This window comes from Acinonyx jubatus, chromosome X (genome assembly GCF_027475565.1).
Source record: "Acinonyx jubatus isolate Ajub_Pintada_27869175 chromosome X, VMU_Ajub_asm_v1.0, whole genome shotgun sequence".
Lineage (NCBI taxonomy): Eukaryota > Metazoa > Chordata > Mammalia > Carnivora > Felidae > Acinonyx > Acinonyx jubatus.
Genome location: NC_069389.1, coordinates 78783341 through 78927519, shown reverse-complemented (window position 1 = coordinate 78927519; position 144179 = coordinate 78783341). Strand labels below are relative to the sequence as shown.

Below are 144179 nucleotides of genomic sequence, written 5' to 3'. Positions count from 1 at the left end.
TGAGAGTGTGAAGGGTGAAATAGGGTGATGATTATAAGAACTGTTAGGGAAGGGTGCCTGTGGCTCAGTCGGTTAAGCGTCTGACTTCAGCTCAGGCCATGATCTCACGGTTCGTGGGTTTGAGTCCCGCGTCAGGCTCTGTGCTGACAGTCCAGAACCTGGAGCCTGCTTTGGATTCTGTGTCTCCTTTCTCTCTCTCTCTCTCTCTCTCTCTCTCTCTCTCTCTCTCTCTCTGCCCCTCCCCTGCTCACACTCTGTCTCTCTCTCTCTTTCTCTCTCTCTCAAAAATAAACATTAAAAAGGGGCACCTGGGTGGCTCAGTCGGTTAAGCATCCAACTTCGGCTCAGGTCAGTATCTCATGGCTTGTGAATTCAAGCCCCGTGTCAGGTTCTGGGCTGACAGCTCAGAGCCTGGAGACTGCTTCCAATTCTATGTCTCCCTCTCTCTCTGCTCCTTCCATGCTTATGCTCTGTCTCTCTGTCTCAAAAATAAACATTAATTTTTTTTTAATAAATAAAATAAACATTAAGAATTGTTAGGGAATGGTGGGAATAACAGATGCTTACAAAAAAAACAAAAACAAAAACAAAGTACCAGGATCTGCTGTCTGACTTGACTGTAGGTTGACAAAGAGGGAGAATTGTATGATCTGGTGCAAGTCCTAAAAAAGAAAGCCCTCTTTCTTGGGCGGTTCTTGTGATCAAGTAATGCCAAAGTGAGTTATCATTTCTAATGATGAGACAAAACATTGTGACAGAAAGAAAGACTCATTGCAAAGAATGTTTCTTTCCCCTAAGATTAGAGATTTAGCTCTGTCTTCTTTTAGAAGAGGGGCAGTGGTTAGGCCTTTATGGGAACCCCACCCTCACCCTTAAGTTCATTAAAGAGCAGATGCATCTTCCTTGCTCTTCTCCCTGGCCCACTGAAGCAATGAACATAGAAAACGGGTCCAGACATTTTTCAAACCCAGCCTGCTTTCCTGACACCTCTCACAAAATCCTCATTTTTTAAGTTTATTTACTTATTTATTTTGAGAGAGAGCGAGAGTGCAAGTGTGAGTGGGGTAGTGGCAGACACAGAGGGAGAGAGAAAATCTCAAGCAGGCTCCATGCTCTCAATGCAGAGCTGGGCATGGGGCTCAATGCCATGAACTGTGAGATCATGACCTGAGCCGAAATCAAAAGTCAGGTGCTTAACTGACTAAGCCACCCAGGGGCCTCACAAAATCCTCATTTTTGTACAAGTGTGTGATAACCTGAGGCAAGGATAAAGATAGGGATTCCTGGGAGGGGAATACATAGAAAAGGGGCAGGTGGTTATTATTCACTGGCACAATTTATCTGGAAGGCAATTTGGTAGTCAACATAAGAAGCTATAAAGATAGCAATCTCTATCAAAATAACACCAGCATTCTTCACAGAGCCACAGCAAACAATTCTAAAATTTGTATGGAACCAGAAAGACCTCAAATAGCCAAAGCAATCCTGAAAAACAAAACCAAAGATGGAGGTATCACAATCCTTGACTTCCAGAATTATTACAAAGCTGTAATCATCAAGACAGTATGGTACTGGCACAAAAACAGACACATAGATCAATGGAACAGAATAGAAAACCCATAAATTGACTCATAAACATATGGCCAACTAATCCTTGACAAAGCAGGAAAGAATATCCAATGGAATAAAGATAGTCTCTTCAGCAAATGGTATTGGGAAAACTGGACAGTGACATGCAGAAGAATTAACCTGGACCACTTTCTATTAAATGCACACACACAAAAAAACCCTCAAAATTGATGAAAGACCTAAATGTAAAACAGGAAGCCATCAAAATCCTAGATGGATGAAAGACCTAAATGTAAGACAGGAAGCCACCAAATTCCTAGAGGAGAAAACAAGCAACAACCTCTTTGACCTCGGCCACAGCAACTTCTTTTTTTTTTTATTTTTTTAATGTTTATTTACTTTTGAGACAGAGAGAGACAGAGCATGAGCAGGGGAGGGGGAGAGAGAGAGGGAGATACAGATTCCAAAGCAGGCTCCAGGCTCTGAGCTGTCAGCACAGAGCCCGACGCGGGGCTCGAACTCACGGACCGTGAGATCATGACCTGAACCGAAGTCAGATGCTCAACCGACCGAGCCACTTAGGCGCCCCAGCAACTTCTTACTTGACATGTCTCTGGAGGCAAGGGAAACAAAAGCAAAAATGAACTATTGGGACCTCATCAAGATAAAAAGCTTCTGCACAGGGAAGGAAACAATCAGCAAAACTAAAAGGCAACCGACAGAATAGGAGAAGATACTTGCAAACAACATATCAGATAAAGGGTTAGTATCCAAAATCTGTAAAGAACTTATCAAATTCAACACCCAAAAAACAAATAATCCAGTGAAGAAATAAATGGGCAAAAGACATGAATAGACACTTTTCCAAAGAAAACTTCCAGATGGCTAACTGACAGATGAAAAGATGCTCAACATCACTCATAAACAGGAAATACAAATCAAAACCACAATGAGATACCACCTCACACCTGTCGGAATAGGTAAAATGAACAACTCAGGCAACAGATGTTGGTGAGGATTCTGAGAAAGAAGACCCTTTTGCACTGCTGGTGGGAATGCGAACTGGTGCAGTCACTCTAGGAAACAGTATGGAGGCTCTTCAAAAAATTGAAAATAGAACTACCCCACGACCTAGCAATTGCACTACTAGGAATTTATACAAAGGACACAGGAGTGCTGATTCAAAGGGGCACATGCACTCCAATGTTTGTAGCAGCACTACCAACAATAGCCAAATTATGGAAAGACCCCAAATTTCCATTAACTGATGAATGGATAAAGAAGATGTGGTATATATATATATATATATATATATATATATATATATATATATATATATTGGAATATCACTCGACAATCAAAAATAATGAAACCTTGCCATTTGCAACTACGTGGATGGAACTAGAGTGTATTATTCTAAGCAAAATAAGTCAGTCAGAGGACAAATATCATATGATTTCATTCGTATGGGGAATTTAAGAAACACAACAGATGAACATAGGGGAAGGGAAGGAAAAATAAGATAAAAACAGAGAAGGAGGCAAACCATAAGAGACTCGTAAATACTAAGAACAAACTGAGGGTTGCTGGCAGGGTGTTGAGTGGGGGGATGGACTAAATAGGTGATGGACATTAAGGAGGGCACTTGTTGGGACGAGCACTGGTTATATGTAAGTGATGAATCACTAAATTCTATTCCTGAAATCATTATTAAACTATATGTCAACTTACTTGGATTTAAATAAAAAATAAATAAAATTTAAAAAATAAAAAAATAAAGACACACCTACTTTCAGATAAGGCATTCCACTGTGGAATGTTTTTCTTAAGGAAATAATCAAATAATTTTACACAGAGAAATATACAATGGATGCCCATTTCAGCACTGTTTCTAAGGGAGAAAAATTAGAAGCAATTAAATGTCTAACACTATAAAACTGATAAACAGGGATGCCTGGGTGGCTCAGTGTGTTGAGCGTCCAACTTTGGCTCAGGTCATGATCTCATGGTTCATAAGTTCGAGCCCCACATCAGGCTCTGCTCTGGTGGTGTGGAGGCTGCTTTTGATTCTCTCTTTATCCCTCTCTCTCTGCCCCTTCTGCACTTGAGCTCTCTCTCTCTCCAAAAATAAATAAATAAACTAAAAAATATTTTTTAAACCGCTAAACAATAGGTGGTATGTCCACACAGTAAATTACTATACAATAATCAAAATCTGTGATGTGCTTCTATATTATTGGCATGAAAAGACATTCACCATATTTGAGTCCATGGCATCAGTCTAAAAAGGTTACTGCAACTGAAAGTCAGTGAAAATTCTTGCAGATGTTCATGTCATCTTTGTGTATTTTTACACAGAATTGGAATCATATTTGTACATCAGTGGTTCTCAATATAAACCCCACAAACCATTGCAGGTCCCTGAAACTGTAAGGTCAAAATTATTTTCAAACAATATAACATGTTATTTGCTATTTTCACTAGGTTGACATTTTCACTAATGCTGAAATGCCGTGGTGTATAAAACTGCTGGTGTCTTAGCATAGATCAACGCAGTGCCCCAAACCATACTAGTAGTGATTGACTTTTTACAGACACAGATTAAAAAAAATGTTTTAAATCTAGTTTCATTTTAAAATGTCATGAAGGGGCACCTGGGTGGCTTAGTCAGTTGAGTGTCTGACTCTTGATTTCGCTTAGGTCATGGTCCCAGGGTCATGAGGTGAAACCCTGTGCTGGACTCCACACTGAGAATGGAGCCTGCTTAAGATTCTCTCTCTCCCTCTCTCTCTCTCTCTCTTTCTCTCTCTCTCTCTTTCTCTCTCTCTCTCTCTTTATCTCTTTCTTTCTCCCTCTCTCACTCTCTCCCTCTGCCCCTCTCCCCAGCTCCCACACTCTCTCTCTAAAAATAAAAAACAAAAAATAAATAAATAAAATGTTATGAAGAGAGTCCCTATTTATAATAAAATCATTACTTTTATTAAATCTCAATGCTTGAGTGCATGCCTTTTTAATATCTTGTGATAGAATGGGACATGTGCAAAAAGCACTGCTGCTGCAAAGCTTAAAACAATGGTTGTCTCAAAAAATATATTTGCATGATCATTTAGTTATGCCCTGAATGCACTAGGGTTTTTTTTGTATTTATTTTTTGTTTTGTTTTTTATTATGAAATTTATTGTCAGATTGGTTTCCATACAACACCCAGTGCTCATCCCAAAAGGTGCCCTCCTCAATACCCATCACCCACCCTCCCTTCCCTCCCACCCCCATCAACCCTCAGTTTGTTCTCAGTTTTTAACAGTCTCTTATGCTTTAGCTCCCTCCCTCTCTAACCTTTTTTTTTTTTCTTCACCTTCCCCATGGACTTCTGTTAAGTTTCTCAGGATCCACATAAGAGTGAAACCATATGGTATCTGTCTTTCTCTCTATGACTTATTTCACTTAGCATAACACTCTCCAGTTCCATCCATGTTGCTACAAAGGGCCATATTTCATTCTTTCTCATTGCCACATAGTATCCCATTGTGTATATAAACCACAGTTTCTTTATCCATTCATCAGTTGATGGACATTTAGGCTCTTTCCATAATTTGGCTATTGTTGAGAGTGCTGCTATAAACATTGGGGTACAAGTGCCCCTATGCATCAGTACTCCTGTATCCCTTGGGTAAATCCCTAGCAGTGCTACTGCTGGGTCATAGGATAGGTTTATTTTTAATTTTTTGAGGAACCGCCACACTGTTTTCCAGAGTGGCTGCACCAATTTGCATTCCCACCAACAGTGCAAGAGGGTTCCCGTTTCTCCACATCCTCGCCAGCATCTATAGTCTCCTGATTTGTTCATTTTAGCCACTCTGACCGGCATGAGGTGATATCTCAGTGTGGTTTTGATTTGTATTTCCCTGATGAGGAGCGACGTTGAGCATCTTTTCGTGTGCCTGTTGGCCATCTGGATGTCTTCTGTAGAGAAGTGTCTATTCATGTTTTCTGCCCATTTCTTCACTGGATTATTTGTTTTTCGGGTGTGGAGTTTGGTGAGCTCTTTATAGATTTTGGATACTAGCCCTTTGTCTGATATGTCATTTGCAAATATCTTTTCCCATTCCGTTGGTTGCCTTTTAGTTTTGTTGATTGTTTCCTTTGCTGTGCAGAAGCTTTTTATCTTCATGAGGTCCCAATAGTTCATTTTTGCTTTAAATTCCCTTGCCTTTGGGGATATGTCAAGTAAGAAATTGCTGCCGCTGAGGTCAGAGAGGTTGTTTCCTGCTTTCTCCTCTAGGGTTTGGATTGTTTCCTGTCTCACATTCAGGTCCTTGATCCATTTGGAGTTTGTTTTTGTGAATGGTGTAAGAAAGTGGTCTAGTTTCATCCTTCTGCATGTTGCTGTCCAGTTGTCCCAGCACCATTTGTTAAGGAGACTGTCTTTTTTCCATTGGATATTCTGGTGTTTGTTTGTTTGTTTGTTTGTTTGTTTGTTTTTATGGAGTGCCATTTCTACTTGAAAGAATAGTAGAAAAACTGGTTTTTCAGACTTGGGTATTGGGCAGACATTTTCTTGAAAATGAATGTGTGAACCTTCAAAGTAAACATTGACTGTATTTGTCACCAACAATAATACTTGAGCTTTCAAGCAAAATCAGAATTTTGCAAAACTTGCATCCACAATCATAGCCTAAGGATTTTCTGAAGCAATCTGTGGTGATAATGAAAAAGGCTAAAGGCTTTTTTTCTCCTTGGAGGAGAAATGATGGAGAATCCAGAGCCTAATGTTGATCTTCCTTGGTTTTACTATGACCATTGTAATTCATATAACATCAAACCCATGGCCATTTAATAAAGAATACCATTGCTCTAGTAACAAGGTGACCCTGGGTAAGGCTAGACCCAAGATTGTTTGAGCCCTTAGTAAGGAGTATCTGAAAAGATGTCAATCTGGAACTGTAATGTCTTCTCCTGGGTGAGGTAGAGGTGGTGTTTGAGCTCATATACTGAGGATGGATGCATCAGCATCTCTTGGTTCAATTCCAGCTATTAGGGTAGTCCACCCAGCTTCCTTTACTCTAGCAGTGGAAACTTCAATCCACTTCTGAGGAAATGTATTCTGGCACAGAGAAATGTAAATCTGGCCTTATGAATGAGCTAAGAATCACACAATAGGCAAATATTTCATTTCCTGAAGTCTCAGTTTTTGTGTCTTAAATCACATTACACGTGAAAGATCAACAGCATAGCCCAGGTGTGGCTGAGACATAAGAATAGTTATTTGAAAAGATTTAACTTTACAGGAAATGTACTGTTCTATTATTCCTAAAATATGACTGTTGAAACATTCTTTAGACATTCTGTACTATAGTTTTTACTTTTTACATTGTGTGTCCAGGGCATGGGTGAAATGGAACAATTCTTACAACCATGTTTGCACTGAATAGTGCTTCCTTGCTTTAATTTATTGGTCTGGGTAAACAATCGGATTATGAAGTAATCATGTTCTTTTTCTTCAATAATATGAACAGATAAATGCAAAGACTGAGAACACAGGGCTGTTGTTTTAGTCGCCAAGCACAAGGCTGAAGTGATACAAACTGCTGCTATTGGAATCCCTAATGCTGCACCTGTTTCCACCTTTCATCAGGTCAGGTTATTCAATTTGCCACTACTTGTAAGATATATCACAGTATATTTCCTTATATTCCTTTTGTGTGCTTAAGCAATGGCTACAGACTAAAAGTAAGTCAGAAATAGGGTAGTAAATAATAGAGTCTCAAAAAAACATGGGCTATTTGGGTTGAAACGGGGAAAGTAAAAATGAGACTACCTTCCACAATCTGGGTTTGAAAGCTAATAGCCTACAATTAACTGAGCGCTTTCCCTCTTATAATAGGTCCTACGTGACAAATAGTTGTTCCTATAGAATGACTTCATGGAGAAAATGAATTAGTTGGTATCAGATATTTGTTTCTAAGGACACTGACCAACTTCCAGTGAAAACAATGAGTAGACTGAATTATGGAATACCTCATTCAATATAAAAGATAAAATAGAGCCTTTATAGAATTCTCATACAAGAATTGTCTTCCACTTAAAGCTGTCAGACCAAGATAATTTGAAGAATGAGTTTAGAAATTGGTCTACTATTTAATTGTAGTATCAGTTGAATTCACCACTTGACCACATTTCTTTTTTTTTTTTAATACGAAATTTATTGCCAAATTGGTTGCCATACAACACCCCGTGCTCATCCCAACAGGTGCCCTCCTCAATGCCCATCACCCACTTTCCCCTCCCTCCCACCCCCCATCAACCCTCAGTTTCCTCTCAGTTTTTAAGAGTCTATTATGGTTTGCCTCCCTCCCTCTCTAACTTTTTTTTTCCCTTTCCCTCCCCCATGGTCTTCTGTTAAGTTTCTCAGGATCCACATAAGAGTGAAAACATATGGTATCTGTCTTTCTCTCTATGACTTATTTCACTTAGCATAACACTCTCCAGTTCCATCCATGTTGCTACAAAAGGCCATATTTCATTCTTTCTCATCCCATCAACTGATGAATGGATAAAGAAATTGTGGTTTACATACACAATGGAATATCACATTTGTTATTTTTTTCAATATATGAAATTTATTGTTAATTGGTTTCCATACAACACCCAGTGCTCATCCCAAAAGGTGCCCTCCTCAATACCCATCACCCACCCTCCCCTCCCTCCCACCCCCCATCAACCCTCAGTTTGTTCTCAGTTTTTAACAGTCTCTTATGCTTTGGCTCTCTCCCACTCTAACCTCTTTTTTTTTTCCTTCCCCTCCCCCATGGGTTTCTGTTAAGTTTCTCAGGATCCACATAAGAGTGAAACCATATGGTATCTGTCTTTCTCTGTATGGCTTATTTCACTTAGCATCACACTCTCCAGTTCCATCCACGTTGCTACAAAGGGCCATATTTCATTCTTTCTCATTGCCACGTAGTACTCCATTGTGTATATAAACCACAATTTCTTTATCCATTCATCAGTTGATGGGCATTTAGGCTCTTTCCATAATTTGGCTATTGTTGAGAGTGCTGCTATAAACACTGGGGTACAAGTGCCCCTATGCATCAGTACTCCTGTATCCCTTGGGTAAATCCCTAGCAGTGCTATTGCTGGGTCATAGGGTAGGTCTATTTTTAATTTTTTGAGGAATCTCCACACTGTTTTCCAGAGCGGCTGCACCAATTTGCATTCCCACCAACAGTGCAAGAGGGTTCCCGTTTCTCCACATCCTCGCCAGCATCTATAGTCTCCTGATTTGTTCATTTTGGCCACTCTGACTGGCGTGAGGTGATATCTGAGTGTGCTTTTGATTTGTATTTCCCTGATGAGGAGCGACGTTGAGCATCTTTTCATGTGCCTGTTGGCCATCCGGATGTCTTCTTTACAGAAGTGTCTATTTATGTTTTCTGCCCATTTCTTCACTGGATTATTTGTTTTTTGGGTGTGGAGTTTGGTGAGCTCTTTATAGATTTTGGATACTAGCCCTTTGTCCGATATGTCATTTGCAAATATCTTTTCCCATTCCGTTGGTTGCCTTTTAGTTCTGTTGGTTGTTTCCTTTGCTCTGCAGAAGCTTTTTATCTTCATAAGGTCCCAATAGTTCATTTTTGCTTTAAATTCCCTTGCCTTTGGGGATGTGTCAAGTAAGAAATTGCTGCGGCTGAGGTCAGAGAGGTCTTTTCCTGCTTTCTCCTCTAGGGTTTGGATTGTTTCCTGTCTCACATTCAGGTCCTTTATCCATTTGGAGTTTGTTTTGGTGAATGGTGTAAGAAAGTGGTCTAGTTTCAATCTTCTGCATATTGCTGTCCAGTTGTCCCAGCACCATTTGTTAAAGAGACTGTCTTTTTTCCATTGGATGTTCTTTCTTGCTTTGTCAAAGATGAGTTGGCCATACATTTGTGGGTCTAGTTCTGGGGTTTCTATTCTATTCCATTGGTCTATGTGTCTGTTTTTGTGCCAATACCATGCTGTCTTGATGATTACAGCTTTGTAGTAGAGGCTAAAGTCTGGGACTGTGATGCCTCCTACTTTGGTCTTCTTCAAAATTACTTTGGCTATTCGGGGCCTTTGGATTGCTTGTGCTAGTTTAGAGAAGAATGCTGGTGCAATTTTGATTGGGATTGCATTGAATGTGTAGATAGCTTTGCGTAGTATTGACATTTTGGCAATATTTATTCTTCCAATCCATGAGCACGGAATGTTTTTCCATTTCTTTATATCTTCTTCAATTTCCTTCATAAGTTTTCTATAGTTTTCAGCATACAGATCTTTTACATCTTTGGTTAGATTTATTCCTAGGTATTTTATGCTTCTTGGTGCAATTGTGAATGGGATCAGTTTCTTTATTTGTCTTTCTGTTGCTTCATTATTAGTGTATAAGAATGCAACTAATTTCTGTACACTGATTTTGTATCCTGCAACTTTGCTAAATTCATGTATCAGTTCTAGCAGGCTTTTGGTGGAGTCTATTGGATTTTCCATGTATAGTATCATGTCATCTGCAAAAAGTGAAAGCTGGACTTCATCTTTGCCAATTTTGGTGCCTTTGATTTCCTTTTGTTGTCTGATTGCTGATGCTATAACTTCCAACACTATGTGAACAACAGTGTTGAGAGTGGACATCCCTGTCGTGTTCCTGATCTCAGGGAGAAACCTCTCAGTTTTTCCCCATTGAGGATGATGTTAGCTGTGGGCTTTTCATAAATGGCTTTTATGATCTTTAAGTACGTTCCTTCTGTCCCAACTTTCTCGAGGGTTTTTATTAAGAAAGGTTGCTGAATTTTGTCAAATGCCTTTTCTGCATCGATTGACAGGATCATATGGTTCTTATCTTTTCTTTTGTTAATGTGATGTATCAAGTTGATTGATTTGCGAATGTTGAACCAGCCCTGCATCCCAAGAATGAATCCCACTTGATCAAGGTGAATAATTCTTTTTATATACTGTTGAATTCGATTTGCTAGTATCTTATTGAGAATTTTTACACCCATATTCATCAGGGATATTGGCCTGTAGTTGTCTTTTTTTGCTTGGTCTGTGTCTGGTTTAGGAATCAAAGTAATACTGGCTTCATAGAATGAGTCTGGAAGTTTTCCTTCCCTTTCTGGAATACCACATTTCTTTAGTGAAACTGGGAACACTGGTAATCAAAATAGGTGATATGGGAAATCCTGAGTCTTTTTGGGCCTTTAAAAAATAGTTCCCACTATGACCTGCTGATAAGGAAAATAAATAACAATTTGTCTCATATGCTCTCTTTGAGAGTCATACTTCAAAATATAAAAACACCTTAGGTCTGGTGGTGATACTGCAATATCAGAACAAAGAATAGAATTATAGGTTTTGAGGGTGCCTAAGAACATAAATTTATATCAGTCCATATTAATTGTAATTGAGCTGTCACCTACTATTTATATACTGTACTCATTAGCTCTAGACTTAAGTTAGATATGAAAAATAAAATTTCAGAAGAGACTACTAAAATAATAGAATGTATGATGTCTAAGGCAGTAAAGAAAAAATGCACTAACAAAAAAACATCCAAAAGAAGGTAAGAAATGAGAAAAGTAGAGCCTCAAAAACACAATACAAATAGAAAGCACAATAGTTCACATGTATTAGTATTCATAATAAGTGAAAATGGGCTAAACTTAGTAGTTAAAAGATATTGTCATATTTTTTAAATCCAGCCACATGCTAAGGAATAAGTATGCAGAAACTTGGAAAGTAAAATATGTGAAAATATACCATATAAGCACTAACCAAAAGGAAGTTGGCATAGCCAAATTAATATCAGACAAAATATATTTTAAGACAAAAAACATTATTAAAGATAAAAATAAGTGAATAGTTAAATAAATTGTACATCTATATCATTAAATACTATTTGCTAATGAAAAGGAATGAACTGTTGATACACACAACAACTTGAATGAATCTCAAGGGCATTATACTGAGTGGGAAAGAGAAAAAAGCCAATCTCAAAATGCCACATACCGTATGATTCCATTTATATAACATTCTTGAAATGAAAAAATTATAGAGATGGAGAACAGATTAGTGGTTGCTAGGCATTAGGGATGGTCGGGTGGAGAATGTGTGTGACTAGAAAGAGGTAGCACAAAGGAGATCTTTGCAGTGATAGAACAATTCTGTATCTTGATTGCAGTGGTGTGATAAAATAGTGTAAAACTATGTACACAGTGTACTAATGTCAGTTTCCTAACTTTGTTATTACCCTATAGTTATGTAAGGTGTAACCATTGGGGGAAACTGAATTGTATGGAAGACGTCTCTGTACTATCTTTGCAACTCCTTGTAAATCTATTATTATTTAAAGATAAAGGTTTTGTTGAATGATGATAAAAGGTTCAAATCACACAAAAAAATAATTCTAAATGCATGGGAATTACCCTATGACCCAGCAATAGCACTGCTAGGAATTTACCCAAGGGATACAGGAGTACTGATGCATAGGGGCACTTGTACCCCAGTGTTTATAGCAGCACTCTCAACAATAGCCAAATTATGGAAAGAGCCTAAATGCCCATCAACTGATGAATGGATAAAGAAATTGTGGTTTATATACACAATGGAGTACTACGTGGCAATGAGAAAGAATGAAATATGGCCCTTTGTAGCAACGTGGATGGAACTGGAGAGTGTGATGCTAAGTGAAATAAGCCATACAGAGAAAGACAGATACCATATGGTTTCACTCTTATGTGGATCCTGAGAAACTTAACAGAAACCCATGGGGGAGGGGAAGGAAAAAAAAAAAAAAAAGAGGTTAGAGTGGGAGAGAGCCAAAGCATAGGAGACTGTTAAAAACTGAGAACAAACTGAGGGTTGATGGGGGGTGGGAGGGAGGGGAGGGTGGGTGATGGGTATTGAGGAGGGCACCTTTTGGGATGAGCACTGGGTGTTGTATGAAAACCAATTTGACAATAAATTTCATATATTGAAAATAAATAAATAAATAAATAAATAAATGCATGGGAATTTAATAAAGTAACCTCAAAATATATAAAGAAAAATGTTATGGAACTATAAAAAGAAATGAACAAACCAACAATCACATGAGAAAATTCAATATACTTCTGTAAAGTATTCAAAAGACAAGGAGAACAAAAAATAGTAAAGATATAGAATAGTGAACAATGCAATCAACAGGCTGATTTAATGGACATATACAGAATCCTGCCCCCAATAATAGGAGAATACACTTTCTTCTTAAGCTACATAAAAAATTTACAATAATTAATCATGTACTTGGCCATAAAGCAAGTCTCAACAAATTTCTAAGAATAAATATCATAAAGATCATCTTATCTGACCAAATGAAAATAGGATAGAAAACAATAACAACAAGATAAGATTTTTAAAAATCCCATGTGTTTGGGGTTTTTAAAACATGCTTCTAAGTAATTCATATTTTTAAAAAGGAAACATAATGGAAATTTTTAAATACTGAAAGCTGAATAATAATTAAAATACTGAAGATCAAATTTGTAGAATTCAGTAAAAATAGTATTTCAAGGTGAATTTATGTTCTTAAATTTTTATGGTATACAATATTTTTCGTATAGGTAAATCTACAGAGACAGAGTAGAATTGTGGTTGATGAAGGCTGAAGGGGAAGTAAAGGAGAGATGGAGAGTGACAGCTAATGGGTTCAAGGTTTTTGGGGGAGGTGATAAAAATGTTTTAAAATTTATCATGGTGATGGTTGCACATCCCTGTGAATATACTAAGAAATGTTGAATTGTACATATTAAATAGTGAACTGTTTAGTATGTGAATTATCTCTCAAAGAAGCTGTTATTATTTTAAAACGTTATGTTAGACTAAAAAAACAACAAAAATCAATAAGCTAGGTATCCAAATTAAGTTAGAAAAAGACTAAAAGAATAAATGTAAAGACAGAAGAATGAAAAAGACAAGAGCAAAAGATAGATCAAATAAAAAGCAAAAATACATTAGACAGTATTACCAGAGACAAAAGTTCTTCCTTTTAATGGTATAATAAAAAAGGCAAATCTTTGGTGAGTGTAGTCAAGAAAAAATATAAATAAACTATTAGCAATGAACAAAAAGACATAATATTGCAAAAGCAGAGATTTTTAAAGATAATATTATGACTAACTTTATGATAATAAATTTGAAAACAGGGACGAATTTGATGAATTCCTTGAAAAATAGAACTTACCAAAACTGACTCAAAAAGAAAAAGCCAAAGATTCCTATAACCACTGTGGAAACAAATACGTAGTTTAAAAGTCCCTCTGCCCCTCAAAACAAGCCCATATAGAATTGATAATTCAAGTCTTATACAAACTCTTCCAGAGAACAGAAAGAAGTAATACTGTCCAATATATTCTACAAGACTAGTATTAACCTTTATATCAAAATCATAAAAAGTCAGTATGAAAAAGGAAAATTGTACATGTCTCACTTATAAACATATATGTGGAAATTTACAACAAAATACAAGCAAGTAGAATCCAGCAATGTACAAAAATATATCATGATCAATATTGGAAAGCAAAATTGGCTTAAGGTTAAAAAAAAATCTATCAAAGCTTAACTGATACAGTCTAACATTTATATGAAAGTATTCACCTTAAAAGAGTTATGTCAATTTTGAGAAATAAGGATTAAGAGGAGATACTTATTCAACCAGATAGTAAGATATACTACAAAACTATATAGATTAGTCAAGGTAACAAAAGGCTATGCTGCATTAACAAAGGAACCCCAGAATCTCAGTGAAATAAATAAATGTTTATTTCTTGTTTACATAAAATTTAATAAGGTTTGAGCAACTCTCCAGTCTTCCATGCAGTTACTCACTGATCCAAGGTTTCTTCCATCTTTTGGCTCCTCCATCTTAATACATGGTCTTTTTTACAGGTGTTTAAACTACCTTGGCCCAGAAGTCATTTACATTGCTTTTGTTTATAGTACCTTGTCTGAGTCTGGTCACGTGGTCCCAATCCAAGCGCAAGGCAGGCTGGGAAAGTAGGGAAGTACAAAGATCATTTGGTCAGTATTAGCTGTCCCCGCCATATCACAGTAATAAAAGCAATATGGAAGAGATAAATAGATAAATGAAAAGACATAGAGACAGATGTAAGTAAATATAGAAACCTAATATAGTATAAAATTGGCACCACAAATCAATGGAGAAAGGACGAAGAGTTTAGTACATTATATTGGGAAGACTGGCTCACTATTTGAAGAAAAATAAAACTGGACTCCTGACTAGCACCAAATATAAATCTGGACACCAGAGGATGAAAGAACTAAATATGAAAGTTAAAATTATGAAGTTAACAGAAGATAATAGAGAAGCATATCTTTGTGGCCTCGAATTGGATAACAGTGTCTTAAACAGAACCTGGGAACTATATACCATATGGCAAAAAAGATTAATAGATTTGATTACATTAAAATGAGAATTTCAATAAAGGACACTATGAACAATGTTAATAGATAACAGATGAAAAAAACATATTTGCAATATGTTAAACTAACAGAGAATTAGTATCCAGCATACATAAAGTACTCCCGCAAATCCAAACGAAAAGGACAGGAACACACCACCCTAAATTTGCAAAATATATAAAAAGTACAATCAGATAAGAGGAAAACCAAAATACTTAGAAATACACGGAGGGTTGCTTGGGTGACTCGGTTAAGTGTCTGACTCTTGATTTAGGCTCAGGTCATGATCTCAGGGTTGATGAGATTGAGCCCTGAGTTGGGCTCTGCACTAACGTTGTGGAGCCTGCTTGAGATTTTCTCTTTCTCCCTCTCTCTCTCTGCCCCTTCACTGCTTGCTCTGTCCCTTTCTCAAAATAAATAAATAAACATTAAAAAAAATACATGAAGAGATGTTCAAACTCATTATTAACCAGATAATTGCTGATTACAATACAATTAGAAATGTATTTACACCTATTTGTCTGGCAATTAGAAAGCTGAGACATACCAATTGTTAGTAAGTGTCCAGAAATATAGGAACTTCAACACATACAGCTGATTAGATTTTAGACTGGAGCTGCTAATCCAAAAAACAGTCTGGCAGTACTTAATTAAAATAATTATATATATTTCCTATGGCCCAAACCTCCATTTATTTTACATATATTCCAGAACACATCTCACATAGGCATGTAAGGGAACATGTATGATGACATTCATCACAGCGTTTGAGGTAGTAGGAAATCGGAAGCAGTCTAGATTTTGTTTCTAGGAAACTGAAGTAGATTAGAGTAGATGAACACTGTGGTATATCAAACAACAATTAAAAACTCCAGATTAGGGAAACCTGGATGACTCAGTCGGTTAAGTGTCTGACTTGGGCTCAGGTCATGATTTCATGGTTTGTGAGTTCGAGCCATTTCGGGCTCAGTGATGTCAACTCAGGTCCTCTGCCCCCCTGTTTCTCTGCCCCTCGCCCGCTCACTCTGTCTGTCAGAAATGAATAAACATTAAAAAGAAAAAGACTACAGATTAGATGTACACAGAGTAACATGTAACATATTTTTTAAAATACTGCTGAGTGGGGAAAAGAAACAATGAGAACCACAGTACCATACCGTTATCTAAATTAAAATATCAGAGTCAATCTCCTGAGCAGACGGGGACAGGCCCTGAGCTGGGGTGGCATGTATCCCAAAGGGACCTGGGCCATGCAGGGGAGAGCGACCTCCTGTGCTCCTGATGACCATCCCTCCTTGGCAGTGATGGGGTCCAGACCCATACCCCATCTCTCCTCTCTGTTTTACATGAACATGAGGAGCAGCAGTTTTTTTTATTTATTTGGTCCAAAATCACATGTAGGATTTGGGAATGTGGATTTTTAAACAATTTGTTTTCTTTGGTTTAATGGAGGATATACAGACCAACCAGAACCAAGTGCCAAGAGGGCAGGAAATGGTCTGGTGGTGCCGCCTGGTCTGCATGCTTGTGTACAGCTTGGGCTGGACTGTGCAGCTGGTGGTCATGGGCAGAGTTAGGGGGTGATCTTTGCTCAGCTGATAACTGCCATGCACTGTACCACACATGTCCCCAGAGCCTTGTGGAACCATACACATTCAGGGCATTTCTCCCTCCAACCAGGGCTTGTCTCCCAACTGACTGGCCTAGTCTCCTCCAGGTATGGTTCCCACCTCCAGGGTCCCCCTCCCAGCCTGAGTCCTGCCTCCAAAATCTGGAAGAAGCCCCCTATAGGGTCTGGCTGAGCTCCCACCTTTTCCCTCCCTGGTCCCTTTCCTTTCCTGTCCAACCCCCAGTTGGGGTTGCTGCCTGGACTAACCACGTGTGGAACCAGGACATCCTAGTAGGCAGCCTTTGTCACCTGCTGCCCCAGGGGTGCTCTAACAGCTCTCCTTCTCCCCGGATCAGCCCTGGCTCCCTGCCTCCCCTCAGCCTGCCATGGGGACCCATCAGCCTGGCCCCACTCCGTGGAACCCAAAGTCTTACTGTAGATAACTCCAGGTGACATTTCGATATTTATAGCAGTGTTTAAACCCCACGTGTTTTACACAGAGAACCACTCTCTCCAACCCCTGACCTTTTCCCACCCAATAAAAGGTTTTCAGAATCCTTAAGTTTTCTGGGGCAGGTGGAAACAGGATCATGGATTGTGTGTCGGCTGCAGCAATGATTACAATAAGCAGCAATGGGGAGGAAACACAACATTTGTTTAAAAATCATTTTTAAAAAAGATCTATAAAACAATTTTTAAAGATGTTTGTGATTTGTTGACCTTGCTGTAGATGCCATGTTACCAATGATTTCCTGTGGTGGGGGCTTGTCATTGTTTACTCATTTATTTACCAACTTCTGGCCTAAGCATGACAGTGGGCACTATACCCCTGCCCCAAGTTCTGGCAGGGCTCAGCACTCAAGCTCTGTGATATAATTTGGCAGGGACCTGTTCCTTACACATTTACAGTTACCTCATTTTTCCCATTATGTATTTGAGATAATGTTAATATACAAAGAAAAAATGATTCTTAAAGCTTAAGTGTGTTTTTTTCCATTCTGTGGGATTCACATTAGCTTATGGCATTTAACATAACTAGTATGTTGTATTTTATATGTGTATTTACTGATTGACATTTTGACAGATTTTTACGTTTTAAAAGTGAAAGTTGCTAGTTCTGCTTGACCAAGTAGTACAATCATAATTTTTTATATATTGTTGCTAATTTCAGAGGGATATTCACTAATAAATGTATGATGTATAGCAATTATTCCCCCCAAAATAAAAATAAATAAAAATTCATGCATATAAAATAATTTGAGTTTTAAAAGAAGTCAAACAAAAATATGCACATCAAATATATTAGGTCAGTAGTCTCCAGAGTGGAGGATGGAAGTGAGGAATAGAGATAAAAGGAAACAAAGTAGTAAATGAATGAATAAAGAGGGAAAGATTTTGATTAGACCAATGCAGATAGCATGGTATGAAGGAAGGAATATAGGAATATAGTTAGTATAATCCTCATCATCTGAAGTCTAAAAAAATAAATAAGGAAAGAAATCCATTAATGTCATAGTAGCTTAAAAAGCTACAACTGTTGTAACAAAAGACTCAATAGTATGCCTTTTTAGAAAATTATTTCCCACTCACAAAAGAGTCTCAAGTTAATGTTCCAGATCAGTAGTGAGTTTTTGCTGCAAATGCCTATTCAGGGTCCCAGGCTCATTCCATCTTATTATACTCCACTCTCTACTAGGTACTCAGCATTCTCTCCATTCATCTGGTAGATAGGAAAAAAACAGCACAGAACAGGCATGCAGTTTTATGAGAGAAAATTTGGAAATGACATACATCACTTCTGCAACTCATTGGTCTAAACTCAGTCTTATGGCCACATTCATTCATAAGGGACAACTGATCATTGTCATCTAGTTGGGTGCCCAGGAGGAAGCAGACAGCATGGTTAAAGGGGAGCACTAACAAACCCTTGCCACAATGGATAAGAGCTTTGTAAAAGGAATTATAAAATGTCATTAAAAGATATTAGTCATTCAGGATGATGGTCACATGGCCTGCTTTTCCTGACTCTGGGTAACTTTCTTTCAAATGTCTTCAGACTCATTGATACCTTTCTCAGGGCTAGCCTGATCCCCAGGCCCCTCCCTCAACCTTCAATCTTACAGGAAGTAATATTTTCCATTTCCTCAGCCACCATGTCCATCCACTAAAATGGGAATGTGGGTGGGCAGGAATTGGGATTAGAGAGTGGGCAAGAGGTCAGCAGTAGAGACAGGGAGTAAACATGAGATTTTTATTTCCTCATATTTTCCAGTACTATTGCAGCCTTTAAAAATAAGCACCAACATGCAATCATTTTCACCATCAGAAAAAAGGCAATGAAATTATTTTCACTGAAAAATCAACAAGAAATCAATATGAAGAAAAATCTGTCATGAAAATATTTTCCAGCCTAAGAGGGAGGCATAGTCCAACTAATATTACAATTGTATAATTTTTCTATGTAAGAAGTGTTAATAAACATGCTAAGATATTTAATAAGTTTTTAGACTGAATCCTTTTGAACAATGAGATTCAGCTCTGGGCAAAGGGAAGAGCTGTGAGACTGAGGCAGCTCAGAGTGTGGAGTGTGAGGGATGCAGAGATGGTTTGATCCTTCCTGTCCCGTCAAGAGTGAGAGAAGGTGCTGTCCCCTGGCCCCTTCCTATATTCCAGAGCCTTTCATTATTTGCATTCAGGTAACTGACTCTGCTGCTGGCTCCAAGGAATTACATGAACAAGTGATGAAGGTGGTGACCTAAGTAAATGCCTTTTGGCCCTCTCCATCCCTCTCCCAGATTCCGATAGAGATAATTCAGTCCCAGCATAGATGGGTGCATTGTTCCTACCAATGGAAACCAGAATGAGATTCTTCCTATGCCTCTACAGCTGAGGGTTTCCATGAAGCCTAAAGAAGTGATTGCTGTGGGGCAATCCCCAAAAACCCACTTGTTCTCAGTCCTTATTCATGATACCTAAGTAGAAGCTGCCCTGAATCATTTCTTCTGCATCCCACCTAGCCTGAGGAGTGCAGTCTGGCAGGTCTTTCATCCCCAAACTCGAGAGAACCCAGGAGGAGCCTAGCCGTGCTGCAAGTTTTCTGCCTGCAAGTCCACCTCCTACCTGGTGGCCCCTAAGCCAGGCTTAAGCTAGTATCCAAGGAATTCTCACCCACTGACCATACTGATTAACCTAGATAGACCAAGTGTTCTTAGCCAAGTAAAAGCACCCGGAAAGTATATGCAAGATTGTGTGTTGGGAGTGAAAGGAGGGTGTATGTGGATTTTTCAGGAGAGAGAATATAATTACCAACACATTGTTAATGGTAAGTATGACCCTCAAAGGTATTAGGAATCAAAATAAATAGAAGGTATGTTTATATTTTTTTCTAAATGGGATGATTTTTACTTTCTTTTAATAATGAAATTAATACAGTAATTGTGAAAATATTCTAAAATGCAGAAATGTATTCATTTATTCATTTAATAAGTCTTTATTTAGTGCCTATACAAGTTACTGAGAATACAATGGTAAGAAAAACAGACTAGGCCTTTGCACTCATGAAGCTCACAGACTAGTGGAGGATATACATAAACCAAATAATCACACAAGTGTATGTATAATTATAATTTCATAGAAGTACAGAGAAGGAATAGAACACAGACATAGAAAAGTATACACCAGGGGCACCTGGGTGGCTCAGTCAGTTAAGCGTCTGACTTTGGCTCAGGTCATAATTTCGCGGTTTGTGGGTTCGAGCCCCGCATCAGACTCTGGGTTGACAGCTCAGAGCCTGGAGCCTGCTTCAGATTCTATCTCCATCTCTCTCTGCCCCTTCCCCACTCGCGCTCTGTCTCTCTCTCTCTTAAATATAAATAAAACATTAAAAAATTAAAAAAAAAATAAAAGTACATACCAGAAGATCAAGACACACTCTGAGGCAGTAGATATGGGAAAAATTCCCTAAGGAAGGGAATTTGAGTTGAAATAAGGAAAAGTATAGTCAACTAGGCAAAAAAGACAATATAAATGTCTTGTAATCTCACTGCTACATAATACCATAGCTAACACATTGTGGTAATCCTTCTAGCTATTTTATTATTCATATACAAATCTGTATGTACATATATGTGCATATATTTTTATGTAATTGCGATAAAGCCTAGTCTACAAATTCAAGTATTTAAGACATCTGACTTTTATTTTCTATAGCAATACTCATAATTTCCTTTTTGTCTTCTCAGTACATGGGGGTGACCAAAATGGTATCAGTTCAAGATCTTCTATTTCCTCTATGGTTGTGTCTAAGTTCAAGGATACTTATAGAGTGCCTTAGAATTATTGAAAGGAAAGACACCATGTGGTTCTGGTGTCATCTACAAAATTTACCATTCTCATTCCTTCCTTGTGGCCCCTTTGGACATGATGGCTCTCTATTTGCTTCTGTGCCATCCTTGATTGATCAAGACTTTCTCTGCTGCTTCCTACGTTTGCTATGCTGGGACATAAAAAGCTTGATAAGACCCTATACTATCTGGATTGAAGTAATATAAAGCAGCCACCTCCACCACCACCCCAGATGTCTCTTAAGAGACATGACCATAAGTCATATATACAATTCAATCCAACAAACCTATTTTAGAAGCTTCCAGTCAATGGCAGACTGAACTGACTCAGAAAACTTCCCTCTTCCCACTTGAAACTCACAGAAATAATAGAATATGCATCCCCTCTAAAAATAGTAATATAGTCAAGCTCATAATCATGAAACAGAAATCCCCAAGAATCAGAAATAACTAACAACATTGAGCGGGAGATGAAGACAAACAGATGGATATTGGTTTGAAGGTCTGGGAACCAGGATTTTAATTCCGCATAATGACAGAAGACAATGCTTCTAGGCAGTGGAAGGTAGGAAGCTGGTACTGAGCTACTGTCTAAACCCAGACCCCACAGAAGCACAACCAGTACATGAAAATGATGACTAAAAAACCTTTCCTCACAGCAAAAATATGGCTTTGCTTATCTTTTATGTGAGGGTGTGGGTAGATAAAGAGCCCCCTGGGAGCAATCAGAACCTAGGCCAACTCCACCCATCAGTATGGGACTGAATTCAGTTCCTACATTTTAGATAACCCAAAGGATACAAACCAACAAAAAAATAATCTGGAACTGGTGAAATGTGTATGGCACTGGCAGAGGTTAAACTCAAAAGCAAAGAGATAATTAAGACATCAAAACAGAGATCTCAAAAAATTACCTGAAATGAGCCCAAAAAGATGAAGTGGTACAAAATATAAATGAGACGTTAGACTACATGGCAGAAAGAATGTAAAGTATTCAAATATGTCTAGAATAATTTCCAAAAAGAGAAACTAGAGACAATGAGGAAAAGGCAGTCTTTGAAGAGACTGTGGCACAACTGAAGTAAGACATGAATACTCATATTGAACACACTGAGTCTTCAGCAGGCTGAATACAAATAAAACTGTAACCAGGTACATCTTTGTCCAGAGTACCAACTATACCTAGTATGATATTTTCATGTGTTTGGGCCTTGGGAAATCACAAATCCCTTCCATAAACCTTTCTTGAAAAGAGGAATGAGGAAAATGGAAAAGTAAGAAATATTGTGGAAGAGAAAAACAAGAACATAAGTTTATATCTGAAACATAATAATCTATCATATATGCATACATGTAAAATGTATATATTTATAACCTCCAGTGAAATATTAAATCTCTGCATTGAAAATAAATAAGAAACCATCTTCAAGGAAAGGGAGAAATGGCACTCTTTTTCCAGGATTTCAGTAAGTGAGCACTTGGAAATGTTCAATAGTTTTCAGTATCTGTCACCTCATCCCTTAGTAAATAATTGTATTATTTTCTTCTTTCTTACTCTTCAGAGGTTCCCCTTGGAGACATAAGCAAGATGAGCCCATTGGGAAATGGTATCAGCTATTGGTCAATCCATGGTCTCTATGAAACTTATTTGCTTACAGTCTGTTTTCTCCTAGACACTAAATTCTGAGCCCAGCTCTTTTAAAGTACAGCTAATCAAAGCACAATACAATAGTTGTATTTTAGTGTACTAATAGAACACTGTGTTAATTTGATACATTGCAGATGTGCAAGGGATTGGGTAGACAGAGTAAGAGAACAGATAAATTATGGGTAACAGTCTAAAGATACTTTATGAAAAATATTCAATCTACTATTAGGTAGGCATCACTAGGTATGTCTAAGAAACAGTGTTTGAAGAAAATGTGACTATGGTGAAGAATAAACACAGAATCATAAAATTGATTTCAATAAAATTTCAGTCATATCTCAGTCCTGCCTCCAAGGGATAGCTCCCAGAAGACCTTTCTTGGAGTTTTTCATTCTCCAAATTTCTCCAGTCCCTTGTATTACTTCCATAAGTGACTATTCATATCCATTGTCTGTGCACTGCAAAATTTAAAATATGTCCCACCGAAATAGAACTATTGAAGGAGTCAGAGATAATCTTTAGCAAAATAAATAATAACAGCACTGAAAGGATTATAATTAAAGCAAGAAAAATAATTTCTGGGATTAAAAAGCAAAATTTTCAGAGATGCCTGGGTGGCTCAGTCAGTTAAGCATCTGACTCTTAATATCAGCTCAGGTCATGTCCTCACAGCTCATGAGATCAAGCCCCATGTCTGGCTTCACACTGGCAGGGTGGAGTCTGCTTGGGATTCTCTCTCCCTCTCTCTCTGCCCCTCCCCTGCTTGCACACACATGCTCTAGCTCTTTCACTCTCTCTCTCAAAATAAATAAATAAATAAATAAATAAATAAATAAATAAATAAATATTTTTTAAAAATTTAAACACTACTTTCAAGTTTAAAAACTCAGATTAAATGAAGGAGGAAATATATTTTAAAAATGAGACAATTTATAAGCACACCCTCTTATCTTAACAAAATAAAATCAGAAATAAATAATAAAAGATCACCATAAATGTAACTGCCTGATTAGATAGTTCTCTAAAATAACTAGTGGGTCAAAGCAGAAATTAAAACTAAAGTTGTAAGCTATATGGAAAGCAAAGAATACATCATATCAAAGCCTATGGAGCATGACTAAAGCCGTACTCCATGAAAAATAAAGTCTTAATTACCATTATGATTCAAGAAGACCATATAAAGGGAAATAAGCACTCTTCTTGAAGAATTACATAAAGATAAATACAACAAAACATATCCAAAACTACAAGAAATTATAAAAGTTAAAGATAAAAATATGACCAAGATAAACAATTGTAAAAGTGAAAAATCCAAAACTGACTCTTTGAAAAGACCAATAAAATAGACTCTTCATGAGTACAACTAAGTGAAAACAGAGGGGAAGCAAAAGTATACACATTATGAAGAATAATGGGTTTAACTATATAAATGTGATTAAAAATTATAATTTTATATACATATCTGACATCAAATTAAAAACTCTAGAGATAATGGGTGATTTCCTAATAGAAATTACCAACAGTAACTCAAGAAACAGAGGATTTGAGTAGAGAAATTACTAGAGATTGGAAATGTGATTATAGATCTACCACTAAAAAAGTAACCAGAATCAAATGATTTCACAGTTCAGTTCTATCTAACCTTTAAAGAAGAGATAATATCCATGTTACTCAATCTCTACTAGAAAAGAATAAAAAAATTGAAAATTCACTAAAGAATTTTATAAAGCTAGCAACCCTAAAACCAAAATCTGTTAAAAATAGTACATAAAAGAGAATTATAAAAAATACTAATAATAAATATGAAATCAAAATATTAACAAATTATAAAACATATAAACAAATAGAGCCCAGAAGGTTGGCAAGAAAAAGCTATATCATGATTTAATAGGGATTGATCCACAAAGGCAAAAATGTCAAAATTAAGAATTCTACCAATATAATTAATTTCATAAAAATATTAAAGGAGAGGGGCGCCTGGGTGGCGCAGTCGGTTAAGCGTCCGACTTCAGCCAGGTCAGGATCTCGCGGTCCGTGAGTTTGAGCCCCGCATCAGGCTCTGGGCTGATGGCTCAGAGCCTGGAGCCTATTTCCGATTCTGTGTCTCCCTCTCTCTCTGCCCCTCCCCCGTTCATGCTCTTTCTCTCTCTGTCCCAAAAATAAATAAAAACGTTGAAAAAAAATTTTTTTAAATATTAAAGGAGAAAAAGTATGCTTCTTTCAATAGATATTGAAAAGTGATTGGGGAAAAAATCAGCATATACTCCTAATGGATACCAACAGGAACAGAAGGGAATAACTTAAATATTAAAAGCGCTTTTTACCAACAATCAATAGTAATCCTCATTCTAAACATGAAATGTCAGAGTCATTTCCACTAAATGGGAATAAATCAAGGTTATCCACAATCTTTATTTTTATTCAACAGTATCTTTGGAGATTAAAGCTACTGCAATAAGATAAGAAAATAAATCATTAGTATAAAATTGGGAAAGTTAAAACTAATTTCAATTTACAATAGATATGATTGTGTTTGTCTAAAACACAAAGGACTATTTAAAACGTACAAAGTTAATAAGCACATTTGAAGAAGTGGTGCAACATAAGATAATACAAAAAAAATAGCTTTCATCTATTCCAGCAAATTTTCAGGGAGTATGACGAGACCATGTGCTAACATTATTTTCTTATTTCTTTTGCTTAAAAGGATATATTGTTGGTGAAAGGAGTAACATCTATTAAATTCATCCACAGAAGGTTTTCATCAATTGCTACTTCAGCCAACTGTGTTGGTGTCAATGTCCCACTGGTATCTACTTCATTTTTTATTACATTTTTTATTTGTACTCAAGTGTGTTTTATAAACGTAAATCTCTATCTATTCCAGATTTTATAAGAATATTACTTTATCTTGTTAGTGTCCACCAAAATGTCCTAATTCATAGTGTTCAAGCTCTCTAGATCTAACAGTTCGTTCCATGTTTCAAAAAGATCAGTTTCTTATCTTTGGTTCCAAGGTAAATATAACAATATATAACAACTCTCCTCCTTGGAAGATTGAATTAGTTAGCATATTTTCAAATTATCAGATACACTGATTAGTTCATCCACTGTCATGTGTCCCAAGACAATATTAAGATTGCTTTGAGTGAAGTGTTGTCATACTCACAAAGTCATCTGCTAGACTGCCTTTTACAAATTCTTATGGCATGCTCATACCCCAAAGCACACTGTATTTATCTTTCTGGTGTTTTAAATGTCTTCATAATAGACCCATAACACAATGAATTACTAATTTCACAACCCAGTACTATTAACTTCATCTTTAATAAAAGCGGCTCTATTAATACAGGAATTCACCAACTGTCCTCGGTATATCATACTTCAGAGATAGCAAAAAGAACAATAATGTTTCCATTTACAGAGAACAATAACATTTTGTACATAGCCTATGACTGATAACATATGAAAAATTCTGCCAAAAAGTGGAGGAAACTATGGCATATTCAATGTCTGGGGCTGGGAAAAAGAAGTAAAATTACTTCTCTATTTCATACCACTCATAAAAATACATACCAGAAAGATTAAACACACACACACAATTTTTTTAAGTTTGAAGAAAATATAAAAAAATTATTTTAAAACTGTGGGGTGGGAAAAGTCTGCCTCAGCACGATCCCAAAACTAGAGACCCTAAAGGGAAAGGTTGAGTGATAGGACTACCTAAAAATGTAGATCATCTACACAGAAGGACAACATGAACAAAGTTAAATGAAGTAAGAGATGCATGGAAAGATACACATGATTTGTTTTAAGTGAAATAAAAGTTGCAAAACAGAACAATGGACTATCAGTTCATTTTCTGATAAAAATGTGAATACATATATCATTTATGTTTCTATATGCATAAAACATATTAGACTTGTAATAGTAGCTAACTGTAATGATGGGTAAGAAAAAGGCAGTTTTATGTTTCACTTTATATGTTTATCTGTTTTAATTTTTAATAAGCATGAGTTATTTCTATGGTTTAATAAAATAAAATAAAGAAGATTAAAAATGAGTTCATTGTGAAAAATAACTTCTCAGAGTTCTGGTAATTCGCAAATCTGTCTCAAAGTGGTAGTCAAATGCCCAGTTGGATGCATAATGTTGTCCACCAATGCAAAGCCTATACTATGGCCTTCTTCCCCAGACACTAATTTTCTCTGGGTTGAAACAAATCTGGGACATCTATTAGTAGTTTAAGAACAGCTTAAAAACATTCCAGGGTGTTATTAACATCTTAATACTTCCCCAATTATAAACATATCCACCTAAACAAACATAATCATATATGTGATATACATTTATAGACATTCAAAGTTATGATATTCATGAATAAGGATTTAAGCTTTATATTGGAAGAAAATCAAACAGAATTTATTGAATTTTCACAGATGACATGGTGCAATTTAACAATTCCATTTTTGGGCTGTAAATTACATGGGTCAGTTTAACAAGAGGTGAAGACTGATGATGTTAAATAGTAGTTGATTATAATGAATCATTGTCCAAATCAGTTTGAATGGATTTACAATTTATAAAATATTTTAAATACTGGTGGTTTCATTCATTCTTGCCTAAATTCCACTTTTCTAATATCAAAATGAGAATCCTTTTAGCTCATTTTAAATGATAAAAGAAAGTAAAAATTAAAATTTTTGCTTTATGAATCAATTTCATAAAGTAAAAATTAAAATTTTTGCTTTATGAATCAATTTCATTATGTCTGCATTTTCACTGCAGTTTATTGAACGAAAGCCACAAAAATTAGCATGAACATAGTTAAATCACATTTCAGTGAACAGAAGACTGAAATGGAAATGGAAAAAAATAATTAAAGAGCTGACAATTAATTTTGCTTGGGTTTCAGAAAAATTTAATAACAAATTATCATTACTCATCAAACAAAAATAATCCAGAAAAGAGAGACACTAATCAACATGTAGGGAAGAATGTATTGCACCAATACCAGTTTCCTCCTGCTATAAAAGTATACATCTCTCAAACTCTGTATGAAAGCTAATTGATAATATATCTTTATAGTCATAGTATATCTTTTATAGTCATAAAACTGCCATCCACTCATACTCTGCCTCTGTCAAAGGGGTATCCAAACAGACAAAATTTAGATTTGTGTCCAGGAAGAAATATACTCTAACTATTGAATATAAGTATTTGATTTCAGTAACAAGTCAATCCCCACAGCAGACATGGATGTACCAGGTTCTTCTGCTTTGATGGCACCAACATTTAGCTAACATCAATTTGTCCTGATTCCCTGAGAACTAAATAATCATTTGATGATAATTCGGTTTCTAATGTAGACTGATTTCAGGGACAGAATGTTCTGAGCTCCAAACACTAAGAATCTGGTCTACTTGGTAACTATTTTTCTTACAGTAACATAAATTATCACTATATATATATATATATATATATATATATATATATATATATATATATAATGGAATATTACCCAGCCATAAAAAAGAATGAAATCTTGTCATTTTCAACGACGTGGATTGAGCTAGAGTGTATTATGCTAAGAGAAATAAGTCAATCAGAGAAAGACAAATACCATATTATTCCACTCATATGTGGAATTTAAGAAACAAAACAGATGAACCTAGGGGAAGAGGGGAAAAAGAGAAGGAGGGAAAACTATAAGAGACTTTCAACTATAGAGAACAAACTGAGGGTTGATGGAGGGGAGGTGGGCAGCGGATGAGCTAAATGGGTGATGGGTATTGAGCAGGGCACTTCTTGGGATGAGCACTGGGTGTTATATGGAAGTGATGAATCACTAAATTCTACTCCTGAAACGAATACCACACTGTATGTTAACTAACTAGAATTTAAATAAAAACTTGAAACAAACAAACAAAAAAGAAATGCTCGATAAACAGGGGGCTCTATGCCCAAAGATCTTGTATTATTACTCTTTCATTTTTTAAAATATAAATGGTCAATAGGGCCAGAGAGTTACACTAAGCCCAATCTCATTGGTGGACTGAATTATATGTGCATGAACCTGTAAGGATAAAGTAATAAGGCTTCCTGCTCTCCTCACCTCCTTTCTTCCTACACTAAGGTCTATCACCAAACACACAAACTGTCCAAACCCTTAACACAAGGCCTGAGGGGAACCCAATGCACAGGGTCAAATGTGGAAGTATATCATTCTGAAAAATAAATATTTGTTATCCTGCTTAATACAACCCCTCAGGGCAGGACAGACCAGGGGCCACTATCTTAGTTTACTACACACCAAGATGGCATGCAAGATAGTTCTGGTTTAAAGGCAAAGAAGAGCCACAGCTCAAATAGAGAAACCAGAAAAAAACCTTTAACTTGGGATGTGATGTAAAATGAATGTACAAAGATAGCATTGAAAATAGTCATAATCATTCTTAGAAAACCCATTTTCAAGAGAACTTAGCAGAGAAATTAAACAAATGGAAGCATAAACACACAATTTTCCTGAACCATATCAATTTGCTAAACCTACACTTGGAATGTTTATTGAGACAAGACAAGTAAACTATGAATTTTAAAAAAGAAAGCCACTTTCCCGAGCCTTGAAATATTATGCTTTAGGTGACAATTTACAAGAGAACTATACTTCATTTTTGTTAAGATTACCTTTGGACACATTTTACTGGGATAGACCCACTTAAATTCCTGAAATTGTTAGATGATAACAAAACCAAAATATCCTCCAAGTTCCTAATTTCCTCAGTTTCCCAGGAGCTGCCATCATCTCTAAAGACAGGACACTGCCTCCTCCATGCCCCCATGATCTGCCACTATCACGGCCACAATCCTAGAGCTATACCCTTCTCAAAATGATTGAGAGTGGCAACCTCCAGTGTGAAAGCATCAGGACACTGGCATGTGGCTTGGCTGGCTATGTGGCCTGCCTGGACCAGGCTGTCACACATCTGTCTCACACAGCACTTCCCAAAGTCTGGGCAATTTGGTTCCAAATAATACCAGGTGTGGGACATCAAAAGTACATGCCATGCACATAGGGCTGTGCCACGCTAAGACTAGTTCCTCCTCAGTCTCTGTTCAACAAGAGTTCCAGAAAATTTTTGGCATCCACTCACACCCTAGGTCGCCACATTACCACAGCAATGACAATTCTGTATTAAATGCCCACTGTTGCGTGACCTGGTGTCATGGAAATTAAATGGTCACAGAAGCACAAAGAGACTATATATACATCCAGTGATCTCCCAGAAGGAAGAAATAAAGATAGAAGTGGGAGGGAAGGAGAGGGGTAAAGAATGAGAGGGAAGGAGGAGAAATCTGCCAGAGCAGATGGATGCTAGTCAGGCCTGTGCCCCTGCCACATGGTGGCTTTTTATTACTTAACCTCATTTTCACCCACATTTCAAATGAGGTTAAGTAAAAAAAAATCACTCAGCACCCCAAATTCAACATGGCTTGATGTGAATTTTTTTAGATGTTCAAGCTACACATCTGGGTCAGAAAACAAGTGTGTTCTCATTGCCTCTGTTTTCTCAAGTATCTTCAATGAATATTTTTTAGGAGCAAATTAGAAAGATTTTAAATCAGGCTCTGAAAATTTATATACAGTATCATCTAATTTTATGTATACAATATATAGAAATATGGATAGTGAAAGTGTCTGAAAGGGTATACACTCAGCCTCAATTCTGTGCTTCTCTCCCCAGCTGCCACAGTTCCTTTGGCACCCCTCCACTCTTATACTCTGCACCTCCTCTCTGGGACACCACATCCACTCCCATGTCTTCAATTACCATTCATCTTCTGATGGCTCCCAAGTCTTTATTTTTCCTCTGAGTGCCAGTTAAATCCATTCAAATGACAATAGGCTGTCTCCACCTGGATGGCACATAGATTCCTCAAACTCAATTTATTTTAAGTGTATTAGCCTTCCCCTCCCAAATCTTTTTCTCCTACCCAATAATAGAGCAAGAAAAAAATGTTACTTGCCTTTTCCCTAATCTATCCTTAAAACTGGTGTCAAATGAGTCTCCACTTTTACTTCATTCAATAGGGTCCTCGTATGCAACAACTTTAAGCCAACCAGTTCCTGACCCTTTTGTCTACTATAGACAACATTAAGGTAAGTATATAGAAGCCTGGGGCTGAGAGCAGTTGGTAACTGAATGGATGATTTTACCCTTCCCTGATCTCACTTGGAATATGTTGCGAAAGCTGGTGAGATCATGTCTGAAGAAACACTGAGCCCTTGGAAATAAGGAAATCTTATTCTTTGAGAAATTATTTTAACAGTTGTCTTGGAGGAATCACAGAACTCTACACAGTAGTCACTTAATAAATGCTAACTTTTATTGTTGTTCTTATTTATTAAATGACACTGACACATGGCAGAATGCCCCCAACAAAACAAAGGCCACCCCAAAAAACTATCAACCCTGCATTCTAGGGAATTAAGAGTGCTTATTTTTCTTAATTAACTGCTCTGTACCAGAACATTCAAAGTATTTTGCATGTATTTAATTTAATCCTCATGACAAGCCCCATCTTCATCACTCATCTATCATTTCAGAGAGGAAACTTCACGCCATCTCATTTTTAATCTAAATTCTTTTTTTCCACTCAGTACATGCTCCAATCACCTGCTTCATTGCCAACACTTTCTTTTTCAGTAATTTCCAAAAAAACCAATACTCATTTTATATAAATAAAAATATAAAGATGAATAAAAAATAAAAAAGTAAAAGATCACTCATTATCCTTCCACTCAAATATAGACAGTTACTTTTGGGGTATCTATAATTCCGTAATTGTTAGTGTCTACTTTAAAATATGTTTTATTATCTTCAAAAAGGAAAAGGAATCATTCTATGAATACTGCTATCTAAACTACCTTTCTCATTTAACAATGCAGGATGAATATCTTTTCCTGGCAACATGGATTTGGATCAACATATTTATCTTATATACTGTGTGAACATTCCTGAATTTATTTCACCATTCTGGTGTGCTAGACACTTAGTTGTTTCCAATTGTTACTGTTTTGGACAGTGCTGGGATGAAAAGCCTTGTCCATAAAGCCTTTAGCCAATTATTCAATTATTTCCTTAGGACAAAAGAGTAACAAACTTTAAGGCTTATATGTATTACCAAATGGCCCTCCACAAATCTTGGGCAAACTCAGTGTAAACTTATTCCTACCACAAGAGTTTGATAGGATCCATTTACCCACACCCTCGCAGATGCTGCACAGTTGGTGAGAGAGGAATCTCTATATGAATTCCAATTGTTCTTTCTAGTCAAAAATATTTGACTCTTGGTGTTCAGTGGGATAATATTCAAACAACTCTCCACAAACTGGCTTCGTTCAGCTTTCCAAATTTATTTACTTCCATTCCCCACACTCTCTACTCTAAGTAGACTAGTATCCTCACTATCATAGGAAAAGGGTTCCTACCTCCATGCCTTTCTCACCCTAGTGCCCCCTCACTCCAGCTCTTGGAATGCCCTAACTACGTACACCATTCAGGACTCATTTTAAATAGCCTCTTCTTCCATGAATCTGTAGCTGACTACTGTATCCCACAGAAGCCTTTGCTTCCTCAGTGCTCTGAGACTGCACATTTGACAATGAGTATATGGTCCAGATATTGTTATCTATTTGTTTGTATTTTTCTTACCTCTCCAACTATATTATAAACCAAAGGACAAGGCTGGTTTCTTTCTTTCTTCTTGTTTTGTTCAGCATTAATACACAACTTTATTGATGATATACAAATCAAGTTAATGCAAATGACAGGAGGGAGCTTACTTATGAAAAACTAGTTCACTGTCACTTACGCAAAAGAAATAGTAAAAATATTTCAATCTAGGCAGCGAGATAAAAAGCAACAAACATGTTTTCAGAACAGGTAGTGATATTCATTCATCCAGCTTAGACCTGAAGATCAACTCAGATAAAAATCAGCATTGATTATACAATGATATTAATCACTCAAAATTGGCAGCTGAAAGGATTCCTTTACCATATAAACAAGGTGGAGAAAAGGAATAGTTTACAATGTGTGTTACTTCTAAACTACAAAATTAAGAATTTATTCCTGGCTCTTTGGGAACATATGCTCAGCCAGTTTGGCCATGAATTTTCCAACTTTTACTTTCACCAAAAAATCATGGTGACTTTCTATCCCCAGAATCGTATCAGCACACACTTGAAATTCTTTTAAAAAGAAGAAAAGTGAACCTTCACTGAATTGATTCTGAGCAGATTCATTTTCTTCCCATTTAAAATTGTCATTTATGTTCTCAAATATGACCAGAAGTTTAAGAATAACCTCTTTGTTCTCCTTCTTATTAAAGAGGGAACCAAGTGAAGATGGTACTTGGGCCCTGAGCAGTTCTCTAGTCATGGCTGGATTTTCAGCTAAATTCAAAAGGAGTTTCAAAACCTGAAATTTGGTTTCTTCATTTCCTGCTGAAAATAAACGAAAAAAGTCTGAAATGGAATTAGCAAGCATGTGCTGATATTCATTAGTAACAGTCATATTTGTGAGCAATCTTAGTCCAGCCAGCTGCACCGATGAGTTCAAGCGAGAAGTGATTGTGTCATCACACACTTGATTCATGTATATCTTAAGCCTGCGCTGATTTTCAGCATTCACACTCAAGTTATTCAGGACAATTAAAGCCTTTTCCTTAACTATGGGATCCCGAGTATTGAGAATCTTTGCAACAATTGGGAGACCACCTAGATCACGAATAATATCTCTGTTAAATGCATAAGCAGCGTTGTTACCCAGAGCAATTAAAGCTGCTTCAAGAATATAAGGCTTTTCAGACATCTCAACCAAGCAAAGAACTTTCTGCAGCTCTTGAGGGGACAAAATAGTATCATCTGAATTGGGGGAAGCCCGTTTCTGAACAGCCCGACGAGCCCGAGTAGCCCTGGCCCTTGCTCTGGCCCTTGCTCTGGTTCCAGCCTCAGTCCCAATCCGGGCCCAAGGTGGGTACCACACTATACCCTTGTTTTCACTGTTGTCATCATCATCATCAGACCAGTCATTGTACCTGGCCCCAGGACAGTCCCCAACATCATCCACATCCCCAGACCCACCCTCAGCCATTTTCTCCTTGTTCTGTTTTCTTCCCCGGGTCAGTCTATAAATGCAATAGCAGGCTCCAGCCCCAATCACTAGTCCCGCAGTCACCCAGCCTACTTTCCTGGCGTAGCCCATGCAATCGTCCCTGACAATAGCAGGGACCAAGGAACAGAGTATTCACTCAGGCTGGGAGAGGAGCACTATGGGCCTGGGTGCAAGGCTGTGGAAGGTGATCGTCTTCAGCCACTTCAAGGACACAATAGCTGATACTGGAGGTGGACCTGGGAGTGGAGGAAGGAAATGGGATTTGAGTTTCTTTCTTGTGTTGCCCCACACAGAGAGTTGCACAGAAGGACGGGAGCATAACAAATGTGTAGCTGGTATGAAATGTAGATTGTTAATAAACCCTCTGTATCTTCCTCATTTCACCCTCCCCCTACCCTCCCTAACCCACCCTCTTCCCAAGCCTAGATAAAGGCTATGGAGCCCACAGTCTCTGCTGAGGCCTCAGCACCCCAACCTCGGGTGTCCCCAGGGAATGACACTGTTACACTAACCTCCTCCAGACAGACAGTTTGTCCCTTCTTCCCTTCCCTGGAGGTGTGCCACGCCCAACAACCCTTGCGATCTGCAGAGAGACCACAGCTGGTGAGAACTAAGGACTTTGATGGATTGACTGTTCACATCCGTAGCTTTCCTGATTCACCATCCAGGCTGTTAGATTTTTTTTAACCTCTATGCCATCCAAAACATGCACAAGCCTGCCCCTTCCCTAACCTGAAATGGGAGGGATGTTAGGAAAATAAGGTAGAATTGAGTGAGCTTATCCAACTGCGGCTGATTTCCAGCCCCTCCCCCATTCCAGGCAGCCCCCACGCCTACACCGACCTCTACTGATCCAAGGAAACTTCCTCCCTCTCTTCAAGTGGTGCCACCTGCTACAGCAGACCTGCAGGATGACAGATCGAAAACATCGGACTAAGTACTGTTGAGAGAGGATTATGAACAAACTCTCTGATAGGTTTCCATACTGTCATTCTCCTCCACCCCCACCCCCACCCCCACCCCCTCCCCTGCAACACACACACACATACACACACACACACCCTGAACGCCATTTCACCACAGTCCGGAGAGTACAAGAAAGACACTCAGACTCAGCCCTAACCTAGATCATTGCCATCTCTGGCTTCTCCCTAACCCCACCACCGCCCCTCTTAGGGTCTCCAGAGAGTCTTACCCTCAAATCGACCTTCACCAATTGGGGTTAATTTCCTTCCTCTTCTCTTGCCTGGTGTAGTGTCGCAACCTACGGAAAGACTGGCAATCCAGGAGAGTCTTGGACCCCCTAGACACAGAGCCATGGTCAGGAAGACACAGCCACAATCAGAAAGACGGAAAACGGCTGCTACTAGAGCTCTTGGTGGACGACCAGTCCCCAGAACATGAAACTCTTTCCTAATTCAGAGGCCTGGTTGTCAAAGGTTTCCCACCCCTATTAACCACTCTCAGCGTTCTGCTGACACATCACTTTGCACCTTCCCCCTCCCCAAATGTTCAACCTTTCCGCCAGCACTGTCCTGAAGGACTGGGGGCCAACACCCAGGCCACAGCTCCCTTTCCGGATTACAGCCTCGGCTCCCAGCAGATTTCCAACTCCGGATCTCTGTGCTTCTCCCCAAACAGCCCCCTGCTCACCATTTCATAGCATCAAAATGGTCTGCGGGCGGGACAGATGTCTTGGAAAGCCGGCGGGGAGAGGAAGAGACGACGGAGGCGTCTCAGGACCCGCGAAGGTCTCCGCCCTACACCCTCGGCCATCCCCACCTTATGGAATCTCCCAGGCACTGACCTGCAAGAATCCAGGACAATTTCCTTCTCCTGCACCTCTTTCCCTCTGCCGCAGGCCTGCTAGCCCTCAGGGCAATGGGGAGCTGGTACTCAGACGGGAACAAGGACCAGAACAAGAAGGACTTCTGCACACGTCAGCTCTTGGTCACGTGAGACCTACGTCATCCACCAACTCGGGTCCCTAATTTCCCCTCCCACCAGCAGTGCGGCAGAAGAGGGACCGCCCCCCTCTATTCCCTCCCCCACACCAGGCCTCGTTACTCTTTCTTCTTTGCTAACCCCATTTCCCTGTAGTTGTGTTTGCCTTCCTCGGATTACCAGGAAGGGACAGCATCTTCCCCAGGGGCTACTGGCCACTTGTACTTTTTGAAAAATTGCCTCTTCCTTCCCCTAAGCTCCTGGGACAGCAACCTCTCCTTTAACCTCCCCTCCTCCCAGCTATTAATGTCTACCATTTCCTCTGAAGTCTAGTCCCTGATCTCAAACGAAAAAGCCATCAGAAAAGGAGACTTGTAGTGAGAGCGTGTTTTTTACTTTCTTAACACATTTTTGTTCTTTTTGTTCTGCCCTCTCCCGCCCCCAACCTGCATTCTTTTGTGAGGAAAAAAATACTATAAAGCTATTTTCATTTGAGAGAAAAAAAAAAAGAGTGGGAGTTGGAAAGTGATGTTGGGTGATGGCCTCCAAAACCCCACATTTTCTCATTCGTGGGGAGTGTTACACACCTCACTCCAAATCATCTTGATGTCTTCTGAGGCCTAACACATAACACAAACCCTAAATGAGCCCATTGAAGTGTCTAGAATTGCATAAATCTCCTGATGAGGCCAGTCTTCTAAACAGGAGAGCTACACACTTACACTTGCATCAGTCAGCAAGAAAGAGGCGTGGAGCCCTCAGAAGCCAGTAACACAGAAAAGATTGAGTAGGAATCACAGCTACATAGTGGATATCTGTCCAAAAAGGCATGCACACTGACAAAGTAAGTAGCATAAAAGAACATTACAAAATATACTTGAGTACAAATAGGAAATATCACCTTTAAATAAAATGTTAGAGAAACACTGAGACCACTGAGACCAAATTGCCTGAAATCAGCATCTAGCAATTAGTGTAAAACAATTTCACTGACTGATTTGGTGAACTCTGTGATTCACCTGTCAGCAAAATGATAGAACTTTTTATACGGGGAAAAGTAATCAAATAATGTCAGAACATGGGATCTACAATGGAATATTCCTTAATAGTTCAGATATAAGGCTATTGTCCCGGTATAACTTTTATAATCCACAGACAATATGGAAGCAAATCAAGAAACTGGAAAGTTTGGGAATAGGCAAAACTCCACAGAAATCCTTGTCAGGGTAACTTCCAGGAGGAAGTACTTGGATATGACTGAAATTTAGCAAACAGAAACCAAATCAGCTATGTGATACTGTATTTGGAGAAAGATCACGTGCAGCGTGGGGCTTATTCAAGAATAGGAATGTATGAAAAGAAGAGTCAGAGAAAAATATTGGTAGTTCCCACCCAAGTGCTGTCTGGGGAGAGGGAGTCTTGGCTAAGATGAATGGAACATTCAGCTTTCCTTGGCAGAGCCATCACCATAATGTGTAAGAGTATTTCAAGCTTCCTTAGCTGAAAGCCACTTCTTAAGGTGAACCAATGACCTTGATCTGATTTCAGGCTCACCAAGCAACCTTCTGAGGTTGTGGCTTCCCAAATAGTAGCTTGCCTACAGGGAGAATGGACTGGTAAAACTGACAGAAACCTCCAGTACCCCCTGACAGTTGAATTTCTCAGGGTAAATTATTCATTTGTCACTCCTATTGAGACTTAGCTTCCCTTTTGTCCCACTTACTGGGAGAGAATGCAGAGATACATGGGTTTGGGTATTCAGATCTCGATTTATACATAAGTCTCTATGAATGGGGTTCTTTCCTTGATAGAGGGCTTTGCTTTCAGATAAAGTCAGGGGTTGATCATACAACAGTGAGAACAAGACACTGAACTATATATACAGCCTTGTGGAATCCTGTCAGGAAAGCCAGGTAACTCTGGCTTAGAATATAATCCTGTGCATCACCATTTCCAAAATGCACCTCTCTAATGTTTAGTTAATGTGAAAATTACAACTAAGACATCCTGTGGCACATAGGCCCCCAGCATCTCAGTCATAGCTGGACAATGGGTTAATATCCAAAGTAGTTAAAAGGCTCTTGCAAATCAATATCTGAAACAATTTACATTTATCCCTGTGAAAAGAAAGTAAGTGCATATTACGTTTTACATACCCTTTCATTTTCCCCAGCAAAAGGGTGAGCATTGTGCCCAAAATAGACCAACTCAATACTTTCCTACTAAAATTTAAATCTTGAATACAGATTTAAGAAAACACTGAAAATCAGCAGAATTGTGGTATCCTGAAGAGACTATCTGTGAATTCCTCCTACCTATACCCTTCAGAGCTGACCCTGATCTTTGACATTCCCTCATTGTTTCCATTAACCAAGTTTGGCTTCTGTTGCTTGCAACCAAACAAAGTTAACTAAAACAAATTATTTAGTACAAAAACAAATAACACAGTACATAAAGTAATACAGCTTTTTAAAATAATCTTCTATAATTTTTTTTCTCACTCTCTACAATCCTATTAGTGTTTCCATCTGGGGATCCTTTTGTGTTTGGGGGCACTCTGTAAGACACCTATCACATGTGACTACATACCAAGTTGAGCCAAAATGTTCCTTTTGGCAGTGGCTTCACATAGTCTTCTTCAGGCTCAGGAACTTTTAACAGGCTTGTCTGAAGAATTGCTTAAGGATTTTCCTCTTTTGCTTTTGAAATGTTATGTCAGGCAAACAACCTGCCCTTAAATAGTTGATGATGCCCTTAAATAGTTATAATGGAGAGCAAAGTAGATTTTAAATGTTAGTTTCTAGGTTCCTTGGTAAGAATTGTGGATCTGAATGACAAAGGAGTAAGATAACTGAAAGGGTTATCATTCCCATGTTTTATAGGAAGTTTTAGAGATGGAGTGGACTCAAACAGGAAAGGTCTGACAGACTGGGAAAATGACGGTCAGGATAGTTATATGTTGGAATAAGTGGAAAACATACCAAAGTAGGGGAGGGAAATATTTTATACTAGTAAGGAGAGGTAAGAGTGGCGCTTTTGTCCTTGAAGCTTTGTTAAGCTTTACATACTCCTAAGTTCTTTCTAATGTATATGGTCAAAACAAGCAAAAGCCATTTATATAAGTACTTAGCAGCCAAAAATTGAATGATGAACAGTTAGATTTGTTAGTAAAACTCCATAAATGGAATTCACTCGTCTAGAAGAAAATAAAGGGAGACAAAAAGAACAGTATAAGGAGATGATGCAAAAGAAATGCTGTAAGGGTTTTAGAAAGAAATGGCATAATACTGGTGAAGGAATTTGGACTACAAAAGTTTTGAGGAAGACCAGAAAGTTGTGGTGTGCTCTTGACTTCTGAATATTCACCAGCAAGGCACTCTGGGCTCCCTGACTCACCTCCTGAAAGGGCCTCCCCCACACAGGGGCCCCTTACAAGGGGAGCTTCCTGCTGGGGTGTCTTATTTCAATGTTCTAAGAAAGAAGCTGCCTGAAGGGTCTATATTTAGAGTATGACTCCCTGGCAGGGACAGCTGAATGTCTGGAGACTAGTTTCTGCATACTTTGTCCCTGAGTTCTGGGATTATTCTGAGGGGCTTGTATGGGTGGTACAGTGAAATTGTCACAGAAGGCAGCGAGTGAAAAGGCCTCTTTCTCCTGGCGACTGCTTGGGATCCTGTAAACTGTGCTTTTTGTGAGGTAAAAATGACAAAGATTTCATTTACAGACCCTCACCACTATCTACACAGGAAGGTGCTGAACACAAGCCGCTGCTAAGGTGACATATAGTACATGAACAACAGATCCCGGAGATATCTCACCAATGTTGTGATTAAATGAACATTCCACCTGCTAGGCCTCATTTCCATCAGTGAGTGGGATAACAGGGAATTCTTTAATTTATGGATTTCTTATGGGTTACACTACAAAACTTGAGAATAGATTTTGAATAAAGACTTTTGGGTGAAAAACAGGCTAATCTGTGAAGTTACTAATTTCTAAAGTTCATCTAAACAGTAAGATTAATCTGAATTTAGGGTCTGCATAAAGTATGTCCTTTGAAGCCAGAAGGAAAGCCATTCAGGATTTTCTATGAAGTTCTCAGCCATCTGACACTTAATACTATGAGTTCAGCCAAAGAAAGGGAGAGTGGTTCATGTATCAAAAATGACCACGATTAAAACACTGACCACCTCACTATACATTCATTTTATCCATCAATCTATAAATCATATTGAAAGCACACTAGTTGTGTTTGCAAGGATATGTTTTTAAATTTTAATATGCTGTTTGAAACCTGCTATTTCCTGTGAATTCAGTAGAAAATATTTTCAACAGGGTATAAATTAACTTAAATCAATGAGGTCTTCCTATTACCTGGAAAATCTTGTTTATTACATATATATGTATCTACATATGTACATAACTTAAATTCTTTTTTCTCCAACTGAAATAGATTTATTATATTTTCTGGTTACAAAATAGTGTAGCTTGAGTCAATAAAAAAGAAAGCATGAAATAGAACATAAATGTATCAAAAATATTAATAAAAACCTCACAACTACTTGAGCTTCCTTTCATGCAACTCCTCCCAAACCCCCGAATTTTGGTGCAGAAACCGGATGTGCAAAGGAGTAGAAAAAGAAGGTATGGGAGCAGGAGTTTCAGAGCCAAGGAAAAGATAAGAAATTTCCCCCCAGAAGAAGTATAAGTAACAGCTGACCCAGGAAAAGATGCTGCCCCATCCTGTAATTAGAGAAAGGCAAATTCGAACACCAGAGAGCCAAGGCCACGTCTGGCTTAACGGTATTGTTATAGAGGAAAAGAGTGACAGGGCCCCGTGTGAAGGGGGGAGGTACGGGGCAGGCTGGCGCCTGCCGCACTGCTTGTGGGAGTGGAAATTGGGAGCCAGAGCTCATTCGTGACGTGGTGGTCACGTGACCAAGAGCTGCCTAGAGCAGAAGTCCTGCTAATCGCCTCCATCTGGGTACCAGCCCCTATTACTCTGCAGGCGTGTGGAGGAAGAAGGAAACTAGTCCCGGACCGCGAGGTCGGTAGGAGCCTGGGCTCTGCTTAGAGGCGGCGGGGGTAGGAGAGGGCCAAGGGCGTCACGAATTCAGGTTCGAGCTGATCCGGGTTGTGTCCCCTTCTCGCCTATTTTCTAAATGCCAGCGCCCCCCTCCCTCGTGCCCATTTAGTAGAGAGAACTGGTGGACTTTGGGCGGGTGGTTAGAGGAGTGAATGGCGGTTCCAGAGACTCCAAAGAAAGGTGCCACAATTAGGGCACTCGTGTCCCGAGTGCTGCTCCGTCCACCAAACACTCCGTCCCCTGGGTTCCCTGTTTGCAGGTTTGTAGGTCTGTTGGCCTATAGGACGCCTCAAAAGTCGTCCTGAGGGAAGGAGCAAACTGCCTTGGAACCGTGCAGGTCGGTCTGAGGGTGGGATGAGCCCTGGACCCTGGGTGGGGGTTGGTGATGGGGGTGGCGGAGGAGGAAGGGCTGGGAACTGCGCGGGCCTGGTCGAGTCGCCCTCTCCTGGCCCCTTCTTTCTCCACACCCCCTCCCATCTCAGTGCAGGGAAAGGGGTGTGGCGGCCTTTGCTGGGGAAATGGCGGATGATATGGGGGGAAGGGGGGAAACCCCCGTTAGAAAAGTCAGGAGGGTGTGAAAAATATTTTAAAGTCAAAGGCTGAAAATTCAGAAAAGCAGGTATTAGGACCTGTGTTCTCAGTGCTGATCCATCCAACCACACTTTCAGTTTTTCAAAGCCGGCTATCTGTCTTTCCATCTGTCCTTCTGCCAGACTGTCCATCAATCTCTGTGGAAGGAGCACTGACAACCGAAGACAAGGGAAGAAGAAGGAATTTACCTGACTTTGGTAGAGGTTGGTGGGGAAAACTGCCTGTGAAGCTTTGTAGGTGGGGGTGTGTGACAGAGGAGACTACCTGAAGGTTTGCCTCTCCATGTCACCACCCTCCTGGATAGCATAGCACAGCCCTATCTCCTGACCTTTTCTGTAGGGCCTGAAAGCATAATGGTTGGTCCCAATGGTACATAGAGAATAATAAACAAATAACAAAGAAACAGGTTACTAATAATCCAACTCTCTCAACCAGAACTCAAACTCTACCCTGTTTGTGTAGTGAGGCACAAATTCAAACACAGCACAAGGCCCTGATACTATTTCTCAACCATAGATTCATCACAAGAGAGCTACAGGAACCTGAGAGAGGCTGAAGAGGACTACACTCCACCATTACTCACCCTGGCCTTAGCATCCTCTTCAATCAGGTGGAACAAGTCCCTCTCCCATCCTACCCAAAGACTGGCACAGACCTGAGCATGGGCCGAGCTCGGGAAGTGGGTTGGATGGCAGCAGGACTCATGATTGGGGCTGGTGCCTGCTACTGTGTTTACAAACTAACATTAGGAAGAGATGACAGTAACAAGTTGGAGGAGGAGGAAGAGGAATGGGACGATGACCAGGAGCTGGATGAGGAGGAACCTGAGATTTGGTTTGATTTCACAACTATGGCTCGGCCCTGGAGTGAGGATGGGGATTGGACTGAACCTGGGGCCCCTGGAGGCACTGAAGATAGGCCTTCAGGTGGGGGCAAGGCCAATCGAACACACCCAGTAAAACAGCGCCCATTCCCTTACGAACATAAAAATACTTGGAGTAATCAAAGCTTTAGAAATTTCAGTTGTGTTCTTGACCTCTCCAAGTGTCCTTTCATTCAGGGCAAAATGTGGTTTGCTCAGCCCAAGGATGCTGGTTTTTCATCTATCCACAATATCAATAGTGATTTGGCCAGCCTCTCCATTGTTGGAAACACGATCCCCACTCCTGACCCTGCTATTAAGGAGAAAGCTTTATGTGCTCTGGATACCTTGAATGCAAGTATTGAAAATCAGGGGCAGATTAAGATGTACATCAATGAAGTGTGTCGGGAGACTGTGTCACATTGCTGCAACTCATTTCTGCAGCAGGCCGGATTAAATTTGTTAATAAGCATGACAGTTATTAATAACATGCTTGCCAAGTCCGTTTCAGACTTGAAGTTTCCTTTGATAGCAGAGGGAAGTGGATGTGCTGAGCTTCAGGTTTTGAAACTGTTGATGGGTTTGTCCGAAAAGCCAGTCTTGGCAGGGGAATTGCTGGGTGCCCAAATGCTGCTCTCATTCATGTCCCTCTTTATGAGGAACGGAAACAGACAGGTTCTCCTGGACACCCTGGCCTCTTAAATGGCCATCTCAAACAGAATGGAACTGAATCTGCCCAAAACCCTTCTGGTGAACACACGCATGTGTTCTCACTCAAAGAATCTGCAGTGGGTGCTGTTGAAGATCCAGTCTTAGCCCATCACCACATCACGGGGTGAAAGTTACACTCGCTAAATCGAGGACCACATTCCTATTGGCCAGGCAGGGGTTCCCACAGGGCTTGGAGTAACTTCTTGGTTTTGCAGTCTGCAGGCAATGTGCATTGTCAGTCACTCCCTTGTGGCCTTCTTCCTGTGGTAAAGGGATCATTCCAGCTGCCAGCTGTGGATACAGAACATCCTATTATAGCATCATGAGGGATGCCCTGCCTGTGGTGGTCTCCCTGTCTAAGCGGGACCATTTTGTGGAGACCAGACACATATCGGAGCTTGTGCTGAAAATGCTTTTGCTGCCGCCTAGGTTGACTTCTTTCTCATTTACTGCTTCTTCTTTGCGAGCTGATGGATGGTGAACCTATTCATCAAAAACGTACACCCCCCTTTTGTGTGCTGTACTGACTTAACCTTACCCACCCAAACCTACCATTTGTATGTATCATCAATAAAGGTGTGTGCTTTGATTGGCAAAAGCGAGACATGGAACTTGCCCTTGAGTTTACAGTCTACATGAAGAGGAAGACAAAAATACGCGACCAACCGACACCAACCCACGCTAACTAACTGGGGGCCTTTGCTCCCTGACAAATGCATGCTTATCAGTGCTCACAGGAGGCGGGGTAGAGGTGGGCTGCAGTGCTCAGGATCAGCCTCAAGAAGGGCCTGGAGGGCTGGGGGTGGGAGCAGGGGAGTGGAGGTGGGGTTAGTGGAATCAGGATGGAGTGTTGGGAGGACTGAAAGAGACAACACTTTTGAAGCAGGCGGCACAGTGCCTGGCACCTGGAGCAGAGAAATCCCTCGACGAAGGTGTCTTTCCTTGACTGCCAGCCTAAATAGGAAGCTCAGTATCCTTGGGGTGTGTGTACACGTCCTTGGGGACCACTGGACAACCCATCCCTGCGCATGTCACGCACTAGTATAGCAGTGATGGTTGCCGCTCTCCGAGTGCCCACTTTGTGTAGTTCCGTCTCTCCTGCAAAGCGGCTGTTAAACCTACCTCCAGGCCCCCTCCCTCCCTTGGGACCCCAAGCCCAGATTCCTGGCAGAGCGAGAAGTGTTGGCCTCTGCTTCCTCTGGGGGAACCTCCTTTCTGCCCTTTCCCTGGTACCTTCGGTGAAACCCAAGAAGGGGCCAGCAGAGCCTTCCATGAACTCCCCATTGGGGTGGTAGGGCAGATGTTGAGGGTGGTGGCAGGGTATGACAGGTCCATGGGGAGACATCTCTGTCGCCTCCATCCAAGCTCCTGGCATCCCTAGGAGGAAAGGAGGAACCCAGCCCTGTGCACTGAACCACTCCGTGGATCTGGGCAAGTCACGCTGCCGCCCCTCTCAATACTGCCAGACCCCTCCCAGCAGCACCTTGGCCCCTGCATCACCAAAGCCAGGTTCTCTGACAGCTATTGATGTGTCAAGCGATGGTCCTCTTCCTCAGAGCCCTGGCCAACAGGCTCAACAAGAAGCTTCCCTTGGGCAGAGCTGCTTCTGTGCCTGGTGCCCTCTCCTGGTCTCCATGGGATGCTGCTCTGGGCCACTGTGCCCTGCACATCAGCACTCTGCGCATGCTCTGCTTTCAGACTGCTCTCCTCTGCACAGAGCACAGTTTTACTTTTTTTCCCTTCTCCCGGAGTTTGGGTTGCAGGTAGATTACAACTCTAAGACTTGTATCCATCCTCCCCGTGCTTCGGCCTGACTAGCAGGCACCGGCACCTGCCAGGTGCCCCAGAATCTTCCAACATGCAATGGAGACACTGCTTCTTCCCAGGCACTGGCACCTTGGATGGCCAGCATGTGACTTGTGGTTTGTGACACCACGCCCCAGTAGGGCTCACCCCCCAGGAACTCTATTCCTCTGCTGGCTGCTGGGCCCTGCCATGTTGCTTAAGAGTTGCTAATGCGACCACCCCTTTCTCCCAAACCAGCTTCAGGTGGACTGGGCAATCTATTTCCCAAGTAGAATGGCCGTGCAGACAGCGCCCACACCCACTTGTCCCAGTGGAGCCTGCTTGGCCAATGCTGTCTTCATTGACACCCTCATGCTCATTCTCTTTAATTTCAGCACAAAGGCAGAAAAGATTTTCTCCTTCCTCCTGGCTTGGGGCCCCAAGTTAACACATGCCTCCCTTCTCCTCTTTGCTTTGCCAAATCAACAGTCGAGTGCTGCCACAGGCACTTGTCCTCCATCTCCAAGGCAGGCACTTGGCATTTTTAGGCCACGGCTGACTTCTAACTCAGGGAGGGCCTTGGAGGCTTTCTGCCCATCTCCTGAGCAACTTTCTGTCCCTGGGAAGCCTGTTGGCATCGAAGGGTCTCCATGGTGTGGTTTTGGCCCAACTCAAGAGCCTCCTCTGCGTCTGCTGGCACTGCCCTCCAGAAAACACTCCTTGTGTCTGGAAGCTCAGGCCTCTGGTCTGCCCTTCATCCCTTGGTTGGTTGCTGTGCCAGAGCAGGAGCCCTAGAGGCAGTGGAGGGAACTCAGGAGCATGCCTGCCACTCAGGGCCTGATTAAGACATACAGAGGCTTTCAGCACCAGAAAGACCATAGTGCCCCCTCTCATACCTAATTCAGAATGAAACAGCATGGGACCACCGGGCACCAAACTTGCCTACCTGCCTGCTGCAACTAACAGATTCTTTCTGGGCTTCCCCATGGGAAATATTTGATAAGGTCATCGATGCTTGAGATTGTCACACTCTGTGGGGAAGGGCCCTGCCTTGATGGGGCCCACCCCAGCCTTGCCTGCCTCTTGGCTAAATCTGGAACTGCCCCCACAGACTGCCTTCCCAGCTCCCAAAAAGCCCTGGTTCTGCTTCTTATTCATCTCATGATTACGTCTACATTTGGTGCCTGTGGGTACTGGCTTGCACACTAGCTCCCAGTGCCCTCCCCAGCTTGCTACCTCTCCTGGGAAGTTTGTGATTTGACCTCCCCCCCGCCCCCATTAAGTGGCTCCTGAGGTTGCAGACATCCAGCTTCCCAGCGGATGCCTCCAGTCTCAAAGTCTGCATCCTTCCCCAGGGCCCTATGTGCCACTCTCAAAGCAGTTTCAACCATAATCCCCTCACCTTGATGTGCCACCCACAGATAGGCACAGCCCTCACCAAGTCAATCTCTAAGCCGCCACAGCACCATTCAGCTTAGAGTTTGACAACTGTGGCTAGTGCTGGCTCCAGGCTCCTTTCCGGGGGCGGGCCACCAGTTGGTCTAAGATGCAGATGGGTGTTACACCACAGTCCAGGACAATCCTGCAGAGGATTGGCCAGTCCCTTGTCTGCTACACATGCGGCATGCATCACCTCACACCCTGTCACTTCCCTCCTCTCTTGCTCTTGGCCTCCTGTTACCTGGAAGGCAGGCTTCTTTTCCCTCGTTGCCTCTTGTTTTTGTGTGTGGCTTAGGATGTCCTCCCTCATGCCCCAATTACAAAGAGTCTCCCATAGGGTTTCCTAATTCCTTCATACTTTTACACTTAAAGGGTCTCACAGATCTATTTGGAAGTTACCTTTGTGAAAGGTAGGAGGTGTGATCCAACTTGACTTCTTTCCCCAAAGGGGTAGCAAATTAACCCAGCACCATTTAGCACTCCATTCTCACGCTGCAGTGTGGCACATATGGGATCTTCATGCACCCAGCCGAGCATCCCCTCTGTGGCTTCCCGGTGGGAATTATGTCCTGAGGCACACCTTTCTCCCAGGAACTCCTAACTGACTCGGGGACCCTCAGCTCACTGGGGGGCCCTATGGCAGGTGGTGTGTGTGTTAGCAGGGAGGTATGTATTGGTGCTTGTGAGCAGGCCTCTGTCCCAGGTTCCTTCTCAGGACATATCCTGGCTCACAGGAAACATACGAACCCCGTCCCCCAGCCTACTTTAACAACACGGGAAAGTGGGGACTGGTTTCTTCCCTCACCAAAATTACTTTATTTGTGTGAGAGAAAAGCAAGTTCATTTTCTATGTTTAGACTTGCTGCACTTTGCACATGGTAGTCTTTTGCCACTGTTGAAGTATGCCTATTGTCACATGTTGCATTCATGGCTCAATAGTTTCTCTCAACACTGTCCTTGATTTTTTATTTTTATTGTGGTATATTTCATCAATCTGGAATTTTAACTAGTCTGTTCCTGTCAATTTTTGTATTGAACTGTGATATTTTTTTTTAGGAGTCTTCACATCCCACATTTACTAGAAAGCATTTGCCTATATTTCCTTCTTTTCTTTAATATTTTTTTAGAGAGAGAGGGAGAGAACAAGTGGGGTGGAGTGGCAGAGAGAGAGGAGAGAGAGAGAGAAAGAGAGAGAGAGAGAGAGAGAGAGAGAGAGAGAGAGAGAGAGAGAAGTAGGCTTCCATGCCCAGTGTGTAACCTGACACAGGGCTTGATCACACGACCTGGTGGTTATGACCTGAGCTGAAATCAAGAGTCAGATGCTGAACTGACTGAACCCCCCCAGGCACCCTGCCTATATTTCCTTTTAATATAAATACAGTTTTTCTTTTTAGAGTTAAAGAAAGAACTTCTTTAGAGTTAGGTTCTTTTTTTAACCTACTAGTAGCGTATATTTGTAATGTGTGTGTGTTTTTGTACATGTAGTTTGAGGTAGACTTTGTATCTTAATTTTCTCTAAATGTATAATGAGTTACACTAATGTCATTCATTGCAGAATCCAATTTTTTCCCATACAGAATTAGGCAAGTATGCTCCAAATTCCCATGTTTAGAATATGAACATGGATTTACATGCATTGTCTCCTTTTGTGGATCTTAACAAGCATGTAGTCTTCAGTCACTGGACCTTTGATTCTTCTTATCAGTAATTCACACTTAGCTCAATTGAGTAAATGACGAACACAGAATGATACATAAGGCGTAGCAATAAGTTCCACCCAATACCATTCACCTTTTTTCCCAAAATCATATCACAACTCTTTCTTGTAAAACATAAATTTTAGAACAAGGCACTTAATTCATTTTACTGTGGAAAAATAAAGAACATTCTACCATCTTGGAGCAATGAATGTCCAAGTATGGCTGTAAGGTACACACTGAGAATTTAATGATTTTAACGAACCCATTGAAGTTTATAAAGCTGTGTTAACCTAACATCAGGAAAGAATGCAAGATAAAGGCACAAATGTCCCTGCTCATGTTGCAGTGTAATTCCCCAAGGATGCCATGTTATAAACATCCTCATTGTCTTCAGTGCTTGAAGCATATGTAGACTTGGGATTGCTCACCACAATTCCCATAGAAGATAGACTGGTGATGAAGGAGTGCATCTGTTGTGCATAAATATCTCTACTGTTAAAGTAAGGTAGCTTGTGACATGTCTCTGGTGGGTCCTCACTGCACTGGTTCACATCAATGTCCTTCTGCTTCTGGAAAACTTGTTGAAGATAATGGTGATAGGCCATTGATAGTGATAGCACAGATGATGCATGTGCTGGCGATAAGCTTCCTGGCCAAGGTGACTCGGTGGTTGTCTCCATAGCCCCTAGTAGTCATGCTGATGGTGGCCCACCATCAACAAATAGGGATGCTGGTGAGGCTGGAGATGTGGTCATCTTTCTCCACAGAGTAGATAAGCACAGAAAAAACGGAAATGCCCACAGAGAGAAAGAGAAGCAACAGCCTAACTTCATGGTAGCTGTGTCTCTATGTGATATCTAGAGAACAAAGTCCTACTGAGTGCTGGGCAAGCTTGAGAATTTGGAAAATCCTTATAAGCCTGAAGATCTGGACCACCATGCCCATGTTCTCAATGTCCTCGCTCTCTTCCTCCTTGGTGTCTACAGTCAAGGTGGCATAGAAGGGAATAATGAAGATGAAGTCAATGATATTCAGAGGGTTTTTCCAGAATTTCTTTTGAAAGGGAGAAACAAGCAGCCAGATGGCAAGCTTGCAGGTGAACCAAGTGATGCATGCAATCTCCAAGCCTTCCAGCACGGGGTCATCTACCTCTCCATCCTCATTCTGGAACTCTGATATACTGTGGACACACATGGCCACAACAGAGGCCAGCACCACACTCAAGGAGGTGATGGCAATCAATGAGCTTGGCAGACGGGCAGTAGGCTGGATTTTCCATTCAAATCCAGATCTTCTTCTGTAGTTGACCAAATTGCAGCTTATCAAACTTCTCCAGCTCCTTCTCAGAGAAAAGTCTTCAGAAGAGCCTGTACTCACATCATTGCTTTTCATGTCCCAATCTTTCTCATAGTTTTCTTCCTTGCCTTCCTAGTAGCCCTTACTGCAACAGAAAAAACCCCCACACAGCTCCTCCATGACATGTAGCTTACCCGTGTAATAAAAATTCAAAACATATCTGAACAAGGAGGGGTTCAGTTCAAAATAGTACTCCTTATCAGCATCACTCACTGTAGTCTCACAGCTCCAGAATGGCCTCTTCTGAGTGAGAGGTGAGCAGCTTTCTGAGTCTGGTGTGAGGAAACCACGGGAGGGTGCCTTTGGTTGATGCACTTCTTAGAGCCTCCCTCGTTCAAGTTGACAAGTCCCTCCTCTTGTCCAAGATGATGCAAAAACTAATCAAATACCATGGTGGATAGAGGAGGCAGGGAGCTGGATGTGAAGGGAGATGAGGAAGTTCACACTGCACCCTTGTGTTAGATGTCACACTCTCTGCCCTCGTCCCATCCAGTGGAATGTCCATCATCATCTAAGAAGCTCTGCCCTTCTTCCCTCACAGAATGTGTGGTGCACACAGGCATTTAGTGGCCAAAAGGAAGAAAATAATCGTGTTCTCCGGTTATACCAGCTGAAGCAATTGCTAGGAAATCAATCTTACAGATTTGAGTGGGATAAGATCCTCCACCAATGGGCTTCTTTGTCATCTGTAGGATCATAAGCTTCTTCTGTTTCCCGTGTCTGCTTTGTGGCACACACTGTCCTGGGAACTGCAGGAGTCCAGACAACTCAGGATCACTCAGCTCTGTGATGCTGCCTGCCCACGGCTGTGGGGATCAGGCCTCATGGTGCAGCGAGGAAAGCAGGGTGGCTTGCCTAGATCTGTCTGTCTGTCTATGCAGAATCCAATTTTTAATGTTTTAAGTGAAATTGCACTAAGTTTATGGGTTAATCATTGGCAAGAGTTGGCATCTTTATAATTTTCCCATCTAGGCACATTTATTTAAATCCTCATTTTCTTTAGTGAAGTTTTCTTTATAATCATCTTTCCCATTTCTTTTTGGGTTTTATTCCTATGTATTTGTCTGGTTTTGTTCGCTTGTGAATAGGCATGGTGAATAGGCATTTACCTTCTCCTACAATGCTATTCTCCTTCAACTCCACTGTTCTTATTCCATGTGCCAACACACTAGATATATGTGTGGTGTCTGCTGCTTTTGGAACAGCAATAACAAAGGAGAATGATCAAGTGCTTCACCATAGTTACTCCTAAAGAGGAAGGAAAAGGAAAAGGACAAGAATTAAGTCCTATTGTTCCACAAATGCTCTTTTCCAGGAACTCTCCCTATAGACCCTTTCATTATTTTTTATTTATTTATTTACTTTTTTTTTTTTACACTTTTATATTCTCTTGCTCCCTCTTCCCTGGAGTGGAGTAGTTCAAACTGGTTATTCTGGCTTATTCAATCATGGTTTTGTTTTGTTTTGTTTTGTTTTTTTTCAATCCTGGCAAGGTCTCCATTAAGTTTAACCATGTTCTTTGTTCTTGGATATATCGAATATGGATGATCTTGAAGTGAAGGGAAAGGTAGTTTAAATGGCTCAAGTTATTACCAAAATAATGGTATTCAAATAACCATGTAATATATCTCCCTTTGAATAAATATTTGCATAGTCACTAAATCAATTGTTTTATATATATATATATATATAAATATATAAATATAAATGTGTGTGTGTGGTATATATTATATATATATAGGACCTGAAAAATGCATGGTAGAGAAGGAAAATTCATCTGAAAAAAATGTAAATGGTGGTAACCCAGATGGATAAGAAAATTAAAACTTAACAGAAAACTGGGAGAGGAAATGAAAAAGAAGTGTGGAGGTATTATAGAATAATATTGTTTTCTATCTTATAGTAGCTGCAGACAAAAGTTACCAGCTAAGGAAATAAACACGGCAATCAAGTTGTTCAAGTATAGTAACAGTATGACAAAGGAAACACCGCAGAAATATAAATTAATCACCCAAATTTGGTGTATAAAAAGAGGAAAAGAGAGAAGGAAAAGGAAAGATAGGAAATAATATTAGCATTTAATCAATTATTTTACATATAATAAATTTGGGAGTAAAACACTAAATATCCACACATATAAAACAGGACAAAATAATTATGACATATTTATTGCAATAAAGTAATATTCAGTTATAACTTAGGTATATGTAGTAGTGATATCAAAGGATTTACAAGATTATATGTGTGTGATTATATGTGATTATATGTATGCATATACATATATGTTTTCTCTAGAATGTGCACAAGAATCTGGTAAACAATTACTGGTAATGGTGACAGAGAGGGTGGAAAGAGATTTTTTTAATATTTATTTATTATTTTGGGAGCACAAGCAGAGGAGGTCAGAGAGAGGGGACAGAGATCTGAAGTGGGTCTCTGTGCTGACAGGCTGACAGTAGTGAGTCCGATGCAGGGCTCTAACTCATGAACCACCAGATCATGACCTAAGCAGAAGTTGGATGCTCAACCACCTGAGCCCCCCAGGTGCCCCGGGAAGGAGATTTTTAATGCATATTCTTTGTTATCTTTTAAACTTTGAACCACTAGTATGTGACTGATTTTTTTAATAAATTAAATTTAAATTTAAGATGAAATGCGAAGAATTGGTTGGCCTGTCTTTGCACAGTCTTGTGGATATCATGTTATGTGAGATGCATGATATATGGTTTGTAGAGCTTCCTTTCTCTACATACAGCATTCCTTGTTCTAGCCCCTGAGGACTGAGGCAAACATATAGGGCAGTGTCCTATATGTTGCCCACTTGGTCCCCTGCATCCATGCTTATTCTTAACCTTGGTCTGGTGCAGTCCCTTTAGCAAGTAAAACTTGACAATATTATAAAAATATTTAACTAAACTATATATAATTCCCCCTGTAAATAATGTTCTCATATAGCTCATTCACCATTAAGACTACTTAGGGTTACAACTTCACACCAAGAGAAGCAAGCTACTGCCTGTACCATGCTCAGGAAATGGAGTTCTCAGGGCTCCTGGGTGGCTCAGTTGGAGTTAAGTGTCCCGAACTTCAGCTTAGGTCATGATCTCACAGTTCATGAGTTCAAGCCCTGAATGGGCTCTGTGCTGACAACTTCAGAGCCTGGAGCCTGCCTTGGAATCTGATCTCCCTCTCTCCTTTCCCTCCCCTGCCAAGCTCTGTCTCTCTCTGTCCTCTCAAAAATACATAAATGTTAAAAATTTTAATAAAAAGAAAAATACAAGAACCAGAGTTCTCCAGACGCCTGGGTAGGCTCAGTAGGTAAAGTGTCTGACCTTGATTCACTGCTCTGGACACGATCATCCACAGGTCCCTGAGATCAATCCATCATCAGGCTCTGTGCTGACCAGTAGAACCTGCTTGGGGATTCTCTCCTCTACCCCTCCCCCCACTGCTCATGTGTGCTCCTCTCTCTTCTCTCCTCTCCTCTCTCAAAATACACAAGTAAACTTGAAAAAAGAGAAACTTAGACTTGTCAATGCTAATTTATAAAACTCATAGCAATCAATTTTAAGTTTGGCTAAATTACAATACCTTTCCTTCCTTCAAAATCATCCCATATCGATATATCCAAGAACAAAGAACATGGTTAAACTTAATGGAGACCTTGCCAGGATTGAAAAAAAACAAAACAAAACAAAACAAAACCATGATTGAATAAGCCAGAATAACCAGTTTGAACTACTCCACTCCAGGGAAGAGGGAGCAAGAGAATATAAAAGTGTAAAAAAAAAAAAATAAATAAATAAATAAAAAATAATGAAAGGGTCTATAGGGAGAGTTCCTGGAAAAGAGCATTTGTGGAACAATAGGACTTAATTCTTGTCCTTTTCCTTTTCCTTCCTCTTTAGGAGTAACTATGGTGAAGCACTTGATCATTCTCCTTTGTTATTGCTGTTCCAAATCCAGCATTCAGACCCCACACATAAATCTAGTGTGTGGCACGATGGAAAAGAACAGATGAGTGAAGGGAGAATAGCATGGGTAGGAGAAGGAAATGCCTGATTCACCATCCCTCTTCACAAGCGAACAAAACCAGACAAATACATAGGAATAAAACCCAAAAAGAAATGGGAAAGATGATTATAAAGAAAACTTCACTAAAGAAAATGAGGATTTAAATAAATGTGCCTAGATGGGAAAATTATAAAGATGCCAACTCTTGCCAATGATTAACCCATATACTTATGCAATGTTCACGTTAAAACATTAAAAATTGGATTCTGACATAGACAGACCGACAGATCTAGGCAACCACACCCTGCTTTCCTCGCTGCACCATGAGGCCGATCCCCCAGCCGTGGGCAGCAGGCATCACAGAGCGCGGATCCTGAGTTGTCTGGACTCCTGCAGTTCCAGGAAGTGTGTTGTCCAACAAAGCAGACACGGGAAACAGAAGAAGCGTATGAATCACTAACCGAATGACAAAGGAAGCCATTGTGGGATGGATCTTATCCCACTCAAATCTGTAAGATTGATTTCCTAGCAATTGCTTCAGCTGGTATAACCGGAGAACACGATTATTTTCTTCCTTTTGGCCACTAAATGCCTGTGTGCACCACACATTCTGTGAGGGAAGAAGGGCAGAGCTTCTTAGATGATGATGGACATTCCACTGGATGGGACGAGGGCAGAGAGTGTGACATCTAACACAAGGGTGCAGTGTGAACTTCCTCATCTCCCTTCACATCCAGCTCCCTGCCTCCTCTATCCACCATGGTATTTGATTAGTTTTTGCATCATCTTGGACAAGAGGAGGGACTTGTCAACTTGAACGAGGGAGGCTCTAAGAAGTGCATCAACCAAAGGCACCCTCCCGTGGTTTCCTCACACCAGACTCAGAAAGCTGCTCACCTCTCACTCAGAAGAGGCCATTCTGGAGCTGTGAGACTACAGTGAGTGATGCTGATAAGGAGTACTATTTTGAACTGAACCCCTCCTTGTTCAGATATGTTTTGAATTTTTATTACACGGGTAAGCTACATGTCATGGAGGAGCTGTGTGGGGGTTTTTTCTGTTGCAGTAAGGGCTACTAGGAAGGCAAGGAAGAAAACTATGAGAAAGATTGGGACATGAAAAGCAATGATGTGAGTACAGGCTCTTCTGAAGACTTTTCTCTGAGAAGGAGCTGGAGAAGTTTGATAAGCTGCAATTTGGTCAACTACAGAAGAAGATCTGGATTTGAATGGAAAATCCAGCCTACTGCCCGTCTGCCAAGCTCATTGATTGCCATCACCTCCTTGAGTGTGGTGCTGGCCTCTGTTGTGGCCATGTGTGTCCACAGTATATCAGAGTTCCAGAATGAGGATGGAGAGGTAGATGACCCCGTGCTGGAAGGCTTGGAGATTGCATGCATCACTTGGTTCACCTGCAAGCTTGCCATCTGGCTGCTTGTTTCTCCCTTTCAAAAGAAATTCTGGAAAAACCCTCTGAATATCATTGACTTCATCTTCATTATTCCCTTCTATGCCACCTTGACTGTAGACACCAAGGAGGAAGAGAGCGAGGACATTGAGAACATGGGCATGGTGGTCCAGATCTTCAGGCTTATAAGGATTTTCCAAATTCTCAAGCTTGCCCAGCACTCAGTAGGACTTTGTTCTCTAGATATCACATAGAGACACAGCTACCATGAAGTTAGGCTGTTGCTTCTCTTTCTCTCTGTGGGCATTTCCGTTTTTTCTGTGCTTATCTACTCTGTGGAGAAAGATGACCACATCTCCAGCCTCACCAGCATCCCTATTTGTTGGTGGTGGGCCACCATCAGCATGACTACTAGGGGCTATGGAGACAACCACCGAGTCACCTTGGCCAGGAAGCTTATCGCCAGCACATGCATCATCTGTGCTATCACTATCAATGGCCTATCACCATTATCTTCAACAAGTTTTCCAGAAGCAGAAGGACATTGATGTGAACCAGTGCAGTGAGGACCCACCACCAGACAACACACACACACACAAGCCTACCTCTCTATTACTTTAAAACAGTAAGTAGCGAAGCGGAGAGGAGCGAGCGCGCGAGCGCGCGCGATGCACTCCTTCAGTCACCAGAGCAGCGCATCTTCTATGGTCGCGATTACTAAGTGAGCAATCCCAAGATCACATATGCTGCTTCAACTGAAGGACAATGAGGATTAGAGAGAGCGAGGCGCGCGTGCGAGTGGGCGATCCCATTGTGTCGCGTTACACTGCAACATGAGCAGGGACATGTGAGGCGCTTTATCTATCTATCTCTCTCTTCCTGATTGAGAGCGTGTGAGAGCAGCGAAAGCTTATTATAAACTTCAATGGTTGTCTTAAAATCTTTAAATTCTCAGTGTGTACCTTACAGCCATACTTTGGACAATTCATTGCTCACAAGATGGTAGACGCAGAATCCATTATTTTCCACAGTAAACAGCTATTACACACACACATTATCTCTAAATTTATGTTATTCTCTCTCGAAAGACGTTGATATGATTTTGGGAAAAAAGGTGAATGGTAATTGGGTGGAACTTATTGCTACACGCCTTATGTATCATTTCTGTGTGTCGTCATTTACTCAATTGAGCCTAATGTGAAGTAACTGATAAAAGAATCAAAGGTCCATTGACTGAAGACTACATGCTTGTTAATATCCACAAAAGGAGACAATGCATGTAAATCCATGTCATATTCTAAACATGGAATTTGGAGCATACTTGCCTAATTCTGATATGGGAAAAAATTGGCAGTGATCGAGTCCCGATGGAATGACATTAGTGGTAGACTCATTACAACATTTAGCACAAAATTAAGATACAAAGTCTACCTCAAACTACATGTACAAAAACACACACACATTACAAATATACGCTACTATAGGTTTAAAAAAAGAACCTAACTCTAAAGGAAGTTCTTCTTTAACTCTAAAAAGAAAAACTGTATTTATATTAAAAGGAAATATAGGCAGGGTGCCTGGGGGGGTTCAGTCAGTTCAGCATCTGACTCTTGATTCAGCTCCAGGTCATAACCACCAGGTCGTGTGATCAAGCCCTGTGTCAGGTTACACACTGGCATGGAAGCCTACTGTCTCTCTCTCTCCTTCTCTCTCTCCTCTCTCTCTCTCTTTCTCTCTCTCTCTCCTCTCCTCTCTGCACTTCCCACCCACTTGTTCTCTCCCTCTCTCTCTAAAAAAATATTAAAGAAAAGAAGGAAATATAGGCAAATGCTTTCTAGTAAATGTGGGATGTGAAGACTCCTAAAAAAAAATATCACAGTTCAATACAAAAATTGACAGGAACAGACTAGTTAAAATTCCAGATTGATGAAATATACCACAATAAAAATAAAAAATCAAGGACAGTGTTGAGAGAAACTATTGAGCCATGAATGCAACATGTGACAATAGGCATACTTCAACAGTGGCAAAAGACTACCATGTGCAAAGTGCAGCAAGTCTAAACATAGAAAATGAACTTGCTTTTCTCTCACACAAATAAAGTAATTTTGGTGAGGGAAGAAACCAGTCCCCACTTTCCCCCCGTGTTGTTAAAAAGTAGGCTGGGACGGGTTCGTATGTTCCTTGAGCCAGAGATATGTCCTGAGTAAGGAACCCTGGGACAGGAGGCCTGCTCCAAGCAACCAAAACATAACCTCCCTGCTAAACCACACACCACCTGCCATAGTGGCCCCCCCAAGTGAGCTGAGGGTCCCCGAGTCAGTTAGGAGTTCCTGGGAGAAAGGTGTGCCTCAGGACATAATTCCCACCGGGAAGCCACAGAGGGGATGCTCGGCTGGGTGCATGAAGATCCCATATGTGCCACACTGCAGCGTGAGAATGGAGTGCTAAATGGTGCTGGGTTAATTTGCTACCCCTTTGGGGAAAGAAGTCAAGTTGGATCACACCTCCTACCTTTCACAAAGGTAACTTCCAAATAGATCTGTGAGACCCTTTAAGTGTAAAAGTATGAAGGAATTAGGAAACCCTATGGGAGACTCTTTGTAATTGGGGCATGAGGGAGGACATCCTAAGCCACACACAAAAACAAGAGGCAACGAGGGAAAAGAAGCCTGCCTTCCAGGTAACAGGAGGCCAAGAGCAAGAGAGGAGGGAAGTGACAGGGTGTGAGGTGATGCATGCCGCATGTGTAGCAGACAAGGGACTGGCCAATCCTCTGCAGGATTGTCCTGGACTGTGGTGTAACACCCATCTGCATCTTAGACCAACTGGTGGCCCGCCCCCGGAAAGGAGCCTTGAGTCCAGCACTAGCCACAGTTTTTTCAAACTCAAAGCTGAATGGTGCTGTGGCGGGCTTAGAGATTGACTTGGTGAGGGCTGTGCCTATCTGTGGGTGGCACATCAAGGTGAGGGGATTATGGTTGAAACTGCTTTGAGAGTGGCACATAGGGCCCTGGGGAAGGATGCAGACTTTGAGACTGGAGGCATCCGCTGGGAAGCTGGATGTCTGCAACCTCAGGAGCCACTTAATGGGGGCGGGGGGGAGGTCAAATCACAAACTTCCCAGGAGAGGTAGCAAGCTGGGGAGGGCACTGGGAGCTAGTGTGCAAGCCAGTACCCACAGGCACCAAATGTAGACGTAATCATGAGATGAATAAGAAGCAGAACCAGGGCTTTTTGGGAGCTGGGAAGGCAGTCTGTGGGGGCAGTTCCAGATTTAGCCAAGAGGCAGGCAAGGCTGGGGTGGGCCCCATCAAGGCAGGGCCCTTCCCCACAGAGTGTGACAATCTCAAGCATCGATGACCTTATCAAATATTTCCCATGGGGAAGCCCAGAAAGAATCTGTTAGTTGCAGCAGGCAGGTAGGCAAGTTTGGTGCCCGGTGGTCCCATGCTGTTTCATTCTGAATTAGGTATGAGAGGGGGCACTATGGTCTTTCTGGTGCTGAAAGCCTCTGTATGTCTTAATCAGCCCCTGGTGGCAGGCCATGCTCCTGAGTTCCCTCCACTGCCTCTAGGGCTCCTGCTCTGGCACAGCAACCAACCAAGGGATGAAGGGCAGACCAGAGGCCTGAGCTTCCAGACACAAGGAGTGTTTTCTGGAGGGCAGTGCCAGCAGACGCAGAGGAGGCTCTTGAGTTGGGCCAAAACCACACCATGGAGACCCTTCGATGCCAACAGGCTTCCCAGGGACAGAAAGTTGCTCAGGAGATGGGCAGAAAGCCTCCAAGGCCCTCCCTGAGTTAGAAGTCAGCCGTGGCCTAAAAATGCCAAGTGCCTGCCTTGGAGATGAGGACAAGTGCCTGTTGCAGCACTCGACTGTGAGTTGGCAAGCAAAAGAGGAAAGGGAGGCAATGTGTTAATTGGGGCCCCAAGCCAGGAGGAAGAGAAAATCTTTCTGAGCCTGTGTGCAGAAAATTAAAGAGATATGACATGAGGGTGTCAATGAAGACAGCAGTGGCCAAGCAGGCTCCACTGGGACAAGTGGGTGTGGGCGCTGTCTGCACGGCCATTCTACTTGGGAAATAGATTGCCCAGTCCACCTGAAGCTGGTTTGGGAGAAAGGGGTGGTCGCATTAGCAACTCTTAAGCAACATGGCAGGGCCCAGCAGCCAGCAGAGGAATAGAGTTCCTGGGTGAGCCCTACTGGGGCGTGTGTCACAACCACAAGTCACATGCTGGCCAACCAAGTGCCAGTGCCTGGGAAGAAGCAGTGTCTCCATTGCATGTTGGAAGATTCTGGGGCACCTGGCAGGTGCCGGTGCCTGCTAGTCAGGCCGAAGCACGGGGAGGATGGATACAAGTCTTAGAGTTGTAATCTACCTGCAACCCAAACTCCGGGAGAAGGGAAAAAAAGTAAAACTGTGCTCTGTGCAGAGGAGAGCAGTCTGAAAGCAGAGCATGCGCAGAGTGCTGATGTGCAGGGCACAGTGGGCCGCAGAGCAGCGAGCCATGGGAGACCAGGAGAGTGCACCAGCACAGAAGCGCTCTGCCCAGAGGAAGCTTCTTGTTGAGCCTGTTGGCCAGGGCTCTGAGGAAGAGGACCATCGCTTGACACATCAATAGCTGTCAGAGAACCTGGCTTTGGTGATGCAGGGGCCAAGGTGCTGCTGGGAGGGGTCTGGCAGTATTGAGAGGGGCGGCAGCGTGACTTGCCCAGATCCACGGAGTGGTTCAGTGCACAGGGCTGGGTTCCTCCTTTCCTCCTAGGGATGCCAGGAAGCTTGATGTAGGCGAACAGTAGATGTCTCCCATGACCAGTCCATACCCTGCCCTGCCACACCCTCAACATCTGCCCTACACCCCAATGGGGAGTTCATGGAAGGCTCTGCTGGCCCCTTCTTGGGTTTCACCGAAGGTACCAGGGAAAGGGCAGAAAGGAGGTTCCCCCAGAGGAAGCAGAGGCCAACACTTCTCGCTCTGCCAGGAATCTGGGCTTGGGGTCCCAAGGGAGGGAGGGGGCCTGGAGGTAGGTTTAACAGCCGCTTTGCAGGAGAGACGGAACTACACAAAGTGGGCACTCGGAGAGCGGCAACCATCACTGCTATACTAGTGCGTGACATGCGCAGGGATGGGTTGTCCAGTGGTCCCCAAGGACGTGTACACACACCCCAAGGATACTGAGCATCCAATTAGTGCCTGGCAGTCAAGGAAAGACAACCTTCGTCAGAGGGATTTTCTCTTCTCCAGGTGCCAGCACTGTGCCGCCGCTTCAAAAGTGTTTTTGTCTCTTTCAGTCCTCCCAACACTCATCCTGATTCCACTAACGCCCCACCTCTACACTCCCTGCTCCACCCTCCAGCCCTCCAGGCCCTTTCTTGAGGCTGATCCTGGAGTCACTGCAGCCCACCTCTACCCCGCCTCCTGGAGCACGGAAAACATGCATTGTCAGGGAGCAAAGGCCCCAGTTAGTTAGGCGGGTTGGTGGTCGTATGGAGTCGCGTATTTTGTCTTCTACACTCCTCTTCATGTAGACTGTAACTCAAGGGCAGTCCCATGTCCTCTCTCGCTTTGCAATCCAAAGCACAAACCTTTATTGATGATACATACAAATGGTAGGTTTGGGTGGGTAAGGTTAAGTCAGTACAGCACACAAAAGGGGGGTGTACGTTTTTGATGAATAGGTTCACCATCCATCAGCTCGCAAAGAAGAAGCAGTAAATGAGAAAGAAGTCAACCTAGGCGGCAGCAAAAGCATTTTCAGCACAAGCTCCGATATGTGTCTGGTCTCCACAAAATGGTCCCGCTTAGACAGGGAGACCACCACAGGCAGGGCATCCCTCATGATGCTATAATAGGATGTTCTGTATCCACAGCTGGCAGCTGGAATGATCCCTTTACCACAGGAAGAAGGCCACAAGGGAGTGACTGACAATGCACATTGCCTGCAGACTGCAAAACCAAGAAGTTACTCCAAGCCCTGTGGGAACCCCTGCCTGGCCAATAGGAATGTGGTCCTCGATTTAGCGAGTGTAACTTTCACCCCGTGATGTGGTGATGGGCTAAGACTGGATCTTCAACAGCACCCACTGCAGATTCTTTGAGTGAGAACACATGCGTGTGTTCACCAGAAGGGTTTTGGGCAGATTCAGTTCCATTCTGTTTGAGATGGCCATTTAAGAGGCCAGGGTGTCCAGGAGAACCTGTCTGTTTCCGTTCCTCATAAAGAGGGACATGAATGAGAGCAGCATTTGGGCACCCAGCAATTCCCCTGCCTAGACTGGCTTTCGGACAAACCATCAACAGTTTCAAAACCTGAAGCTCAGCACATCCACTTCCCTCTGCTATCAAAGGAAACTTCAAGTCTGAAACGGACTTGGCAAGCATGTTATTAATAACTGTCATGCTTATTAACAAATTTAATCCGGCCTGCTGCAGAAATGAGTTGCAGCAATGTGACACAGTCTCCCGACACACTTCATTGATGTACATCTTAATCTGCCCCTGATTTTCAATACTTGCATTCAAGGTATCCAGAGCACATAAAGCTTTCTCCTTAATAGCAGGGTCAGGAGTGGGGATCGTGTTTCCAACAATGGAGAGGCTGGCCAAATCACTATTGATATTGTGGATAGATGAAAAACCAGCATCCTTGGGCTGAGCAAACCACATTTTGCCCTGAATGAAAGGACACTTGAGAGTCAAGAACAACAAAGAAATTTGTAATATCTTAAGCATCACACAAAAAAAATGTGATCATTTTAATTGGGGAAAGAGTGATTCTTCCCTATTGGGACATTGTCCTCTTTGGGAAGCCCTGTTTTATGTTTTGTTTTGTTTTGTTTTGTTTTGTTTTGAAATAAAGACATTCTCAGACAAAAAATATATACCAGTAGCATATTCAAGTATGCCTGGCTGGCTCTGTCAGTGGAGCATGCAAGTCAGATATATATATAAGATATAGAGATAGATAGATAGAGATATAGATATATAGTTAGATATAGATATAGATACAGATATAGATATAGATATGAGCAAATTCATACTAGAAGAAATACTAAATGTTGTTCTTCAAGCATAATGAAAATTTATCTTTTTACAAAGCAGGAAGAAAAGAACTACAAAGGAAAATGTAAATATATGAGTCTTGACTATATGAAATAATTGTAAGAATTCTTAAAATATTGAAATATAAAGAGAAATAGGTTGGAAGCATATAGAAAGTTTGAATGCATGACAACAATACCATATACATTGAGATGAGGGTAAGTGGAGTTGGCATTTTAAGTCCTGTGAGTTGTCTGAGAAAAGGGGGAAAAGGATTGATTCATAGAAACTTTGAAAAATCCAGAATGCATGTTGTAATGTATAGGGTAATCACTAAACAATAGTGAATTAGTACAATTATCAAGCTAGTAAAGAGGAATAATAAAAAAGTGAATAAATCCTAAAGAAGATAAGAAAAAAATTGGGACATAGAGTAGGCAGGTCAAATAGAAATCACTGAATAAGATAAGAGATTATACTCTAAATGTATCAGAAATTACATTAAGTTAAAACAGAATAAATGCTTCAGTTCAAACATAAATATTAAAATATTGGATACAAATAACAAAACACAACTATATGCTGTTCAGAAAGGATACATCTAAAACTCAAACATACAGAAAGTTTGAAAGTGTAAAAATGTAAAATATATACAATGAAAGCATTAACTAAACAAAAATTGATAAAGATATACTAGCATCAGGGGCACCTGGGTGGATCAGTCAGTTAAACGTCCAACTCTTGATTTCGGCTCAGGTCATCTTATGGTTGGTGGGATCAAGCCCTGCATCTGTACTGACAGCATGAAACCTGCTTAGAATTCTCTCTACCCTTCTCTCTCTTTGCCCCTCCCCCCACTCGTGCTCACTCACTCTCTCTGTCTCAAAATAAATAAATAAACTTAAAAAAACACTAATATCAAATAAAATGGGCACTATGTCAAAAAGCATTACTAGAGATAAAGAGGGATACTCCATGAGGGAAAATGTATAATTCACCAGAAAGATGTAACAATTCTAAATTTGTATGCATCTAATAACATAGTTTCAAAATATATAAAACAGAAATGGACAGAACTACAAGAAATAATAGAGATCCCCAATCACAGTGGGAGATTTTAACATATCTCTTTTTATAGCTGACAGGATGAGCAAATAAAAATAGCAGAGACATAAAAAATTTGACTGGCAAAATTGACCCAATTAATTCAAACCTTGGTTGGTATAAAGCTATACTCAACAATTACAACTATATGTTTATATATTATTTTTAAAAACATACAGAATATGTATAGGAGTACCTGGGTGTCTCAGTTGGTTAAGCGTCCAACTTCGACTCAGGTCATGATATCATGGCTCACTGGTTTGAGCCCCATATAGAACTCTGTGCTGACTGCTCAGAGCCTGGAGCCTGCTTCAGATTCTATGTCTCCCTCTCTCTCTGCACTTTCCCCGTTCCCTCTCTCTCTCTCTCTCTCTCTCATAAATAAACTAAAAATCATACAGAACATGTATAAAAATTGATCATATCCTGGGCCATACATCAAGTTCTAACATTTCACAAAGATTAAAGTCATACAGAGTATGTTTTCTAACCATGGTGCAATTAACTAAAAATCAATAATAACAATGTAATAACTAAAATCCACGTATTTTTTGGAATTAAAAATACACTTCTAATAACATAAGGGTCAAAGAAGAAATTACATCTAAAATTAGAAAGCATTTTGCATGGGATGGTAATGAAAATATTATGTTCAAAGTTTTGAAAGATGCTCTGCTTCTGGCTATAATGGCCTACTAATAGAAGACTAATCCCCCCCCCATTTAGAAGGACAAGAAAACCTGAAAAATTCATTGTTATTATATTTAAATAGATTAAATTACTTAAAGACATCAGAAAGCTTCCAAAGCAGCCAGGATTGAGGTACCAAAATCCTGGAAAGAAGGGAAATTTAATGAGGTGAACTGACATTTGGCACCAATTTTCCCCTTGAGGCATTGACCAGTCCATTATCAGCATTGGTGAAGAGGCTGAAAAAGAAGCTGGGAAGATACAGAAACCTGAATAGAGCTTTTCGTAATTATGCAGAGTTAAGGAGTCAAAATCCAGAGCACAAAGCCAACTAGACAGCCAGGGTTTGATGGGCTAATATCCTGGAGAAAAGGAAATTACAAAGAAATGAAATGGGTAATCTGAGTTAATTTTCTCCTTGATGCATTCACCAATTCTTAATAGGTATAGAACTAGAAGCGAAGAAGCCAAGTAGAAATAGGTAATTAAGAGTCTGGGAAGATAAACAGAGCTATTGGCAACTTCAAAGTGCAAGAAAGATGAAAAATTGGAGTTTGGGGACTTCCAAGATTGGGGGAACTGATAAATTCCCCAGGCTGTCAGTTAGAAGCCCTGAAGAATTACACACTGGCAGTAAGGGTGACCTAGAAATAGAATAGGTCTGACAAAGATTGAAATCCAACCTCAAAATAGTTTAATTCTTGATTTACTTAAGCTAATTTACTCCTTTGTATACTGCTTTCCCAAAGCAAAAGAAAATCCTCTACAAATTAAGAAAATTTCATCTAAATTTTCTAGAATATTTCTTTCATAATGTTTAACATTCAAACAAAAGCACACGAGAGACATGACAAATAGAAATTATTTTTAAAAGGAGAAGCCAGAGGGATCCTGGGAAGATGGCGGTGTAGGAGGACGGATAGGTATTGAGAAGGATAGGTATTATCTCTGATTTGAATGTCTTGTAGAATTCCCCAGGGAAGCCATCTGGTCCTGGACGCTTATTTCTTGGGAGATTTTTGATAACTGATTCAATTTCTTCACTGGTTATGGGTCTGTTCAAGTTTTCTATTTCTTCATGTTTGGGATTTGGAAGTGGGTGCGTGCCTAGGAATTTGTGCATTTCTTCCAGGTTGTCCAGTTTGTTGGCATATAATTTTTCATAGTATTCCCTGGTAATTGCTTGATTTCTGACAGATTGGTTGTAATAATTCCATTTTCATTCATGATTTTATCTATTTGGGTCATCTCCCTTTTCTTTTTGAGAAGCCTGAATAGATGTTTATCAATTTTGTTTCTTTTTTCAAAAAACCAACTCTTGGTTTCATTGATCTGCTCTACAGTTTTTTTTAGATTCTGTTGTTTATTTCTGCTCTGATCTTAATTATTTCTCTTCTTCTACTGGGTTTGGGGTGTCTTTGCTGTACTGCTTCTAGTTCCTTTAGGTGTGCTGTTAGATTTTGTATTCGGGATTTTTCTTGTTTCCTGAAATAGGCCTGGATTGCAATGTATTTTCCTCTCAGGACTGCCTTCGCTGCATCCCAAAGCATTTGCATTGTTGTCTTTTCATTTTCATTTGTTTCCATATATTTTTTTAAATTTCTTCTCTAGTTGCCTGGTTGACCCATTCATTCTTTAGCAGGGTGTTCTTTAACCTCCATGCTTTTGGAGGTTTTCCAGACTTTTTCCTGTGGTTGATTTCAAGTTTCGTAGCATTGTGGTCTGAAAGTGTGCATGGTATGATCTCAATTCTTGTATACTTATGAAGGGCTGTTTTGTGACCCAGTATGTGATCTATCTTGGAGAATGTTCCATGTGCACTTGAGAAGAAAGTATATTCTGTTGCTTTGGGATGCAGAGTTCTAAATATATCTGTCACGTCCATCTGATCCAATGTATCATTCAGGGCCCTTGTTTATTTTTTGATCCTGCGCCTAGATGATCTATCCATTGTTGTAAGTGGAGTATTAAAGTCCCCTGCAATTATCACATTCTTATCAATAAGGTTGCTTATGTTTGTGAGTAATTGTTTTATATATTTGGGGGCTCCTTTATTCGGTGCATAGATATTTATAGTTGTTAGCTCTTCCTGATGGACAGACCCTGTAATTATTATATAATGCCCTTCTTCATCTCTTGTTACAGCTTTTAATTTAAAGTCTAGTTTGTCTGATATACAAATGGCTACTCCAGCTTTCTGTTGACTTCCAGTAGCATGATAAATAGTTCTCCATCCCCTCACTTTCAATCTGAAAGTGTCCTCAGGTCTAAAATGAGTCTCTTGTAGACAGAAAATAGATAGGTCTTGTTTTTTTATCCTTTCTGATACCCTATGTCTTTTGGTTGGAACATTTAGTCCATTTACATTCAGTTTATTACAGAAAGATATGGTTTTAGAGTCATTGTTATGTCTGTAGGTTTCATGCTTGTAATGATGTCTCTGGTACTTTGTGGACCTTGCAACATTTCACTCACACAATCCCCCTTAGGATATCTTGTAGGGCTGGTTTAGTGGTGATAAATTCCTTCAGTTTTTGATTGTTTGGGAAGACCTTTATCTCTCCTTCTATTCTGAATGGCAGACTTGCTGGATAAAGGATTCTAGGCTGCATGGTTTTTCTGTTTATCACTTTGAAGATTTCCTGCCATTCCTTTCTGGCCTGCCAAGTTTCAGTAGATAGATCCGTCACGAGTCTTATCGGTCTCCCTTTATATGTTAGAGCACGTTTATCCTTAGCTGCTTTCAGAATTTTCTGTTTATTCTTGTATTTTGCCGGTTTCACTATGATATGTCGTGCAGAAGATTGATTCAAGTTATGTCTGAAGGGAGTTCTCTGCGCCTCTTGGATTTCAATGCCTTTTTCCTTCCCCAGATCAGGGAAGTTCTCAGTTATGATTTGCTCAAGTACACCTTCAGCCCCTTTCTCTCTCTCTTCCTCCTCTGGAATCCCTATTTTACGGGTATTATTACATTTCATCGCATCACTTAGTCCTCTAATTCTCCCCTCATAGTCCTGGATTTTCTTATCTCTCTTTTTCTCATCTTCCTCTTTTTCCATAATTTTCTCTTCTGATTCACCTATTCTCTCCTCTACCTCTTCAGTCCGAGCTGTGGTCGCCTCCATTTTATTTTGCACCTTATTTATAGAATTTTTTAGCTCCTACTGACTGTTTCTTAGTCCCTTGATCTCTGTAGCAATAGATTCTCTGCTGTCCTCTATACTTTTCTCAAGCCCAGCAATTAATTTTATGACTATTATTTTAAATTCATGTTCTGTTATATTGCTTAAACCGTTTTTGATCAGTTTGTTAGCTGTCATTACTTCCTGGAGTTTTTTTTTTTTGAGGAGAATTCTTCCATTTCATCATTTTGGATAGTCCCTGGAGTGGCGCGGAACTGCAGGGCTCTTCCCCTGTGCTCTCTGGAGTAACTTATGTTGGTGGGTGGGGCCACAGTCAGACCTGATGTCTGCCCCCAGCCCACCGCTGGGGCCACAGTCAGACTGGTGTGTACCTTATCTTCCCCTCTCCCAGGGGCAGGACTCACTGTGGAGTGGTGTGGCCCCTGTCTGGGCTACTTGAACACTGCCAGGCTTGTGGTGCTGCTTCTATGGGATCTGGCATATTAGCCGGGGTAGATCTGCAAGGTGCACAGGGGCGGGAGAGGCAGGTTCAGCTCGCTTTGCCTTCAGTGGTCCCCTGGGGGAGGGGCCCTGGGGCACCAAGAGGGAGGCAGACCCGTTGGAGAGATGGATCCATAGAAGCTCAGTGTTGGGTGTTTGTACGGTGCAAGCAAGTTCCGTGATGGGAACTGGTTCCCTTTGGGATTTCGGATGGGGGATGGGCAAGGCAGATGGCGCTGGCCAGCAATTTTGTTCCCCACCGAGATGATCTCTGTCCTCCAGGGCTCAACAACTCTCCCTCCCATTGTCCTCTAGCCCTTCCACTCTCCGAGCAGAGCTGTTGACATAACATGCCAGATGTTAAGTCCCGCTGGCTGTCAGAATACACTCCGTCCGGCCCCTCTGCTTTTGCAAGTCGGACTCAGGGGCTCTGTCTTGCCTGGTGGGCTGCCCCTCCACCGCCCTGGCTCCCTCCCACCAGTCCATGTAGCTCACACCGCCTCTCTGCCCTTCCTACCCTCTTCCATGGGCCTCTTGTCTATGCTTGGCTCTGGAGAGTCTGTTCTGCCAGGCTTCTGGTGGTTTTCTGGATTATTTAGGCAGATGTGGGTGGAATCTAAGTGATCAGCAGGATGCGGTGAGCCCAGTGTCCTCCTACACCACCATCTTCAAGAGACTCCTAAAAATTTTTTTTAAATAGTATTAAAAGAATGTTTCAATACATTTAAAAAGACATAGAGTATGTTGTCTGACTACAGTGATATTAAACTAGAAATCAATAAGTAAAAGACAACCAGAAAACTCTCAAATACTTGGAAATTAAGTAAAATACTTATAAATAACATAGATTAAAGAAAAAATATGAATGTAAATTTAAACATATTTTGAACTAAATGGTAATGAAAATGCAAATTATCAAAATTTTGTGGAATGCAACTAAAGCAGTGTGTAGAAAGAAATTTATAGATAGAATCATAGTTTTTATACTGCATGTTTGTAAAGGAGAAAGGCTAGAAATCAATGATCTTGGAAAAAGAACAATGAATTAAACTCAAATGAAAATGAAGAAACTAAATAGTAAAGATGAGAGCAGAAATTAATAGAAAACAAACATATGAGAGAGAAAATATTACATAGAACCAACTTTTTGCTTCTCTCTCATCTGCTTGTTTTCTATTAATTTTTGCTCTCATCTTTATTACTTTCTTCATTTTCATATTGAGTGTTTAATTTTTGTGAGTTCTGTAGCAATGCCTACTTTTTCATGCCTCATATTGGTTTTCCTGATAGAAAATATCAGGAATAAGAGGCAAAATAACAGGAAAATCAACGTCAGGCATGAAAAAGTAGGCATTGCTACAGAACCCACAAACATTAAACATTCAATATAAGGATAAACAGATACAAGCAAAGATGAAAATTTGATTAGTGCTGTACTTAATTTTCTAAATTGAATAGGTAAAAAAAAAATTTCCCACAAAAAGACACTTCAGCTACAGGTGGCTTCACCAGTAAATTTATCCAAATATTTAAAGAAGAAATCAAATTAATTTTATAGAATTTTTTGCAAAGAGAAAAAGAGGAATAATCAAGATTCTCCACAGAACAAAACCAATAAGTGACAGATATAGATATATAGATATGGATATATATACAGATGAAATAGAGATAGATACACAAAGAAAAAGAGAAAGATTTTATTTAAAGGAATTGGGTCTGGCAATTGTGGAGGGTGTCAAATCTAAAATCTATAGTGTGGGCCAGAAAGCTAGAGATTCAGGAAAGAGGTGATGTCCCAGCTTGAGTCTGAAGACAACCTGGGGGGGCCTGGGTGGCTCGGTTGGTTGAGCGTCCAATTCTTGATTTTGGCTTGTGTCATGATGCCAGGGTCATGGGACAGAGCCCTGTCTTGAGCTGGCACTGAGCATGGAGCCTACTTAAGATTCTCTCTCCTCTGCCCTTACCCTGCTTGCACTCTATGTCTCTAAAGTAAAAAAAAAAAAAAAAAAAAAAAAATCTGAAAACAGAATTCCCTCCTCTTCAAATGACCTCAGTTGTTTTCTCTTAAGGCCTGCAGCTCATTGGATTAGGCCCACTCATATGATGGATAATGATCTGCTTTGCTCAAAGTCTACTGATTTAAATGATATCTGAAAAATAACTTCACAGCAACATCCAGACTTGTGTTTGGCCAAACGTCTGGGTACTGTGGCCTAGCCAAGTTGACACATAAAATTATTTATCACACTACCCACTCTGTGTTATGATCCAAGAATAAATATGATATGAAACCTGAAAAAAATATTACAAAAAATTAAATTAAAGGTTAATCCCTCTTATGAAAATAGATGCAAAAATTTCAAACCAAGTAAAAGCAAACCAAATTGAGTGATATACAAAATAGATAATACATAATAATCAAGTTGGGTTTCATCTAAAAACACAAGGTTAAATTAACATTTAAAAATCAATCAACATAATTTGCCACATTATTATAATTAGAGGGAAAAACTTATATAAATGTCTCAATGGATGCAGAAAAGGCATTTGATAAAATTCAACCCCCATTCATGATTTAAAACTTTTAGGAAGCCAGGAATAAAGGAGAACTTCTATAATTTGATAATCACCATCTACAACAAACATAATAGTTAATATTGAAATATTGAGAGCTTTCCACTTGAGATCAGTTAACAAGAAAAAGATGGCCACTATTACCACTTTTATTCATCACCATACTGGGGAGAGTACAATAAGAGAAGAAAAAATAAATAAAAGGAACAATAACTGGAAAAAAATAATCATAACTCACATACAAAATGATTGCATATGTAGAAAACCCAAAAGAATCTATAAATAAACTGTAAAAATTAATAAATGATTTCCACAAGTCCACTCAATACAATGTCAGTATATTTTTAGAAATCAGCTCTATTCCCATATACCAGCAGCGAACAAGTAGGATATGAAAATTTAAAAACAAAGCCATCTGGGGTACCTGGGTGACTTGGTTGAGCGTCCGACTCTTGAGTTCAGCTCAGGTCATGATCCCGGGGTTGTGGGACTGAGCCCTGCTTTGGGCTCCGTGCTGAGCATGCAGCCTGCTTGAAATTCTCTTGCACACTCTCTCTCTCTAAAACACAATAATAATAATAATAAATTAATAAATAAAAATAAAAATGAAGCCATCTAAAATAGCATTGAGATACCATCATATCCTAGGAGTCATTCTAACAAAATGTGTACAAATCTGAACTAATATGAGTGTAAATTGGCAAACATTTTTAAAAAAAATATGGAGATGCAAAACACCAAGAATAACCAAGAGAATTCTGAAAAAGAACAATAAAGAGGAGTCATACTACCAAATATTAAGATGCACTATAAAGCTACAGTAATTATGACAGGATTCAAACACATTGATGCAAGGATAAACAAATAGACTAACGGACAGAGGTGCCTGGGTGGCTCAGTCAGCCAAGTGTCTGACTCTTGATTTCAGCACAGGTCATGATCTCACTGTTTGTGAGTTCGAGCCCCGCGTGGGGCTCTGCACTGACACTAAAGAGCCTGCTTGGATTATCTCTCCTTCTTTCTCTGCCCCTCCCCCACTTTCTCTATATATCTCTCTCTCTCAAAAATAAATAAATAAGGATTAAACAAAAATAGACTAATGGACAGAATCAAAAGTACAAGGACAGACCCATACATATATGGCAACAAGTTGTCACAAATATGACACTGTAGTGTATGTAGTAGAGAAAGGACAGTCTTCTGAAGAAATGGTGCTGAGTCTATTGGATATCTTTTTATAGGGAAAAAATATAATCTTGACACTTACTTCATGTCACATACAAAAATAAATTCCAGGTAAATTGTAGATCTAAATGAGATAAGGCAAAACAGTAAACCTGCTAGAAGATAATGTAGATAATCTCATGACCTTATGGTAAGGGAGAATTTGTTTGAAAAGAATAAAATAAATGCATGAAAATATTGATAACTTTCTTCTTTATGAAGACACTGCTTTGTAAGTGAAAAACAAGCCACACAATCTTAATAACAATATTTGACATATGGATGGACCTAGAGGGTATTATGCTAAGTGAAATAAGTCAGATAAAAAAGACAAATACCATATGATTTCACTTATATGTGGAATCTAAAAAGACAAAACAAAACAAAACAAATAAATGAACAAAAAAGCAGAAACCACAGAGAGAACAAACTGGTGGTTGCCAGAGGGAAGGGGTGGGGGATGAGCAAAATGGGTAAGAAGGAGTGGGAGATACAAGCTTCCAGTTATGAAAGTCATAGGAATGAAAGGTACAGCATAGGGAGTATAGTCAATGGCATTGTTTGGTGACAGATGGTAACTACACTTGTGGTGAGCATAACATAATGTATAGGCTTATTGAATCACTATGTTGTACAACTGAAACTAATGTAACTATGTGTGTCAATCATACTTCAACTTAAAAATACTTGGTGATGTAAAAATAAATAAAACGATGGATTAATCACACCAGTGATGTATATGTGAAAATTCTAAATATAATAATTATAAATGCAACCCAGAAGTATGGCAAAGAAATAATACACTATAACAAATCAATCAATTGCTGCAATAAGAACTCAAAAAATTGTCTCAGTCCCAATGTCCCTCTTACACTTATTTCATTTTATCCTTATATTATTTCTCCATTTTTTCTAAAAACTTTTAAAATTTTCAAAAGTTCAAAAGTGCATTTTACCCACTTTGTCAAACACGATGTCACTCTCCTTTGCAGGTGCTAGCAAAAATGTCTTCATTAGTACTGCTCATGTCTTCAAGACCTAATAGCATGTTTTGTGTTCCTAAAACATCAATGTCCTATACTTGGTTGCAAGGCAAGATGACAATGTGTAATAACTTGGACAACAGAATTAGGCAGCAGATTTGAAAATGCTTAAATGCACTGATTAATTCATTCGTGGTCATATATCCTGAGATAGGAAGCATTATGAGTACTTCACTTGCTGACTCAGAATTTTTGGTCCAAACCCCCTTCTACCAATTGTAGAATTTTCATAGCCCAAATTATAGTGTATCTTATCCCCATGGTGCTTTAGCATCCTTCATAATGGACTCATAACACAATTATTAGTATCACATTTCCCAATTCAATGTATGTACCATCAAAGTTCCACTTGGCCCAACTGCATCCCCTCTCCATTCCTGGGCCCTGCCTTACTTCAAATCCAGAGGAAATACAGCAATTATCCTTTCTGCCACTGCCAATGCCACTGTGGTTCAAGCCACAGCTTGAGGAACGAGTTAATGTAGTGTCACATAGCAGGAAAGGACTATTGCTGCTGCAAACTAACCAAACTACACACATGGAAACACAGTAGAGTTAATGCTCCGAAGGGTGAACTTTGGCAAATGGAGACTAGCTAAGATCCCTTGATAATGGCTTTTCTAAGAATGATGATGACCATTTTCAATGCTACCTTTCCACATTCATTTTGTATAACATCCCAAGCTAAAGTTTATTTCTGGTTTCTCTGAGCTGTGGCTCTTCCTTGCCCTTAAACCAGAACTATCTTGCTGCCATCATAAGGTATAGAAAACTAGGATAATGGTCCCTGGTCAGCTCTGCCCTGAAGTGTGATATTAAGCAAGATAATAGACATTTATTTTTCGAAATGGTATACTTCCATGCTTGACCCTGTCCATTCAGTCCCCCTCAGGCCTTTTGTTAAGGGTTTGGACAATGTGTGTGTTTGGGGATAGGCCTAGGGGGAAGGAGAAGGGTGGTGGGGAGAGCAGGAAGCTTTATTGGGTGGTAACTTTATCCTTACAGATCCATTCAGTCCACCATTGAGATTGGGTTTAGTGTAACTCTCTGGCACTGTTGACCATTTATAATAATACAGGATCTTTGATTAGGCATAGAACCCCCTGTTTATTGAGCATTTCTAAGTTTGCAGAAGGTATAACATATTACCAAGTGGGGTAGCATTTCTTTTTGAAAATAAAAGAATGATGAGTTATGTTACTATAAGAAAAAAATTACCAAGTAGACCAGATTCTTAGTGTTTGCTGCTCAGAACATTCACTCCCTAAGATCAATCTACATCAGAAACCAAATTATCATCAGATGATTAGTGCTCAGGGAATCAGGACAAGCTGACTTAGCTAGATGTTGGTGCTGTCAAAGTAGGTATATCTAATTCATTTAGTGTTGCTCATGTGTTTCCCCCTATATAGGTGATCAAATCCTTCAAATTTTCCCTTTATGGATTCTAGAGATTTGATCACACTGAGGAAGGTTCTTCCTACCTCTAGGTTATAAAAATAGGCTCTTGTTCCCATCAAACTTTTTATAAACACAATTCAATGCTTTCCTTTTTAATTTTTCTGTTATATACAGTTTTGTGTATTGTGAAGTAGGTGTCTATTATCAACACTTACCTTTTTCTGACAGCATACTTTGTGGAAGGTTTTTGGTTACCTCCAAAACGTTAATTTTCTCCATAAGTAGAAACATTATTTTTTATGCTTGATACTTTTGAGGGATGGTGCACTGAGCTACTACAGTAATATATTACAGAAGTCATTTTCTTAAAAATAGAATTAATAGTTTGAGTAGTTCCTTAGTTCAAGACTAGAAAACAGGGCCTGGGGCAAAAGTTGACCTTGAGATGTATAATACAAGGGAAAAAGTGTGAGGGGAAAAGGGAAGTGAGACAAGGAAAGAGGGAAGGCAAATATAAGGAGGTAAGTTACTCATCTGGACAGAACTTTTCAACAAAAACACAGCTGATTACTTACATCACATGACGTCTTCAGTAAGGGCACATAAAATTACTGCATCTATGACAGTCTAAGTGGAAGGGATAGAAAAGAATTTACCTGTTAGCTCTCTTTAGTAGTCTCCATTGGTCAAAGTCCACCCCACAGGGTGAACTTAGCAGAGGAAATAACCAAACAGAAGCATAAGCACACAGTTTGCCTGACCATATCAATTTGCTAAACCTACACTTGGGATGTTTATTGAGACAAGACAAGTAAACTATGAATTTTAAAAAAGAAAGCCACTTTCCCGAGCCTTGAAATATTGTGCTTTAGGTGACAATTTATAAGAGAAGTATACTTCACTTTTGTAAAATTACCTTTGGACACATTTTACTGGGATAGACCCACTTAAATTCCTGAAATTGTTAGATGATAACAAAACCAAAATATCCTCCAAGTTCCTAATTTCCTCAGTTTCCCAGGAGCTGCCATCATCTCTAAAGACAGGACACTGCCTCCTCCATGCCCCCATGATCTGCCACTATCACGGCCACAATCCTAGAACTATACCCTTCCCAAAATGATTGAGAGTGGCAACCTCCAGTGTGAAAGCATCAGGACACTGGCATGTGGCTTGGCTGGCTATGTGGCCTGCCTGGACCAGGCTGTCACACATCTGTCTCACACAGCACTTCCCAAAGTCTGGGCAATTTGGTTCCAAATAATACCAGGTGTGGGACATCAAAAGTACATGCCATGCACATAGGGCTGTGCCACGCTAAGACTAGTTCCTCCTCAGTCTCTGTTCAACAAGAGTTCCAGAAAATTTTTGGCATCCACTCACACCCTAGGTCGCCACATTACCACAGCAATGACAATTCTGTATTAAATGCCCACTGTTGCGTGACCTGGTGTCATGGAAATTAAATGGTCACAGAAGCACAAAGAGACTATATATACATCCAGTGATCTCCCAGAAGGAAGAAATAAAGATAGAAGTGGGAGGGAAGGAGAGGGGTAAAGAATGAGAGGGAAGGAGGAGAAATCTGCCAGAGCAGATGGATGCTAGTCAGGCCTGTGCCCCTGCCACATGGTGGCTTTTTATTACTTAACCTCATTTTTACCCACATTTTAAATGAGGTTAAGTAATAAAAGTCACTCAGCACCCCAAATTCAACATGGCTTGATGTAAATTTCTTTTTTAGATGTTCAAGCTACACATCTGGGTCAGAAAACAAGTGTGTTCTCATTGCCTCTGTGTCCTCAAGTATCTCCAATGAATTTTTTTAGGAGAAAATTAGAAAGATTTTAAATCAGGCTCTGAAAGTTTATTTACAGTGTACCTAATTTTATAAAAGTCACTCAGTACCCCAACTTGAACAAATCAATACAAAAGTCATTATTATTTGCTCAATAGCCAAACTGCTCATCCTACCTGACACATAAGAGCACCAAGATAAATATTTTCTCTTTTTCATCTGAACCTCAACTATTGGCAATTCCTAAGACTTTACTCTTTCTTCTACACTTTACTGTGTGGTTATCTATAAAGTTATGGACTCGACATAAAGAATATCATCTCCATTTCTGTCTTCATCAAGGGGAGTTTTGTATAAAATATCTATGGAGGCATTATACAGACATTTGGTTCCAAAGAAAGCAATTTTAAAACAACCAATTGCTGGGGCACCTGGGTGGCTCAGGTGGTTGAGTGTCCAACTTCGGCTCAGGTCATGATCTCGCAGTTTGTGGGTTCAAGCCCTTCATCAGCCTCTGTGCTGACAACTCAGAGCTTGGAGCCTGCTTCAGATTCTGTCTCTCTCTCTCTCTCTCTCTGCCCTCCCCCGCTCTTCCTCTGTCTCTGTCTCTGTCTCTCTCTCTCAAAAATAAATAAACATTAAAAAAAATTAAAACAACCAATTGCTCAAGTTTGGAAGGCCACTGACTCTACCTCTTACTGATGAAGTGATCTTGGGAAACTTACCTATATCCTCCAAGTGTCATTTCTTCTGCAATAAAAATATAATAATGTTTACTTGACAGGATTGTTGAGGAGATTAAGTGGAGGGGGTAGGAACTCTATAAATGCCAATCAGTGTCTGACAAATATTAGGTAAATGCGTTGCTTATCAAATTTGAGTAATATTATTCTTAAAAAGAAAGAAAACTCAAGGGCTTCTAGTTTTGTCTGAAATTATTATTGTAATCAGGAGAAAAGCAAACAAATTTATTCAGCATAAGTTCTACATGACATAGGAACCCTCATAAGAAAATGAAGATCCAAACAAGTGGCAAAATCCAAGTGTTTATATAGTAGGTTGAAGGAAAAGATGCAATTGTGTAAAAGTAGCTAAAATATGGGGAGATTAAAGGAAGATAAAATTTATTTTAGCAAGATCTTTTTGTACAGAAATATCTCAACCTTAACTCCCTCTCTGGTGATAAGAATGTGTCTGTCTTTCCTCCTGGTTTAGGGAATACAATTTTCACATAAGATTTTTTTTTTTTTTGGTTTTTGTTTTCTTTTGTTTTAACTTGTTTTCTTTTTTACTTTTTTTAATTTACATCCAAATTAGTTAGCATATAGTGCAACAATGATTTCAGGAGTAGATTCCTTAGTGCCTCTTACCCATTTAGCCCATCCCCCCACCCACAACCCCTCCCGTAACCCCCAGTTTGTTCTCCATATTTATGATGTCTCTTCTGTTTTGTCCCCCTCCCTGTTTTTATATTATTTCTGTTTCCCTTCCCTTACTCATATGAGGACTTTAAGAGACAAAACAGATTACTTAAGGTTTTTATCTCCTGCCTTCCTGTGCCTATTTTTTCAAATGTTTTTAGCTCAAAATAATCCTTATGCCAAAGTGGCATATTCTACCAACCCTAACTCTTACATAAAGTTCAAAACAAAAAAAAACTTCACAAAATAAAAATAAACCAAGCCACAAAATTAAGAAAATTTAAATAACATTACTGAGATTGATAATGTTGCTTTGTTGGCTCCAAATCACAATCTGTAATACGAATACGGTAGTCATACAACAGCACCCATTCCCTTGATGTTGACATCTGTGTAAGCACCAATTAAATTGAGATATAGGTCATTTCCAACTGTCCAGAAGGTTCCCTCATGCCCTTCCCAATCATTCCCCAAAGTAACCACTGGTCTTATTCCTATCACCATGGATTAGTTTTGCTTATTCTTGAATTTCATATAATGGAATCACATGATAAATGTTCTTTTGAATCTGGCTTATTCAACATTATATTTGTGTGAGTCATCCATATTGCCACATATAGCAGCATGCGTTCTTCCTTCTTGCTGTGTAGCATGTAAATATAGCACACTTTATTTATCTATTATACCGTTGATGGTCATTTGTTTCCTGTTTGAGGCTATTGTGAATAAAGATGATATGAACAGTCTAAATAAATAAATAAATAAATAAATAAATAAATAAATAAAAACATTCCTTCAGTAAGGGGAATCTGATGACTCCCCCTCAACCCTCTGCCAGTTTCCTAACTCAAACTACTGCAAAACCTCTATCAGTACAAAATGATGTACTTATTATGGAGCAAATACATCCTTTATGTATTAAATACATTTTTCTCATTGACTAGAATTTCATTGATCTAAGATGCCTTTGGTTATTAGATGCATCATTATTTTATGTACCACTACAAAAGGAAAAAAATACTTCTAATTAAAGTATGGCACAATGCTAAGATGCCATCAACTGTAAGATGCATCATAACTTTGGAGATCCCAAACTATGTGGGAAAGAAGTTATCTTATTTATGATCAGTGAATATAGTAGTGCTACTTTGTGCTATGACAATATTTAACAGAACACAAAAGTTGTCTCCCAAGTCACCAGTCATTCTCAAAGCATCCCCATTCTTATCCTATCCTGCAAGCTCAGCTTACTTAAGTGCCTCCCTTCTCTATAAAATTTTCCCTGAGCACTGCTGCCTACAGAAGTTTTTGCACTGATGGGAGGGGTGTGGCCATGATCAGAGGTTCGTGGTTTTGTTAGGATAATTTTGTCTCGATACATTTTGCCTTTCTAAATCATAAACTCAAGGGACACAATACTTTTTTCTGGTTAAAACACACAACTTTATTGATGAAACACAAGTCTAAGATTAACAAATGTAAACCAATACAAAAGTGTAGCTTATTTATAATTAGTTTGCTGTCAAATTAGGTAAAGGAAAGAGCAAAAAATACCTCAGTCTAGGTAGCAAGATGGAATCGATAAGTGCTTTCTTTATACAAGCTCTAGTATTCATTTGGCATCCTTAAAATGGTACAGCCTAAAACCAACCACCACAACCATCATCACTCTTGATGATCCTTGATATTCATTATTCCAAAATGGCAGCTGAAAGGATCTCTTTGCCATGTAAGCACAATGGCAAACAAAGAATTTACAAAATGCATTGTTCCCAAGTGCAAACTAAACAATTATCTCGATATTGTTTGGGACATACACCCAATTAAAGTTTGGTCAATACTTTTAGGACTTTTACTTTCACTACCAGATCATTGTGATTTGCTAATGCCTTGATTTTCTTAATACACACTCCAGATTCTTTGAATAAGAAAAAAAGTGAACTTCTGCTGAATTCTTTCTTAGATGATGCAAGTCCTTCACTTTTTATGTTGTCATTTATATTTTCAAATAGAGTAAGGATATTAAGAAGAATCTCTCTGTCCCACTCTTTATTAAAGAGGGAAATCAATTCTGATGGTACTTTACAACTGACCAGCTCTCTTGTCATGGCTGGATTCTCAGTAAAGTTTATAATTAGTTTCATAATCTGAATCTTGGTGAAGTAATTTCCCAGGAATAACAATGCAAAAAAGTCTGGAAAAGAATAGGAAAGCAAATGTTGGTAATGATTAGTCACAGTCATGTTAGTTAACAGTCTTAGTCCGGCCATCTGCACAGCTGAGTCCAAGCGGCAGATCATGGTATCATCACACACTTGACTGATATAGGTCTTAATCTTTCCCTGATTTTCAGCATTCACACTCAAGTTATTAAGGGCATTGTAAGCTTTTTCCCTAATAATAAGATCTTTGGTTTTTATCAGTTTTGCAATAATTGGAAGACCACCCAATTCACGAATGGCATTTTGGTTAAAAGAATATGCTGCATTGTTACCCAGAGTGACCAAGGCTATTTCTTGAATAAAAGGATCATTTGATCTTTCCAGGATGTTAAGAACCTTTTGAAGGTCAGGAGCACCCAGAATATCATCAATTTTATAGGGAAAGTTGAACTTGCCCCTACGAACAGGCCATGCTGTAGCTGGAGTCCTGGTGCTCTTACCTCGGGTTCTTCCCTTGTTTTTTCCACTTGCCCTACTCCCAGCCCTAGCGCCACTCCTGGTGGGGTGACAGCCTCCACCCCTGCCCCCTGGGCAGGGTAAACTGGGTGCAAGGGTCCTGTTCCCAGAGATGGTACCCAACCTGGCTCCCCTGCCCACCTTTGCACTTGCCTGTTCCTTCAGGGTGCTGAAAAGGGCTTTGGCCTTGGCCTCTAGGCCTCCTCCACTCTGGGGCCCCAAGTGGACCTCTGCCTTTACATATGAACCACTCTCAAGTACCATGCCCACCTCAGCCTTCACCTTTGAATCACCCTGAAGTCTAGCTTCAGACCCCATCCCAGCATTAGCTTTAGCTCCTTTCCCATTCTCAATCCTAGTCTCTACAATATCACTAGATTCCTCCTCATCATCTTCATCATCGTCGTCCCAGATTTTCTCATTCTCATCTCTTCCCCAGGTCAGTCTATATACACAGTAGCAGGCGCCAGCCCCAATCACCACACCAGCGGCCACGCAGCCAGCTTCCCGAGTACGGCCCATGCTGGGGACAATGTCTGAGCCGAATTCTTAACCGGGGCAGAATGAGATTGCTCTGGCCCGGAGGGGTGCTCCTATGTTGGGGACAGAGTTTTCAGCAGGCCCTGCTGCAGCTACAGGTACAGCGGAACCTAGGAATGAAAGAAAGATTTAAGGCATCAGTCTCCCTTTTTGTGCCTTTGCATGCAGACAGACTGAACTACAGACCCACAAATGTAGAGAACATGACAGGGAATCAGGGCTGGATCATTGATTCCTCTCCTCTATTGGGGAGGTAATTTTGAAAAATTTCCCCACGTCCAGATTCTCCAACCTCATGTTCAACCATCCCACCCCAGTATGTTAAATTTAAGGTACCTAATCATTTCCCTACCTCCCTTACCCCAGATGTCCTGGGGGTAGTGGTGCCCCCACATACACCCATACAGGTTCAGGCACTTTCTTCCTTCTCTTCCTTGCCTGGAAGTCCACTGGGTCCTGCAAACCTGCATACAAATGGGTGGGGAGGAGGATGCTGAATGATCAAGGGACAGAAGGACCTCATCCTGGATAGATACACATCCCTTTCCTGCATCTCTGGCCCTCGCTCTGTGTACCCCAACATCACCCTCCCCTCCTCACAGAGCTGTGGCTTTGATAATTATTATCATCCTTCCCCATCTCCTTCATCTCTTTCAAGTCTCCACCCTATCCTCACCCAACCCAGGTCAGTTGTTTCCTTCAAAAGTGATGCCACAGCCCTTTCCCTGTAACAAATCAGATGGTGGTGGAGAGATTGTCTGGAAGACGGACAGACATAAAATGCACAAAGTTTTGGAGCTCACCCTTCCCTCCACCACCTCCAGCATCATGGAGGTTCCAGGACACTTCTCCCTTCACCCATTATACCAACTTCCACTGCTCTGGAGCAATTTCCTTCCTCTCTCATCTCAGTTTCTGTCTCTCCCATTAAACCTAAGGACTGAGAACTCTGGGACTTAGTGCTTGCAGGAAGGAGACAAACCCAGGATACAGTACTCCAAACAGCAATTTGAAGCAAGATCTCCTCACCCCCGTTTCAGGATTCCCGTGCCCCGCCCCCCAGCCACTTCCTTCTTTGTCTAATACCTGCAGAGCACTTTGTTTTGAACGCTCCAAAATGGTATAAAGAGGAGGAAAGGAGGGGGGGTGCAGAGGAGGTTCATGAGGCCACTGGGGTTTGCAGTCTCCACTTTTCTCCACCCCAGAAGTCCCAAATATTGCCACCACCCTCACTTTGGCCTACTTTTTCTGGACAATTGTCGTCTTCTTCCTGCTTCTACGGTTGAATTGGCCCTAAAGTGTGTCCATAGACACACATGCCACACGGCAGAGGCAAACGGCTTGCGGACAGAACAGCACTTCGGAAGGTCTCAATACCAGCTTTTCCAAATTCAGCACTCTGGTTGTCAAACGGATTTCATGTTTTGGTCTCTAATCCTTACCCCTACTTCTCAGGACTCCGCTGACATCAGCCCTCTTCAAGCCCAGCGTCCACTCACCCATTCCTGCAGCACCCACCCTCAGAGGTCGGCCATTTTCCCAGCAAAAACCACACCCCTTTCGGAACAAGTAGAAAAGGAGGAGGCCGACGAGGGAGTATGGAAAAGTAGAGAAGCAAAAGAAGAGCCTCCTCCCCGATGCATTCCAACCCCCCATGACAGCCATTTTCCCTGTAGGCGCCGTCACATCCTTCTTCCTACATAAAATAACAGGAAGGTAGCTGGAGTCAGAAATGGGCCCAAGTTAAGGCAAGGACCTCAACCATCCCCCACCCTTCCAGGGGCCGCAGGGCGATCCCACCTTTACACCGACCTCCAGGGATTCGGAGCAGATTCTTTACTGTTTTCCTCTGGGTGGTATACAGCGCCCTACTGAAAGACATGGGGAATGACAGATGCACAGCCCCAAGATTCTGGCTTGGTAGATGGATGCACACAGGACTAGAATCTTAATATCTGCCCTTCCCGATTCAAGGCCCTGGATGCCAAAGTTTTCGAATTTCCTCCCTCTTGGTCCGGGATGTCCCCAGGAATCCGGCCCCCAAGTCCACCATTTCTGTTCTTGGAAGGGCCAGGGATAGTGGAAGGGTGTTGAGAAAGTCCGCTTTGTCTCCACCCTCCGCTACCCACACCGTAGGGATTCCCCCCCCCCCCCCCCGCCAGGCTGCTCCCATCCACACACAGACCTGCTGGGATCCGGGCGGTTACTTCCTCCTCCTTCCCTGGCCACTGGCCCGCCCGCCCTTAGGGCAATAGGGAGCTGGTAGCCGGACAAAACCAGGACCAGGATTAGAAGGACGTGGGCAAACGTCGGCTGCTGCTCACGTGAGGGCCACGTCACCCGCGAGTGCAGGACCCCAGTTACCTCTCCCATCCCATCGGCAGTGCGGCAGGAACCGCCCACCCCTTTCCTTCCCCGCTACATCAGGTCCTGCCACTCATTTTCTTCTGCCAATCCAGGAGACTGAGGAGAGCTGCTCCTTGTGGCTGGAATTTGCCTTTCTCTGGTGAACAGGGAGAAACTGCATCTGTTCCCCTGTCCATTGGTCTTTTTTTCCCTCTTTGAGGAATAGTTCTTTTTCTTTCTCTACTCCCTCTCCAATTGCTTCTCCCATTCTCTCACCTTCCCCCACCTCCAGTCATTAAGGGCCAGCATTTTCCCTGCACCCCTATATGAAATGGAAGGAAAGATTTCAGAAAAGAACATATATTGTGGGAATATTTTACTTTCTTAAACTTTCCTGTCCATTATTTAAAATCAGTGATGCATTACTCTTATATTGAGAAAATAAAATGATGCTATTTTTTAATTTTTTTTTAATTTTTTAAGGTTTTATTTATTTTTGAGAGAGAGAGAGAGAGACAGCACGAGCAGGGAAGGGGCAGAGAGAGACGGAGACACAGAATCCGAAGCAGGCTCCAGGCTCTGAGCTGTCAGCACAGAACCCGACCTGGGGCTTGAACTCACGAACCGTGATATCATGACCTGAGCCAAAGTCAGACGCTTAACCAACTGAGCCACCCAGGCACCCCAAAATGATGCTATTTTTATTGGAGTGGAGAAAAATGTAAGAGGTAAGGAAAACCCAAAAGGCTTCATTAATTACATTATATTTATTTATAAGAAAAATGTTTCTACTGGTTATAGCCAAATAGCAGCTTTCAAAACATACTAACTGGGTTTAAAATTGGAAACAAATTTTTCATACAATCTATGAATTATTCCACAAAGAGATCTAATCTTTAGTGGTCTAACTTTGGCCACTTAATGTGAATGATCTACTTTTTCCACTTTTGGATCACCTTACAATTTGGTTTAAAAAAGCAACACAATCCTGTCTTGTTTCATTAAAGAAAGACATGTATTTAACGTCCTAAAGTCTTGGCTGACTGCTATGTCAACCTCTTATGATATGATGGCTGTTCTGAACACCAGCCCCTGGATTAGATTCCAGTCCACTGAGGTAGAGGTACCCGAGGGTGTGAGGAGTATAGAAATGGTCTGATCCTCTCAGCTTTGTCAAAGAAGGAGGGATGAAGGTGCTGCCTTCTCACCTCTCCAGTGTTCCAAAACCTCTCATCTTTACAGTTAGGCACTGATTCTGTTGGTCACTCCAGCTCAGAGCCTGGAGCCTCCTTTGAATTCTGTGTCTCCCTCTCTCTCTGCCCCTTCCCTGCTCATGCTGTCTCTCTCTCTCATTCTCTCTCTCAAAAATAAATAAAACCTTAAAAAAATTTAAATTAAAAAAATAGCATCATTTTATTTTCTCAATATAAGAGTTATGCATCACTGATTTTAAAGAATGGACAGAAAAGCTTAAGAAAGTACACATGGACAGGTGACCAAGATGGTAAATGTCACCTTTACTCAGGTGACAAACTTGAGTAACCACCTTTGGCTTCTTCCTTTTTTCCCCTCCTCCCCCAAATCCTCACAGATGTAACTCAAGGATACACAGAAGGGACTGCTGTTCCCACATACCCTTGCAGCTGCAGGTTTCCATGAAAAAGAAGTGATTGCTGGCTGGGGAAAGCACCCAGGTCTGCCTGCTCTGCCCTCATCCATGGTTCCTTAGTTAAAATTGCTCCTAACACTGCTGCTCCCACCTGGCTTGAGAGGTGGAGCCAGCTGGGCCTCTTGCCTCTGGCATCCTTGCTGCAGGCACCCAGGGAGAACCAAGATCTTCTACAGGGTCACTGCCTGTAGCCCACATCCATTTTAGTCCTCCCTCAGCCAAATGTATGCTGAAGTCCAAGGGAGTCTCCTCACTGACCATACTGATTAACTAGAGTAGGCATTCTTAACTGGCTGCCTCTGTGCTGTACCTGAAATTGTATCAAAGTTATGCATATACATATGTTCATTTTAGTGACTAGAGGAGTCATAACTTTCAGCAGATTCTCACAGGCATCTATGACTTTAAAAAACAATAGGGCACCTGAGTGGCTCAGTGAGCTCAGGTCATGATCTAGTGGTTCGTGAGTTCAAGCCCCACATGGGGCTCTGCACTATTGGTGTAGAGCCTACTTGGGATTCTCTCTCTCTCTCTCTCTCTCTCTCTCTCTCTCTCCTCTCTCTCTCTCCTCTCTCTCTCTCTCTTTCTCTGCCTTTCCACAGCTTGTGCTCTCTCTCTCTCCTCTCAAATAAATAAACTTTAAAAAAAAAGTAAAAAAGCCTAAGTACTTACCTAGGAAAAAAGATATATCCCTTGAACAGAAATCAATCTCTTCCTCTCTCTCTCTTCCTGTCTCACTCTCATTACATACACTTATTTTTTTTAATGTGCAAACAATGTAGAAATGTATAAAGTAGAATGTGAAAGTGCCCTGAAATTCATGTTCCACCACCAACCACTTTTAACAATTTCCACCTTTATTCATGCAAATACAAAAAATATATGTATGCCTTTGTCAAGTTCCAAGTTGAAAAACATACACAAAACGAAATGGTTGACATTTAGTGACATAAAGTGCAATGAATTCTCCACTTTAATTTGAGAACCAACATCTTTAAAAATTGATTTTTATCCATGTTTACTTTTATGATCTTCAACAAATTTTATGTTTCTTTAGGTAGGTCATACTCATTACTTGTTAAGTTTATTCCTAGGTATTTTATTGTTTTTGTTGTTTTGAAGAATAAATTTTCTTTATTATTATATTTTCTAGCAGGTTATTGAATACCTAAGGAAACAATAATTATTATTTTTAATGACCTTTCATAATATTTCTGATAGTTTTTCAATTGTTATATTTGTTTTTTTTCTAGGTATGCATACATAATCATCTGCAAATGATGATTTTTAAATTTTTTCTTTTCCAATCTATATATCTCTTATTCTTTCATTTCCTGGATGTACTGCATTGACCAGAACCTCCAGAACTATGTTGACAATAGTGGTGATTGAGGGTCTCCCAGCCTTGTTCCTTAGGTAAATGGAAATGCCCTTAATATTTCACCATTTAGTGTGAGTTTTCTGTTTGTTTCTGATGTGTTCTCCTTTATCTGTTTTTGTGTGACTGAAGGGTGATGTCTAAAAGCTACACTTTCATACCCCTTTGTATAAGACTGAGAAAAACTCAGTTGTCCACGTCATAATATTGAGATGGAGAGGGGACCAAGGAGAGTTAACACAAGTCCTGTGATTATTGTGAGTAAAAACAGACACTCTGCCCTCATAGTGGAAACAAGACTTTAATGAAACAATTATACATGTATACAAATCGAAAAAAATATCATGAAAGAAAAGAACATTATTAATATATTAAAACAAGTGGCAGAATCTGGGGATCAAAGATGACTTCCTTGAGGGGGGAAAGGGAGTGAAATTTTGAACTGAGATGAAAGAAAGCAGGTGTTAACTAGGAAAAGAGGGGAGCAGAAAATAAGAATGTTCAAATTCTCCACATTCATGATAACCACTGTGATAACCCATATACCTAAATCCTAGGATAAATCATGTGAAAATCACTGTTAACTTTTCAATTGACTCTCCAGGTTTTGTTGTTGTTTTATATGTACAAATAACAACAATATAGATAGATGATAGATGATAGATAGATAGATAGATAGATGATAGATAGAAGATAGGTAAATAGATAATAAGTAGGTAGATACATTATATGTGAGTGTATGTACACATATATATATTTTAAAATAATTTTGTATCATAAAATGCAAATTATTTCTTCACCTAATATATCATGTACATTATTTTATCAGATACAATAATATTCTGCAGTGTGGATTTACCAAAATTTTACCAATCTATTACTGATTCACATTTGGCCTTTACCAATATTTGCCTATTATAAAAATGCTGAAGTGGAGACCTTCGTACACATATATTTTGATAATTGTGGCATTATTTCCTTATGATAAATTCCTAGAAGTGAAATCATTGGGTTAAAGTGGATGTTCATTTTAAATCATATCCATGTTGCCAACTTTCACCTTTTAAATTGTGATATATATATTCCATGTTCTGTTCCAAAAATTTTGAAATTCATTAATTATAAGTGAGATTAAGCATCTTCTCATAGATTTGTTAACCATTTTTATCTCTCTTTCTATGAATTGTCTTTCCCCATTTTTCCAGTGTTACCAGTAAAGCACCAGCAATTTTACCCACCATTACTTTTGAACCATTTGTATAAATGTTAACATGGTGAATAAAGCAAATAACATCTCAATGTTATCGCAAATATATTTTTTCCAACTTTACTGAACACGTGGAATTATTTTTTCAAAATAGTTAGTAAACGGTCCAATGCAAACTATCTAATAATCTTTCTCTAGCTCACTGATTTAAAATGTCACCTTTATGGGGGGAAAAAAGAGAGAGAGAAAGGTGCAGACCATAAAATACTCTTGTTTTAATTTTAAATTTATTTATTTATTTTTTGAGAAAGAGAGAGAGAGAGGGAGAGAGAGAGAGAGCAGGGAGGGGCAGAGAGAGAGAGAGAGAGAGAGAGAGAGAGAGAATCCAAAGTAGCCTCTGCATCATCACCATGGAGCTTGATGTGGGTCTCGAACCTAGGAATAGTGAGATCATGACCTGAGCCAAAACCAAGAGTCAGGTGTTTAAACCACCTGGGCCACCCAGACACCCCCAAACAGATTCTTAACTCTAGAGAACAAACTGTGGGTTGCTGGAGGGGAGGTGGGCGGGGGGTGGGGGAGATGGACTAAATGTATAATGGGTATTAAAGAACACACTTGTGATGAGCACTGGGTGTTATATGTAAGTGATGAATCACTAAATTCTACTCCTGAAACTAATATTAACACTATATGCTAACTAGAAAATTAATAAAAACCTGAAAGAATAAATAAATAAATAAATAAATAAATAAAACGTCACCTTTATCATAAGCTAACCATCCACATATATTTGATATATTTGATTCTCTATTATGTTTCTTGAATGTTATTTTTTTCTTTTTATGTACCAAACTTTTAATTATAGTATCTTTATAATATGTTTTAATATCTGGGAGGGTAAAGCCTCTCTAATCACTCTTTTTCATAATTTACCTGCCTATTCACATGTGTTTATTTAGACATAAAATGTATTATTTTGTTACATTCCCTTAAAATCCTGTCCTTATTTCAATTTGGTTACATTTAATTTATAAGTTAATTGAAGGATAACTGGCATCTTTAAAAGAATATCTTACCACCCACACAGGTCAGAATGACTATTATTAAAAAGACACAGGGTGCTGGGTGGCTGATACCCCACTATTGATTTTGTCTCATGTCATTACATCACTGTTTCATAAGATAAAGCCCCACATCAGGCTCGCGCTGACAGAGCGAAACCTGTTTGGGATTCTCTCTCTCTCTCTTTCTCTCTTGGCCCTCTCCCCTTATGTCTCTCACTCGCTCTCTCTCTCTCTCACAAGAAAGAAAGAAAAAAAGAAGGAAGGAAGGAAGGAAGGAAGGAAGGAAGGAAGGAAGGGAAAAGAAATAAAAAGAAGAAAAGAAAGAAAGAAAGAAAGAAAGAAAAAGAAAGAAAAGAGACAAGAGAGAAAAACTGCTGGTGAAAATGTGGAGACAAATGGAACCCTTGTGCACTGTTGTGGGAATGTAAATTGGTACAGCCACTATGGAAAACAGCACGGAGGATACTCAAAAAATTAACAGTAGAAATACTATATGATCCAGCAATTCTATGTCTGGGTATTTCTTTGAAGAAAGTGAAATCACTCAGAGATATCTGCACCCCCATGTGCATTGCAGCATTATTCACAATAGCCAAGACATGAAAACAACCAAAGTATTTATCAATGGATGGCTGGATTAAAATACACATATATATTTATATTGGTATATTTTATTCATTCATTAAGAAAAGGAAATCCTTCTGGGGCACCTGGGTGGCTCAGTCAGTTAAGCATCCAACTTCAGCTCAGGTCATGATCTCACGGTTCATGAGTTGGAGCCCTGCGTCAGGCTTTGTGCTGACAGCTCAGAGCCTGAAGCCTGCTTCAGATTCTGTGTCTCCCTCTCTCTCTGTCCCTCCCCCACTCATACTCTGTCTCTCTCAAAAATAAATAAAACATTTTTAAAAATTTTTAAAGGAAATCTTTCCATTTGCAATAACATGGATAAACTTGGAGAGCATTGTGCTAAGGGAAATAAGTCAAAGAAATACAAGTGCTGTATGATATCACTCATATGTGAAATCTAAAAAAGCCAAACTCATAGAAACTGAGAGTAGATTGGTGGTTTCCAGAGGCTGGGGAAAGGGAGAAATGAGGAGACATTGGCATAAACTTCCAGTTTTAAGGTCAGTAAGTTCTGGGGATCTAATGAACAGCATGGTGACTATAGTTAACAGTATTATATTGTATACTTGGCAGTTGCTAAGACAGTAGATCTTAAATGTTCTCACAACTACAACAAAAAAGGTGTAATTATATGGTATGATGGATGTATTAACTAACCATATTGTGATATTCATTTTGCAATATATATGTGTATCAAATCATCACATTGTACACCTTAAATTTAGATAACATGTCAATTATATCTCAATAAAGCTAGGAGGAAAAGAATATCTTTCTACACCAGAACCCAGTTTTGCTAGTTGTCTTCATTAATTTTCCTTAGCAGCATTTCCAAATTAAAAAAAAAAAAAACTCCTAGAACATTACTTGGCACACTATAGGTTATCAATAAATACTTTTTAAATTAAATACACTTTGTTAAGTGTATTCTTAAGTACTTTACTTTTTACCATGGCTATTGTAAGTTGAATCTTTTCTTTATCTTTCATTTTCTATTTATTCTTTTTATATATGAAAGTCATTAGATTTTGCAGTTAATTTTATAACCAGCCTCTTTATGGAATTCCTAGTTTAAAATAGTTTTTCATTGATTGATTCTCTTAGATTTGTTTCATTTGCAGTAATGATCATCTTGTCTCCTCCTTTCCAATATTAATATTGTATTCCCTTCTCTGATAATTGCATTAAGTAGTACTTCCAGAAAAATGTTAAATAATTGTGGAAAAATTGACATCCTTGTCTTTTTCCTGGTTTTTATGGGAATGCTTTTGGTGTTTGTCCTTCAAGCATGAGGGACTTCTTGGTGAGAGCTAGGGCCATGGAATAGGGATCTTCTGTAGGAGCTGAAGTTTTGGCCTATCACTGCCAGTATACTTACTGGCAGTCACTGCCAATAAAACACAGCCCAAGTCAGTGATGGAACAGAAAAAAAAAATTGTTTGCTCTCTTCCTCCAAAGTTCTGTAAGTGTATTCCATTGGCCAAATCCGAAGAATAATGGTGCCTGGGGATTATAATCCATAAGAGTCAGCTTTCTGGGGCATAGAAAAGGACTAAGGAGCAGAAAATTGATCAGGAGTTGAGGTAAAATAAAGGATAACCAACCCAATCCACCTTTAGCCACTCAGCATCCATTCTTGCCCTTCACTCCAATAAAGAAACTCTCATCTCCAACAAGGAGGCAGAGACAAAAAGACCCATGAGCCTGTGTACTATCATGGAGTAATGTTAAGTCATACTCTCCACTTGAAACCTGATTATAACAACAATATCTGGTATTTTTCACACATAAGAGAAATGAAGGAAAAAAATAATTATTAATAAAGGTACACCTAGCTGCCACAGTTCCCTTCTGTAGCTGGTCATGAGGCCAAAGTCAATAATCCATTTCATATCTCCTTTAGTTTTCCACAGTTCTTTCCCTGATGTAGTGACCCTAACCTTCAATCCTATCTTTATTGGATTTTTGCATTTTCACATTGACCAAGACTATTGGGCAAATGAGTATTAAGAGGTGCCCTAATGACTATACCTGGACTCCAAGCATACTTCTCCTCCTGTTCTCATTGTATAGAAACAACTCTATTTCCCGTGGTAATGGTATTCAATCATTCCAGGCAGTGCAGTAACCCTTTTCTCTGCCTCTCAGTTCAATAGCATGAGGAGACCAAAATAGCCAGGGTGCAGTTTCAGCTTTCAATTTAATGGAACCATGGCTTTATTCCCTGTTGGAAACATTCATTCCCTACAAAATAGAACTTTCATATCTGCTGAGCCCAAGGCTTTGGAGATATATATATATATATATATAGAGAGAGAGAGAGAGAGAGAGAGAGGCAGGGGGGCACTCCCTCCTCCACCCCTTCATTCCCAGATTTGTGTATCTTCACTAAATGAGGGAAATAATGCCATATATTGGTCACTGGTTTTCTTTTTTTTTCTTTAAATCCAAGTTAGTTAACATATAGTGTAATAATGATTTCAGAAATAGAATCTAGTTATTCATCACTTACATATAACATCCAGTGCTCTTGTTGTTACATATAACAACAAGTGCCCTCCTTAATACCCATCACCCATTTAGTCCATTCCCCCACCCAACACCCCTCCAGCAATCTTCAGTTTGTTTTCTGCATTTAAGAGTCTCTTATGGTTTTCTCCATCTCTGTTTTTATCTTATTTTTCTTTCCCTTCCTCTATGTTCATCTGTTTTGTTTGTTAAATTCCACATATGAGTGAAATCATATGATTTTTGTCTTTATCTGACTGACTTATTTCACTTAGCATAATACACTCTAGTTCCATTCACATTACTGCAAATGGCAAGATTTCATTATTTTTGATCACCAGGTAATATTCCATATCTTCTTTATCCATTTGTCAGTCAATGGACATCTGGGCTATTTCCATAATTTGACAATTGTCATGGTCACTGGTTTTAAAGCAGCTGTTGTATTCTTGTAGTATAGCAGTCTCAATCTGGAACATCTGATCCTATAACTAAGCCTTCAGAAATTCATTTTCTTTTCTATCAGGCAAGCTGCTTCTGCATGATGGAGTAAGTAATACAGACCAGTGAATCTTTGGATATGACTCCATTATTGTACTTTGTCTACCATTAAATGAGTTTCTTAGTCAGAGACAATGTTGTATAGGATAACCTGATGATGATTAAGGCATTCTGGAAGTCCATGGATGGTGGCACTGACAGAATCACTGTAAGCAATGAAATATATATTTATTTCCATAGGGAAAAATTTATGTTCTCACCACGATGAAAGGTGTCCCATATAATAATCCTACCACCATGGAGCTGAATGGTACCCCCAAGAAATACTGTCTTATTGTATTGAATGCTTTATCATCATCTTATTTTGTTGCCAGTTTGGGCACTTTTGTTGCTAGTGTTAGTACAAAATCAACTTTGGTGAGTGGAAGTCCATGTTATTAAGCCCTTGCATTGCCTTCATAGCATTGATGCTAATCTAATACAGATAGCACAAAAAATAGAGAATATTATTACAATTCTATTTACTACAGTGCTATATTGAATTTACTAATATTTTACTTTGGATTTTTGCATTTATATTTATGATTTAGATTAACCTCTGGTTTACATTTTTACTTCTATTCCTCTTTGTGTTGGTATAAGTCTTATGAAGACTTATATTATTAATTCAGTAGATTTCCACCTTCTCTTATGCTCTAGAACACCTTAAATTATAAAAAAAAAAAAAAATTAGAGGGATGAGGGAAGATGGCGGCTTAGGAGGACGCTGGGCTCACCGCGCATCCTGCTGATCACTTAGATTCCACCTACACCTGCCTAAATAACCCAGAAAACCGCCAGAGGATTAGCAGAACGGAGTCGCTGGAGCCAAGCGCAGACGAGAGGCCCACGGAAGAGGGTAGGAAGGGCGGCGAGGCGGTGCGCGCTCCACGGACTGGCGGGAGGGAGCCGGGGCGGAGGGGCAGCTCGCCTGCCAAGCAGAGCCCCCGAGTCTGGCTGGCAAAAGCGGAGGGGCCTGACGGACTGTGTTCCGACAGCAAGCGCGACTTAGCGTCTGGGAGGTCATAAGTTAACAGCTCTGCTCAGAAAGCGGGAAGGCTGGAGGACAAAGGGAGGGAGAGCTGCTGAGCCCCCGGACGACAGAGTGCAGTTTGGTGGGAACAAAGGCGCTCGCAGCGCCATCTCCCCCGCCCAGTCTCCAGACCAAAAATCCCAAAGATGAACAGTTCCTGGGGTGGGCGGGGGGGGGTCGGGGGGGGGGGGGGGGTGGGGGCGGCAGGGAACCTTGCTGTCCACACAAAACACCAACTCTGTGCTTCTGCGGAGCCAACCCTCCGGCAGCGGATCTGCCTCCCTCCCGCTGCCACAGGGGCCCTCCTGAAGTGGATCACCATAAGGAGAAGCTAGCTAAGCCTGCCCCTCCTGCCCCTGTGCACCTTGCCTACCCACCCCAGCTAATACGCCAGATCCCAGCATTCACAAGCCTGGCAGTGTGCAAGTAACCCAGACGGGCCACGCCACCCCACTGTGAAATCCGCCCCTAGGAGAGGGGAAGAGAAGGCACACACCAGTCTGACTGTGGCCCCAGCGGTGGGCTGGGGGCAGACATCAGGTCGGACTGCGGCCCCGCCCACCAACTCCAGTTATACACCACAGCACAGGGGAAGTGCCCTGCAGGTCCTCACCACGCCAGGGACTATCCAAAATGACCAAGCGGAAGAATTCCCCTCAGAAGAATCTCCAGGAAATAACAACAGCTAATGAGCTGATCAAAAAGGATTTAAATAATATAACAGAAAGTGAATTTAGAATAATAGTCATAAAATTAATCGCTGGGCTTGAAAACAGTATAGAGGACAGCAGAGAATCTCTTGCTACAGAGATCAAGGGACTAAGGAACAGTCACGAGGAGCTGAAAAACGCTTTAAATGAAATGCAAAACAAAATGGAAACCACCACGGCTCGGATTGAAGAGGCAGAAGAGAGAATAGGGTGAACTAGGGGGGGGGACAGATAAAAAGTTTTAATTTTGGGAAAAAAAAAAAAATGAGAAGATGAGAAAAAGAGAGATAAAAAAATCCAGGAGTATGAGGGGAAAATTAGAGAACTAAGTGATACACTAAAAGAAATAATATACGCATAATTGGTATCCCAGAGGAGGAAGAGAGAGGGAAAGGTGCTGAAGGGGTACTTGAAGAAATAATAGCTGAGAACTTCCCTGAACTGGGGAAGGAAAAAGGCATTGAAATCCAAGAGGCACAGAGAACTCCCTTCAGACGTAACTTGAATCGATCTTCTGCACGACATATCATAGTGAAACTGGCAAAATACAAGGATAAAGAGAAAATTCTGAAAGCAGCAAGGGGTAAACGTGCTCTAACTTATAAAGGGAGACATATAAGACTCGTGACAGATCTCTCTTTTGAAACTTGGCGGGCCAGAAAGAATTTAGTAACGAGATTATCAGTGTGCTAGACAGAAAAAATATGCAGCCCGAGATCCTTTTTATCCAGCAAGGCTGTCATTCAGATAGAAGGGAGAGATAAAGGTTTCCAAAACAAACAAACTGAAGGAATTTGTCACCACTAAACCAGCCCTACAAGAGATCCTAAGGGGGACCCTGTGAGACAAAGTACCAGAGACATCACTACAAGCATAAAACATACAGACATCACAATGACTCTAAACCCATATCTTTCTATAATAACACTGAATGTAAATGGATTAAATGCGCCAACCAAAAGACATAGGGTATCAGAATGGATAAAAAAACAAGACCCATCTATTTGCTGTCTACAAGAGACTCCATTTTAGACCCGACGGACACTTTAGATTGAGCGAGTGAGGGGATGGAGAACTTTTATCATGCTACTGGAAGCCAAAGAAGCTGGAGCAGCCATACTTAATCAGACAAACTAGACTTTAAATTAAGGCTGTAACAAGAGATGAGAAGGACGTTATATAAATAGTTACAGGGAGTCTATCCATCAGGAAGAGCTAACAATTATAAATGTCTATGCGCCAAATACGGAGCCCCCAAATATATAAAACAATTACTCATAAACATAAGCAACCTTATTGATAAGAATGTGGTAATTGCAGGGGACTTTAACACCCCACTTACAGAAATGGATAGATCATCTAGACACACGGTCAATAAAGAAACAAGGGCCCTGAATGAGACATTGGATCAGATGGACTTGACAGATATATTTAGAACTCTGCATCCCAAAGCAACAGAATATACTTTCTTCTCAAGTGCACATGGAAACATTCCCCAAGATAGATCAGATACTGGTGTCACAAAACAGCCCTTCATAAGTTTACCAGAATTGAAATTATACCATGCATACTTTCAGACCACAATGCTATGACTTGAAATCAACCACAGAAAAAAAGTCTGGAAAACTTCCAAAAGCATGGAGGTTAAAGAACACCTACTAAAGAATGAAGTGGGTCAACCAGGCAATTAGAGAAGAAATTTAAAAATATATGGAAAACAACGAAAATGAAAATACGACAATACAAACGCTTTGGGACACAGTGAAGGCAGTCCTAAGGGAAAATTATATGGACAATCCAGGCCTATCTCAAGAAACAAGAAAAATCCCAAATACAAAATCTAACAGCACACCTAAAGGAAATAGAAGCAGAACAGCAAAGGACAGCCTAAACCCAGCAGAAGAAGAGAAATAATAAAGATCAGAGCAGAAATAAACAATATAGAATCTAAAAAAACTGTAGAGCAGATCAACGAAACCAAGAGTTGGTTTTTTGAAAAAATAAACATAATATTGACACAACTCTAGCAGCTTATCAAAAAGAAAAGGAGATGACCCAAATAGGATAAAATCATGAGGAAAATGGAATTACCACAACCAATCCCTCAGAGATACAAACAATTATCAGGGAATACTGTAGAAAAATTATGTTCCAACAAATTGACAACCTGAAGAAATGGACAAATCCTGAACACACCTCTTCCAAAACTCAATCATGGAGGAATATAGAAAGCTTGAACAGACCCATAACCAGCGAAGAAATTGAATCGGTTATCAAAAATCTCCCAACAAATAAGAGTCCAGGACCAGATGGCTTCCCAGGGGAGTTCTACCAGACGTTTAAAGCAGAGATAATACCTATCCTTCTCAAGCTATTCCAAGAAATAGAAAGGGAAGGAAAACTTCCAGACTCATTCTATGAAGCCAGTATTACTTTGATTCCTAAACCAGACAGACACCCAGTAAAAAAAGAGAACTACAGGCCAATATCCCTGATGATATGGATGCAAAAAATTCATCAATAAGATACTAGCCAATCGAATTCAATGGCATATAAAAAGAAATATTCACCATGACCAAGTGGCATTCATTCCTGGGACTGCAGGGCTGGTTCAACATTCGCAAATCAATCACGTGATACATCACATTAACAAAAAAAAAGAGAAGAACCATAGGATCCTGTCAATCGATGCAGAAAAGGCCTTTGACAAAATCCAGCACCCTTTCTTAATTAAATAACCTTGAGACAAGTCGGGATAGAGGAGGGAACCATACTTAAAGATCATCAAAGCCATTATGAAAGCCCACAGCTAACCATCATCCTCAATGGGGAAAACTGACGCTTTTTCCCTGAGACTCAGGAACACGACAGGGGATGCCCACTCTCACTGCTGTTGGTTTAACATAGTGCTGGAAGTTCTAGCATCAGCCATTCAGAAACAAAAAGGAAATCAAGCATCAAAAATTGGCAAAGATGAAGTTTCAAGCTTTCGCTTTTTGAAAGATGACATGGATATTATACATGGAAATCGATAGATCCCCCAAAGTCGTGCTAGAATTGATCCCTGAATTCAGCAAAGTTGCAGGAATACAAAAGCAATGTACAGAAATCAGTTGCATTTTTACACTACAATGAAGCAACAGAAGACAAATAAAGGAAAAAAAAAAAAAAAAAACTGATCCATTCACAACCATGCACCAAGAAGCATAAAATCTATGAATAAATCTAACCAAAAGTGTAAAAGATCTGTATGCTGAAAACATATAGAAAGCTTTATTAAGGTAATTGAGAAGATTTAAGAAATGGAAAGACATTCCTGCTCATGGATTGGAAAAATAATATTGTCAAAATGTCAATACTACGCAAAGCTATCTACACATTCAATGGCAATCCATTCAAATTGCACCAGCATTCTTCTCGAACTAGAAACAAGCAATCATAAAATTGATATGGAACCACAAAAGGCCTTGAATAGCCAAAGGAATTGTTGAAGAAGAAGACCAAAGCAGTGAGGCATCACCAATCCAGACTTTAGCCTGTACTACAAAGCTGTCATCATCAAGACAGCATGGTATTGCACAAAACAGGACACATATACATGGAAATAGAATAGAGCAACCCAGAACTAGACCACAAAGTATGGCCCAACTCATCTTGACAAGCAGAAAGAACATCCAATGGAAAAAAAGACAGGCCTCTTTAACAATATGGTGCTGGGAGAACTGGACAGCAACATGCAGAAGGTGAAACTAGACCACTTTCTCACACCATTCACAAAAATAAACTCAAAATGGATAAAGGACCTGAATGTGAGACAGGAAACCATCAAAACCTTAGAGGAGAAAGCAGGAAAAGACCTCTCTGACCTCAGCCGTAGCAATCTCTTACTCGACACATCCCCAAAGGCAAGGGAATTAAAAGCAAAAGTGGATTACTGGGGACCTCATGAAGATAAAAAAGCTTCTGCACAGACAAGGAAAAACAACAACAAACTAAAAGGCAACCAACGGAATGGGAAAAGATATTTGCAAATGACATATCGGACAAAGGGCTAGTATCCAAAATCTATAAAGAGCTCACCAAACTCCACACCCGAAAAACAAATAATCCAGTGAAGAAATGGGCAGAAAACATGAATAGACACTTCTCTAAAGAAGACATCCGGATGGCCAACAGGCACATGAAAAGATGTTCAGCGTCGCTCCTTATCAGGGAAATACAAATCAAAACCACACTCAGGTATCACCTCACGCCAGTCAGAGTGGCCAAAATGAACAAATCAGGAGACTATAGATGGCTGGAGAGGAAGTATGAGAAACGGGAACCCTCTTGCACTGTTGGTGGGAATGCAAACTGGTGCAGCTGCTCTGGAAAACAGTGTGGAGGTTCCTCAAAAAATTAAAAATAGATCTACCCTATGACCCAGCAATAGCACTGCTAGGAATTTACCCAAGGGATACAGGAGTGCTGATGCATAGGGGCACTTGTACCCCAATGTTTATAGCAGCACTTTAAACAATAGCCAAAATTATGGAAAGAGGCCTAATGTCACATCAACTTGATGAATGGATAAAGGAAATTGTGGGTTTATAATACACAATGGAAATACTACATGGCAATGAGAAAAAATGAATATGGCCTTTTGTGAAGCTAAAAGTGGATGGGAACTGGGGAGTGTGATGACTAAGTGAAATTAAGCATACAGAGAAAGACAGATACCCACATGGTTTCACTCTTATGTGGATCCTGAGAAAACTTAACAGGAACCATAGGGGTGGGGAGGAAAAAGAAAAAATAAAAGAGGATAGACGTGGGAGAGAGCCAAACGAAAAAAAGAGGTTAGAGTGGGAGAGAGCCAAAGCATAAGAGACTGTTAAAAACTGAGAACAAACTGAGGGTTGATGGGGGGTGGGAGGGAGGAGAGGGTGGGTGATGGGTATTGAGGAGGGCACCTTTTGGGATGAGCACTGGGTGTTGTATGGAAACCAATTTGACAATAAATTTCATATATTAAAAAAAATAATAATAATAATAAAATAAAAAAATATAAAAAATTAGTGGATCCTTGATGATGTTGTGGTAGGAAGAAGAATGTCTCCTCAAAGATGTCTACATATTGGAACCTGTGACTATGTTACCTTATATGGCAAAAGGGACTTTGCAGATGTGATTAAATTAAGGATATTGAGATAGGGAGATTATACTAGATTGGCTGAGTGGACCCAATGTAATCACAAGGGTCCTGATAAGGGGGGGGGGGGCAGAAGAGCCACATAAGATGTGATGACAGAATCAGACATCAGAGTGATGTGGGCTATGAGCCAAGGAAAGCAAGTAGCCTCTAGAAGCTGGAAAAATCAAGGAAATGGATTCTCTGCTAAAGCATCCAGGGTAACATAGCTCTGTCAACCCATTTTAGACTTCTGACCCCCAGAACTGTTAAGATAATAAAAGTGTCTTATTTTAAGCCATTGAGTTTTCAATAATTTGTTACAGCAGCAGTAGGAAACTAATACAATATCGTTATTATTTTCAAAGAATTAAAATTTTTTATATTTACCCAGATATTTACCATTTTTCTATTGCTTCTTCATTCTTGAATTCCAGATTTCCCTCTGGTATCATTTCCCTTTAGGCTGTCGAACTTACTTTAGCATTTTTTTAGAGCATGTCTGCTGGCAACAAATTCTCTTGGTTTTCCCTCATCAAGGAAAATCTTTATTTTCATCTCCACACTCTATTCCTGAACTGTAACTATGCATTGACAATTCTTTCCTTTAAACACATCAACCATGTTATTCCACTATCTTCTGACCTTCACTGTTTGTGATAAGAAAACCACAGTCTTTCAAATTGTTCCCCTATAAGTAATGTGTTATTTTCCTCTAGCAACTTTCAAGGTTTTTTTTCTTTACTTTTGGTTTCCAGCAGTTTGATAAGATGTATCTAAGCATAGTTTTCTTTGAGTTTATCCTGCTTGGGATTTATTGACCTTCTTGCATCTGTAAATTTATGACTTTCAAAGCATCTAGGAAGTTTTTGACAATTATATCCTCAAATAATTTTTCTATTGTAGGAAAGGAAGGCTGAAAAGAACAGGAAATGCTACCCTTTCCCAGCACCATTTCACAGAGCAAGAGTGTCACTCGGGGGAAAAAAAAAAGTACCTGCCTTCTGCTCTGGTGCATCGGTTGAAGAGTTTGTCCCAAGAAGAAAGGCAGGGCACAAGGATGAAGAATGCTGAAGCTCTGCCTGAATGCTCTGTCTGCCTGAAAGGGCTGAAATAATCCGGAAATGGTAGTAGAAAATTCCATGCATTTTGACAGACACTGTCAAAAAACAATGGAGATCTTGGTGCAGAATAATTAAGAGGAAGCTAATACCACTAATACAAGAAAAATGTCAGGACAATCACAAGTTTCCTAGAGAGAACCAGGGAGACAACCAGTAAGAGCCCTCTTGAGATCATATAAAATTGTGGTGGTCAGGAAGATTGTGGTTTATGCTAGGCTGTATCCCCTTGGGAAAATTAGAGAAAGACATGCAACAGGCTTGAACGGATTCCCCAAGCCATATAGAGACCCATAAACACAGGGCATAAAGCCTCACTGGCACAAAGAACTTAAACACAACCTCTGACCAAACACTGACTAAATCATAAGCTACTCTGACCCAGGGACAAATCCTAGAAAGCCAAGATTAAAAATAAAATCACAGTCATCCTTGGCAGTCTGGAAAAATGTGTGAATGTCTATAGTCTTTCAGGAGCAATCAGAAAAAAAAACCTCCAAGCTACTACTCCCTGGCTGAATGGGAGAGAGGCAAAATATGTAAATTCACTGAAATGTGAGAGCAGCTACACAGACATATAATGGTAAAGGGTAAATATCTAGGGGCGCCTGGGTCACTCAGTTGGTTAAGCGTCCAACTTCAGCTCAGGTCATGATCTCGCGGTTCATGTGTTCAAGCCCTGCATCAGGCTCTGTGCTGACAGCTCAGAGCCTGGAGCCTGTTTCAGATTCTGTGTCTCCCTCTCTCTCTCTCTGCCTCTCCCCTGCTTGCACTCTGTCTCTATCTGTCTCAAAAATAAATAAACATTAAAAAAGGGTAAATATCTAATTGGCTAAGGGAACTTAAGCACAACCTTTGTCCAATAAGTGACTTATGCTAACCCACGGGCAAAACCTAAGTAGCCAAGCTCAAAGATAAAAACAAGGGAAAAAGATATGAGCTGGGACATCAGAGATGCACATTATGAGTGTGGAGGGAGTAAACTTCACAGAATTAGTCCTACTAAGTCAACGAATAAACAAATAACTGATAAAATAATAACAATGACCACTGAGAAGAGCATCAGTATGCAGGGTTGCTATATTACCTAAAATGTCCAGCTCTCAACAAAATATTAAAATACATATATAGTATATAGTTGTAACTATACAGGTAAACATAAAAGACAGTATAAATGTATTTTTGTAACTCTATTTTTTTCTATTTGATTTGAAAGACAACTTCATAAAGCAATATGAATAAATCTATGTTGATGTACATACAATGTATAGAGATATGATTTGTATGACAATAACAGTGCAAAGGAGTGGTTAGGAATGGAACTATTAGGAGAAAAGATTTTAAATTAAGCTGGTATTGATGTCAACTTGATTTTTATAAATTAAGTTGTTCATTGTAATTTCCAGGACAACTACTAACAGAATATCTTTTTTTTTTAAGTTTACTTATTTATTTTGAGAGAGAGAGAGAGAGAGAGAAGAGCAGAGAGAAAGGAAGAAAGAGAATCCCTATCAGGCTTCACACGCAGAGCTGGACATAGGGCTTGATCTCACAAACTACAAGATGATTACCTGAGCCGAAATCGTGTTGGAGGCCTAACTGACTGGGCCACCCAGGAGAATTTATTTTAAAATATAGTAAAAGAAATGGCAGGGGAATGAAAATGGCACACTAGAAAATGCCTATTTGACATAAAAGAAGGTAACAATGGGGGAATAGGGGAACAAAAAAGACATAAGACATATAGAAACAAATAGCAAAATGGCAGATTATACCTTATCAGTGATTGCATTAAATATAAATGTATTAAACACTCCAACTTGAAAGCAGAGATTGCAGAATACATTTTAAAAATATGATCCAACCATACGTTGTGTACAAAATACATGCAGATTCAAAGACACAAATAGGTTGAATATCAAAGGATAGAAAAAGTTATACATGTAAACAGTAACCAGAAGGGACCTGGAATGGTTGTATTAATACCAGAAAAATTAGGCCTTAAGATACACATTGTTATTAAAAACTAAGAAGGGTCGTTTATAATGATGAAAATGTCAGTCCATCAAGAAGATATGACAATTATAAATATAAATATGTGGACCTAATGACAAAGCCCCATAGTACATGAAGCAAAACCAGACAGAATTGAAGGGAAACAAAAATATATACAAGGAATAACAATAATATATAATATATGCCAATTTATAAGTATTACTCTGAAAGCTTAATCATTTAATTATCACAGCAATTCTATAAAATAGGTTTTGTTATTTCCATTTGAAATATAGGGAAAACGAGGAGGAGAAATGAAAAGATTTGCCTAAGATCATGTAGCTATTAAGTGAAAAGACCAGGATTTGAAGTCATGCTGTCTGGTGGCTTGTCCAATAGGATTAGTGTCCTTATAAGAAGAAATACCAGAGAGCTCACTCACTCTTTCTCTAGGTTCACACATCAAGGAAAGGTCATGTGAAGTCATAGCAAGAAGGTGACTGTCTACAAGCCAGGAAGAGATCTGTCACAGAAACCAAATTTACCAGCACCTAATCTTGGACTTCTCAGTCTCCAAAACTGTTGGAAAATAAGTTTCTGTTGTTTAAAACACCCAGTCTGTGGTATTTTGTTCTAGCAGCCCAAGCAGACTAATACAAGGACATTATGCTAAATTAAATAAGCCAGTCACAAAAGGACAAACATTGCATGATCCCACTTATAAAGTAGTCAAATTCATAGAGACAGAAAGTAAAATGGTGGTTGCCAGGGGCTGAGGGAGGGAATAATGGGGAATTATTATTTAATAGGTACAGAATTTCAGTTTGGGAAAATGGAAAGACTTCTGGAGATGGCTAGTGGTGGCAGTTACACAACAAAGGGAATGTACTTAATGTCAATGAATTGTACACTTAAAAATGGTGAAGATGGTAAATGTTTGGTGTACTTTGCCACATTGTTTAAAAGGGAAGAAAAAGAATATATAGAGATATGTGTTGTAATATTTTCTTAAAATTTTTAAAGTTTATTTATTTCTGAGAGACAGAGAGAGAGCAAGAGCAGGGGAGGGGCAGGGAGAAAGGGAGACACAGAATCCAAAGCAGGATCCAGGCTATGAGCTGTCAGCACAGAGTCTGACACGGGGATCATGACCTGAGCCAAAGTCGGTAATTTAACCAACTGAGCCACCCAGAAGCCCCTTGATATGTGTTGTAATGCTGATGGGAAGCCATATCCTCAGTTTCAATTCTGCACTCCTCTCTGCCAAAGTCCCACTTGTGTTGAGTTTTCTTAGCATTCTGTCCTCAGTTTTTCAGTCTGTATCCCTTACTGGGGCCACCTGACTCACTCTCTGGCTTTAGTTATCATCTAAAATACCTATCTTTGGTCAGACCTTTATTCTGAGCTCTAGATCCATACTCATCAAATAAACACTGAGCATCTCCACTTGAAAGTCCTATAAGCACCTCAAATTCATATAGTTTAAACCAGATTCATTCCATTCCCCTCTCAAATATGCTCCTTTAGATTTGAAACATAAAAATGAAGAGAAATATTAACACCCTTCCTGCTTCATCCTCTGCTCCAGATTGCAATCTCTCCCCTACGCTACAATGCCTTAAGGGTCAATCAGAACTGGGCCTTTTTTCCAAGAAGAACTGCATTTCATATTCAAAAAGTGATGTTAAACTATTCCTCATATGTGCGTGATCCAGCAAGGCCACTGTACCCAAAACCTTAAGCCAACCCCTGAGCCCTGAGTCTGCTAAAACAGCACTAGAGTAAGAATCAGGACTTTGGGCCACATTGGAACCCAGAATTAGCTTATAATACCACTTAACTCCCCCAAATATGTAGGAGTGTCATCCACTTCTATCCTACTCTCAACACTGCCCTTAGAACTGGGCGTGAGGGGCCCTCTCTAAATCCCATGTTTTGAAGAGTCCTGCACCTTTCTCTCTCTCTCTCTCTCTCTCTCTCTCTCTCTCTCTCTCTCTCTCTCTCTCTCTCTGTCACACACACACACACACACACACAGACATACACACACAGAGAATAACACAAAGGACACAGGATCTCGTGCTCATTGTTGGCACAGTGCAACTTATAACCCTAGACATATGCACTTTGGCTAGTACTGTTCAGGCTCCAGGAAAGTACTTCTCCACACCTGTTCCCCTCTATCCTCTAAACAAAAGGCAACTGTGTCCAAATGTCATGAAGATTTGTAGACCATGCCACTGCTGACCTAAGAGGCAGACATTATTTCAGAAGGCAGGGAAGATTCAAGCAGTGGAAGCACTTATGGAAGAGAAGAAACAAGCTAACTTGTCAAAGCCTTCTTAGATACATGAATACAACAGGTTTCTGCTTAACAAGCTATCATTTCCCAATAGTGTCCATTTTCTTGCTTATCTTTAATTTCCAGTCTGTGGCTCCAGAAGTAATAAAAAATCAGTGCAATATTTGCAACAGTTGCATATAGAGGTTAAAGAACATTTCACATTAAACAACACCTATTACTCTTGATTTTAGGATGGCTAGATTAGATAAATGATAGATAGATAGATAGATAGATAGATAGATAGATAGATTAGATAGATAATAGATGATGATGATGATGATGATGATAGATAGATAGATAGATAGATAGATGTAACATATGTAAAGCATTGTCACAGATTGGATGTTCCAGGAGTCATTTTCTGAGACAAAGATGAGAGAATAGAAGATTTACTGGGGAGTTCTCCTGGCATCAACACTTATGGAAGGAAAGGGAATAAAGAAGCAGGAATTGGAAAAGGGAGAAATCAAATTTTAGTGTGCTCTCAATGGAAGGACTCAGCATACTTTGAAGGGAATTCTGAAGACAAAATGAAACTCCAAAACTATCTCAGTTAGGGGCAAGAGGGCCAGGCCTTTATACACAGCATCAGTGAGTCATTGGATGTGGGTCACCCTGACAATGGGATGTAATCTTGAACAAGATAACTCTCAGCTAACGTAATCCCTGAAGGCAACTAAGGGCTCTCTGATGGCAGAATTCCTAACAACTGAAGTAATAAGGCCTTTATTGCTAAAGGGAGCTCTGGGAAAGGCATTACAATGTCCACGACAGTCCACACCTTGTGCCTCCCAGATCCATTTCATATAAGTTCTGGGATCAACTCTTCCAGGAGTCTGGTGGACCTCTCTTCCTAGGAGAAACATTGGACAAACTACAACCTTCAGTACTGTAGCTGGTCTCAAAGCTGCAAATAATCATCTCCCACTTCAACTAACAGTTATAGATCCCCATCAGTCTTAGGGTCTTGGTAGTTTGCCTGGTAGTGTGACTCAGACCCTCCTTCCTGGTCACCACGGCTTTCTTAGGTTGGAGTTGCTATACTTGCTGATACCCACAAGCCAAGCCCACCAACCTATAAACAATGCTTGGGTTTTTCTTTCCTAGTCAGCTTGTCAAAAGACATTTCCCAAGGGGACACTGGTGTAAGGTGAATTAATGATGATAATGCAACAGTGGTAGCTATCATGGCAGATATGCTCTAGCTAATTGTGCAGGTGCATGTGTCCTCCAGCCCTGCTTATGCTTGATCCCGCGTGTAAAACTTCCATCTGGTTGCTGGGCCTGCCCACCCTTATACCTTGGTGTATCTGACAGAATTCAGTTCATGATGGGCAGTTCTGGCTACATGGTCACTTGATATCCTATGGCCAGGCTTTCCATCTCTATCAGGATGCAGTAGCATGTGAGGAGCTATTTTCAAAAGATATATATAATTCTCCACTGCAAATGGCATTGGTTTGCTCCAGACCCTAAATTCTGGACCAAGCTCTGACTTTCCCATTGGGGTTTATCAAAAACTCCAGATAGCATCTTTTGCCAACACAGATACCTCGAATGCCATAAGGTCTGTCTATTGTATAGACCAAGTGCCAAGACTACTTGGGACCAAAGTTTGGACCTGCTTAGGAACTTCTCTTGCTCTAGGCTCCACTCGAAGCTGGCAGCTTTTTGTGTCACCCAGTATATGGGTAGAAACAGTAATTCCAGGTGTGAAATATGGTATTTCCAGAACCCAAAGAAGCCTACCAGGCATTGAGTTTCCTTCTTTGTGGGGAAGGTGAAAATGCAATAATTTGTCTTTTAATTTAGAGGCGATCCCCTGGCATGCTCCCCAGATCATTCAACCTCTAAAACCTGCACTTAACGTAGCCAGCTCATGGATCTTTGTAGGGTTTATCCCCCATCATGTGGACTACATGTGTCTTACCATGGCTTGTAATGTGCTAACCATTTCTTACTCATTTTGGTCCCATTAGCATGATGTCATCAACATAGTGGTTTAGTATTATATTCAGATGGTCCAGCTATCTTCAGTCTATAATATGACAGATGACAGGAGAGTTGGTAGGCCTTTGAGGAAAAACTGTACGTGTATACTGTTGTCTTTTCTACATGAATGTGAACTTTTTCTGATGTTTTATTCTGATCGGGACAGAAAACTACATTTTCCAAATCAATAACTAATTACTAAGTATCTAAGCTCATGTTATTCTGCTCTAGCAAATATATTATATCTGACATGGTAGCTGCACTTGTACCACTACATGGTTGAGTGTGCAATAGTCTACCATCGTCTACCAGGCTCTGCCCACATTTTGCAGGGGCCCAAAATGGTGCATTAAATGTAGATATGATGGGGACCACATTCCAGCATTCTTTAGGTCTTTAACAGTAGCACTAACTTCTGCCATCCTCCCCAAGATGCTATATGTCTTTGTTTATTATCTTGGCCAAGGATGGTGAGGGCAGTCTCAGAAACTTCACTTTTCATCTACAAACAGGTCTGACTCCACAGGCCAAGAAACAAATGTAAGGTTTATACCAACTACCAAAATTTCTATTCCAATTATATATTCAGAGACCAGGAAAATAACCATCAGGTAGGTTTGTGGACCCAGTGGAGCCACTCTGAATTCAACATAGGCCAGGAGTCCATTTAATACCAGGTTCCCATCTGCCCTTATTCTAAGAAGGAGAACATGTTGACATTTTAGGTCTCTGGGTAAATCAACTCATAACTACCGTCCAAAAGTCCTCAAAATGTTTGAGTATTCCTCTTTTCCCTGCATACAGCTACATGCATAAATGGAAGGACTGGAGAAATAATTACTAATGTTGTAGGGTTCTTCTTCCTCTGCACCCAGCCTCTCCTTCAAACAATGCACTCTGGATCAAAAATTGAGTTAGGGTCAGAAGCTGAGCAAGGAACTCTGACTTTTTATCTAGGCACTGTCCCTCAGACTTCTGAACCATCTTTGATGATTGCTCACATTCGGTACAGATTGTTGGCTGCTTATTTTCCCCAGGGCACTATTGTTCTATTAATCATCTCCACAGATCTCTGCAGATCAGGCTTCCCTGCCTATCACTCTGATTCTGCAGCACATTATGGTATTTGCATTGACCCGACTTCTGATGGTTATGTGCAGTCATCCTGCCTCTATTGTTTCAGAGGCATCACCAATTCTTTTTTCTTTTTTTTTTAATGTTTATTTTATTTATTTTGAGAGAGAGAGAGCATGCATGTATGAACAGGGTGGGGGACAGAGAGAGAGAGAGAGAGAGGGATACAGAGAATCCCAAGCAGGGTCCACGCTGTCAGTGTAGAGCCTGACTCGGGACTCAATCCCACGAACTGTGAGATCATGACCTGAACCAAAATGAGGAGTTGGACACTCAACCGACTGAGCCACCCAAGTGCCCTGAACTATCACCATTTCTATCAGTGTTCTTCATCCTGTAACATCCTCTCCTATTCTGAGCCTTGGCCTCCAGAGGCAAGCCGCCCCTGAACTTAGTGATGCTGCTGCTCCTTTCACCAGTGCATTCCTTATAGCTCCAGCAAATAGTGTGCCCTTTGGATCCTCCTGAAGAACATACTCCTCCAGAGGGTTTTCAGAACATACATGATATATTTATTCTATCATTCCCACTTCTTTGAGACTTTAACCCTCTCCCTGCCATCTGCTATGACAACTCTGGCATTTAAACCTCACTTAATTCTTTTTTTCCATACTTTGAGACGCCATTCTACTAGTGAGTTCACAGATCTCCTGGGGTCTTTCCCAGGGTGTTAAATACTGCATCTTGGGAGATGACTCTCAATACAATTAATTTTTCCCTTATTCAATTTTATATTCCATCTCCCCTGATCAAGGCCCTCAGAATTTAGTCCCGTGATTCCCCCTCAGCACTTGCTAGTACATGCTGGCTAAGTCCTATAGCTTCTTCTTGGGGTATCCCCTTTCCTTCCTTCTTCTTAGGCCCAGCACATCCCCAGGGAGGTTATGCTGTGACTTAATCCTATACATAGGCCCAGTGGCCAGGATAATAAGTGGGGCAGGTTCTGAAGGAAACACACATTACCTTAGAGGAGAAGGGACACTGCATTTTCAAACAGTGAAGTACTAGCCCTAAATAGGAAGGAGTGGGATACTTCTGAATGCTCAAGGTGTCCAGGGAAATCTGAGAATACAAGATTTTTAGGAATATCAATCCATAAGTCCCCATCCCACATGTCAGGGTCCCATTCCTTCCTAACCAGAATAGCAGACTTGTCTTGGTTGGGATTCTAACTTTCTTTGAAGCTTGCTTTCAATTAGTCCTGGGCCTGGTCCTACGATCTCTCTACCCTCTACCCAGAAAAGAAGAGGGCCTCTTTATAGGTTATGAATGAAACTTTCTGGCTTTCACATATAGCATTTAATTGCTGATTAATTTAAATTTGGCTCTTCATTTTTTTTTCTAGAAGTCAAGCATAGAAATAGTTACACAATTTTCTGGCATTCTTTATATCTAATATTTCCCACATATTTCTTAAAAGTCTGCTACATAGAACCAGCTAATGCATCTCCTTCCACCAGTGCCATCCCAGTTCACCATCACTGAAAGCTCTGACAATTCCTCTGCCACATGTTTCAGATGCCTATCTACTCCACCTACCATCAGTGATGGGGTCCTCCTTGCCAGATGGGCAGCAGGTGATTCATCTCCAAAATTTCATCACAGTGTTTGCCTTCCTGAACTACTGCTTATATCAACTGTTGTAGGTTGGCTTCCTGGAGAGCAGACTCAGAGTTCAGCATGAAGGGCTTTTATTAGGAATTGCTCTTGAGATCAAAATCTGTAGAAGGGAAAAGAAGGAAGCAGGATTGGACAGAAGGAGAAGTTTAGCTGTCCCATTTGGGGCAAGAAGGCCATGTCAATCAGCCATTGGATGAAAGTACCCCCAGGAAGAGGGCATGACCTTGGGTGAGGTGACTTCCCAGCTGAGGCAATTCCTGAAAAGCCTAGCAACTAAATAACCTCTTTATTCCTGAAGGAGGATTTAGGGCAACAGACTGCAGAATCTACCACAATGTGACATCATTTTTTCCACTAGAAACTTAGTGGCCATTGAATAATAGAATTGAGAACAGTTTTACTTTTAAAATGATTAACAAGATTTAAATTTTCAAACATTTACACTTACATTTACAGCTTTATTCAAATATTTATTCAAAAATTTAATTTATACCTTCCAAATATCTAGACATCAATATGTGAACCTCTATTTATAATTTTGCCCTAGTTCCCTGATATACTATTGACAGGTCTGCTTAGTCCAAATCCATCCATTTCCTCTTGGCAAGTTATGCAAAAATTTGTGGTGTATATAAAAATCAGAAAATACAGATGAGCAAAAAAGAGATAAAATTGCCCATTAATCTAACACCCATAGAACACTATTAACACTCTCAGTATACACCAAAGTTTATACAGGAGATAATTTAGATATATACTTTTACTTTATAAAAAGTATAGCATGTGTTTTTGCAGCCTATTTTTCCCACTTAAGATTAATGCTGAGTTTTTTCCAAGTAAATAAGTCTGGATGCCCATCACAATTTTCAGTAGCTGCAAGATGTTTCTATGTGTAGGCACACCCTAATTTGTTTAGCCAATTGCCTATTTTGAGACACTTGGGTCATTCACAATTTTTCACTCTTCAAAACAGTATGAAAATACACAGCTTTGTACAAGCCAATTATTTGATCATCTTCTATAGATAAATTTCTACAAGTGGAATTACTGGGTCAAAGATCATGTGTATCTTAAAGACTTCTGAAACATGTATCCAGATGGATCTTTGTACCAATGTATGCTCCCACCAGCCCAGTTTGAGAGTGCCCCTCCCACCACACCCTCACCACAATCTGGGGTGGGAGAAAGGTGGATATTCTTCAGTATTGATATCAACACCACTCTCAGTGTTTCCATAAAGGCCCTGCCTCAATCAAACTTCTAAAAGAAATCTAATAGAAGCACTAAACATTGTTATTTCTTCTATTATATTTTATTATTTCAAAATAATAACTAATGTATTTACCTTACACAGACACCAGAGTTAGTCAACAAAGAGAATGTTTTCCTATTAAATACCACCAGGACCCTAAAATAAAATTGTCCCTCTATGTGTGCCCTCAAGATAAGTTCCATCATTTCTTTGTTCAAAGAGTATATCACTTCCTTGTCCCCTTGCTATTACCATGGCCAGTAGTGAAGTCTCACACTTTTAACATCTCATACCTGGACCATGGCAGTAACTTCCTAACTGGTGTTCCAATCTCCAGTGGCCACTCTTGTCCCCACCCCAAATCTGACCCATCCTGCACACAGATCAGCTACATTCTTTTCCTTTAATTGCTCATTCCTTTGGTCACAAAATGTTGTAGGGTCACCCAGGGGTGGATGGAGTAACATTAAGACAACTCAGTTTAGCAGTCAGGGATCCTCCATGAAAGGGCTCACCCAAACTGATGGATTACATTTCCCATACTCCCCTCCCCACACGTGGAACTCCAGGCAGGCCAGCCTCCTCTATGGAGCAGGATTTCCACCTCCATGCATTTCTTCCCACCACTCATCCCTCCTCCAAATGCTCTCCCACCCCATTTTTATCCTATCCTTCAAGCCCAGCTTCATTAAGTGTCCCCCTCCTCTGTAAAATTTTCTCTGACCACTGTTGCCTGCAGAAGTTTCTGCACTGTTTGGCCATGATCAGACGCTCATGGTTTTGTAGTATATTTTTGTTTCCATACATCTTGCCTTTCCAAATAGATCATAAACCCAAGGACAAAGATGTGTCTCTTTTTTTCTGCTTATAACACACAACTTTATTGATGACATAAAAATAAAGCCTCAAATGTATAAACATAAGTCCACACAAAGGACCAAAAATTACCTTACTTATGAAAAATCAGGTCAGTTTCTGTTCATGAAGCATACTAAAAATATCTTGATCCAGACAAGGTAATAATCAACACATGTATTTTCAGTACAAGTTTGAATTCGTTTGGTGTTCATAAAGTGATCCAGCTATAGACCATCATAAGTAACATCAGTTTCAAAGTTATAATGCAATTTACAATGTGCATTACCTCCAGGCAGCAAAACCAAAATATTACTCAGATTTGTTTGGAAACATATAACTAATCAGAGTTTACTTAATAATAGCTCAACTCTTTCTTTCACCTCAGGGTCACTGTATTCTGCTGCTAAGACTCGAAGTTTCTTGGCACATGCTTTAGGTCGTTGGAATATGAAATAAAGGGAATTTTTACTGAACTTGTCCTGGGTAAATACTTTTGCCCTTCTTTTAAAATGGTAATTTATATTTTCAAATAGTGAAAGAGCATTAAGAATATTCTCTTTTGTCTCTTTCTTGTTAAAGATATTAATCAGTGATGTTGGTGCATTGGCAATGAGTAAGTCTTTTGTCATAGATGGATTTTTAGAGAAATTCAAAAGCATTCCCAAAATATGGTCTTTGGTTTCTCCACTTCCCACAGTTAACAAACGAAGAAATTCTGAAATATAATTTGTAACCATATGCTGATATTCACTAATAACAGTCAAATGCTTTATCAATCTTAGTCCAGCCAGCTGCACATTTGAATTCAAGGGATAGGTCACTGTGTCTTCACATACTTGGTTTAAGTATGTTTTCACCTTCCTATGATTTTCAGCAGCCACTGAGATGTTATTCAGTGCATTTAAAGCCTTCTGCCTAACACTGGGATAGGGATTATTGAGCAAGCTTTCAATAATTGATATTCTACCTGCATTACGAATGACTTCATGGGAAAATGGATAATCAGGACTGTTATATAGAGCATTATTGGCTATTTCATGAATAGAAGGATCTTCAGTCATCTCAATCATGCAAATAAGTTTTTCAAGCTCTCGTGGATCCATATTAGCTTCGCGTTTACAGCGACAGGTCCAGGGATGAGTTTTCTCCTCACACCTTATCTTTCTGATTTCATCTTCAGGTGGGAAGCAGGACTCATTTTGGTATGGAAATTTCATTTCCGTCCAGATCATGGCTCCCGCCCATGACCCCATTCCTGCCCCAGGGACCATGGATGGATATGTGCCTCTTGACTCAATTGACTTTTTGGCTTTAGTCTTAAGTGCAGATTTGTCCTCACTTCTGTTTTCATTACCATGCCAGAACCAAGACCTTACATCAATTCCACCAGAAGCGTCAAGGTTATCCTTGGCACTGGCCTTATAGACATCTCTCTCACTCTTGGATCTGAACTCATTACTCTTCTCAGTATCAGCCCAAAACAAGGACCTTAAACTGATTTCCTCAATATCAGGGCTGGACACTCTACTTAGCTCATCCTCATCTACATCCTCAGTCAAAGACCAGGACCCCATGCAAGCCTCTTCCTCACCCCCAAGCCTAGACCCTGTAGTGGCTGCATCTCCATCCCAGAGCCAAGATTCCTTCCTGGCTTCTGCCCCAGCCCCAGCTCCCACACAGGAATCCACATGGGCTGCCTCTTCAGATCTGGTCCAGGACTCAATATTGGCCTCTTCTTCAGCCCTTGATCTGGATTCAATACTGGCCTCATTTTTACCTCCAAGTTTGGACGCAATACCAGCAGCCTCTTGCCCTCTCCTGAACCAGGACCCTGTAGAAATCTCACCTCTAGTCCCAAACCAGGATCTTTCATTGGCCTCCATCTCAGCACTTACCTGTGGTCTTCCACTGGCCTGGTCATCAGCCCTAGCCCAGGACCCTCCACTTGCCTGGTCCTCAGGCCCCAGCCTAGATCCTCTACTGGCCTCATTACCATGCCTCAACCCAGGGCAAGATTTTCCACTAGCCTGATCCCCAGTGCCAGCCTGGGAGACTTCCCCACTGGCCAGGTCCTCAAATCCAGGTTTGGAACAGCTATCAGCCTGATCCCCAGCCCCAGCCCAGGACCTTCCACTGGCCTGACTCTCAGTGCCAGCCCAGGGCCCACCACTAGATTGGTCTGCAGACCCTGTATTAGACCCTTCAACAATCTGGTCCTTAGCACCAGACCAGAACCCTCCTCCACTGGCATCCTCAAATCCAGGTTTGGGACAGCTACTAGCCATATCTCCAGCCACAACCCAAGACCCTCCACTGACCCGACTCCCTGTATCAGCCCAGGACCCACCACTGGATGGGTTCGTAGGCCCTAGTCTAGATCTTCCAACAGCCTGGCCACCAGCCCCACCCCAGGACCCTCTTGCATTAGCATGACTCCCACTGCAAGCACAGAACCATCCATTGGACTGGTCTTTAGGCCTTGGCCTGGATTCTTCACTGGCCTGGTCCCCAGTGCCAGCCCAGGAATCTCCAAATGACTGGTCCCTGGGACCTAGCCTAGACCCTCTACCAGCCTGGCCCCCATTGTCAGCCCAAGACCCTCTTCCACTTGTCTGCTCTTCAAATCTAGGCTTTGCCCCACCACCAGCCTGATCCCCAGGTGCAGCCCAGGACCCTCCATTGCCCTGGTCCACAGCTTCAACCAAGAACCCTCCACTGGCTTGGTCCTCAGAGTCAGCCCAGGACCTTCTGCTGGACTGGTCCTCAGGCCCCAACCTTGGCCCTCCACCAGCCTGGCCAACAGCCCTAGCCAAAGACTCTTCTTCATTTACCAGATCCTCAAATCTAGGCTTGGACTCACCACCAGACTGATCACCAGTCCCAGCCCAGGAATTCCCACTGGCCTGGTCCACTGTCCCAACCAAGAATCCTCCAATGACCTGACTGCCAGTGCTAGCCCAGGACCCATTACTCGACTGGTCCACAAACCCTGGCCTAGACCCTTTGTTGGCCTGTTCCCCAGCCCTAGCCCAGGACCCACCCCCAGACTGGTCCACAGGCCTCATTTTGGCCCCTCCACTGGCTTGGTCTGCAGTGTCAGCCCAGGACTTTCTACCAGACTGATTCTCAGGCCTGAGCCTAGACCCTCCACCGGACTGGCCACCAGCCACAGACCAGGACATATTTCCACTGGCTTGATCCTCAAATCTAGGCTTGGATCCAGCAGACAGATCACTGTTCCCAATCCAGTACCCTCCACTAGCTTGGTCCATATCCTCAGCCCAGTACCCAATGCTAGCCACATTCCCAGCTCTAGCTTCAGCCCAAGACCCTCCATTAGCCTGAATCCTAGCCCCATCCTGGGACCTTCCACTGTCCTGTTCCTCAGCTCTAGTCCAGGACCCTCCAATGGCATCTTTCCCAGCCCAGGACACCCCACTGGCCTGACTTCCAGCCCAGGGCTCACCAATAGCCTGCTTCCCAGTACTAGCCCAAGATCCCACACTGGCCTGGTTCTCAACCCCAATCCAAGACCCTCCAATGGCTATGTCCCCAACCTCTGACAAAGAACCCCCACTGGCCTTGTTCCCAGCCCAGGACTCTTCACTGGCCTGGCTCCCACCCCAGAGCCCCCCACAAGCCTGGTCCCCAGCTGCAGCCCAGGAAGGAAAACCAGCTTCATTGTCAGCCTTAGCCCCAGCCCAGGACTTAATATCAGACTTATCACTAGCCCCACTCCAGGATTCAACACTGGCTTCATTCTCATCATCAGCCCAGGACATGCTATTCTCCCAGTATCCATCCCTGGCCTGAAACCTAAATTTTATCCATCGCTCAGAAGCAATCCAATCCTCAATACCAATCCCATTCCAGTAATAGTCATGGACCCTAGGCTGAATTTTTCTGCAGGCCTGAGTGCCTGTCCCACCGACACTCTCAGAAGTGAGCATGGCTTCAGTCTTAGGTTTTACATAGCCCTCATCTTCTGTGACTTTTGCCTCAGACTTGAGTATAGCCTTGTCCTTTGCTCCAGGCAAGACCTTATTCTGGGAATGGGCCACAGACTGAGGCTGGCCAGAGCCCATCATATGTGCCCCAGCCTCTACCTTAGACTCAGCATTGGTATTTCCCCTGAGCTTACTCCTGGCACCAAGCAAGGCCTCACCCTGAGAACTGGCCACAGCTTGGGGTGAAAGAGAGCCTCGTCTATCTTGCCCAGCCCCTGCCTTAAATACCACATTGGGATTGTCCCTGACCTTATTTCTGGCACCAGACAAGGATTCACCTTGAGAATTAGACTTGGCTTGGGGTTGGGCAGTGTCTATTATATCTGTTTGAGGCTGAGCAGAACACATTGTATCTGGCCCAGTGCCTGCCTTAGACATAGCACTGGGATTGCCCTGGATCTTACTCCTAGCACCAGGCAAGGTTTCACCTTGGGAATCAGACACAGCCTGAGGCTGGGTAAAGCTTGTTGTATCTGCTCTGACTTCTACCTTAGACACAACATTGGGATTGCCTTTGACCTTATTCTTGACACTAAGCAAGGCTTCACCTTGGGAATTGGCCACAGCCTGGGACCGAGCACAGCCCATTGTTTCTGGCCTAATCCCTGCTTTAGACACAGAACTAAGATTGCCCCAGACCTTATTCTTAGTGCAAGTTGGAGCTTCACCCTGGGAATTGGTCACGGCTTGGGTCTGGGAAGAGCCTGCTGTATCTGCCCTGACCTCTGCCTTACACACAGTGTTGATATTGACCCTGACCTTGTTCTTAATATCAGACAAGGCTTCACCCTGGGTATTGGCCACCACGTGGGGCCAGGCAGAACCTGTTATATCTGCAGTGGCCTCTGCCTTAGATACAGCATTGGGATTGCCCTTGTCCTTATTCTTAGTACCAGACCAGGCTTCATCCTGGGAATTAGTCACAGCTTGGGGCCAGGCAGGGGCCACTATATCTTGCTCAATGCCTGATTTAGACAGAGCACTCAGATTGCCTTGGACCTTACTCCTGGCACCAGAAAAGGCTTCACCTTGGGAATCAGACTCAGCCTGGGGCTGGGCAAAGCTTGTTATATCTGCTCTGGCCTCTACCTTAGACATGGCATTGGGATTGCTGCTGACCTTATTCTTCACACCAGGCAAAGCCTCACACTGAGAATCAGCCATAGCCTGGGGCTGGGCAGAGCCCGCTGTATCTGGCCCAGTCTCAGCTTTAGACAAAGCACTGGGATTGCCCTTGACCTTATGCTTGATACCAGGCAAGGCCTCACACTGGGAATTGGCCACAGCATGGAGCTGAGCAGAGCCCACTGTATCTGACCCAGCCCCTGTCTTAGACCCAGCATTGGAATTTCCTCTGACCTTGTTCTTAGTACCAGGCAAGACTTCACCCTGGGAATTGGCCACAATCTGAGGCTCGGCAGAACCCACTATATGTGACGCATTCTCTGCTTTAGACACAGCACTGGGATTTCCCCTGACCTTATTCTTAGGAGCAGACAAGCCTTCACCCTGGGAATTGGCCACAGCCTGGAGCTGGGCAGAGCCCACTGTATCTGACCCAGCCCCTGTCTTAGACCCAGCATTGGAATTTCCCCTAACCTTGTTCTTAGTACCAGGCAAGACTTCACCCTGGAAATTGGCCACAATCTGAGATTGGGAAGGACCCACTATATCTGGCCCAGTCCCTGCTTTAGACACAGCATTGGGATTGATCCTGACCTTGTTCTTAGTACCAGGCAGGTACACTAGGTTTTCACACTGGGAATTGGCCACAGTGAGGCGCTGGGCAGAGCTTGTTGTATCTGCTAGAGGTTGGGCACAGCCCATTGCATCTGCCCTAGCCTCTGCCTTAGACACAGCACCGGGATTGACCCTGACCTTGTTCTTAGTACCAGACAAGGCTTCGACCTGGGCATTGTACACAGCCTGGAGCTGGGCAGAGCCCACTGTATCTGGCCCAGTGCCTGATTTAGACACAGCATTGGAATTGCCCTTGGCTTTGTTCTTAGTACCAAACAAGACTTCACCTTGGGAATTGGTTACAACCTGAGATTGGGCACAGTCCACTACATCTGGCCCAGCCCCTGTCTTAGACACACCACTGGACTTGCACCTAGCCTTATTCTTGATACCAGGAAAGGCTTCACCCTGGGAATTGGTCACGGCCTGGAGCTGGGCAGAACCTACTGTATCTGGCCCAGCCCCTGTCTTAGACACAGCATTGGACTTGCCCTTGACCTTATTCTTAGTGCTGGGCAAGGTTTCATCTTGGATATTAGATACCTCAGGCTGGGCAGAGCCTATTGCACCTGGCCCAGCTGCTGTCTTAGACACAGCATTGGGATTGCCCCTGACCTTATTCTTAGTACCAGATAAGACTTCATCATGGGAATTGGCCACAGCCTGGGGCTGGGCAGAGTCTGTTTTATCTGTTTCAGGCTTGGCAGAACATATTGAATCTGGCCCGGTTGCTGCTTTAAACATAGCACTGGGATTGCCCCTGACTTTATTCTTAGTATTAGGTGAGTCATCATCCTGGAAATTGGCCATACCATGGAGCTGGGCAGAGCCCATTGTATTTGGCCCAGCCCCTGACATAGATATAGCATTGGAATTGCCCCAGATCTTATTCTTGGCACCAGGCAAGGCCTCACCCGGGGAATTTGCCATAGTCTGAGGATGACCACAGGCCCTCAGGTCTGCCTTAGTCCCTGACCTAGAAATGGCATTAGGATCATCCCTGCCATCAGGTAAAGCATCAGCTTGGATCTTGACGCCAACCTGAGGCTGCGCACAGGTTTTCATTTCTATCCCCTCCTCTGCTTTACACTTGCTTTTGGCTTTTCCCCTAGCCTTACCTCTAGTACCAGGTAAAACCTCAACCTGGCTCTTGTTAGAAGCCTGAGACTGTGCCTTTGTGTCTGTCCCACCCCCTTCCTTAGACATGGTGTTGACATTGCTTTTAGCCTTAATCCTGCCATCAGGCAAGGCATCAACCTGGACATTGGCCATAGGATGAGGCTGTGTATAGAGCTCAATGTCTGTCCCAGCCCCCATCTTAGACATGGTATTGGGATTGTCTCTGATCTTAACCCTGGCATCAAGCAAGGCCTCAGCCTGGGAATTGGTCCTCAAGTTTGCCCTGACCCCTGTTTTAGACACAGCATTGAAATTGCCTCTACCTTTAACTCTGGCATCAGGCATAGGCTCAACCTGAGCACTGGCTATAGCCTGAGGTTGAGCAGCAGCCCTCATGTCACCTCCAGTCATTGTCTTAGATGTGACATTGGTATTTCCTCTGTCATCATCCCTGGCCCCAAACATTGCTTCAGCCTGTTTCCTGGCCACAGTCTGAGGTTGTGTTGAAACTCTCATATCTTCCCCTGCCCCTGCCTTACACACAGCATTGGTATTACCCCCGGCATCAAACTTTACCCCAAGCATAGCCTCAGCCTGGGTCTTGGCTACAATCTGAGGCTGAGCAGAAGCCCTCATGTCTGCCCTAGACTCTGCCTGAGACACTGTTTTGTGATTCCCCTTGGCCTCAACCCCAGCACCAGGCATGTTGTCAACCTGGATCTTGGCCACAGCCTGAGATGGTACACAGGACTTCATGTCCACTCCAGCTTCTTTCCTGGACATGGTATTAAGATTTTCCTTAGCATCAACTATGTGACCAGGCCTGGCCTCAGACTGAGTCTTGGCCACATTCACAGTCTCATCCAGGGCTCTTGCCTTGGTTTCAGCCATAATTCCAGTCTTATTTATGGCACCCATCTTGGCTGCTTCCCTGGTCACTCCCAAGGCCTCATTCTGTGTCACCATTACTTTGTTCGTGTCTTTTTCAGCCAGTAAACAAGCTTCCACTTTTGTCTGGGTCATTATTTGCTTCTTGGTTTCTGCCCTGGCAACCAGTGCCCAAGCTTTAGCCTTGGTCTGGGTCACAGCCTCCTTCTTGACTACTCTCCCAGCCTCAGAGTCAGTTTGCGTCACTGCCTCTTTCATGGCTACTTCCCCAGTTTTGAGCTGGGCCACATTCAGAGTCACTGCCTCTATCATGCCCACTGTTGTGGACACTGTTTTGGCCTCAGACTGGTTCTCTGCCTCTACCTTAGCCATTGTCTTGGCCTGAGTGTTCGCCTTAGCAATGGTGGTAGTCTCTACTTCAACCCCAATCCTACCTCCTGCTCTGGTTTCTGCTCCAGTCTTGGCCATGGGTCTAGTCTCAGTCTCTGTTCCAGCCATGGCTTCACTCATGGCCAAGGTCTGGTTCTGTACCCCAACCACAGTCTCCATCTTGACTCTGGACCCATTTCTGGAAAGTTTCCTCACTCCCTGGGCTCTTCCCTTGGTTAATTTGTGAATGCAGTAGCAGGTACCAGCACAGATCACCAATCCTGCAGTCACCCAACCCACTTCCTGAATGCGACCCATGTAATCAGTCCTACTGAAGGCACGAACAAGGTACGGGGAGCTCAATCAGGATGGGGAAAGAGGGTAGTAGGTCTGGGTGTAGGCTTGTGAGGGCGCTGGTCTTCAGCCACTTAGAGGCCACTACAGCTGCCACTGGAGGTGGACCTAGAAGTGGAGGAAGGAAATGGACTAAAATTTCTCTTCTAATTTCGTGCATCATACAGATAGATATACAGAAGGACAGAAAAGTGTAGAAATGATGTCCTTGGTGGGAGAAGAGGATGATGAGCAAACTCTCTCTCCATCCCTTTTATTTTCTCCCCTCCCCATTTTCCCCAGTGCCCAACAACTTTCCCCTAAGGTACATCCATACACATTTCCTTACAGCAAATGAATAATGAAAAAGATATTGGAGTGTGGTGCTGCCTATGAACGGGGGAGACTGAGAATCCCTCAGACCTCGATTTTTACTAGACCTACTCTTGTCACCACTCCCAGAGGTCCCCACCCTCATACCAACCTGTAATGATCAAGGCAGTTCCCTCCTCTTTCCTTCTTTTGATTGGTGATATACCCTAAAGTAAATCTATAAACTTATGAGATCTGTGGACCTAGAGACAGACAGACAGACGGAGGGACAGATGGGACTGGAGATTTTGTTCTTAATGTGACAGGCACATTATCAAACTATGTTTCTATCTTGCTCAGTTTACTCAACTTTCTGTACCAAAATAAAGGTAAGAGTGTGGGGTAAGTGACAGAGATGGTAGGAAAGGTGGCTGGGAAAGGGAGAGGCTAAGGATCCTCCAGACTGCACACTGACCCTACTAGATGCACACTGATCTCCACCAACCCACCCTTGAGATCTACAGGTATTCCCCATCCTCTTACCAGTCTATACCGATCAGAGGCAATTTCCTCCTTGTTTCTTTGCTTCCAGTAATCTCAAGCCCTACAGCAGACCTGCAGGCAGATCTATGGACAAGTAAACAAACAGGAGGTAATAGACACTAAGTCCTCATAGAACACACAAGTGCCCTAATCACTGACCCCAGTACTTGCCTTGCCAGAGCCCATGTCCAATTTGCTAATGTGTTAAATCTTGTGATCCCTCCTCTTGTCTTCTCAGTCACACTCCAGCCCACCCCTATCCCAATATTACTCCTGTTTCCAGGACAGAAATCACCAAGGGATTGGCAACACTGTGGAAATCTGACAGAGTGTGGGAGAGGCAGAAATACCCTCCACTAAGACCCTCTCAAGTCTCGGCCACCTTCTGTGCTCACCCTGTTGTTATCGCAAGGCACTGCTCACCTTCACACCAACCTTCATGGTTCCAAGCCAGTCTCCCCCTTTCCCTTGCTTCCAATGGTAAACAGCCCTACTGTGGGCCTATGGGAAGACCTACGAACAAACAGAGAAGAAGGGGAAGGTTAACTGTTGAGTGCTTGTTACATCCCAATATCTAACACAGGGGTCCCAGTACCTTCTGTGCTAGATCTAGAAACCCATTCTCTGAAAAGCAGAGCCTGGGGCTTCCCCAGCACTGAAATGGGCAGGGTGTAAAAGGGAGGCAGAAAAAATAAAAGGGAAGAGACAAAGGGAAATTATTTTAAAACCACCTGTAAGATTCTAGGTTTCTCCCAAAAGTCCATCATTTCTTTCACCAAGGTGTTCAGACAGGGGAATCTGGAAAACTGGAAAATGGAGAAAGAGATGGAGGCCCCCAGATCCCTTACTCCAGAATCATACATAGCAGACTGCCACCTACTTCTCCTTAAATACATCTCTAGAAGTCTCCAGCAGAACAGACAAGGAGTGAGGGAAGGCTTTTTCTTTTGTAAAATTGCTATGCCTCTTGGCAAAGGCTATCTCAAAATATAATAATAATGTTCTTTGATATAATTTGCATTTTCTCAATATTATCTGGAGTGCAAATTAAAGCATCCATAGAAAAGTTTGCTGTCTTTACTGGTCTTCAACATACAATTTAAGTTAAAAATCCGAAGCTTGGTAAGTAAACGCAGTTTAGGGAAAGTCCCCTAGTTAGCCCCACCTTATATCCCAACCAGACAGCGGTGCCTAGGTTCCTGCCATAGAGAATGCACACAGAACTTCAACTGTCCATAGGCAGTGCCTGTGCTCACACTAACCTCCACAGATCCCGTGCAGTTTTCTTCTCTCTTTCTTCCCTTGCCTCGCCACAAAACAGTGCCACACCGATCTACTGTTCATCAGACAGAAAAGAGGAAACGCGCTGAGTGCTTGGACCAGCACCCAGGACACAGATCCTAATACCTTTCTGAATTCAGGATCCCTGTTATCAAATGTCCCTTCCCGCATTCCAAAACGCCATACCCACCAACCCCACCGTCCAGTCACCAAGGCCCACCATTTTCTGTGTAAATGCCACGGCGACATGTCCCTTCCAATGAAAGGAGCAGGAATCTGGACGGAAGTGTGAGGTCAGCGATTAGAATCAGAGAGGATGGGACATCTCAATCTCTGCATTTCCCTTTCGAGACACTCCTCCCAGCCACCCCACCCCCTGCCAACTATCCGCCTTGTCATAGCCCAAGATTCCCCAGCACAGACGTAGGCAGGGGGAGGGGACTCGGGAGAATCACAGCGAAGGCTCCTGGAACTTGAACCCGCTTTGTCCGGTATCCATGAACCAGCTACCGGGGTTGGTGGGCGGCTGCCCCCCTAGCCTCAGCGCGCGGGCCCCAGAGCCCTTACCTGCTCCGCTTTCCTCGGACCAAGTGCCAGCCCGCCAGGCGCAAGGCAGCGGGGAGCTGATACCTAGAAGGGAGTGACGACTGCACGGAAAGCTGCGTCGCTCTGCAGCTCCAGGTCATGTGAGGGCCTCGCGTCACCAAGCTCTCTCCCCTCCCACCCCACCCCCTCTGGACAGCCGGGAGTTTTGCAGGACCCTACCCCCCACCTCACGGTGCACCAACTCCCCTTCCACCCTTCATTGCGATGGGCCTCAGCGTGCACCGCCCAGTCACTCAGCTCTGTCCTCTCCAATCTGAGTAGCCTCTCTGCCTTGAGGTTGTGGTTTGCCCTTCTAGGGTTACTGGGGAGGGTCTGCATCTCACCCTCCCCCAGGCCTTTGCTCTAGTCTTTTCTCTGGATTCTTAGAGGAATCCTCTGTTTCTGCCTTAGACTATAAGACCAAAAGTCCCCATGGGGTACAGTGATGCACCAAAATGGGCTAGGGAAGGGATGTCAGGAAAGGAGGCAGAGAATGCATTTAGAAAGGACGCTTAACATTTTTTATGTTCTTTTTTTTTTTTATTTTAACATTGCACTCATTGTTTTTGTAATCGGGAAATGCAGTCAAGCCATTTTCATTTGACATTTAAATTTTAGCTCGCAAAAATAACAAAACACATTATTCTGTGCCACATTAGTTGCTATGAACTATATCAGTTTTCAAAACATATTAGTAATTACTGACATTTTATATACAAATGTCAAACAAAACCACGGTTTCAATGTCATCTATAATCTGTGGGAAAACGTTCAGTTTTCTAAAAGTGTCAATTTCCCACAAGTGATTTACAACCTTTTGAGGTTCTGACTGAAATGAACTATGATCTTGTGTCAGGTGTCTGGGAACTTCCTCATAGATGACTCCTGGATGATTGAATGAAGACCCAACTCCTGATGAACCCAGTGCCTGAAAACTGGTGACTTCCTAGATTAACCTGTTTTCCATTTTCAGGGCTTTATTTGGATTTTACACAAGCATGTGATCAAATCAGTCTCCTCACACCCTGGACAGGACCAACTATTATCCCACTGATGGCAATGAGGCTTAGCAGGTGGAATGTTCATTTAATCACGACATTGGTGAGATATCTCCAGGATCTGTTGTTCATGTACTATATGTCACCCTAGCAGCAGCTTGTGTTCAGCACCTTCCAGTGTAGAAAGTGGTGAGGGTCTGTAAATGAAATCTTTGTCATTTTTCCCTCACAAAAAGCACAGTTTACAGGATCTCAAGCAGTCACCAGAAGAAAGAGGCCTTTTCACTCGCTGCCTTCTGTAACAATTTTGCTGTACCACCCATACAAGCCCCTCAGAATAATACCAGAACTCAGGGACAAAGTATGCAGAAATTAGTCCCCATTCAGCTGTCCCAGCTAGGGAATCATACTCTAAATATGGACCCTTAGGCAGCCTCTTTCTTTGAATGCTGAAATATGACACTCTAGCAGGAAGCTCTCCCTACAAGGGGCCTCTGTGTGGGGGAGGCCCCTCTAGGAAGCAAGCCAAGGAGCCCAGAGTGCTCTAGAACAAGGAGCCCAGAGTGCTCTAGAACCTTGATATGACTTCTCAGAACTCAATTGCTCATGACTAACTTATATTCTCCATCAAATTGAAAGATTCATAAATTGATTACATAAACATTTAATATTTTATTAAAGTAAAATACAAACCCCACAAGCATAGGATGACAAATGGCTAATTTGTGATAATCTAAAAACTTACAAATCATTAGTAAAATGAGAACTCAATAGAAAAATGAACCAAAGACATGAACAGATTTGTTCTTAGAAAAGAAATACAAATAACTGATAAATATATGAAAAGATGCTCAATTTGAAAGAAATGCAAATCCAAACAACTGTGTCTTACGTGTTTCAGCTAGAAGTTTGTCAAAATATAGAAATTTGATAATGTTGTCGATTGGTTTGTGGGGAAATGGGCACTCCCACACTGTTGGGCCACATATTGTGATGCAAACTTTTTTCAGAGAGCAATTTGACAAAATCTATTAAATGATAAATACAATATCCCATAAATTCTTTGACCCAGCAATGCTTTTACTAGGAATTTAACCAGCCCATATACCTACACAGTTTCACAAAGCAATGTATATGTATTGTATATATGTATTATAAATACATTTTATATATGTAATGTATAAACATTGTATTATGTATTATATATACATTGTATATATGTATTGTATATACATTGTATTTATATATATGTGTGTGTCTGTGTGTATATATATATATATATATATATACACATATATATGTATATCTAGTAAAGAATATCTATTGGATATCTATTGCAGTACCTATAAAGGTTAAAAAAGCTGAAGAAACATACAATGTTCATCAATAAGGAAAAAATTAAATACATCATGTTAAATTTATACGATATGGGGACGCCTGGGTGGCTTAGTCAGTTAAGCATCTGACTCTTGATTTCTTGATTTTGGCTCAGGTCGTGATCTCACAGTTTGTGAGTTTGAGCCCCATGTCAGGCTCAGCACTGACAGTGTGGGGCCTGCTTAAGATACTATTCCTCCCTCTCCCTCTGTCCCTCCTCTGTGCTCTTTCTCTCTCCCCTCTCTTTCTCTCTCACACACACACAAAATAATAAATAAACTTTACAAAAATTGTACAATATGGCTAATAAAAAGATTTAGTTGTGTGTATTCTGATGTAAATATACTTAGGGTATTTTATTATTTGCTGTTTCTTTTCTGTAATTACATGCAAATTCCACAAGAATATATTCTGGTATAAGAGTCAAACCCAGAAAAACACTAGTATCACTTTAAATCCACTGTCCTCACCTAAAGTGCAGTTACCTCCCCATTGTTATAAATTTGCTGTGTTAACTGCTGGTGGGAATGCAAACTGGTGCAGCCACTCTGGAAAACAGTATGGAGATTCCTCAAAAAATTAAAAATAGAACTACCCTATGACCCAGCAATGGCACTACTAGGTACTTATCCAAGGGATACAGGTATGCTGTTTCAAAGGGACACATGCACCCCCATGTTTATAGCAGCACTATCAACAATAGCCAAAGTATGGAAAGAGCACAAATGTCCATTGACCAACGAATGGATAAAGAAGATGTAGTATGTATATATATATATATATATATATATATATATATATGTGTGTATATATATATATATATATATATAATGGAGTATTACTTGGCAATCAAAAAGAATGAAATCTTGGCATTTGTAACTACATGGATGGAACTCGAGTGTATTATGCTAAACGAAATTAGTCAGAGAAAGACAAATATATGACTTCACCCATATGAGGACTTTAAGATACAAAACAGATGAACATAAGGAAAGGGAAGCAAAAATAATATAAAAACAGGGAGGGGGACAAAACATAAGAGACTCTTAAATATGGAGAACAAATAGAGGGTTGCTGGAGGGGTTGTGAGAGGGGGGATGGGTAAGGGGCATTAAGGAATCTACTCCTGAAATCATTATTGCACTATGTGCTAACTACCTTGGATGTAAATTTTAAAAAATAAATTAAATTAAAAAAATGCTGTGTTAAATGCTTTTCTATACATTATATACAAACAAATATCTTATTGAAATATATAAATGGTATCATATTTAACATACTGTTTTGCAACTTTTTTCCCATTTAACATTGTATCTCAGAGAGCTCTAAGTTCTAGTACATTTATATCTGTTTTATTATTTTTAATTGCTACATACCATTCCACAGCTTGGCTACACTATTGTGTATCTAATTTCATTCCCCCACACTAATTAATGAACATAAAATTGTTCTCGGTCTGGGGCTAATAAAAACAAGGCTACAATGATCAATCTGGTACATACACCTTTGCCCACAGGTGGAAGAATTTCTTCAGGATATTCTCATATAAATAGAATTGCTAAGTTAAGTTACACATTCAATGCTGCCCAATGAAGGATATGAGATTTTATATATTTAATGGGTATGCCACCAAACTGCTCTCCAAAGACACCAGGTAATTTATACCCTTGTCAAGCACATGACAGGACCCTTTCCCCCATGCTCTCATGCACACTGTAAATTAGCAATTAGTACCAATATAAGAGGCAAAAAAAAATGTATGAGGTTGTCCTTTTAATTCACATTTTCCTAAATATCTATAAGCTTGAGCATCATTGCATATGCTTATTGGTCATTTGCATTTCTTCTCCAAAATATCCTTTGAGTATTTTTTCATTTAGTATTTTTCTCACTGATTTGTAGTTCCTTGTGCATACCTATACATTAGTTGTTTTTCTGTTATATAAGTTGGACATATATTCTACCAATCTGTCGCTGACATCTTAATTTTATGGTATTTTTTTATATCAGAATTTTTATATTTTGATGTAGTCAAATATATTAAATTTTTCCTTTGGCTTCTCGGGTATGTAATCCATGTATATTTGAATACATACACACATACACAAATACATATATGCATATATATCATATACATGTGTTTATATGTACATGTATGATATGTATGTGTCCATATATATTAAAATGTATGGCCAAATCCCAGTACCATTCATATAATAGTCCATTACTCCTCAACCAATTTAAAATGACTAGTGGTAAATTCTCATTTCTAGTCAGATATGTTTCATGAATTGACTTTTCTGTTCCACTGAGATATATATATATATAATATACATATTTAATATATGTATATATACATATACATATATAATATCACACACACACACATATATATATATAACTGCCTCAATAGCACATTTTGAATTGGTATAGCTTTGCAGCAAGTTTAGGTGTCTGGGAGGACAAAGCATTCATTGCTCTGCTTTTTCAAACTGTGTTTAGATATGCTTGGACATTTCAAGTTCCAAGTTTCATTTTTTTAAAAACCCTGTTGGGCTTCTATTACAATTGCATTGGATTTGCAGATTAACTTGGGGAATAATTAAAAGCATAATAATGAATTATTTTCATCCAGGGCCATGTAGTATTCTTTAAATTTATTTATAGCTTTTGTGCCCTTTAGTAAAATTGTATAGTTTTCTTCATGTAAATTGTACATATCTCTTGGTTGCTGTATTCTCACATATTTCATAGTTTTTGTTAACATTATGAATGGTAGCTTTATGCACATGATATTCTTTTTTGCTTTTTAGAAAAATATTTTCAGTTTTTATAAAAATTATGCATGCTAACTATAAGCGATGCAATGCAGTAAAGTACAAAGAAGAAAGGTAAACTATCACTCAGATTCCAACACTGTGAAATAACCATCAAACTTTCAAAGAACAATCAAATGTCCTGGAACATGATATGTTCTTTAGATCTGAACATTTCATCCTTAAAGAATATATTATTAATATCTGTGTACATATATCTCCTTATTTCCTTTAATTTATTCTGTCTTTCTCATCTCTAGTCATGTGATAATCTCAAGTTCTTCATTTGTCCGCAATTCAATTTTTAGCCATGTCTTTCCATTTCAGCTGTTTATAATTTATTACTTCTATGATAATGTTATTTGGGCCTAACTTGTTCCTTAGTTTGCAATCTTCTTTTTTATCTAATTCTGCAGTCTTATCATCTCATCTTTGAGCTCTTGGGTTTTTTTTTTTTTTATTAAACCTATATTCTTCGTAAGTTCTTCCATAGGTTTTTTTTTTTTAATTTTTTTTCTTAATGTTTTTATTTATTTTTGAGACAGAGAGAGACAGAGCATGAGCAGGGGAGGGGCAGAGAGAGAGAGAGACACAGAATCCGAAGCAGGCTCCAGGCTCTGAGCCATCAGCACAGAGCCCGATGTGGGGCTCAAACTCACAGACTGTGAGATCATGACCTGAGCCGAAGTCGGACGACACTCAACCGACTGAGCCACCCAGGCACCCCTTTCCATAGTTTAAAATAGACATTTCCTTCTGTACTTTGAGGTATGTCTTTTCACATTTACATTCTTTGCCTTTCATATGCCATATTTTATATAGCTCCTGAGGGGCAAGGTTAAGGACCTGGCTGCACACCCCCACTGGGCTTAGCTCTGCACTCTTCTCTTTCTTTACTTGCCTGTGACTTTTTGAAGATTGTGTAATTGGGATGTGCCCCTTTCTTTGCCGATGACTCCGACTTCACCCCTGCTGTTTTTTCATTCCTTTTGGTTTGCATTTTTTCAAGTATTGGGACAGATTCCGTAAGGCAGCGTCTTTCCTCTATTCTAACACTGAAGCTTCTTCTAATCTAATGTTTTAGTTGGTCATTACTGATGCAATATGAGGCTACAGTTTTTGTATGTTGCTCTTATATCAGGCCACCCTAGTGAATATTATTAGTTCCAAAAGTTTGTCAGTTGATTCTCTCTGATTTTTTAAAAAGACAATTAAATTGTCTGTAAATGACAATTTGGTATTTTTCCTTTCTAATATTTTGTACTGCTCTTTTCTTCTTTTTAGTTTATGGACAGAACAAGAACTTCAGAAAAGTGTTCAAAAATAGTGTTGAATTCTGAACTTCAGAATAGTCAGAGTCTAGCTACTGACTATAATAGGAATGCTTAGTCTTTTATCATTAAATACAATGTTTCTGTACATCTCTGGCACAAACCTTTTGCAAATTAAAGAAACCTCCTCTATTCCTAGAATGCTAAAAGTTGTTATCAGGAATGGAGGTTTAATTTCAACAGATGATCTTCTGTACCTATTGGGATAATCATATTTTAATATTTTAATATAATTGTACTATTTAATATTATTTTACATTTTTTTACATATTATTTTACCACAATGGTTTACAACAAAACTGTTCAAATAATAAATTGCACTTGAATTCTTACAATAAATCTCACATGGTAGCAACTGTTTTTAAAATACTGTTAATATTTGATTTTATATTTTTTGTACATGTTTGTTGATGAGATCAGTTTACAATTTTGTTTTTGTGCACCATCCTTTTCCAGTTTGGGTACTAAGATTATACTAGCCTTGTAAAATGAACTGGAAAGTTGTCTATGTTCTGGAAATAATTTATATAACAAGAAAATTTTCTACTCCTTGAAAGTTGGAAAAACTTTGCTAGAAAACATTCTGAGGATGATAATTGTATTTTTTTTCTTTTTGTATGTTTTTAAAGTAGTAGATCTTAAATTACTTTTTGACATCTATTTATTTATATTTATATGTATATTTATATATATACGATAAAATACTACTCAGCAATAACAAGCAATAAGATCATGATAAATGCAACAACATGGATAAATCTCAAAAGCAGTATGCTGAATGAAAGAAGTCAGACACAAAGGAATACTGTAGGATTCTATTTAAATGAAACCCAAGAACAAACAAAAACTATCTGTGATGATAAAAACCAGTAAGTGGTTATCTGGGGAATAGAGGGAAATAACTGGAAAAATATATAAGGGACCTTTCTGGAATGATGGAAATGTTCTATATCTTATTTTGTGTGGTGTTTACATGGTTATATGCAATTGTTAAAGCTCTTCAAACTAAACATTTAAGATATGTGTGATATATTGCATGTAAATTATTATCTCAATACATCCCAATTTCATCCCCAGAAAGAGTTGCTTCATTAGTTTAGGTAAACTAAACTTTTTCTGTGAATTTCATACACACATATGTACCTATAGAAATATTGTTAGGGGACATCATATTGTACATATGTTTCACAAATTGATAGTTTTCACTCATCAACATATCTTGGAGCTCTTTCCATGTCAGTAAATGTGGATCTTTTTAACTCTTATATTGTATTGCATAGTGTGGTTATAGTTTGGTTTATTTAGCCATTGTTTTACTAATAGACATTTAGGTTTTCTTTAATTTTTTAATTTTGTTTTCATAACAAACAAGTTACAAAAATTATCTTTGAAAATTTTGCCAATCAGAAAACTGAGAAGTGCTATACCATTGTTGTAGATTACATTTTGCTATTAAGTAGTGATATTGCACATCTATTCACATGTTTGTTAGTCATTTGTAGCTCCACAAATTGCTTGCTCACATCTTTTTCATATTTTTCTGTTGCATTATTTTTATCTTGTTTTTTCAGAAGACCTGCACTTAGTGCAGATAGCACTTGTTTCTATGTTTTGTATGTTGGAAATGTTTTTTTCTAGTATACAGCTTCTTTTGATATTATTAGTATATAGCTTCTTTTGATATTATGTTGTCTTTCCACATACTGAAATTTCTCAATTTTGATGTAATCAAATTCATGTTTTAATTTATAGATTTTTTCTTCCCCAACTGAAACCCATAAAAATACTCTCACATATTTTTATGATACTATTATAAGTTTTAAAAATCAACTTAGAATGTAATAAGAGACATGAGATAGTCTCTGATGTCATTTTTTCCAAATAGATATCCATCTTCCCAAAAGCATGTATTGAAGAGTTTATCCTTTCTCCCACTAATTTTTTTATTGAAGTATAGTTTAAACACAGTGCTACATTAGTTCCACATGTACAACATAGTGATCCATCAAGTAAATATGTTATGCTATGCTCAACACAAGTGTAGCTACCAACTGTCACCATACAATGGTATTACAATATCAATGACTATGTTCTATGTTCCCTATGCTCTACCTTTCATCCCCGTGACTTATTTATTCCATAACTGGAAGCCTATATATTCTGCACCTTTCAACCACCCCCTCCAATCTGGCAACCGTCATTTTATTCTATTTATGGATGGTTTCTGCTTTGTGTTTGTTTATTCATTCTTTTAAAATTTTTATTTATTTATTTTGACAGAAAGAGAGAGAAAGAAAGAGAGAGAGAGACAGAGAAAGAATGTGCCATTGGGGGAGGGACAAAGAGACTGGGAGAGAGAGGCCCAAGAAGGCTCAATCCCATGAGCCATGCATGAGATCATGACCCGAACCGAAATCAAGATTCAGATACCTAACCGACTGAGCCAACCAGATGCCCCTCATTTGTTTTTTTTCGATTCCACATATAAGTGAAATCATATGGTATTTGTCATCTCCCACTGATTTGAAGTACAAACTTTACCATATATTTAATTCCCATATATATTTGGATCTATATGAAAATGTATAGGTTAGTATTATTTAATTAATTTAAAAATTTAGCACTATGTACTCAAACCAATTATTTTCTTCAGTTTGTTTATTTAGAGCAAAAGCAAGGGAGGGGGGAGAAAGGGAGAGAGAGAATCCCAAGTTTCTGTGTGGGCAGAGCCCCAAGCGGGTTGATCCCATGAACCGCCTGTGAGATCATGACCTTAACCGAAATGAAGAGTGAGACACTTCACCAACTGAGCTACCAAGATGCCCCACTAATACTTTTTTGTTTTGTTTTGTTTTGTTTGTTTAATTTTATTTTTTTTTAATTTACATCCAAATTAGTTAGCATATAGTGAAGCAATAATTTCAGGAGTATATTCCTTAATGCCCCTTACCCATTTAGCCCATCCCCCCTCCCACAACCCCTCCAGTAACCCTCAGTTTGTTCTCCATGTTTATGATTAGAGTACAGGGTTCTACATTTGTTGATTATGTTAATATTATTAATTTTGCTATTCAAATATGTATTATTACTGGGTTTTTTGTCTTTATTATAATTTTATCAATACGGAGAGAGACCTGCTAAAAAATCTCCCATTATTTTTACCATGAAATATTATTCCACAATATGAACAAACTGTAACTGCATGCAACCAAATGGATAAATCTCACAAATGCAATATTGAATGAAAGAAGGCAGATACAAAATAGCACAGAGTGGATGATTCTATTTAGATAAAATTCAAAAACAGGCAAAAGTAATATATGTTTCTAGAAGTCTGAATAATGGTTATTCTTGCTAGGGGGAGAGAGTTTTGTTACTGGATAGGGACACCAGTAGAGCTTCTAGGGTGCTGGTAATGTTATCTTTCTTGATCTGGGTTCTGGCCACACAAATATGTACATTTTGTGAAAATTTATCAAGGTGTACATCTATGGTTTCTGCACTTTCTGTTATATTTTCATAGGCTTACTCTAAAAGCGAATTCAATCTCACTAATGATCAAAAATCTTCAACATCAAATGACAGTGAAATATTGTATTTTCTTACCAGAAATATAATTCTTAATATTTGTGTAGAAGTAGAGAAATGGATAGTGGCTTTGTATTGAAGGCAGATCTTTTTTTAGGCACCATGTAGTTATTTTTTTAATCCAGTCTGACAAGTTTTGTCTTTTAATTGGAATGTTTAGGCTGTTCATCCATGATGTAATTATTGGAATATTTGGGCTTAAATCTACCATTTTACTAACTTGTTTTCTATTTGCTCTGCCTATGCTGTATTGCTTTTTCTCTTTTCTCTTTCCCTCTTTTGGATTGCTTGACTTTTTTAGAAGTCCATTTTCCTCTGTCTGGTATAGAGCACTCCTAAATAAGTTTTAGATCCCTTGGCTGTATTCCTCAGTCCCCTCTGTGATTCCAAAGCCTGTGCTTTTTCCTCCATACATCACTGCCTTGGAAACCAAATGATGTTGGTTCTATACTTTGCCCTTTAGCACAAGGAAAGGATTTTTATCTCCCTTTCTCATCTCAAGAGAAGTTGATCAACTAGTACCCATATGTACGTGTCATCTCATGATATATGTGCACCATTCCAATCAGCTGTAACACAGCCAAATCCTGATCCCTATAAGTTAATCATCCAAAAAGGGAAGCAATGTGGTAAAATTGCAAAAATATGCATATCAAAGACAAGGTAAGAACCCAGTCTGGATGTAACCTAGATATGTTTTTATCCTATCTTCATTTATAGGCACAATTTGATATTCTTGACTCTACCACTAGATGTCAGCAAATTCTAGAAAAGGATGGGCTGTTTGTGTTGTGGGATTGTGGGTGTTTATCCCTCTTCTCTTTTTGTCTTGTACGTTCCAAATGTTTACAAAGAACATGTATCACTTAAATTCTAGGAAAAATAAAATTACTATCACCCATAGCAGACACTTAATAGTGGTGAGCACCATACCTATTCTTGTTATAGAGCAAAATAATATAGTTCATTATCACTACTAAGCTATCACTGGATACCTTCTGTAACCCCAATATCTTTTCCAAACACAAGGCTGGTTCTCACCTTCTTTGGGACTCAAGTTTCTACATCTTTAATATGTGGATAACAGTCCTCCTTCAAAGTGTTGATCTGAGTATGTAATGCCACCATCTGTGTGCAAGGGCCAAGCTCTGTGCAAATTACTCCCCACCCAATTAAAGAGGCACACACAGAAAACACAGGAGTCCCTTGAGGAAACAGCCCATGGTTCAGGCTGCTCAGACCACATAACATTTGGTAGACAAGGCTGGATATGTAGTCTGGATCTACCAGGTAAGGAATATCAGCAGTGGAAAGGAGTTTGCAATTCTCTTGGTGGATTGCTTCTAAGGGTGTTTCTGTGGGAATTATAGAGTCAGTTTTAAAGAAACTGTTCTGGGACCGCCTGGGTGGTTCAGTTGGTTAAGCACCCGACTTTGGCTCAGGTCATGATCTCACGGTTCATGGGTTTGAGCCCCACATCGGGCTCTGTGCTGACAGCTCAGAGCGTGGAGCCTGCTTTGGGTGCTGTGTCTCCGTCTCTCTCTCTCTCTGCTCCTCCCCCACTCATCGTCTGTCTCTCTGTGTCTCTGAAAAGTGAATAAATGTTTAAAAAATTTTTTTAAAAGAAACTGTTCTTGGCATCTGTGCATAATGACCTGGAAAGAGGCAGGTACAAGATTTGGGAAGCCATCACAGGGGGTTGGTATTTGGAGCTTAAGCCACCTGCTTTTTTCCCAGAGGGCCCTCTCTACAATGTGGAAAAGTTAGCAAACCTTGATGAAGAGAGAGAGAGAGAGAGAGAGAGAGAGAGAGAGAAGGGGGAGGGAAAGGAAAGAGAGGAGAGAGAGATATCAAAGAATGAAGAATATATGAAAGTGAATGGATAGCCTTTTTAAGTCTTTGTATATGAAAAAACATTTTCTTTTTTTTTTAATATATGAAATTTATTGTCAAATTGGTTTCCATACAACACCCAGTGCTCATCCCAAAAGGTGCCCTCCTCAATACCCATCACCCACCCTCCCCTCCTTCCCACCCCCCATCAACCCTCAGTTTGTTCTCAGTTTTTAACAGTCTCTTATGCTTTGGCTCTCTCCCACTATAACCTCCTTTTTTTTTTCCTTCCCCTCCCCCATGGGTTTCTGTTAAGTTTCTCAGGATCCACCTAAGAGTGAAAACATATGGTATCTGTCTTTTTCTGTATGGCTTATTTCACTTAGCATCACACTCTCGAGTTCCATCCATGCTGCTACCAAGGGCCATATTTCATTCTTTCTCATTGCCACGTAGTACTCCATTGTGTATATAAACCACAATTTCTTTATCCATTCATCAGTTGATGGACATTTAGGCTCTTTCCATGATTTGGCTATTGTTGAACATGCTGCTATAAACATTGGGGTACAAGTGCCCTTTTGCATCAGTACTCCTGTATCCCTTGGGTAAATTCCTAGCAGTGCTATTGCTGGGTCATAGGGTAGGTCTATTTTTAATTTTCTGAGGAACCTCCACACTGCTTCCCAGAGCGGCTGCACCAATTTGCATTCCCACCAACAGTGCAAGAGGGTTCCCGTTTCTCCACATCCTCTCCAGCATCTATAGTCTCCTGATTTGTTCATTTTGGCCACTCTGACTGGCATGAGGTGATATCTGAGTGTGGTTTTGATTTGTATTTCCCTGATAAGGAGCGACGTTGAACATCTTTTCATGTGCCTGTTGGCCATCCGGATGTCTTCTTTAGAGAAGTGTCTATTCATGTTTTCTGCCCATTTCTTCACTGGGTTATTTGTTTTTCGGGTGTGGAGTTTGGTGAGCTCTTTATAGATTGAAAAAACATTTTCAAGCACAATCTGTACCATCCTATATATACTATTTAATATTTAATAAAAGGCTTTAAAAATAACATTTTGTTTCTTTAAAAATGCCTTTTTATAACAGAGTAATATTCCTGTGTGTGTGTGTGTGTGTGTACACTACATCTTGGAGGGATGGATGAAATAGATGAAGATGATTAAGGGTACAAATTTGTAGTTATAAAATAAATAAGTCATGGGGATGAAAGTACAGCACAGGGAATATAGTCAATAATATTGTAATAAAGCTGTATGTTGACAAATAGTAACTACATTTATCATGGTGAGCGTGCATAATATATAGAATTGTGGAATCACTAAGTTGTATATTTAAAACTAATATAACATTGTATGTCAATTATACTTCAATAAAAAAATTAATGTCGCTTCATTTAAAAATAGAAAAAAATGGAGACGGATGCCCCCTGGTGATCAGAATCAGAATTGCAGTACTAAAAGATTCAGGACAAGAGGCTTTTCAAGGGAAGGAAGAAATAAAGGGAGGGACTTGCATGTGGCCTTGTCCAGGTCTTCCTAGAATTTACCATCCACTGGTAGCAATCTCTCTGAATATAGGACCTTCTGTGGTCTCTAATCTCTAAAATTGGACATTTGTCTCCTCCCTGAGTTGAAGAGAAAGCTGCATATATGAGTGTATTATTACTTGGAGTGAAGAAGTTTGAAACATAGAAACACATTCACAGATACAGTGTCAAATCAGTTAGTTTAATCTGTTCTTTTCTCAACAAACCAGTATATTGTGAACACATTCCCAAAACATATGTGTACATAAATTTTGTCAGTTGGGTTACATATTTTTACTCTTTATAATTTTTATATTAATAAATTTTCCTGACTACAAATTTTAAGCATGACAAAAATATATATGTGTAAACTAAATTATCTTGAACATCTCTTTTGCCTAACCCTCAGTCCCTGACCCAAAGATATGCACTGAAAATAAACAGGTGAATGTTCTCCAGGTGTGTTTCTCTGTATATAGTTTATTAATGTAGTTACATATAAGCAAAAATTCATAAAATATCCTGAAGTACACCTGTTCTTCAAAATTGTAATAATGTTATACATATTCTTCTGCAATTTTCCTATTTCACTTAATATGAAAATCTCTGATTTTCACTAATATTTCATTAACTAGTGTTTATTGTGCATAATATTGCCCTTTAGGTGAATATTCTGTCGATATCATCAACCTACCTATCTGCCTAATATACCACATATGTGAACTCCATAGAGTGTGCAAATATTATTTCTGTTTTTTATATAACTTTTACATTTTTCCTGCCATACACAGTGTTTTAAATTTTGAATATTATTAATTAAAATTATACAGTTTTGTAAATCTAAAATTATTACAAAATAAAGTTTATGTTAAAAATAAATAATAAGGGGTGCCTGGGTGGCTCAGCCAGTTGAGCATCAGACTCTTGGTTTCAGCTCAGGTCATGATCTCATGGTTTGTGGGTATGAACCCCACATCGGGCTCTGTGCTGATGGTGTGGAGCCTGCTTGGGATTCAGTCTCTTTCCCCCTCTCTGTGCTCCTCTTCCACTCGTGCTTTCTCTCTCTGTCAAAATAAATAAATAAACTTAAAAAAATAAATCATCACATCCATTAGGATGGATATTGTTTTTTAAAAAATAGAAAATAACAAGTGTTGGTGAGGATGTGGAAAGCAGGGACTCAAACAGATATTTCTGCACCAATGTTCATAACAGTATTATTCCCACTGACAAGACTATCTCCTGGACCAAACTTCAGTCATGCATCTCTGAACCCCCTTACCAACCTTTGGACTTCCATGTTCATTTTTGCATAGCCTAATTTTAGCAAAAAATCTTGCTAAGTCAATTCAGCACAAATCCCTACAATCAATGCATCACCCCAAGCCTGCCTTCAGCAAGGATTCTAGTTGTGTCAATTTAAACAGAATCCCTACCATAATCCTGAGGTTTCCTCTTCTATTTTCCACCCTGATCTCTACCCTGCTCCTTGGCTATAAATCTCCAAGGAAGATTTATAACCGCATTCACAATTGAGCCCCATTCTATACTGAGGTCTCTTTCTATCATCACAATCATTCCTGAATAAAATCTGTTGTTACCACTTTAACTACTATACAGCTGTTTTTCTTTAACAACAATAGACAAAAGATAGAAATGATCCAAATGCCCATTGATGGATACATGTATAAACAAAATATGGCACATTCATACAACGAAACATAAAATTCTGATACATGCTACAATATGGATGAACCTTGAAAACATTATCCCAAGTGAAAGAAGCCAGAGACAAAAAGATAAATACCATATAACTCCACTTATGAGGTACCTCAAATAGTGAAATTCATAGAGATAGCAAGCTTAATGGTGGTTTCCAGGGGCTGAGAGGAGGGAAGAATAGGAAATTGCTATATAGAGGATATGGAGCAAGATGAAACAAGTTCTGGAGATGGATGGTGGTGATGGCTCTACAGCAAAATAGATGTATTTAATGCCACTGAACCATATACAGAAAAAAAGATTCAAATGGTAAATTTATGTAATGTCTATTTTATAAATACATACATATCTAAGTACATATTACAGTCCATTTAACAGAAACTGAACAATACTCTGCCAAGCATCAAATGCTAGCCCCCAGGGAGATTAGAGCACTCAGAACCTGGATGATTCAGGACACAAAGGGCAAGGCCTTAGAGTAATTCCAGCTTTAACTATTTATCTCTGCTAACTCAGCCCACACTCAGTGATAGGGATTGCACATTACTCACATGCATGAATACTAGGAGGCATGGCTCACTGGGTCCATTTTAGGGACTGCCTACTACAAATTTTCCCAATCTCTTTATATTGATCACTGGGAATGTTTTCACATATCGTGAAAATTAGCCCCAGGTAATTTGCAAATATTTACTCTAACCATTTCAGACAAGCGTGGCTTATTTCTTTGCCAGACAGCATTTTAAGTTTATTTATTGTTTTATTTTTGAGAGAGAGAGAGAGAGAGAGAGAGAGAGAGAACAAGCAGGGAAGGAACAGAGAGAGAGAGAGGGAGAGAGAATCCAGCACCCAGCCTGATGCAGGGCTCAATTTCACAAACCTTGAGATCATGACCTGAGCTGAAATCAACAGTCAGCTGCTCAACCAACTGAGCCACCCAGGTGCCCCTTTGACATACAGCATTTTAAAGTTTTGGGGCGCCTGGGTGGCTCAGTAGGTTGTGCATCCGACTTTGGCTCAGGTCATGATCTCGCAGTTTGTGAGTTCGAGCCCCGCATCAGGCTCTGTGCTGATAGCTGGGAGCCTGGAGCCTGCTTCAGATTCTGTGTCTCCCTCTCGGTCTTCCCGCCCCCGGCTTGTGCTCTGTCTCTCTCTGTCTCTCAAAAATGAATAAATGTAAAAAAAATTAAAGTTTTCAGTAATATTGTAATTTAAAAGCAATACAACTCCCTATTAAGAAAATAAAAAAGCAATACCCAGGCCAGCATCAATTGCCCAAGGAGATTAGAGCATTCAAAGCCCTGGCAGATTCAAGACACAGTAGGAAAATTTTAGCATAATTCCAGGTTTCACTACTAACCAAGAATTTACAAGGGCAGTTCCCTGATTTACTTCAACTCCCCTAATTTCCTGTAGCCTGATATGAATTGGTGATTTCATAACAAGTAGTTTGAATAGCTGTTAAGATCAAAAGAGATCTTGGAAGCCTGGTGCTTAGTCCTTCACACACAGGGCTTTCCAGAGTGGGAGACATGATGACATCACAATGTCACATGAGCTACTTTGTAGACCAGTGATTGGTCCCCTCACACTTTAAAGGCATTACATACTATCACCCACTGCCTGAGTGTATGGCCCAAATAATGAGCCTGGCTAATTGATGCTTTTGTTTATTTTTCTATTAGCCACATCAGTGGTTCTCAAATGGTCGTCCTTGGACCAGCAGCATCAGCAGTACCTGGGAACTTGTTAGAAATGCATATCCTTGGGCCTTTCCCAGTTTCAGTCAAGTAATTAGTATTTAATGTCCTACAGGTGATAAAAAGCAATGTTTGAAATCCTCTGTTCTGGTCCAGAAATGACTGACAGACTCTTATTATATGTTATCACCTCTCTGATCCTCAGTCTCCTCAGTTAATGTGAAAAATACCCCCCACTTCACCACAGTGGTGAAAGGAATAAATGGGAAATCCGTTACAAATGGTATCTGTTGATACTTCTGTGTTGTAAGATGAATTACCTCCTGGAGCTGGGAAAAGAATAAAAAATCCTTATACCATTTACTTTTATGTTAAGGTTTTTTTTTTTTTGAGAGAGAGAGAGACAGTGAGCATGCATGCACACACAAGCTGGGAACAGGCAGAGGAAGAGGGAGAGAGGGAGAGATAATCTACATGCCCAGTGCAGAGCCCGACGTGGGGCTCGATCTTATGACTCTGGAATCATGATCTGAGCTGAAATCAAGAGTCAGATACTTAACCGACTGAGCCACCCAGGTACCCATCCACTTCCTTTTTTTAATGTGTCAAAACTACCCTAAAAAATAAATTATTTTAAAAATGTGCTTTCTTGTCCTTACTTTTTCTTCTAGCTGACTATAATAGAAAATATAGTGAGAAAACTATTTTATAATGTCTGGCACACAATAGCACTTCAACAAATACTAGTCTTGGCCTATTTTAATTTTTCTCTTACGTAAAAGAGATGACTTTGAAATAAACTACATGGAACATAGCTATCATAGCATCTGAAAATGTAAGCAAGAAGTAAAAGATGCACACATTTGCATAATGTGAAAAAATATTCAGCCTTACTCATAATAAAAGGAATATAAGTTAAAACTAAAATGAGATACACTTTCTCACTTACCAGACTGGCAAAGATTCAAAGGTTTGATCACATAGTCCTTTGGTGAGGTTATGAACAGGAATTCCTATGTTTTGACCATGAGAATGTAAAATAGTACCACCCAGTGGAAGGAAAATGGTCAAATCTAGCAAAATTACATGAGTATTCCCACTTTGAGGAGTCTATCCCAAGAGTACACTGGTAAAATTTAAGACATACACAGTTTTATATGAAATATCAGAAGATAAAAAAAAAAACAGTGATCAATAATGGACTAGTTGGATCACCTGCTATATATTCACATGTTGGAGTATTATGCAGCTGTAAAAAGAATGAGGAATATGTACTCTATATACTACTTTGAAGTGATCTACTGAGGTATTGTCAAGGTGGAGAGATGTGTAAATAGTATGTTACCATTTATCTGAAAAGGGAGAGAGGGAGGGATGAGTACATAGATGACAGAGGTAGAAGATAATATATTTAGATAGATGACAGATAGATAAATAGATGACTGACAGATGATAGATACATGGATAGACAGATAGATAGATAGATCCTTTATATCAAATCAAGATAATAGGCAGACTCCCAATCCACTTCCATCTGGAATTCAAGCTGTGAGAGTGGCAATAGCCAGGTGGCCCAGCTTGGCAAAGATCCACAGGCATCTAGACACCCATCTTCCCCAATGAGGCCACCACCCAGATTTTTACGAAGAAGGTCAGTTCAGCTGAAGAGACAGTAAAGAAAGAGCCCAAGAGGAGATCCACAGGTTGTTGCCAAGCCCATTTCTGCAAAAGTTGAAACTAAGTCAAAAACAAAATGCAACAAAAAAGGTAAACCTTTAGGAAAAATGTGCAAACATGAGAAAAAGGAGGAGAAAAAAGGGAAATTCACTGGAGCAGCTAACAAAAACACTAAAGACTCAGGAAAAAAGAAACAAAAAAAAGGAAAGCATGGTCTCTGATTCAAGAGAGAAAGAAGTTGAATCTGGCATAGTTATTCCAAGTCTGATCAGCTGTCCCAGTATGCCCCTTCTTTTACAGTACAGATGAATGGTTTTTATCACCCATTTTGAAATTTTAAATTTCTTAGTACCTCCAGAAACACATTTTTAAAGGATTAAATACAACCTTATATTATGAAACTAAAATATATATTTAGATAAGTGTAAATGCTTTGTTTAGGAGGTGAGATCATGTGCTGGCTGCTTGTTTTTCTGTTAAGCCGGAAATTAGTGGGATATTGAATTGAAAGAGGCTTTGACTGCATTTCATAGACCGGAAACAAGGGTAGTTTTTATATCCTGTTATATGAAGCATAACTAAATTGTAGTTTACAGTCATACAGTTAACATGTCACAAATATTTCAAATCATTTATTCATGCTGTTGTATTTATTATCATATGAGAAATCAGGAAAGCTATGAAGGATAATTGGGATTGTGTCAAAAGAATTCAGGAACCAGTTCTAAAATGGCCAATTTTAGTGTCATTAAGAATAATAACTTCCTATTTACAGTTGCACAAAAAAACCATAAAATACCTAGGAATAAATCTAACCAAAGAGGTGAAAAATCTATACACTGAAAACTGTAGAAAGCTTATGAAAGAAATTGAAGAAGACACAAAAAAATGGAAAAAGATTCCATGCTCCTGGAGGGAAGAACAAATATTGTTAAAATGTCGATACTACCCAAAGCAATCTACATATTCAATGCAATCCCTATCAAAGTAACACCAGCATTCTTCACAGAGCTAGAACAAATAATCCTAAAATTTGTATGGAACCAGAAAATACCCCAAATAGCCAAAGCAATCTTGAAAAAGAAAACCAAAGCAGGAAGCATCACAATCCCTGACTTCAAGCTATACTACAAAGCTGTAATCATCAAGACAGTATGGTACTGGCACAAGAACAGACACTCAGATCAATGGAACAGAATAGAGAACCCAGAAATGGCCCCACAAATGTATGGCCAACTAATCTTTGACAAAGCAGGAAAGAATATCCAATAGAATAAAGACAGTCTCTTCAGCAAGTGGTTCTGGGAAAACTGGACAGCGACATGGAGAAGAATGGACCTGGACCACTTTCTTACACCATACACAAAAATAAACTCAAAATGGATGAAAGACCTAAATGTAAAACAGGAAGCCATCAAAATCCTCGAGGAGAAAGCAGGCAAAAACCTCTTTGACTTTGGCCGCAGCAACTTCATACTCAACATGTCTCCAGAGGCAAGGGAAACAAAACAAAAATGAACTACAGGGACTTCATCAAAATAAAAACCTTCTGCACAGCAAAGGAAACAATCAGCAAAACTAAAAAGCAACTGACAGAATGGGAGAAGATATTTGCAAATGACATATGAGATAAAGGGTTAGTATCCAAAATCTATAAAGAACTTATCAAACTCAACACCCAAAAAACAAATAATCCAATGAAGAAACGGACAAAAGACATGAATAGACACTTCTCCAAAGAAGACATCCAGATGGCCAACCGACACATGAAAAAATGCTCAACATCATTCATCATCAGGGAAACAAATCAAAACCACAATGAGATACTACCTTACACCTGTCAGAATGGCTAACATTAACAACTCAGGCAACAGATGTTGGCAAGGATGTGGAGAAAGAGGAACTCTTTTGCACTGCTGGTGGGAATGCAAGCTGGTGCAGCCACTCTGGAAAACAGTATGGAGGTTCCTCAAGAAACTAAAAATAGAACTACCCTACGACCCAGCAATTGCACTACTAGGCATTTATCCACGGGATAGAGGTGTGCTGTTTCGAAGGGACACATGCACCCCCATGTTTATAGCAGCACTATCAACAATAACCAAAGTATGGAAAGAGCCCAAATGTCCATCGATGGATGAATGGATAAAGAAGATGTGGTATATATATACAATGGAGTATTACTTGGGAATCAAAAAGAATGAAATCTTGCCATTTGCAACTATGTGAATGGAACTAGAGGGTATTATGCTAAGTGAAATTAGTCAAAGACAAAAATCCTATGACTTCATTCATATGAGGACTTTAAGGGACAAAACAGATGAACATAAGGGAAGGGAAGAAAAAATAATATAAAAACAGGGAGGGGGACAATGCATAAGAGACTCTTAAATATGGAGAACAAACAGAGGGTTACTGGAGGGGTTGTGGGAGGGGGGATAGGCTAAATGGGTAAGGGGCATTAAGGAATCTACTCCTGAAATCGTTGTTGCACTATATGCTAACTAATTTGGATGTAAATTTTTAAAAATAAAGTTAAAAAATAATAAAAAAAGAAAAAAGAAGTGGTATATATACAATGAAATATTATTCAGCCATAAAAACGAATGAAATCTTGCTATTTGCAACAACATGGATGGAGCTAGAGAGTATAATTCTAAGTGAAATAATTCCAGTCAGAGAAAGACAAATACCATATGATTTCACTCATATGTGGAATTTAAGAAACAAAACAAATGTGCAAAGAGAAAAATGAGAGAGAGAGACAGAGAAACCAAGAAACAGACTCTTAATTAGAGAGAAAAAAACTAATGGTTACCAGAGGGGAGATGGGGGGGGGGGGTGGTGGATGGGTTAAACAGGTGATGCGGATTAAGGAGTAACTTGTAGTGATGAGCACTGGGTGATGAATTGTTGAATCACTGTATTAGACACCTGAAACTAATGTAGCACTGTATGTTAACTAACTGGAATTAAAATAAAAACTTTTAAAAAAAACTTGCATCAATATATCAAAATTTCTGGGAACTCTATGAAAAAAAGTTTAATAACTGCAATGAACTGATTGAAACACATCAAATATGTTAAAAATCCATGAGTTCAAGATATTGAAACAAAATCTCAATGGTCACTTTTGGAGGATAGTGCTGAGGGAATCCAAACTGCATCTCACAGTGACTAAATAATTTTTTAGAAGAATTTTCCCTTTATAGAAGTATTTCAATTAATAAAGAATTAATTAAAGAATTTGAATATTATCATCTTATAAACCCCTAAAAAATAATGAATCTAGGTAATGATTATAAATGGCCACTAATATTACAAAAAAACAATTTAGCCAGATATTCTGTATCTCTAAATGGAAATACACACAACACTTATGAAATATTCTTACCAAAAAAATCAATCCTGAATCAGATGGAGACTCTAGGTCTACCAGTTTACAGGGATGTTGATAATTGTTCAAGTTGCTTGGTGAGAATGTGGTAATTCATTACCATTCTCATTTTATGTATGTATGTTTGGAAAAGTCCATAATAAAAAGTAAGAGGCATACACTATAAATTCATGTCCTTAGTAAGAGTTAATCTCACCATGGACATTCATGTCCCTGGTAAGAGTTAAACTCACCATGGACATAAATGTACCATTGGTCTAGTTTGGTGGAAATGATTCTGAAAGGCATTAATGGCGTTGGAAAAGGAAGTATAACTAAATTATAAAGGTCAAGCATAGCAAGTCAAAAAAATTAAGCTAAACCCATAAATCATCCATAGGCACTCAAGATATTAAGAAAGTAAAAGTAGTAATAGATCTTTTTAGATATTAAAAGTAGTAATAGGTCTTTTTAGATATTCGTGGTATTTTATTGGATTGGAGTCTATGCACCTGGTTAGAGAATGATGACAATGACTTTGTGCTTTAAAAAAAAAATTGAGGGCACCTGAATGACTCAGTCAGTTAAGCATCTGACTTTGGCTCAG

At 40.3% G+C, this 144179-nt stretch overlaps 4 protein-coding genes and 2 pseudogenes across 31 annotated transcripts; 2 read left to right on the top strand and 4 right to left on the bottom strand.

The window, feature by feature from the left end:
- Window positions 1-31011: 31011 nt before the first annotated feature.
- On the bottom strand, window positions 31012-35793 carry ARMCX3 (armadillo repeat containing X-linked 3). Of its 4 annotated transcripts, none has more exons than XM_027053864.2 (5): window positions 35633-35793; window positions 35021-35100; window positions 34669-34729; window positions 34338-34408; window positions 31012-34061 (listed from the first exon to the last, which is right to left on the bottom strand). In XM_027053864.2, exon 5 carries the CDS (start codon window positions 33913-33915, stop codon window positions 32776-32778), a length of 1140 nt encoding a protein of 379 aa, XP_026909665.1. In that variant the 5' UTR covers window positions 33916-34061; window positions 34338-34408; window positions 34669-34729; window positions 35021-35100; window positions 35633-35793; the 3' UTR covers window positions 31012-32775. The 4 variants fall into 4 exon arrangements, with proteins under 4 accessions (XP_026909665.1, XP_026909663.1, XP_026909664.1 ...); XM_027053862.2 differs by having other exon boundaries at window positions 35021-35128; window positions 35633-35788; XM_027053863.2 differs by lacking the exon at window positions 35633-35793 and adding an exon at window positions 35479-35586 and having other exon boundaries at window positions 35021-35128.
- A 4881-nt stretch (window positions 35794-40674) lies between these two features.
- ARMCX6 (armadillo repeat containing X-linked 6) lies at window positions 40675-43623 on the top strand. 5 transcript variants are annotated; one of them, XM_027053871.2, is made up of 4 exons: window positions 40676-40816; window positions 41115-41192; window positions 41524-41643; window positions 41963-43623. In XM_027053871.2, exon 4 carries the CDS (start codon window positions 42108-42110, stop codon window positions 43008-43010), a length of 903 nt encoding a protein of 300 aa, XP_026909672.1. In that variant the 5' UTR covers window positions 40676-40816; window positions 41115-41192; window positions 41524-41643; window positions 41963-42107; the 3' UTR covers window positions 43011-43623. The 5 variants fall into 5 exon arrangements, with proteins under 5 accessions (XP_053057440.1, XP_026909672.1, XP_026909668.1 ...); XM_027053867.2 differs by having other exon boundaries at window positions 41524-41649; XM_027053868.2 differs by having other exon boundaries at window positions 40768-40886; window positions 41524-41649.
- A 3963-nt stretch (window positions 43624-47586) lies between these two features.
- LOC113597520 (potassium voltage-gated channel subfamily S member 3-like) lies at window positions 47587-50623 on the bottom strand (annotated as a pseudogene).
- Window positions 50624-54073: 3450 nt separating this feature from the next.
- Window positions 54074-55342, top strand: LOC106989711 (potassium voltage-gated channel subfamily S member 3-like; annotated as a pseudogene).
- Window positions 55343-65866: 10524 nt separating this feature from the next.
- ARMCX4 (armadillo repeat containing X-linked 4) lies at window positions 65867-121734 on the bottom strand. Of its 10 annotated transcripts, XR_008289799.1 has the most exons (7): window positions 121594-121734; window positions 121008-121081; window positions 120169-120258; window positions 119746-119829; window positions 108244-108424; window positions 70183-70317; window positions 65867-67863 (listed from the first exon to the last, which is right to left on the bottom strand). XR_008289799.1 is itself a non-coding variant. In XM_027053846.2 (6 exons), exon 6 carries the CDS (start codon window positions 118873-118875, stop codon window positions 110776-110778), a length of 8100 nt encoding a protein of 2699 aa, XP_026909647.2. In that variant the 5' UTR covers window positions 118876-119019; window positions 119746-119829; window positions 120169-120258; window positions 120477-120551; window positions 121008-121081; window positions 121594-121732; the 3' UTR covers window positions 109492-110775. The 10 variants fall into 10 exon arrangements, 6 of the variants coding, with proteins under 6 accessions (XP_026909647.2, XP_026909646.2, XP_053057435.1 ...); XR_003418287.2 differs by lacking the exons at window positions 65867-67863; window positions 70183-70317 and adding an exon at window positions 86815-86898; XR_003418285.2 differs by lacking the exons at window positions 65867-67863; window positions 70183-70317 and adding an exon at window positions 91389-91870.
- Window positions 78062-82263, bottom strand: ARMCX1 (armadillo repeat containing X-linked 1). 12 transcript variants are annotated; one of them, XM_027053851.2, is made up of 4 exons: window positions 82049-82263; window positions 81664-81734; window positions 80225-80327; window positions 78062-79973 (listed from the first exon to the last, which is right to left on the bottom strand). In XM_027053851.2, exon 4 carries the CDS (start codon window positions 79843-79845, stop codon window positions 78469-78471), a length of 1377 nt encoding a protein of 458 aa, XP_026909652.1. In that variant the 5' UTR covers window positions 79846-79973; window positions 80225-80327; window positions 81664-81734; window positions 82049-82263; the 3' UTR covers window positions 78062-78468. The 12 variants fall into 12 exon arrangements, with proteins under 12 accessions (XP_026909652.1, XP_026909654.1, XP_026909653.1 ...); XM_027053853.2 differs by having other exon boundaries at window positions 81676-81734; XM_027053852.2 differs by having other exon boundaries at window positions 81664-81731.
- Window positions 121735-144179: the final 22445 nt, after the last annotated feature.

What these genes read in the sequence shown, in the direction of transcription:
- ARMCX3 (XM_027053864.2), bottom strand. Translation starts at nt 33,915, where the DNA reads ATGGGCTACGCCAGGAAAGTAGGCTGGGTGACTGCGGGACTAGTGATT.
- ARMCX6 (XM_053201465.1), top strand. Translation starts at nt 42,108, where the DNA reads ATGGGCCGAGCTCGGGAAGTGGGTTGGATGGCAGCAGGACTCATGATT.
- ARMCX1 (XM_027053851.2), bottom strand. Translation starts at nt 79,845, where the DNA reads ATGGGCCGTACTCGGGAAGCTGGCTGCGTGGCCGCTGGTGTGGTGATT.
- ARMCX4 (XM_027053846.2), bottom strand. Translation starts at nt 118,875, where the DNA reads ATGGGTCGCATTCAGGAAGTGGGTTGGGTGACTGCAGGATTGGTGATC.